This window comes from Urocampus carinirostris, chromosome 4 (assembly GCF_059441175.1).
Source record: "Urocampus carinirostris isolate Australia breed hairy pipefish chromosome 4, RoL_Ucar_1.0, whole genome shotgun sequence".
Classification (NCBI taxonomy): Eukaryota; Metazoa; Chordata; class Actinopteri; order Syngnathiformes; family Syngnathidae; genus Urocampus; species Urocampus carinirostris.
The window spans coordinates 47670160-47814338 of record NC_142352.1 but is presented as its reverse complement, the minus strand read 5'-3'; the positions used below and the strand labels follow the sequence as shown (position 1 = coordinate 47814338).

Below are 144179 nucleotides of genomic sequence, written 5' to 3'. Positions count from 1 at the left end.
AAGCCACTAGAGAGCAGTGTCAGCGTCGTTTTAGCAGAGTTACTGCGAAAAATGGCAACAATTTTAAGCATTCGCAAGCAGTTTACCCAAAATTCAAGCACTTTTAAATCTTTAATAACACGTTTGAATTCAAGCATTTTCAAAGATTTCGAGCACCTGTACTAACACTGATCACTGTATTTAGAGCAGCTGAAAACGAGTTCTAAAATGGACAAGGAAGAATACAAACTAGGATTAATAGTGACCATAACGCACCATTTTCCCCCCAAACTAGTTTCTTGCCCAACCTTTAGCAAGGGGTTTAGTTACTGATAGCAGAAAGATGGTGGGACAATTTTTTTCAGCTCCCACTAGGTCATTGCTTTTCAACTAATGTGCTGTGAGACTGTGTCTAGTGTGCCACAGGAAATTTCAAGTCATGTTTATTTGTATAGCCCTCAACCACAAGGAGTATCAAAGGGATGCACACACAACAGATTATTGCAAACTGTAGACTATTATTACACCTTCTCCTGATCCAAAACCTACATGAGGGCAAGGAAAAACTCAAAAACCTCAATATGAGTAAAATGAAGAAACCTTGAGAAGGGACCGCATGTGAGGTAATGCTCCATCCAGGATGACGAGGCCGCAACGGATGTTGCAATCACAAATAATACAAAGATATGTATATTTCCTAAAATTATCTTTGCAAATAAGCATGCCATTATTTAGTTAATTTCATTTTCTTCCAGTGGTCGGCCAGATAATTACGTGGTAGCAGATTCCTTTTTTTCCCCCTTTACTTTTTTATGTATTAAATATCTGCTCATAAAGTAGTACAGGGAAATGTATTTAATAACTTATTTTGTCTGAAGAAGCTGTTAAAGATTGCAGTGCAATACAATTCATAAATTTATTCAATTGAATTAAAAACCTTGCAAACAATTTAAACCATTTTGATTAATAGTTTCTTTTTAAAAAAAACTGAAAAAAAGTTGGTGTAGTAAAATACAATTTTGTTTTACTGGCAGATGCTTTTGCTCATTCTGAGGAGTATTTTTATTGTCTTTTTCTAGAAAATAAAAGATAAAGATATAATAAAATCTGAAGTAGTAGGTCAAATATACAGTATAGTAAAATCTAAAATTACAGTAAAATTAAAACCTCCAGATCCATGGTGACCACAATCGAAGATAAGCTGTCAATTTAGGCAACATAATTGATGCTTTAAAAATGAAAACGTGAAACTGGTGTTGGAATTAATTTCCAAACATTTTCAACAGAGTGTACCTCAAGATTTTATCAACTAAAATAAAGTGTTTCTTGGCTCAAAAAGGTTGAAAAACACTGCTCTAGGTGAATTTCATTACGTAAAATAAATGCCAATTTCTCCACCTACGAGTATTTTTTAAAATACACGTTTTCATTATAGGTCATGTATTTTTGCTCATTTTAAATCAATAATGTTGGTTGATGATTTAAGTTTTTCTTTTTAATCAAGGGGCTGTGAAATAATACACAATGTTCCTTTAAATATTAACTACCTAAATGTAGCGCAATTGTGACCTGTAGTTCATGCGCAATTCACGGCAACATTTCCACAGCAATGACCGACAATAATATGAGTATTTATTGCAGCTCCCAAGAAAATTAATGAAATGATCTGATCTGCATTTATATAGCGCTTTTCAAGTCAATGACTTCCCAAAGCGCTTTACATTGTGCTTCACATTTCCCAATAGCGGCCGTGATCTTTGCAGCCATGTAAGGCGCTAACCTGCTTATTGGGGGTAATTGGGGGTTCAATGTCTTACCCAAGGACACTTCAACTAGTAACACGGACAAGCCGGGATTCGAACTGGGATCCCTTAATCCTAAAACGATCGCTCTACCTCCTGAGCTACTGCCGCTCCATAATAAATGATAAAATAATAAAATATTTATCAAAAATAAAACATAAACGATTTTTGACAAACAAATTAATGTTATGCAACTATGCACCACTGTGCTAAAGGCTCTCTTCAAGTTGCGAAAGGGGAATAATCTCGACGAATGCGTAAAATATTATAAATATAGTTACCAAATGTTTAAATTGTGTTTTTTTTTCTATTTTCATGTGACTAAAACAAACGCGCGTTGAACACAAGACGCTCGTTCACCGTTTCCTCCACTGACAGCTAGCCAGCCGTGCTAACTTTGGCACCGTTTCCGAGAGCGGGAACACACCAAAAATTACCTCATACGAAAATAAATATGTACGAAGCTGCAGTAAAGAGCTTAAATTCACATGTTTTAAAATGAACTCAGTCCATATTTAATGTACCTACCGCGCGTTGGTTAGATTGTCTCAGTAGACGCCACTGTCGACTTGAATGGTATAAACGAGAATGGAAAAAAAACATCAGGAAGTACAATGTTGTGAAATCGTTTCGACTTCCGTTTTGAAGTGCGATCACTTCCTTGTTGATCCACGCGTTGTATGTACTCGTGGGCTATTTAGTAGTTGTTTCCAAATATTTTATTTTATTTGACCAAAATGAGGCCACTGACAGACGAAGAGACAAAAATATTTTTTGAGAAGCTTTCGAAATAGTAAGTATAAAAATATATTTTTGATCCGTGTAAGAAGCTACGTGGATTTAGCACGATAAGCTAACACACGTGAATTGTTGTGTTTATTCTTTTTAACAGTATTGGAAATAATATAAAGCTTCTCGTGGACAGACCGGACGGGACATATTGCTTCAGGCTTCACAAAGAGCGCGTTTATTACATGAGGTAAATCAATCACGAACAATCTTGTAATATCATGTGCATAGTCTCCTAATCTTAAACCAGCAAAATTATTATGATCTGCCTTTTAAACAATGTTCAGTTATCGATTGCAATAAGGACAATTCTTATCCATTTAATAAGTTTTTATTCAAATCAAATCTATTTTTAGCGCACTTTTCAGGCAATAAATTGCCACTCAAAGTGCTTTTAAAAACATTCAAAAAAAAACATTACAATTAGACGATAAAATCCCTTCCTTTATCCCCTTCCAACAACCCAAAACACTTAATACACAAATAAACACAACGGGTTTATACAATAATAAATCTAAATACATAGTAATATAACTAAAATATGATGATGGCAAAGCACAGACTAACCATGTGAGGAAAGGGACCCGAGGGAGGCTTAAGCCACACAGATCGGAATAGCAGCAGATGCAGGGATGTGATTTTTCCGCTAATTCGCGGAATTCCGCTTTTTTTATCTCCAAAAATAAAATTTTAAAATTTCCGGTGTTTTAATTGGTAAAAAAAAACGATTTCGTCTCGACAGCATGCCATTTGAGTGTTTCCGTAACTGAAATGAAACGTACTTGCGATTGGTTGAAGTCTCGTGTTGACCAATAAACGCGCTTGTTATAGGAGTGTGCCATTGTTCATTTCTCACACGTTTTTGCCGGGTGTTTAAAGAAAGATGTCCGTGATCGAACGCAAAGATGCTCCGCGAGCTAAAGAAATTGATAAGATTGTAAAAAACAAGTTTCGATGGGACTGGTTGGAGAAGGAATTATCTACGAATGTTGGAAAGAAGACTGTGACGAATTTGTTCAATGACTTTATTCGGAAGATCGATCGTGCCGGGAAAGCACTTTGCATTTGGTGTCATGATACCATCGACTATGGTGGGAGAGGTTTCAAAGCTCTTGAAAGTCACGCAAAGAGCAAAAAACACGTGAAAGAACTCCAGTCAAGAACGACAAATTATTCCATCGCTGGAAGTTTCGGTGCCCAAACGTAAACTCCAAAACTTTACGGCCTCCATCCCTTATTGACATCACAATCGGAAGCGGTAATAAAGAGACGTGATCCACCCCAACAACCTGTACCAGTTGCTGATAGAGTCGTGAATTTTGAGGTAGGTGGTAAACTTTTCAAATTTATTTGACAGTTTTCCCATTTTTTTCGAAAATATTATAACGTAATAAAAATGGCCATAAATATTTAACAATTACAATAATAGATTTTCATGTGTACATTACACCAACACTTTACTGTAGGGCCTATACTTATTGTACTTTTTACTGCCCTGGTCCTACCTGGCCCCCCCCCCCCCCCCCCCCCAGCTAGCAATCACCACCCCCCCCCCCCCCCCCCCCCCCCCCGCTAATTTTCAGATAATTTCACTTTGGTCAAATCACATCCCTGCAGATGGCCTTAGGATTTCAGCCATTGGACCACATCCTACCAGTTGGGCCACTCAAATGAGGAAACACTATAGGATAAAACTTTAAATAAAAGTAACTGGAAAACAAATCATTTGAAATGTGAAATAAAACATTATATATGTTGCTGTAAAGGATTAGATGTTAAACAAAAGATAAATTAAGTCAGTAAAAGCCTTTTTTAAAAAGTGGGTTTTGAGTCTCCTCCTATGAATATTAAGCATCCCCGCAGACCTGATTAGGAACAAAGGTCCTCTACTGGGTTCGCAAGGGTGCTTGCAAAATTGAAAATTGATTTTAATGTTATGTTTCAAGGATAAAAAGAATGCTTGAATTATGAGTGAATCACTTTTAAATGCTTGAAATTTTTCGCCATGTTCCTAATCGAGGCTGGTTAAAATGAGGCCGACACTGCTCTCTGGTGGCTTACCTTTGTCATTGTATTTCTTCCCTTGTGATTAATGGCAGCTGGCATTAGTTTGTATGGCATTTTCTTATGAAGCGTCATCCCCCTATGGCACAGATGCATGCTACACCTAAACAGGGCACTATGTGTATATGTGCAAGGATTAATATAAATTATGGATATTTATTATGTGCCATTAATAAAATAAAAATCAAATTATTTTTGGGTGAATCTTTGGTAAATCAATAAAATAAAATAGCCATCTCCCAATAGGGGGATATGGCTCCGGTGTGTGTACATATATATATATATATATATATATATATACTGGACTGTCTCAGAAAATTAGAATATTGTGATAAACTTCTTTATTTTCTGTAATGCAATTAAAAAAACAAAAATGTCATACATTCTGGATTCATTACACATCAACTGAACTATTTCAAGCCTTTTATTATTTGAATATTGCTGAATTTGGTTTACAGCTTAAGAAAACTCAAAAATCCTATCTCAAAATATTAGAATATCATGAAAAAGTATACAAGTAGGCTATTCAACTAATCACCTGAATCATCTAATTAACTCGAAACACCTTGCGAGGGTTTCCTGAGCCTTAAAAACACTCAGTTCAGTAAACTAAATCACTGCTGATCTGACTGCTGTCCAGAGGACCATCATTGATACCCTCCATCAGGAAGGTAAGACACAAAAAGAAATTTCTCAAAGAGCAGGCTGTTCACAGAGTGCAGTTTCAAAGCATATCCACAAAAAGTCTGTTGGAAGGGAAAAATGTGGCCGTAAACGCTGCACAACCAAGAGAGATGACCGCAGCCTTAACAAAATTGTGAAGAAGAGCCGCTTCCAGAATTTGAGGGAGCTTCAAAGACAGTGGGCTGAAGCTGGAGTCCAGGTATCAAAAGCCACAGTTCACAGACATGTCCGGGAAATGGGCTACAATAGCCGTATTCCCATGGTCAAGCCACTTCTGAACTCAAGACAACGGAAGAAGCGTCTGACTTGGGCTATGGAGAAGAAGCACTGGACAGTTGCAGAGTGGTCCAAAGTCCTCTTTTCAGACGAAAGCAAGTTTTGCATTTCATTTGGAAGTCAAGGCGCCAGAGTCTGGAGAAAGGCTGGAGAGGAGCAAAATCCAAGTTGCTTGAAATCCAGTGTGGAGTTCCCACAGTCAGCAATGGTTTGGGGAGCCATGTCAGCTGCTGGTGTTGGTCCACTGTGTTTCATCAAGTCCAGAGTAAATGCAACTGTGTACCAAGAGATTTTAGAGCACTACATGCTTCCATCTGCTGAAAAGCTCTATGGAGATGAGGATTTCATTTTCCAGCATGATCTGGCACCTGCCCATAGTGCCAAAACCACCAGTAACTGGTGCACTGACCATGGCATCACTGTCCTTGATTGGCCTGCTAATTCCCCTGACCTGAACCCCATCGAGAATTTGTGGGGTATAGTTAAGAAGAAGATGAAAGACACCAGACCTACAAATGCAAATGAGCTGAAGGCCGCTATCGAAGCATCCTGGGCATCAATAACACCTCAGCAATGCCACAGGCTGATTGCCTCCATGCCACGCCGGATTGATGCAGTAATCCGTGCAAAAGGATTCCCAACCAAGTACTGAGTGCATCAATGGACATTTTCAAATGTTTGATTTAGTTTTGCTGTTATAAAATTATTTTTTTACTTGGTCTGAGGAAGTATTCTAATATTTTGAGATAGGATTTTTGAGTTTTTTTCAGCTGTAAGCCAAAATCAGCAATATTCAAATAATAAAAGGCTTGAAATAGTTCAGTTGATGTGTAATGAATCCAGAATGTATGACATTTTTGTTTTTTTAATTGCATTACAGAAAATAAAGAAGTTTATCACAATATTCTAATTTTCTGAGACAGTCCAGTATATATTAATAAAAAGGTAGTGTTTACTCAAGAGGTATTAATTACATGTCTTGACAAATTCACATGCAAGATTAAAAATTGCAAATATGAATCACAGATATTTGTGGCTATGGAAATTACAAGATTAACACCGGGTTTCTTCATTTTATGGTACTGGAGAAAATTGGATTTGAAAGTCTCTGAAAAGTGCTAGTATTTTGCCATGAATAGGGTATACGAACCCTGCCTCTCATTGATGAGGGACCAGATGAAGTTGAACCTGCTACATATTATATATTACCCTTCGATAGCACCTTTGCTTTTTGGTTACCTTTTTTCATTTACATGACAATCATTCAAATAGCCTGACAACAATAGATTTAATACACAAATCACTATAAAGTGACTTACAAATATACAGTCCAAAAAGTTTACAGGGGTGCTGGAGCCCATACCAGCTCTCTTTAGGCAGCGGGCAGGGGTCACCCTGAACTGGTTGCCAGCCAGTTGCAGTAGTGCAATATATTTCCAAAATGAGAGTCTATCAACATATGACTACCGGTATTCGTTTTAATTATACATTGGTAAGATTTTCTACAGTCTTGCTTACAAGTTAATGCTTGGAGACTGTGCAAAATAACATTGAAATATTGTAAAAATATTTGAAAAATAATGCAATAACATTTAGAAGTGCAATGACATTTTGCAGCAACAAAAACAAAATAAACCGCAGGGTTATTTTTCTTTGACTGTTTTGTGTGATTAATAAGAATGATACCTATTTTCCTATACACATGCAACATATGTATTTTTTCTGGGGAAGAAACTGTCTCTGAGCCCGTTAGTCCTTGTTTTAAGGGATCCGTAGCATCTACCAGAGGACAACAGGTCCAAGAGGTGGTAGCCAATATGAAAGAAGTTTTATTTGTGTTGACGAATCTATGGTTATCTGTCTGCTGCTGTGGTCCCATCATAGCGCACCGTGATGTCAGAATTAAGGATCGACCGATTTTCCAGGGTTGACACCAAATATTAGTATTAGGAGGAGGCGATAACCGACAATTGAGGCCGATATACATTTGCTGTAAATGTTTAAAAATTGCCATGAGGACATTTCAAATAACAAAAGAAACATAATGTTTGTTTTCAATTCAAATATAATATGAGTGCACTCACTTTCACATGATGAACAAGTGTGTTGGTTTACACAGGGAAATCTAATCAAGGCGGGTAACAGCAATCGGTGAACAACTACGTACGATAAACATGACATACAATTAGGTTATTATAGCACACTATAAAGATGCATTACAATATGGCTACTGTATAAAGCCTACCTGTGTACTACTAGTCGTGGTCGTAAACATGGCTGTAACAAGCTTGTTTTTGGGATGCTCATGCACCCCCAAAAGTTGCATCATTTTTTAAACTTTGGCTCAATATAAGTCAGGATAAGCTTAAATAAGATGACAACTCCAGATGAAAAATACTAAAAGGAAAACAAAAGAAAAATGTGAACAACGCAGGGTCGGAAACACTCCACTGCCTTGAATAGGTGTAGTCTATTTGGTTCTCTGCAACAACGTTAGGATGTATTCTGATAATTATTTATTTTCTCCAATCACTATTAAAAAAAAGTAATACTGATTTTTATAAATTATTTTCTTTGTAATAAAACAGTTCGTGTTTAAGGACACAGTAGTCAAATATGTATTCATCATTTTATTATTTATTACTTATTTAATTGACTGAATTAATGTTTCATGACTGAAATATATTTTTATGTGGATGTTGGTGAAAAGGGAGCGCGATAAGACACTAAGGGTGCTCAGAACCAAAAGAACACGAAATTTCATATTTTATTTTTAACGACTCGGGATTGTATACTTTTCAGCATTTTTCCTTATGAAAACGACATAAGAATTCTTAAGGTTAAGATAATGTACATATTTTTATGACCATGATAAATGTGTTGCTACAACAAAGGTTAAGATAATGTACATATTTTTATGACCATGATAAATGTGTTGCTACAACAAAATAACTCTGAGGCCCCAAATGAAAGCCAGACACCAAGAGAAATCTTGATGCGCACTTGCTTAATTGCGCGTAGAAATACTGCAGCCCAACTAGGCTTTATATAGATCAGTGCAGCTCAAATAAATGAGAAACGATGTATGAAAGTTATTTCTATAGCATGCAAATGGAAAATTTAAGGAAATGAGAAAAGAGCAAAAGAACAAACTAGATACTGAATAAAGAATACAATTCTTTATTTCAAATATTTGCACCAAAACACACACAATAACAACCTGCTTCAAGAAGCATCAAAACAAAATAAATAGTATCTCTTTCAACACGTTTTTAGAATGAAAAAAATCACACTAACTAAGAACAGACCTACTATAAAGAAAAATTTGACATGACATATAAACTAGCTAGATATAATACAACGCTTGTAATTGAAATAATTAAGGTAAAAAATCATGTGTTAAGACCACTATTAAAACAATTAATGACCAAACAAACTTGAACATGTGTAAAAAAAGAATGACTAATAATTACATATGACTCAAATAAGAAAAAACACTAGAGTGTTTAAATAAAAAGCAATAGCTCATTGTAATACAATACATTTCAAACATAAAGAAACAAATAAAAGTTAGAAATTGTGCAAAATATGAATAGAATAAAAGGGTTGACTCTGATGCCTGACCTTGCCTAGGGTTTGCAAATTGCAGCCTCGTGCCCTGGTCTTTTTTCAAATGAAATATATGAAATAATTCTACCCTCAGACAATGATTAAATTGACAAAAGCAGGTTATCATTTATGTTTAGGTTGTCACTTAGGAACAAGATTGCTTCGACTGAGCAAGGTTTCAGTGATCTATCGTGCGTCCCGCTGCGCCAAAAACTTGCTCGCTGCTGCTGGTTGCGGGTATGCACAGGATCATACTAACTCTGCAATCTTGGTATTTGCTAGAGTTTATTTTTTCTGCATGGGAGCAGCAGTGGATTAAAAAACAAAAAGTAGCGCTGCAGCGAGAGAGGAGCCTGACCCAAAGCCCGAACTAATGATTGACATTTCAGGCTCGACCCGAATTTTGGGTCGGGTTTTAGATTTTACCTCTATTTGGAGCCGATAATTATTTGCTGTAAAAGTTTAAAAATTGCTGTAAGAAGTTTCTAATAATTCAAAAAGTAACAAAGAATGTTGATTGTTAATTCAAATAAAACGTCAATAGCTCTCTGAAACCTTTTACAAATAGAATTTCACGACAGGTAACATGACTAATCTTTTACTAAAAGAAACCAAAAACGAACCGTGCAAGAAATAAAATTAGGTTTTGCAATAACATGTATGAAGGTACCGTATTTTCCGCACTATAAGGCGCACCTAAAGTCTTAATTTTTTTCAAAAGCTGACCATGCGCCTTATAATACAGTGCGCCTTATATATGGCTCAATATTAAATTGCAAGGTCTCGCAACTTACGCAACTCGATTTTCCCCCGAACGTGAAGTACTCCGCGGTGTATGCTGGGATTTATATACCGGCGTTTCATTGGCTAACCAATGTGTCAATCATCATTTGAATCGATCGCTATTGGCTAAAGTTATTCGGAGCCTCGGATTGGCTAGAGGGCCAAAACAAACCCTGCAATTGCCCGAAAAAGATGACTGAATAGTAAGCTTGCTAAACTACGCCATAAAGAAACATGTTTCATTAGTCTGTATTTGTAAACATTTTACTCTCCTGGATTTACTACACTCACAGTTGTAAGAAGACCATGATTGCGTATCATTATTGAACGTGAGAACTTAAGTGAGCTATGCGGCTTTATATTTTCCCGGTATCTTGTTTTAGAACGATCTTGATGTTGCTGTGATGAGTTGAGTGAATTAAACTCAATTCCAAGTGTTTATTGTCATATGCACAGTAAAGTTGCGAGCGAAAAGGAAAATAGAAACTAAGGAATGGTTGGCATTTCTTGAATCCCAAGACATTAACCTTCCGAATGATATTTGAAATGATGCATTTGAGTGACATCGTATGGACACATCTGCACGTGTCTACGACACGTATTTGCTTTTTTGCAAGCTTTGGGAATGTTAAGGGGGTAATCAGTTTGACTGAATCATCTGACTGTTTTGTCGACGTTCCCATTGTAGCGCCTTATAATCCGGTGCGCCTTATCTATGGAAGATATAGGACCAAAAACTATTTTTGGGGGTGCGCCCTATAGTGCGGAAAAAAACTAATAGATCCCTGATTTTATTTTTGTTTTTACAATTTTCAATACAACTTACATGACTTAAAGTGACTTAAAACAAAAAGTACAAAAAGCAATGGAAATTTCAACTAAGCTCCAGAAATGAAAAGTGTGGGTACTCCTGTTTCTCATAAAGGCCATCTGCTTTCTTTCAATCTGGCACTGAGCCAATAGGAGTTAATAAATCTCCACCTGAACCTGCTTCCTTAAACAAGTTAACAACTTTTTTGCACTCTCTTAATCACACACTTTCTTTTTCAACATACCACGGCACATATTTTAAAAAAATAAAAAAATATCATCAGTAGCTTGATTCACACTCTGGCATGCTGGGGAGTTAGGAGAGCTGCTGCTGTTGCACTGTGGAGTTGAAAAAGCTTTTGCTTCAGTGGCTCCTCCCCAGGTTGCTTGTCTAATCTGAACATGCGTGTGGGCAGGGGAGGAGGTGGGTAAAAGCAAAAGAGACAGCTCGGCTGCTTCAGAAAACGTAAATGATCGGCCTGCAAATGAATAAAATTGCCAATACCGATATAGGTCAAATTCTCAAATATCGGTGCCGATAATCGGCCAGCCCGATATTTGGCCAGCCAGATAATCGCTCGACCTCTAATTCATACTTTAATTGGACATATGAAGATGTATCGTACGGTAAGATGACAAAATCAATAAGAATTGAAGCGGACATCATATGACCTCTTTATGATACAACACAATACATTAGAATGCATTAGTTAAGCAACCAAGTGAGACTGTACTGAACCCACTTTTTAAGCCTTTAATGATATTATTTTCACAGTGACAAGATTCTCAAACTATCCACAAATATTTCCCGGGACAAACTTGTGGCGATCGGAACTTGTTTTGGAAAGTTTACAAAGAGCAGGATGTTTCGGCTCCACATCACAGCTTTGGATTTCTTGGCTCCCTATGCAAAGGTTTGTGTCAATGATCTCTACCCTTGTGGCATGCATTTTCTTTTGTGAGACAAATAAGTCAGTGTACATTATTTGGATGTTAACTTGAAAATGCGATAGCTCAGCCATTTAGGAATGTTTTTTGACTTCCAACCACTCAGAATGTTCGGTGTCAAGAGACCCATTCATACACATACCTGCCAAGTACTACGGTTTTCTTGAACCCACTACGGTATTATGGTTGGGTCACAAAAACTACGTTTTTTTTTAATAAGTCTTCGGTTCCGTCCGTACACTTTGGATTACTTTCTATCATATCGTTATGGGGTTTAACGCACAAAAATGCGTTTATCCGAGAAATCAACTCCTTGCCCTGAAGAATTCTCGCGCCGGTGTTATGCCGAGAAATGCATCCCCTCGCTACTACAACCACATTTACCTTGTTTTATCTCACTTTTATATCACTTTTCGGGAATGTAACTGCGAACATATAACCAAAACCACTTCGTCTTGCATTTGTTGGTAATGTAATACAACTTAAACCATTCCGTCTTTGTTGTGAACGCGCCACCACCTGGTGTAGTTGTGTGAACACAAAACAAAAAATTGTATTGGTATATACCGTAAATTCCGGACTACAGTGCGCACCTGATTATAAGCCGCACCCACCACATTTTTAGAGGAAAACCGATTTTGTACTTACACAAGCCGCCCCTGTATATAAGCCGCATGCGCCCACATTAAAAAAAATGTAACACGAACACAAAATTAACCCAAACCCGACTAAGTCCCGTGATTGAAACTGAATGTCCTTCATTAAAGTACACAGTCCAAAAATCACAGCCGGCAAAATGAACAGAAAATGATACCGGTACTTAAGGTTTGATGCAGACCTGCAGAGTCCGGGTCCTGTTGAAAGTAATCCAAGGAAAAAAGTGTATATTTCCAAAGGTAAGGGTGGGAAAAATATATATCCACTATAGTCCGCCGCGTCAACAAACAGGTCTCACCTTTACCCCACTTCCCGTCATCCCGCGTTTGTTACGCCCCTTCTTTTTTATAAGACCGTGCAAAACATATCAGAATAAGTGTCTAAAATAAATACATTACAAAAATATACAGTTGCAAATACATATTATACATGGTTACACATATTTACAAAGAAAGACTGTACACCGAGAGTTTTCCAAGCTTTAATAATATTACTTTCATCCCAAGCTGTGCCCGTGACAGGGCAGTTAATGGTAGCAACACGCTAGCAACACAGTAAACGGGTCTGGTAAAAAAACATATCGTACTTGTAAAAATCATGGTAAACTGTCCTCATCTTCCTCCTTAGAACTGAAGCAATCAAAGTCGTCTTCCTCAGTGTCGGAAAGAAACTTTCATATAGATGTCGTCCCACGCTCCCGTAGCCTCACTCGCGCTGTCACTGTCGCTAAAACTCTCATTCACTCCTGATTCTGTGCCCTCCTCTCCGTCACGCAGCGGACTGGCTTTTCGGAACCCGTTGGTGATGGTGGATTTTTTGATGTGCCTTTCTTTTTGCAATTTGCATGATGAGGGTATGTTTACGCAAATTTAATTTATGCACATGCCAAGAAGTTGCAGTCTATATATATATATATATATATATATATATATATATATATATATACATTTTTGGGGGAGAGCCGCATATATATTTTAAGACAAAACCACCAAACACAGTGTGAGCAGATTTCTTTTGTAAAATTATCTCAAAATACTGCAAACAAGAACAATACGGATGTATTTAGGGGTGTGAGCAATGTATGCAGAGATCCGACCATCCCTACCGCCCACCCAATCCAATTGCTCTGGCCGGCGTTTTTGCATGTCTGCACTTTTTTCTGTGGGTTCTAATCATAAAGTGTCTCAACAGTAAATATAGGTTGTTTAATGAACTTCCATATAAAGGATTCCTTCGTTACGTACAGCCAAAACAGGGTATGTTGATGAAAGACCGTGAGCCTAAACTCTAGATGAAACGTCCCCTTTATATTTTGGACAGAACAAATTTATTTTTTTCTTCGACTTCGCATACGCTAAAAATTGGGATGTTTGCAGAGAACATTACTATGTCCCGTACTTTATCGCTTAGCCAGATGAACTCATGAAAAGAGCCGTTTGTGGCTCGTGAGCCATACATACCCGACCCCAGATTTAGGTATTATTATTTACCTTATAAGAGAACTTTAGAATTCCATTCTCAAAGTCACTTTTTTTCATAGGCTGTTTCCTCTGACGTTTACTTGGGAGTAACGTGTCTGTTTGTGTCTAGCTATGCTGTACTTTTAGAGTTTCAAAAGGTTGAGTTGTTTTCTTTTACATAACAGGCGTCATAAGTATGTGATAATGGCCGTACCTGAAGACTGTATCGAACCAAAGACAATAGTATCGAAGTACTCGCTCATTATAATATTGAGTCTTATAGTGTTCTGTGACAGGGAATCTATGTGTTCTTAAACGAACGATTATCGAAACAGTTATACTATTGCATACGAGTAATTAAGCATTTTAGGAGGAGATCAAGGTTCTGACAGACAAGCTGAAAGAGGGTGTCGCCATATGCAGGCAATACACAAAGAGGTAAGTATTAGTTTCAGGAGCGAGCAGCAGCAAGTCAACTGCAGGAGAGAGAGTGGGAAAGGTGAGATGTCACAACATTCATTTGGACAAGTAACTTAAAATTAGTTTTATCTGGTTATATCAGTATCAGAAATATTTTATTAACACTCCACTTATTGAAACATGAATATTTTGTTTGTTTGTTTGTACATGATTCAATTGTTTGTTTGTTTGTAAATGATTCAAATTGAATCTTTTCTTCCGGCGCAGTCACGAATGGCAGCCACTCCAGCAGCTCCCGTGTTATTTTCGATTGTTCTCGATTGTTCTCAGCTCAGGGATGCTGCTGGAAATGTGAATTTCCCTTCGGGGATGAACAAAGTATCTATCTATCTATCTATCTATCTATCTTCCTTGGCGCATATTTTCCACCGGTCTAAATCTTACCTTTTGTACTCGAGCGCCGCGGCTATTTCCCACCGGTCTAAATCTTACCTTTTGTACTCGAGCGCCGCTGGCGGCCGTTAGAAAAATTACATAAATTCGCAGCATTACTGAATAAGCCGCAGGGTTGAACGTTTGAGGAAAAAGTGGCGGCTTATAGTCCGGAAGTTACGGTAATTCGCTCTATGCCTCTGAAGAGAAAAATATCTCATTTCTAGGAAATGCAAGGTAATACGCCATGTTTGTGTTTTGTCAGAGATTATACATTTTAATGGATATCTATTCGTCCAAATAATGTACATAGCACGTTTTGTGTGTAGTATGTAGTTGGCTTCCTAATAATATAATTTCAATCACAGAACAATGCAATTTCGAACATCTACATATCATCTCAAGCCGGGGAAAATTTGAGCTCCCAAGTGTTTACTTCTAATGTTTTCTGTTTGATTGAAAATACAAAAGTCATGAAAATGAACACATTATTTACCTGCATGCCACGTGGGTTAATATTTTACAAAATTTGTCAGAATGTGGCACTCACACACTCAGTCTTCATAAAGTTCAAGGTGTGGGTGAAACCTGGTGCAGAGCAGTCCTTCCTCTATGGAAATCATATTCTAAAATCTGGTCTTGGGAGGATCACAGAAAACACCATGAAGTACCAAGGTTTAGTGGTCTACTCCATGGCTGACGTGCCACTGGTAAGGTCCTTATTATACCTCAAGTGAAGTAATGACTTTGGAAAATAAAGAGAACTCAATATGTTTTTATTATTTTAGGGCTTTGGAGTGGCAGCAAAAACAACTCAAGAGTGTCGGCGAATGGACCCCATGTCCATAGTTGTGTTCCACCAGGCTGACGTTGGCGAGTTCATCAGGAATGAAGATGATTTAACATAAATTCACGCTTCTGTCACGGATTCCAATTGTTGGACTGCAGCATCTGTTTATTTGTCAATCCCAACACACACCTTCAATCCATGTGTTTGTGACCTTTATAGAATAAACCTTTGAAAAAAACCTTTCTTATCAATGATTAGCTGAAGCTCTATTTAAAAAACCTCTATAAAAATGATTTAGAAAAATGTTTCACAATTTTTTATCGTTCATGATTGAGCAACAAACTCAAAAAAGGTAAAACAAAAAACTTTGTTAACCTACAAATACTCCAAACCTAATACCCAATTAAGCCAAGGAAACATTTTTCATTGTTCGCCATCTGTCTTTCAAATGGACATTTGTCCTGTCTTTGAAGGAGTAGTAAGACCTAATCTTGGCCCAGTTGCCCTCTCCAAATTTTTTAACTGCCTTCTTGAGCATCCGGCTTTCTTCTTTGGTCCACATCTGCAACAAAAAAGAAAAATTTGGTTTGGTATGCAAGGGCGGGCGTACCGCGCTGGCACCGAAAGGAGACTGGGCCGCAGCCAGGCCTGGATTGAGGGCGGCCGTTATCCCGCCGCAAAAGCTTGGGGGGGGTTACCTGGGCGATCCATTCCACTCATTCCCTGGAGTAGCCAGAACCAAGTTATACTTTAAATCACTCAACAATAACAGATTAACATTAAACCTTCACTTTCCCATCCTTAAGTTACTCCGACAACAGCTTGTTAGAGAATGATTAAGTAAAGCTCATACATAATGCGGATTTTTCAAAAACGCGGAAATCTGCACTTTCCGACAGACACATTGTATTTATCAGTCGGAAAGAATAATTTTATGACGTTGTATACTTTTCTTAGTTCACTTATAAAGTTATTAGCTCTATCACACAGATACGACGGAAACATTTAGACATTTGAGAGTTAAATTTTAAGAGTTATTAACAACATTTAAGACCTTTTCAGTGTCTAATTTAAGATTCTTTCAAGTTTTTAAGACCTTAGAGGAAAACCCTTCTCTACTGTTACTTTTACCCTTCCAGATTATTGTAATGGAATACTTGAAATGTACCTTATGCGGATGCTTACAATGTTGTTCCACTACAATGGATGCAGGAAGGCTCTGAAGCCTTCAAACCAGGGGTCATCAGTAATTGATTCTTGGAAAAAAAATAAATATTTAAGTGCGAAAAAATTAATGTTAATTTTTTCGCGGCAAGGCCAATTACTGGGTATTTATTGGATTTCTAGCCATTAATTGGTAATTTAATGGTATACTAGCCGGTGACGACAGGAAATTTTCTATCGATCCAGGATTGGATGACTCCTGCTTCTTTGCATCACTTTCTTTCTTCAAGTGCTGACTTTTAATGTGGCTTTCCAAATTGCTCCAACCGGTGTTGCGCCGTTGGATGCGCTCGGCGCCACATGAGCAGCGCCATTTGCCGTTGACGACATCAATCTGCGTGAAGTACTCTCTAACCATTTTTTCCTTCGGTCCCATAACCGTGCGAAGATTACAATCAATACAGCGTAGTAGTAGTGGTGTACAACGTGTGCGTATGTGCATCCACGACGTACGTGCTTGAGGCAAAAAGTGAGCCAATCAACAAGCCCGATTTTGTCCCGACCAATAAAAAGCTGCTTTGCAACCACACTACGTACGTACAGCTACCGTGTTTCCCCGAATATAAGGCCGGCCTTACTTCAAAATCATCGTCAAAAATTGAGGTTTTGAAATAAAAATATGTGCAAAAGTAATACATTTTCGCTAAAAATTTCTTAGAAAAGCATTGCCGTTGTTAAATAACGTTGATATCTACGGTTTTCATAGGTAATATGAGCCCGAATATTTTCGCAATTAATGGGTCGCAATAATTGCTAATTATTTAAATTTTGCAATAAATGGATTTATGAGTTTAAGCAACCATTCCATTAATTTTTCGCAATTAATGGCATTAATTTTTCACCAATCATTTATTGCTGACCCCTGCTTCTAACTCAGCACACAGTTCCAACCAAAAACTGATCAGTATTTCGCTGTTGTGCTGCACACAAATGGAATATAAGTTCTTTGTTAAATGTCGTTAATATTATTTTAAAATGTCATTTTAATCACCTAATGCAAATTCAGGTATTTGATGTATAAAATGGGCAACTAACATACTTTGCCTAGCATTTTAAATTAATTCTTATTCCTGTGATTTGCCCCCAAAAAGGAATCAAACCAATCACATTGAGTAACAATTTTGGAGTTTCATTAAGAACTTACCACCCTCTTCCTTGATCCCGATAATGAACTTGTGTCAGATGCTAAAAAAGAAAAATATATGAGACCAGATAACTTTAATAACCAAAGGTTTTTGTTTTTCTTTACTTGTATGATCCCTGCCAAATTCATCATCATCTTCGCTCCAAACTTTTTTGGACACTTTCACCTTTTTCATAGACTTCTTCCTGTAAACAAAAGAGGTGTTGCTATAAAAAGAAAATATCAGATTTCATATGTGACAGAGATCCCCAACAACTGTAAGATCTCTTAAGCTGTTTTTGGTTAATTATTCATGTCGAAAATAATTATTTGTATACTCAAAGACCAGAATATTTGCTTGGTGGTGTAACTTAAAATTTACAGATCACACTTATCTGTGATTTGAATCATCCACCATTGCTTGGCTCAATAAAAGTTGGATCCCAGCAAGCTAAAGCTTTAAATCTAGTGTCGGGAATCTATGGCTCTTTTCATTAGTACATCTGGCTCGGAGATAAAATATAACATGCGCAATTATTTACATTATTGTCACATGCAAAGCCAAATGTCTTACATTCGAAACCGGGACAACACTGACTATTGGCATGGTTTGAGCCAATATATTTGGGGCACAATTTACTACAGTTTGAAATCAATGTGTCACACCAATAGACCCTGTTTTGGTTGTACATTGCGAGAGAATCCTTTATATGGAAGCTCATCAAACAATGTATTTTCACTGTTGAGACAATGACAAAAACCTACAAAACAAACTTTCAAAACCGGCAAAGCACCCAGAGCAATTTGATTAAGTGAGCGGTAGGAATGGGCGGAGTTATACATACAAGGCACATACTGCTTCTTCCCCTCAACCAGTTAGGACTTATTATTGGAACACAAAATGTGTTTGGTAAGCTCAATGACCCTTGACCTACATACAAAGGTGAAGCCAGTTATGAGAAAGGTTATTTAAGGCGGCCAGTTGCAAGTTGTTTTACTCTTTTGTCTGAAGCGTAGCAACATGGGAGCCTCAGAACAACTATCAAATGACCTGAAAACAAAGATTGTTCAGTATCATGGTTTAGGGGAAGGATACAAAAAGCTAGCTCAGAGATTTGAGCTCTCAGTTTCCACTGTGAGGTACATAGTGAGGAAATGGATGTCACAGGCACAGTTCTAATTAAAGCCTGGAGTGGCAGGGCAAGAAAAATCTCAGATAAGCTGAGGCGAAGGATGTGACAACAGTCAAACTCAACCCACAGACCAGCTCCATAGACAACATGATCTTCCTGCAGATGCTGTCACTGGGCATCGTTCAACTATTCAGCGAACTTTGCACAAGGAGATGCTGTATGGGAGAGTAATGCGACAGAAACCTTTTCTGAGCACATGCCACAGACAAAGTCGCTTGAGGTAAGCTAAAGCACATTTGGTCAAGCCAGCTTCATTTTGGAATAAGGTGTTGTGGACTGATTAAACTACATTTTAGTTAGTTACATATACTGTACAAGAGGCAGTATATGCATGGCGGAAGAAGAACACAGCATTCTAAGACAAACACTTGCTACCCATAGTAAAATTTGGTGGTGGTTCCATCCTGGTGTGGGGCTGTGTGGCCAGTGCAGGTACTAGCAATCTTGTTAAAGTTGAAGGTCGCATGGATTCCAGTCAGTATCTGCAGATTCTTGCAAACAATGTTCTAGAATCGGTGACAAAGCTGAAGTTGTTCCTGCGCAGGATACTTCAACAAGACAACGACCCCAAACACTGCTCAAATTCTACTAAGGCATTCATGCAGAGGAACAAGTACAATGTTCTGGAATAGCCATCTCAGTCACTAGAACTGAACATTATTGAAAATCTGTGGTGTGATTTAAAGCGGGCTGTCTATGCTCGAAAACCATCAAACCTCGCTGAAGTGGATATGTTTTGTAAAGAAGAATGGTCAACCAGAACCCAGACCTTCATTGGAAGCTATAGGTAGCGTTTAGAGGCTGTTATTTCTGCAAAAGGAGAATCTACTAAATATTGATGTGATTTTTCTGTTGGGTGCCCAAATTTATCCAACTGCCTACTTTGGTTCAAGCAATTATTGCACATTTTCTGTAAATCCTAAAAAAATCATTTTCTCAAATATCACTGTGTTTGTCTGCTATTTGAGACTCTTTGTTATTAAGGGCTATACAAATAAACATGAATTGACTTGATATATTTAACTGAAATTGCTGATCCGAACAACCAATGATTTATAAAGGAAAATCTTGAAAATGATCAGTGGTGGCCAAACGTTTGCATACAACTATATATTAATATGGGACGCAGGGTTGATTGCCGCGGGTTTATGTTTTCTCTCCAACTTCAGATCATTTAATTGCACTTTGTGAAAGACAATCGCTAACTGGGATATAGAGACTGGGCTTAATTATACATGTTTCTGTTGCATTAAGACATAGTTGTCTTGCTTAAAGTGCCTGAAATGATTGAAAAGGAAAACTTTTATTTGGCCGTACAATCCTGCTGAGAGATGTAAACCTTTTTGGTTTGTGTTTAGTGTTTTTTTTTTGTTGTTTTTTTGGTAGTGACTTTCATTGTATTATTTTGAGTCAAATTGTTCCTTTTTACTCAGTTTCATTCACTTGAAATGAACCTTTCAAAACTCGACACAGGGTTCATGCGGGTGCTTGAAATCCTTTAAAATGCTTGAATTTTAATGTTAACTTTTCAAGATTTAAAAAGTGTTTGAAATGTGGGTGAAGTTCTTGTAAATGCTTGAAATTGTTGCCGTGTTTCCTGGCAGTCTGACTCGATAAATCCTGCATTAAATGAAAAATAAATTAAGTCTGCTTAAAATAATACCGACATGCCTGCTTTGGTGGCTTAGCTTTGCCATTGCATTTCTTCTTCCCTCGTGACTAATGGCAGCTGTTATTAGTTTGAATAGCGATGTCATGTGAAGCATCACCACGCGCCGCGCCCAAGAAGCCGGGTGCTGGGGAGGGTGGAAAATTGGCTTTGAAAGTGCTTGTTTTTTAGCCATGGAAAAGGTGCACTAACCTAAAGACAAATGAAAGCTAGATATGTTAAATTTTGAGCTTCATGCATTAAAGTGCAAATACTGGTAATGTAGCTGTTTATAAGTGTGACAAAGGGAAAAAAACACAAATCTACTTGTTTCTTCAAGAATTATTACCAATTTTTGATAGTATTTTTTTATAATGAAATGCACACATACATTCTAATTACTAGGGAAAATTTCTACAATTTTACAAGTACTTGTAAAGCCCTTTGAAACTTATTGTGATTAAGGGCTTTACAAACAAACATGACTTGAAATTAAACGTCACACATTGAACTAAAGTGTAATAAAGAATTAGCTTTAGTCTGCAGAGCAGGTTTGGTGTCTTTTTTTTATAAGTTAGGTCTTAAAATAGATGGGGTCGCTCTCTCTCAAGAAAAAAAAAAAAAATCAAGTAATTTTTCTTTTATGGCTCTTTGGGTCAAAAAGGTTTCAGACCCTTGCTTTAGACATTTCACAAGATTGGTATTGTTATTAAAAGTAGTGACCGTTTTGTGTAGGAGCGGTCCTTTTTAGGAGTTGAACTTAAAAAATTTGAAGGAGGCGAACTGTCCGTTGAGGAGTCAGTGAAAATTATCCCAGACCTGCAAGAAAACCACAATTGTCATGTGGCCTCACAATTACAACATAATCTGCCATTTGAAATAATTTGCACTCGCCTGCTTGATGGGCTGCTGTCTTGTTTTATGGTTTGAATTTTCTTGTTATGGCGAGAATCCTGCACTTCGTCCTCGCTATCTGATGACAATTCGAACTGGTTCTTCTTTCTGGAAGTGCAAAAGCTGCATTGAAGAACTGAAAAAATAACACTGCAAATGGTCTGGCTATAGAAAAGTAGGAAAATAGGTCTAATAATTACTGTATACTGTATTCAACTTTCTTGGTTTAAAAGGTATATAAAAAAACTATTGTTACCGGTAAAAATGTTATCAGTAAAGTTAGAAAAGAAAATCACCTGAAATGATTACGACACCTGCCGATGAATTTGCCTGTTGAAATTGAGGCAGATCATTTTGCTCTTTTTAGATTTTGCATGATTTAGATTGACCTATAATTTGCACTTATTTTAAACCTTGTACATTTTTATATGCTTACGTTTTTTTACCCAGTTATTTGTTTTGTTTCTTATCTATTGCATGTTAGCAAGTAGGGTGAGAGGAAGTGATTTCATCTATGTTCTGAACGTTGACAAATGTAATATCACCCAGAGTGACTCAGCAAAAATTTAGGTGTCATATTTGACCCCAATCTGTCCTTTCAAACACAAGTTAAGAATATTACTAGAACAGCTTTTTTTCATCTTCGCAACATTGCTAAAATTCGCCCTCTGCTGTCTCAGTCGGATGCGGGGATTTCAATTCACGTGTTTGTTACCTCCGGTCTTGATTACTGTAATGCACTACTCTCCGGTCTCCCGAAGTCCAAAATCAAGAGCGTTCAGCTGGTACAAAATGCGGCAGCGAGGCTTTTAACTAAGACAAGAAAGTTTGATCACATTACCCCAATTGTAGCTAAACTGCATTGGCTCCCTGTTAGCTTAAGATGTGATTTTAAGGTTCTGTTGGTAGTATACAAAATCATGCATGGACTTGCTCCCTCATATCTTTTAGATTTAATTTCCCTCTATGTTCTGGTCCGGAGCCTTCGCTCTGAAAACGCTGGTCTACTAGTGATCCCAAAAGCAAAGAAGAGATCCGCAGGTTTGAGAGCGTTCTCCATTCCCGCCCTGGTGCTGTGGAATGCACTTACCCCTGAGATTTGATCTGCAATCTCAGTGGAACAGTTTAAATCTAGGCTTAAAACACACTTCTCTTCTATTGCATATGAATAACCTATATTTGATGTTGACAATATCTGTGAAATGAAATGATCTGCATCTATATAGCGCTTTTCAAGTCAATGACTTCCCAAAGCGCTTTACAGTGTTCTTCACATTTCCCAATAGTGGCCGTGATCTGTGCAGCCATATAAGGCGCTAACCTGCTTATTGAGGGTATTGGGGGTTCAGTGTCTTACCCAAGGACACTTCGACATGTAACACGGACAAGCCGGGATTCAAACTGGTATCCCTTAATACTAAAACGATCGCTCTATCTCCTGAGCTACTGCCGCCCCGCATTGTGCATTATTTGTTATTGCAACATCCATTGCAGCCTGGTCATCCTGGAAGGTGGATTACCTCATGTGCGGTCCCTTCTCAAGGTTTCTTCATTTTCCTCATGTTGAGGTTTTCGAGTTTTTCCTTGCCTCGTGTAGGTTTTAGATAAGGGGATGGTGTAGTAATAGTTTGTGGTTTGCAATAATCTGTGGTCTGTGCAGCCATCTGAGACTCTTTGTGATTAAGGGCTATACAACTAAACATGACTTGACTTGACTGTGCTGTATGTTGTGCATGTAGCATACTGTATTCAACAATAAAGTAGACAATGACAGTTTAAATATTCTTTGTCCAAATTAGTTTATCGATGTATTTTGAGAGAAAAAATTGGAAAATATATAACATTTTTTCAAAATTATCTTCTAAATATTTTTTATATTTGACTATTTTCGAAATATTTATTTTTCATAGAATTTGAAAAATAATGCTCTAAAAGAATGAACTTATCTTACAAAAGTTTATTATAGCCCCATATTTTCTAAGATCGGGGTTGGGTTTTGAGAAAAAAAAACCCATCAAATTGGCACTTAAAAGTAAAAATGGGCTTCAATTTGACTTTCCTCCTCCTATTATGCTACTTCAAAAAGTTACAAATTTGACAATTATGTATTTTTAAAGTATGAGTTAATTCTTTAAAATATATATGAGTAAGATGTACAGTGCCTGATTTCTGTGTTTGTTTGTATATTTGACACACTCAAAAGTTTCAGATCATCAAACCAAATTTTAATATCACACAGAGACAACCCAAGGAAATACAAAATGCAGTTTTCAAATATTGATTTCCTTTGTTAAGGCCAAAACCTGAATAAGTAATTGCTCCCCTAATCCTGATAGTGAGTTGAGCCACCTTTTGCAGTTAGAAACCCCCAGAATATGACAGATATGAGATAATTTTCAAAGAAGAGTGGGCCAAATTTCCTCCACAGCGTTACGAAACCGATTACCAATAATGTTTAACGTTTGATTTCTGTTATTGCTGCCAAACGTGGCCCAACTTGCAATTAAGTTCAGGGGGCAATTACTTTTTCACATAGGTACAGATAGGTTTTGATTTTGTGTGATACCCTGATAAATGAGTAGGAGAAATTTATTTTACATTTAAAAGTACTGGACACAATTTCTATTGTTATATTCATTTATCTACATGGTTGAAAACCAAGGACAATTTACAATATTGCTACAATGGTTGGTCATGGGGGTAGGAACCTTTGTTTACCGGTGTGCTTTATGGCATGAGTCACTTCAGCCCAGATCATATTGATCATATTGGTTGAAATGGATTCAAGAAGAGTGGTACACACAGCCTCATTCTAACACATAAATTCATTTTACAAAAACCCTATGGGTGAGGGCTAGACCACCCTAAATCAATATTGTTGTGTGGTACCTAGGTAAATCTAGAATCTGAAATAAATTGTGTGGGCTCTGTGTATTACTGTACAGCCCTTTGAAACTATTACTGTAATTACAAATAAACATGACTTGATTTGACTTGAGTGCTGGACGGCAGCGCGGTGGTTAGCGCGTGCGCGGCACAGTTCTGAGGTCATGGGATGAAATCCAGCTACCAGCCTTCCTGTACGGAGTTTGCATGTTCTCCCCGTGCTTGCGTGGGTTTCCTCCAGGCACTCCGATTTCCTCCCACACTCCAAAAACATTTCGGGTTAATTGGCCGGACCGAATTGTCCCTAGGTGTGAAAGAAGTCAAGTCAAGTCACATTTATTTATATAGCCCTTAATCACAAAACTGTCTCAAAGGACTGCACAGGATTACAATTACAAAATTACACAATTACCTGATCTTAAACCAGCATGCGGGCAAGGAACAACTCAAAAACCTCAGTGTGAGGGAAAAAAGAGAAACCTTGAGAAAGGACCTCACATGTGGTAATCCCCCTTCCAGGATTGACCAGGGTGAATTACAATTAGCATTACTGTACACATAATAGTAAAAGAACAAGTGAGGTGTCTGTTCCTGTGTGCCCTGCAACTGGCCGGCAACCAGTTCAGGGTGTCCCCTGCCCACTGTTTGAAGATAGCTGGGATTGGCTCCAGCACCCCAGTGACCCTACTGAGGATAAGCGGTTCGGATAATGGATGGATGAATGATTTGACTTGAGCCTTAATAAATTGAATCGACATTTCAAAACTGCATTTTGTGTTTCCTTGGGTTGTTCTTGTATGATATTCAAATTGGTCTGGTGATCTGAAACTATTTTGAGTGATAAGTATTTAAAAACGCAGAAAACAGGTAGGTAATTTTCCGAGGCACTGTAGATATGCCTTTGAATGGATTAATTTTTTATTCCAGAAATAAGATAATAATACCATGAAAACAACTTTATAATAGTAAAACAAGAAAAAATACATCCTTAATATTAGCAAGATGATCTGCGGGGGAGGGCAGCACGGCAGATCAGTGGTTAGCACAGTTCTGAGGTCATGATATCGAACCTCTTTTGTGGAGTTTGCATGTTCTCCACATGCTCGCATAGGTTTCCTCCAGGCACTACGGTTTCCTCCCAAATTCCAAAAACATGCATATCAGGTTAATTGGCCGGTCCAAATTGTCCCTAGGTATGAATGAGCGAGCGAATTGTCTGTCCCTGTGTGTCCTGCGACTGGCTGGCAACAAGTTCAGGGTGTTCCCTGCCCACTGCCCGAAGATAGCTGGGATGGGCTCCAGCACCCTGCGACCCTGATGAGGATAAGCGGTGAAGATAATGCATGGGTGCATGGATCTGAAGGGGAAGTTTATTTTTCTGTATTTGCCTTAACATCACTGATAGAAGATCTAAAAAAATGGAATGTTAGACCCAAAAATGGTGATAAAAAATCCTCACTAGTCTGCATGTCATAACCACACACTGTACTGGCAATTGCTCAAAAAATTTACCTTCTTTTTGTCATTGTGTAAGTGGTTGCTCGAGGTCGCCTCCAGTGCCCTTCATCCGAATCAGTTTCACTTTTTATAATTGATGGTAAAGTTTGTTTAGACGTATCTGCTCTGACTGGCATCTCGCACTCTTGAGAAGAGCTCGCCTGACTGTCCGGACCCATTATCATATTCGTCATGATGCAAATTTGCTTGGTCTTGGACTGAAGATGGGCATCTGTTTGAGCGTCCTGGGGGCTGGCAGAGTTTCTCTGGAAATGATCTTCACTTTCACAGTTGTCAGACACCGTCGGGATTGTTTTATTTTCCACATCTTTCTCCATCTTTTTCGAGAGCATTGAATGGTCACTATTTGGAGGAGAGCAATGTGGGGTGAGTGAACACAGTGGAAAATAAAAGCAAAAAGCCAATTCCTACTCATGATGTCAATAGTTGACACTTGATATTAAATTTGGTGTCCAGAATTTGAAAGCTTTCTGCTTGCTGGTGCCACATCTGAATTAAATCACCATTGCAACTTCTGGCAATCTGCTTGTGTGGCGCCAGCAATTACATGACTTTCTTCAACGCGCTTGGATAAACTCTTCTTTTTTGTGTTTTTTTGTGTTCGGGTAGGCTTTTGGACTGGATTTTAAACAGTCCCTTGTTTTACTCTCACTATTTTCATCTTAGAATAAAAGAAAACTGCAAGCATAAGCGTGAAATTTTTCATTTTCTTTAGCAAGTGCGAGTAAGTGTAGGAAAATAAGTGGGTAGGTGAAACGGGAAGTATGGGACTTGGCTTTACTCATCCCATATCCTATTTATTTCGCAAAGTAATGAGATAGTTGTATCCTCGCTGTGAACATGCAGTGCTAGATAAAGGGGTAAATGGAGCGGTAGGGGAATTTAATTGCACCTAAAACCCATTGCATACAGCATAGATTTGCATTTGCTCTGATTGGGTTGAAAGCTTCTCCTTCTCTGTTAGTTGTAATTATTTCACAAAGCCATTGTTCTATCCTTGGGCAAAGGTATCATTTAATCAAGTTATTGACTAATCTATAGAGTTGATAACAGGTTTTTCTAAGGGTTGATGATGCAATGGTAAAGCTCAGCTAATTTTTATTTTGTGGCTTTCCTGATGAATAGAACGAGTTCCACATGGGGCCAGTCGTTTGTGACCTGATCTACCGAAATGAGGCAAATATGAAATCTGGGTTTTTGGTATCAATCGAAAGTAGAAGAAATTCGCAACAATAGGATTTATGACAAAGGTTTATGATGAACTATTTTGAAGATATGTCCAGTAGAGTTATGGCCTTCCACCCACCTTTTTTTGATCAAAAAAGTTTTATTTGCTTTTTGGTGTGATGTACCTCAAATATTTTTATAATAGTATAATTTTAAAGTAACTTTGAACGCATATAGAAAAGAATTATACCAGACGAAAATACATTTTAACAAATATTCATTTAAATAAACATTTTTCTTCCAAAATCAAAAGTATTGAACATGAATTGTTTTTTTTAGATTCCCTATTTGTGTTGATTATGAAACTCGGGGAAAGTGTTTTCGAATGTCATATGTTAAAAAATAGTGAAAAATGTGAAAACATTTATTTTTTCATAATTGTTCTTTTTTTCTCATTTATCCGCATTTAGCTTAAAATTTAACGTTGCTTCTTGCGACTTATTTTGGCAGAGTTTAAACGGCTTTTTAAGTATTTCAACAGGACTACAATGATTTAACTCTAATAATTTCATGGCAGATAAAATAATATATTTTTTTTTTAATTTGGATCTTTAGTAAACATTGTCAACTTATGCAAATGTAAAGAATCTTTCACATTTATTTATTTTTTACCTTAAATCAAGCTGGATATTTTCTTGTGTAGTAGTACAGGGGTCAGGTTCATCCAGCTCATCCATTGTAAAGCCCTCATCAGTTTGTTGGTCATGTTCAGTTATAAACTTTTTTGCGGTCTGGTACAAAGACAAAGATCGTCATTTAATAGCTGAAGAGAAAATTCCATATTCATTTCAATATATGGTAATCCCTAATTGTATCACAGTTTACTTTTCCCACTTTTGCTGTCTTCCTGCATAGAGTTTTGCTTTATTATTGGCTAAAGCCCCTTTCCTGCCTGCGTCTGCCTGTGCGTGAACAACGTTGCGGTCTAAGTTGTAAAACCGCTTGGCGAACCGACATTACGTACACAGAAGTCTTTTTTTAATTTGAATTTTCCTAAAGGCCATCATGTAAACAAATATATACATATACATACAGTGAAGAAAAAAAGTAATTGAACACCCTGCTATTTTGCTATTTCTCCCACTTGGAAATTATGGTGGGGTCTGAAATTTTCATCGAAGGTGCATGTCCACTGTGAGAGAGATAAACGTAAAAGAAAAATCCAAAAATAGCAATGCATGATTTTTAACAATTTATTTATGTGATATAGCTGCAAATAAGTATTTGAACACCTGCGAAAGTGAATGGAAATATTTGGTACAGTAACCTTTGTTTGCAGTTACAGAAGTCAAACCTTTCCTGTAGTCTTTCACCAGGTTTGTACACACTGCAGGAGGGATCTTGGCCCACTCCTCCACACAGTTCTTCTCTAGATCAGTCTGGTTTCTGGGCTGTCGCGGAGAAACACAAAGTTTGAGCTCCCTCCAAAGATTTTTTATTGGGTTCAGGTCTGGAGACTGACTGGGCCATGCTAAAACCTTGATATGCTTCTTACGGAGCTACTCCTTGGTTTTCCTGGCTGTGTGCTTCAGGTCGTTGTTGTGATAGACGACCCAGCCACGACTCATCTTTAATGCTCTGACTGCGGGAAGAAGGTTGTTTCCCAAAATGCCACAATACTCTTCCCTAGTCATCCTCTCTTTAATGCAGTACACTTGTCCTCTCTCATGTGCAGAAAAACACCCCTAATGCTACCAGCCCCATTCTTCACTGTAGGGATGGTGTTCTTCAGATTGTACTCTTCATTCTTCTTCCTCCAAACGCTTATTGGAATGATGAATAAAAAGTTCTATTTTGGTCTCATCTGACCACAAAACTTTCTCCCATGACTTCTCTGTATCATCCAAATGGTCATATGCAAACTAAAGACGGGCTTTGACATGTGCTGGTTTAAGCAGGGGGACCTTTCGTGCATTACATGATTTCAAACCATGTATTACCCACAGTAACCTTGGAAATGGTGGTTCCATCTCTTTTCAGGTCATTGACCAACTCCTGTCCTGTAGTTCTGATTTTCACCTTTCTTAGAATCATCAAGACCCCCACGAGGTGGTCTCTTGCATAGGGCTCCACTCCGATTGAGATTGACCGACATTAGATTCTTCCATTTTCTGATGATTGCTCCAAAAGTGGACCTTTTTTCACCAAGCTGCTTGGCAATTGCTCCGCCGGTCTTTCCAGCCTTGTGGAAGTGTACAATTATGTCTCTGGTGTCTTTGGACAGCTCTGTGGTCGTTGCCATGTAACAAAGTTAAAGTCTCTACCAATTGTATGGAGTGTCTTTATGCAGCTAACGACCTTAAACAGGTGCATCTGATTCAGGATTATACATGGAGTGCAGGTGGACTTCTAGTAGGTGGACTAATAGGTCTTTCAGGGTCAGAATTCTAGATGATACACAAGTGTTCAAATACTTGTTTGAAGCTGTATCACACAAATCAATTGTTAAACAATCCTGCATTGTGATTTCGGGATTTGTCTTTTTAGTTTATCTCTCACACAGTTAACATGCACCTACGATGAAAATTTCAGACCCCTCCATGATTTTTAAGTGGGAGAAATAGCAGGGTGTTGAAATACTTATTTTGCTCACTGCATATATATATATATATATATATATATATATATATATATATTAAACTCAAAACTATTTTGTATTTTGAAAAAAAGGTAGGATTTAACAATCTTAATTTTCAATTGAATCACCACGGTTCTTTATAACTGCTTAACGTCTATGTGGCATAAAGTCAAACAACTTGTGATTGCTTAACAATATTCCTCAATTCGTTTACATTTCTTGGTTTTGCTTCACAAACAGCATTTTTGATATCCCCTCACCAATTCTTAATTAGATTGAGTTCAGAGGATTCAGCTAGCCTCTCCATAACACTATTTTATTGGTTTGGAACCAAGACTTTGCTTGTCTACTGGTGTGTTTGGGGTCATTTTCTTGTTGAAACACATATTTCAAAGGCATGTCCTCATCAGGCAACATAACCTCTTAGAGTATCTTGACGTACACAAACTTATCCATGATCCCTGGTATGCAATAAATGGGCCCAACCTCAGAGTAGGAGAAACATGCCCAGACCATGACACTTGGACCACCATGTTTCACTGTGATTAATGTGTACTGAGGTTTGAATTCAGAGTTTGGAGGTTGTCTCACACACGGTTTGTGGCCCCTGGACTAAAACAGGACAATTTTACTTTCATCAGTCCACAAAATGTTCCTCCATTTTTCTTTAGGCCAGTTGATGCGTTCTTTGGCAAATTTTAAACTATTCTGCACATGTATTTTTTTAACAGAAGTACTTTGCGTGGGATTCTTGAAAATACATTTTCTTCACACATACGTCCTCTAACTGGCACGGCACTGACCTTTGCCATTCTGGTTATTCTTCGGTCACCTTAAATAGTTGTCTTCTGTTTTCTTCCATGTGTCTCTGGTTTTTATACCCATTGTAATGTATTGGAGATCAATTAAGGTGAACATTTTTTTTGCACCTATTTATAGGTTTTTCCCTCTCTAATCAACGTTTTAATTAAGAATGCCATTCTTTGAAGCAGTGTCTTATATACCAAAAACCAGGGATATTCTGGCTATTATTTTGAACAGCACTGTATGTCAAGGCATTTCGAAAAGTGACCTTTTGGAGACCAGTTTACAGCCCTAAAAAACTCCTCAACCGTGTAATTTACTTGTGCCAATTTTTAGACATTCTGAAAGAGTTGAAAATATTTGACGTCACTTTCCACAAGTCAGTATGACTTATTTGCATACTGACGCATGACAATCGCATGGAGAAAATTCTCCCTGGTTGCATTTACGCATGTTTATTTTTGGCTCTGATTTGAATATCTTCCGTAAAATTGCATACATTTATATTAGGAATTTCAATGGCTAACCAATGTGTCAATCAACATTTGATTCGGTCGAGAATGGCGTTAATCAAAATGTCAGAGGCTAACAAGCTATATTGAAATCATCTGATGAGTCTGTTATGTTTTAAAGGGGAAATACAGAGCAAAACAAACTGATAACAACATGGATCATCAAACGATGCAGAGGTGCTTTTAGGCGGATCTGTCGGTATTATGGTGTAATTTGGAGCAAAGATTTTACGCGGTTGGAATCACTGGACTCTCGTGAATATAACAATACTATTTTTGTGAATAATCGTTTCGTGACTAGAATATTACATCACTTGTGGGTAAGTTATACCGGCGCTATAGTTTTCTGGTATCTTGATGAATACGTTTTGAAATGAGTTTAGTCTTTCCAATGATATATGGCATGATGTATTTCAGTGACTGGTGACATCGTGAAAGACACGACTCTGCTTCTCAACAGTCTTAACGTTTCGCCAGCGGGCAGGCGGAACATTAAGGGGGGTAATTCAATCTGGAAGTTTGAAACGTGATATTTTACAGTTGTCTTAACATGGAAAGATAAAATGTTTCAATTACAACATGTGAATAAAAAAGAAATTAAAATGAGACGACACCGCCAAACAGTATATAGAAAAAATACAGGGAGGTGTTTAATACATACCTTGTGGAGAAAGGAAACATAGAATTGGCAGTATTTTTGACAGAAGGCCAGGATCTTCTCTTTCAACTGTTTGAAGTTAATTTCCTCAATTAATTTATGCTTGGTGCTCTTCTGATTGATGAGAGTCATGTAAATATATTTCTGAGGAACACATTTTTGTCTTGAGTTACATACATATTTGATAAAAGTGTCATTGATAAACTTATTTCAATTTGTCATTTTAAACCATCGAGTTTGAGCGATGGTTTAAAATGACAGCACGGTGGCGCAGTGGTTAGCGCTTCTGCGTCACAGTTCATGTCATGGGAACCTCCTGCGTGGGTTCAAATCCAGCTCCAGACTTCCTGTGCGGAGTTTGTATGTTCTCCCCGTGCTTGCGTGGGTTTCCTCTGGGCACTCCGGTTTCCTCCCACATTCCAAAAACATGCATTTCAGGTGAATTGGCCGGTCCTAATTGTCCCTAGGTGTGAATGAGCAAGTGAGTTGTCTGTCCCCGTGTGCCCTACGATTGGCTGGCAACCAGTTCAGGGTATCCCCTGCCCACTGCCCGGAGATGGCTGGGATGGGATCCAGCCCTCCCGCGACCCTAATGAGGATAAGCGGTACGGCTAATGAGATGAGAATAAGATGAGATGAGTTTGAGCAATCAGATCTGTATTCATTAGTCTTGAAAAAAATGTTATTTTTTGTTTTGTTTTTTTGTTTTTGCAAAAATCATAGTTCAGAATGACAACTTACCCTGATAAACTCTGATTCTGGATAAAGTTTGAGCACAGCATCTGCGTTTTCAAACTTTTCATACTTGATTAAAATCTTCACAATCTGAAGGCAGAAACAATTTACAAACAGATTTCTGGTTTAGTTCTTACATTGTAAAACTTAATGTTCGATTTCAGAGTTCAGCCTGAAAAAGTGGTCATAAAATGTTAACATCTTGTAAGAATACTGCCAAGAGGCTATTAATTTTGGTTAATAAATGCTGTGACAAAGATTTGATCTTTTTTACATGTTCATGATTTCATTGTAATAATAACTCTATTTTTATCACACTCAAAAAATGGTTTACCTTACCAGATAATGTTGGCTTTAGATTAGGATTTCAATAAACTACAGTTGATGTCAAATTACCAAACACTTTGATCCCCAAAAAGATGATATTATTCGAGCTTATCTAAGGAATGCATGTACTTGCACGTGCATGATAAGGAGCTTAACAGAGGCTGCAATTATGACACAAGCCAAGAGATGGCGGCCGCGGATAAAAAAGTTCCCAATTCTGTACCGTTCCTTTAAAGTAATTTTTTTTTCCCATGGCCATAATCAAAATCAACTATCAGTATCTTGTCACATCGGCTGTTCCTCAGCTGTTTTAACCTAGCAAGAGGAGAAACATGAAATGTTGTCCCACATTCAGAAGTCTTCGTCAAATAATAAATAAATAACTAAATAAACAACAAGCACTTTAAATCAGATCAGTGACAATCTTAAAGGAACAGTGTGTATTATTTGACCCCTAGAAAAATTGTCAATCAACAATAGTCTTTAGATCTAGGGAGTCCGTTTTTAGTGTCCAGAGGCACACATTTGACCATAAAATGTAGCTGTATTGTGTCATGCAACTGGAAAAGAGTCCTAAAACGTAAGGACCGACCGATAGTATCAAGTTCCTAGGGGTGCACATTACAAACAAACTCACCTGGTCCGTGAACACTGCATCACTGGTTAAGAGGGCACACTGTAACAATAACGCTGCGGAGGATGAGGAGAGCCCACCTGCCCCCACCCTCCCTCATCACATTCTACAGGGGCACCATAGAGAGTATCCTGACCAGCTGTATCTCTGTGTGGTGTGGAGGCTGCAGCGCTACCGACTGGGGTAGTGTGAGGAGGGTAACGAGGACAGCAGAGAAAATAATCGGGACTACACTTCCCTCCATTCAGGACATTGGCCAGAAGCGCTGCCTATCCCATGCTAAGAACATTACCGGGGACCCCTCTCACCCCCATCATGGACTGTTCACTCTGCTAGCCTCTGGAAAGAGGTTCTGCAGTGTGCGGTGCAGGACCACCAGGCTCCGCAATAGTCTAGTCCCCCTGGCCATTAGACTGTTAAATGGTCAATCTAACATATAGTTAACTTAAATCTAAACGGCTGCTAATCTGACTTTTTGCACTACTGGCAGTTTTTTATAGCTTGCCACTCATTGCACATTGCTCTCTGCACTATGGTAATTACAGCGTTATTGTTACAGTGTTAATGTTACTGTGTACCTGACTTGTTAACCTGACTGCCCATTTTGCACATCTGGTTAGCTACTCTTCTTGCACTATCGGCACTATGGTAAAATACTATACGTAGCCAATTACAATACAACTTTATTTATATCTGTACATTCAAGGAAACTGTGGGGGTCAGATGCATCGACATTTCGTTCTGTATACACGTGTACTAGAATGACAATAAAGTAGATCTGAATCTGAATCTGAATCTGAATCTGAATCTGAATATGGGTTTGTTGGGGCCGATGCCGATTATAAGTATTAAAAGAAGGCCAATAACCAATATTTGGAGCCAGTATTCATTTGCTGTAAAAGCTTCAAAATTGGCGTAGAATTTTCAATATCGGAAAAAGAAACGAAGGAAACCTAAACTACTTATAAATCCTGATGTGTGTGTGTGGTTGTGTTTGTGTTTCTATGTAGCTTATAGGCTCCAAAATTGCTGAAGCGCTTTTCGTGAAAATTTACAGTTGTACTTTAGGCCTCTGAGAGTGCTTTTAGCCGGGTTTCGTGTCAAGGCTGCTTCTATCCCTAAATAATCGGTCCGTCAAATCAATAATACAAAAAACAGATACAAAAAGTGACCGAACCCCAAATATGTTCTTCTCATTTTTTTGCCAAGCCTTTTGTGAGGTTTTTGGGGGTGCTTGGAGCAGCAAGATGGCGGACAATCATGTCAGCCGCCTCTAGGTGAGGCCTAAGTTTTGTAAAAATTGCCCTCATGTAGGTTTCAGAGCAGGGGATGTTGTAATTGGTGGTGTGTGCAGCCCTTTGAGACTTTTAGTGATTAAGGGCTATACAAATAAACGTGACTTGACTTTGATTTGCAAAGTCGACCACTTGCTGGTTAGAAGGTGATTAAGACAGTAGTTTTTGTGTGTGTTTGTTGTTTGAAATTGATTTCAGAATTTAAAAATTGTATTGAACTACTACTAATTATTAAGTCTGTACCAAAACAGTTTATATATAATTTGATAATTACATTTTCCCCCGGGTAGCACGGCAGCGCAATGGTTAGCGCGTGTGCGGCACAGTTCTGAGGTCATGAGATCAAACCTCCTGCTTTCCCCGTGCTTGCGTGGGTTTCCTCCGGGCACTCCAGTTTCCTCCCACATTCCAAAAACATGCATGTCAGGTTAATTGGCGGGTCCAAATTGTCCTGAAGTGTGAGTGAGTGAGTGAATTGTCTGTCCCTGCGTGCCCCAGTTCAGGGTGTCCCCTGCCCACTACCCAAGGATGGCCGGGAGCGTCCCCAGCACCCTCGACACCCTACTGAGGATAAACGGTGCTGATAATGGATGCAGGGATGTGATTTGACCAAAGTGATATTATCTGAAAATTAGGCGGGGATCTGGGGGCCGCGGTCACCCAGCTAGGTCCAGGGCAGTGCCCTGGTGGTGGGACAAGTGGGGCGAAGCCCCCCGGAGCTCATGGGTTTTCCGTGTTTTTAAGTACTTTCAATGCACTCAGATGACAAAGAAATAGACAAAACAACAGCATAAATTTTCAATGTATTTTGAACTATCCCATATAAAATTACAGTTTAAGTCAACTCAAAATCAGTCACATTAAAAAACATTGGACTGCCTTTGCTTTTAAAAACTATCACTGAGAATATCATCATATCTAACTCATGTGATTACTAAGTTAACACATAAATCATGTTGAAGACTTCAAATTTCATGAACAAATAATTCTATCATGACCAAATGAAAAGTAACTCATATTAGAACATACCACAAATGTCTTTGTTATAGCAGAAGATGTTATCTATAAATGAAAGTACTGTAGTGGGTTGTACATAATTCACCCGCGGAACCATTGTTTAGTTAGCGAGTTCCTAGGGGGACTCTTAATTCGGCCGGTTCTAGCCACTCTCGTGTTTGTTTTGTTATTGCCAGTTTAAATGTCATTAAAGCAGCTTTCGTTGGCACCTTTGTTTGACACTCCGCCTACGACTCCCGTCTCTGCTCGCTACATTGGATCACGTCGGGGTCACCAACATTTGTAGATAATTCCTTCTCTAACCAGTCCGATCGAAACTTGTTTTTTACGATCTTAGCAATTTCTTTAACTCGCGGAGCATCTTTGCGTTCGATCTCGGACATCTTTCTTTAAACACTCGGCAAAAACGTGTGAGAAATGAACAATGGCATACTCCTACGCCTTTATAACAAGCGCGTTTATTGGTCAACACGGAGACTTCAACCAATCGCAAGTACGTTTCATTTCAGTTACGGAAACACTAAAATGGAATGCTGTCGAGACGAAATCGGTTTTTTACCAATTAAAAAATCGGAAATTTTAAAATTTTATTTTTGGAGATAAAAAAAGCGGAATTCCGCGAATTAGCGGAAAAATCACATCCCTGTGGATGGATGGATGGATGGACATTTTTCCCCTTGAAGGATTATTTTTCTTTCATTGTTTCCTATGGGACAATCTACTAATAAAAAAAAAAAAAGTCAGAATGGTCATTCTGTTGAACTCTTGGAAATACACATGTTGTGGCAGAAAAAACATTTTACGTACACATATAGTTTGAGACTTACCAGATCTTTCACAGAGTAGCAAACTTTTTCCAAGTCCGCTTTTGGAACATCACTATTTGCACGCAGAGTTTTCAATAACACAAGCGCTGACTCGGCAGGGCACAGTGACCCTTCTTCCTCCAAAGATACATCTGTAATAAAAAATACAATATGGGCAGAAATTATCAAATGAGTCTCTCTTACTTTAATGGTGTGGATTAGTGGCGGAATCACAGATTGCAGTCTCACCAAAATTGTTTAACCTGGTCAGTAATTCAATTAAAAAGATCTTTTTTCTCAGGAGTTCGGTGGCTGCTACCTGACGGACACTTACACCTGCATTACACAAAGTAATATAAAAACAGAGCACATGTGTAAATCAGTTACTTTGTCTAAATAAAATGCATGTATGAAACACATTAAGCCTTGAATCAGGAGAACATGGATAGCAACCGGGGATGAGCAAGAACCAGTACCAGATTTTGGTGCCAAAAACGGCCTTTTTTTTAATGTATCGAAACTCATGATGGTAGTAGATACAAGTTCCAGCTGCCTTTTGAATGCCATTTAACAATAAGGACCCTAAAATTAATAAATTTTGAAAAATCTATTCTTTTTTGCAGATGACAAAGGATTTTATGTAAGTTTGCATGTGTTATCTTTATACATATGGGCATGAAGTATGGCTGCAACAACTAATCGATTCAAATCAAGTATTAAAAGTTTTGGCAACTACAGTAAACCTCGGATAAGTCGGATCCAGATGGACCGGTCATTTTCATCCGACTTATCCGAGGATCCGACTTATCCGAGGTCGCAAAATTTCGAACTAAGAAGAAATTTAACTCTTAGAAAAGTGCATACTTGTATATGTAAAATGAAATACCAAGCAATGATATCTTGTAACATGAACGTGATTTATTATCAAAAAAGTTCTTAAAATGAACATGAACATGGTTGATATGAACTATGGTTAATAATACACTGTATATGAACTGGCTTTGTTCTATGACCGCGTGCTGTGATTGAGAGTGCTATCATTCAACACTGAGGAGGAGTTTGATGAATAGCCTCTGCCAATCACGGAACGCCACGTCACATCAAGAAATCTTCCCGGAAAATCTGGGAGGGGTGAAAATCTTCCCGGAAAATCTGTGAGGAGTGAAAATCTTCCCGGAAAATTCCATCGCTTACTGCCACTGGAGGCTGAAATTTAGAGCATTTGGGAGATGTCCTAGGCGACCTGATACCGATCCGACTTATCAGAGGCGAAAACCATTAAAAAGGGTCAATTGTACGGAAAAATCCATCCGACTTAGGCGAGGATCCGACTTATAAAATCCGACTTATGCGAGGTGTAATACTACAGAAAAGCCTAGAGAACAAACGTTCCACGCAATTTGTCCGACTTATCCGAGAATCCGACTTATGCGAGTCCGACTTATCCGAGGTTTACTGTAATTAGATAATCAGGTGTAGCAAGTGATTTATGAGCCACTAAATATGAGAAATTAATGCAAACAAGAGTGCACACAATTTTGTTGTGACACTGGGAGTTGTAGGACCACTTTGGTCCGGCAGAAACTCTCAACTGTCCAGCCCTTTGAAACTTGTGATTAAAGGCTATACAAATAAACATGACTTGACTATTTTTCTATCCCTTCAAAACTTCAATATCTAAATAAAGAGGAGGAAATTAAAAATGTCTTTAGGAAATCAGATTCATCAAGCAATGGAAAAAAATAATCGACAAATTTGATCAATGATGAAAATAATCCTTAGTTGCATCCCTAGAATGAAGCATGATACAACAATTAGACCCAAACGTGTCTTTTGAACAATATTGAGGGTCTTTCTGCAGCGTTGCTAGTTCGCTCATGCTCCCGCATGTTTGTTCCATCACCAAGTAAAAAGAACGAGAGACACGTGTTTCAAATGAATGAGGAAACCACATTTCCCTGTAGCACATCTGATCGCCAGCCCTTGCTGTCACACACTGCATTCCGGGGAGGTCTCGCCTTTAATGTCTTTAAACAACACCCAACAAATAGTGAGTACATATGGCTCAGAGATTAAATTAAACCTATGCAAATGTCAAGTATAGCTTTTCAGCGCGGCATTGAGTCTAGTGCGTGCATAGCTAATGTAAGACAAATAGTATGAATAGTACAGTCCAGTATACAAAAAGTATACTCCCCACTACAGCTTACAGTATAGAGGGCTCCGAGCTTTGTGCTAAAAATAGTAACACGGCTTCGTGCTGCCATTTCGGAAGTCAGTTGATTACCAGCGGTGATAGCGAGAGGAGCAAATATTTACTCAGTTTGTCTATTTATTTACTCAACAAGCTTCGTTTGTGTACGGATTTTGTCCATCAACACTATGGAAAACTACGTGGAGAGTTTAGACAAGCAAGCACGCGAGCGGTACGCAGCGAAGTTGCATTTTATTGGAAAATTGGATCCCTACAAAATTAAAAACAAGGACTGGAAGTCTGATCCCGATTTGTTGCCGTGTGTGACTTACATCGAACTTGTTAACTATCTTATTTTCCACCCAAGTCCCTTTAGTGAACTGAAGGATTTTCAAAATTACAAAAGTATGGAAGCCTACGAAGGATTTGTGTCTGGTTGGGTTCGGGATGTGTCTGTGCACACAAGCGAAGGTGATGAGAACAAGATTGTGAAAGGGAAAGTTCTACATTCTCAGAGTTTGTCTCAGCCAAGTTTACAACCATGGATCATTGTTGACAAGTCATCATCGATTTTGTGTGCTCATTGCAACTGTGTTGCAGATTTAGGGGAATGTTGTTCTCATGTTGCTTCCCTTTTATTCTATGTTGACCAACCCGGGAAAGTCAACGCTTCTCCGAACGGGGCACCGGTGGCTAAGTTAGCTTCGCTTTCGGGGTCGTCGAGCTGTTGTCATGAAGTACACACATGTCCCATAACCTTTTTAAAATTTATTTCTATATCATAAATAATTCAATTTACCTGTCAGAAAGTGGTCAGAACAAACACGAACTTGCAAACATGACTGGGAAAGTAACGAATTAATGGAAATATTGATAACGACTAAATAAATAATGTGATCATCAAATAATGTGATGATTAAACAATGAAACTAATATAACAGAAAACTCATGCAATTATGACTACATACTTAGTGACACATTTTAATAATTCAACAACAGTCAAGGTGTCACACCATCAGACCATGTTGCTAAACAGCCAGAAACGCCAGCCAAGCACGCAGAGCAATTTGATTTTGTGAACAGTAGGGGGTGGCCGCAGCTATGCACACAGAGCACTGCTTGGTGGTGTCTGCACAACTATTCTTACCCCAACGTTTTTTTTCCTGCATATTAAACATAACCAACAGCATATCCAGCAACAGCTTTCAACAAGCTTCATTATTTAAAACCGTAGCCCGCTCCCTTCGGAGACGCTTTTTCTCTTGTGTGGTCAATAGAGGGGTTCGAGGTCCTAAGATTACCCACAATGCATTTGCTGGTGGGCATTTTGGAAGTCAACAAAGCTTTTCACTTCATTGTCATTGTTCAGCGAACAAGTTGGATTCTACATCGTAATGCCGAATACTAGCGTTATTGTTGGCTGTTGTAGCCGAGGGGTTAAGGGTGGGAAGGGCTTCTTTAGACTTCCGAAGTGTGTTTACGATCAGGGGATTGTAGCTCAGGAGAAAAATGAACGGCGAAGACGAATGTGGCTGGCAGCTATCAACCGGTCGAATTTGCCAAAGCTTGACTGTGTTCGTGTTTGTTCTGACCACTTTCTGACAGGTAAATTGAATTATTTATGATGTAGAAATAAATTTTAAAAAGGTTATGGGACATGTGTAGCCTATGTACATCTGTCGACACCATTCAAGTATGGCTAGGTTAAATACAGTAGGTGTTGCTTCTTGAGTAACATTTCTGAAAAAATATTCTTCACACAGAATCGATGATGACTTGTCAACAATGACCCATGGTTGTAAACTTGGTTGAGACAAACTCTGAAAATGTAGAACTTTCCCTTTCACAATCTTTTTTTCATCACCTTCGCTTGTGTGCACAGACACATCTTGAACCCAACCAGACACAAATCTGTCGTAGGCTTCCATACTTTTGTAATTTTGAAAATCCTTCAGTTCACAAAAGGGACTTGGGTGGAAAATAAGATAGTTAACAAGTTCGATGTAAGTCACACACGGCAACAAATCGGGATCAGACTTCCAGTCCTTGTTTTTAATTTTGTAGGGATCCAATTGTCCAATAAAATGCAACTTCGCAGCGTACCGCTCGCGTGCTTGCTTGTCCAAACTCTCCACGTAGTTTTCCATAGTGTTGATGGACAAAATCCGTACACAAACGAAGCTAGTTGAGTAAATAAATAGACAAACTGAGTAAATATTTGCTCCTCTCGCTATCACCGCTTTGATCGATTGACTTCCGAAATGGCGGCACGAAGCCGTGTTACTATTTTTAGCACAGAGCTCGGAGCCCTCTATATGCATTTTTATTCTTTGGATCCTGTGTTGTTGACTTTAAATTTGTATTTAAAAGGTTAAAATTGTTTTGTATCTTATCTTTGTTTTTTATGGGATGTGTTTCACGATTAGTTTATTCGTTTATTTCGTAGTTTATTTGTTGTTGCACTGAAAAGTCAATAATTACCACATGTGAGGTCCTTTCTCAAGGTTTCTCTTTTCTCCTCACACTGAGGTTTTTGAGTTTTTCCTTGCCCGCATGCTGGTTTAAGATCAGGTAATTGTGTAATTTTGTAACTGTAATCCTGTGCAGTCCTTTGAGACATTTTTGTGATTAAGGGCTATATAAATAAATTTGACTTGACTTGACTTGAATTTAAATTGACATTTTGTTGGGTCACGCAGTGATTCCAGTTTCTTGACTATAAAGTTGCCTAGTATGAAAAGGTTTGACGTTCCAATTAGGTACAAGTACACTTGTGAGTGAAGAAAAAAATGCTATTATAATTTTGTAGAATAGATTTTTTAAAATGTGCATAATATAAATTCAAGTTCCAATTTTTCAGCAAAAATAAGTGGTATCACCAGGTGGGTAGTAATGAGTTTTCCCCTTAACATTTACTTAAGTTTTGGGATATTTTATACTTCTGGGAGGATTAAAAATAACTATAATTTTACTTACTTGACAGTATATTTGTGAAGAATAAACTGTACTCTTACTCCCCTACATTAGATTTTATTGAACCGGTTCCTTAAGTATGCACATTGCCCGTTCGTTTGTTTTTTTCCGTGTCCCCAGTGTGAGACAGTTTTGAAGCCCAAGCCCGGCCCCTTTTAAAGGAGCCGTGCAAGTCATAAACAAGCGTGTGCGTGCTTGTGCACGCGCGCACGCGTGTGTGTGTGTGAGTAAACCCCATAGGTATAAAGAGAAAAATAAATGCACAGAAATGAAATTTAAACTGTATTAATGTGATTTTATTTACCTTTTCAGGTTGCTATTTTTTTTCTAAATGTATGTATGCTCCATTTTACTGCACTGTTTTTGTTGCCCAGATTAGGGGCACATTATGAACCTTTGTTGTTCTTTTTTCTAATCCTAAGAATAAAAATGTCGTCAATAATTGGACATCTTATTTGCATTTCATTATTGTATCAAAACAATTAAATATTGCATAAATTATTAATATTGTATCGAAGTTAAACTTGAGGCAGGACAATACAACAAAGTAGTCGCGTCATTCGCCACTGGATGTGCTGCATCCTTAGTCATTTTGACAGTAGGCTAATATAGATACATAGATTTCACACTCCCACCACCTTACCTCACCTGCTGCCTATTTTAAATAAAATCATGGTTCACCAATAACTTTTTAAATATAAAACATCAATTATCAAAATTACTTCTCATTGGCACCATATCCACCCTTTCTAAAATTGACAGTTCCTCAGTTTTTGCCACGCCATCCCACACCCTGAGATCATTCTCCTCGCTCCATCTCATTGTACCCGCTTTCCGTCTCAACTACAAAGGGAGCAGAGCTTTCAACCACTCTGACCCTCAGCTCTGGAACTCATTACCAAATGACCGCCAACCTGCCCACCTTCAAACTGGGACTCAAAACCCACCTCTTCAGACTTGCGTACCTATAAACATCTTCTTTACATACCCTATTTAACTCAACTTTGTTTTTATTACTTGCTTGTTTAATTATTGTTTGTTATTCTGTGTACAACAACCTCAGGTGTCGTGAAAAGCGCTTTGAAGTCAAATTCAATTTTTAAAATTATCATTATTACTATTATTACAGCATATGTTGCCTTCTTTAACAGGCTTTAATTATGTTTTTGTTTTTTGGTCCAATCTGACCCTTTCAATATTTTGGGAGGCTGACCACTGGGCTAGCTGTCTGCAAAATAAAGTACCGTAAGTTCCAGACCATAGAGCGCACCTGATTATAAGCCGCACCCACCACATTTTAAGAGGTAAACCGATTTTGTACATACACAAGTAGATAAGCCGCATGCGCCCACATTTAAACATGTAACACAAACACAAAATTAACCCAAACCCGATTTCAAGTCCCGCGATTGAAACTAAACGTCCTTCTTTAAAGTCCACAGTCCAAAAATCACAGCCGGCAAAAAAAATGGAAAATGATACCGGTACTTAAGGTTTGATGCAGACGTGCAGAGTCCGGGTCCCGTTGAAAGTAATCCAAGGAAAAAAAGTGTATATTTCCAAAGGTAAGGGTGGGAAAAATATATCAGATGACCACATTTACTGACGCAACTGCTTTTTCTTTAACCAACTTTTTACCCCCTCTTTTCTTTCCTTGTCTGTCCCTCACTTAAACTCGGCACCCTGCGTTTGTTCCGCCCCTCATCTTTCGTTCACACCTGCAAAACATATCAAAATAAGTGTCTAAAATAAATACAAATAAGTACATTACAAAAATATACAGTTGCAATTACATATTATACATGGGTTACACATATTTACAAAGACTGACGGTACACCGAGAGAGTTTTCAAAGCTTTAATAATAACAATATAGCTTTGACAGGGCAGTTAATGGTAGCAACAATCGAGCGCCGCTGGCGGCCATAAGAAACATTACATAAATTGGCCGCATCAGTGAATAAGACGCAGGGTTGAAAGTTGGGGAAAAAAGTAGCGGCTTATAGTCCGGAATTTGCGTTACTGGGGCTTAAATGTGCAACTTGTCCTTAATTTATTTATATATATCCATCGACATTTCGTTCTGTATACACGTGTACTAGAATGACAATAAAGTAGATCTGAATCTGAATCTGAATCTGAATCTGAATTTTATTGTTTATTAAAGTACTTGAGTATCCCTTGATTACTTAAAACTTATTTTAAATCAAATGCAATTTATTGATGATTTGATGATTGAATGGTTGTTTAAAAAAATCAACAAATATGGCGTTACTAGAGTTACTCAGTACTTGAGTAGTTTTGTCACAAGTACTCTTTTACCTTTACTCAAGTGATTAATTGGATGACTATGTTTTACTTCTACAAGAGTGATATTATTCTTAAGTATCAGTACTTTCACCTGAGTGAATTTTTTGGCGACTCAATCCACCTCAGTAAATCAGGTATGCAATCCCAGTTCACAACAAGCACGGTCTGTTTCGAAGCTGGCCTTACATGTTGTGTTAATGGGATTCGCTTTGTTGAAAGGGATGTGTTCCTTCAATAACGTCACACGTCTAGAGCCTGTTGGTGTGATACCTTAACTGTAAACTGTAGGTAAAACTTATCTCTTTATATATTGTACCTAACAATGCTCATTATTAATGTAGCTTTGTCTGTGCATGCATCAAACCAGACAGTAAACTTATCAAAATTAGAACGTTTCGGAGGAATTCATAAAAGAAAAATGTTATCACCAAGCCCTATGTACTCTGGAAATAATTAATATGTGGCTCGCGAGCCATAGGTTACCGACCCCTGGTCTAGAGAAACGAGCTAGATGGGTCAACTTTGAGACTAAATTCTTGAGTTCCCCGGGGGAGCATGGAATATTTGCAAGCAAGCCATGTTTTTTTGCATCGCCCTTGATTACCAGAATAGTCGCAAAGAGCTGTACAGACAATACACTGGCATCTTAAACATGAAAATATAAGTAATAACAGAATGTCAGCTTGACAGCTTCATGAGACAGTTTCCAGTGATCAACATCATTCATAAAATATTGAATATAAGTGTGGTTAAACCCAGTTCTGCATAATTGTGGGGACACGTTCTGTGCCTAATTGGAAAAAAAAATGCTCTTTGTGATTGCCTTGTGTTTTCTTCGCTTTGTTGCAACAGTATTTTGCTTTATGCACACTTTATTAAATATGAAACATCCTCCTTTAAAGTTCTGCTTGGCTTTTCTCCCCTTCAACTTTGTTTTAAAGCAGCCATCACATCGTCTGCGGTAACGCAACGTGCAATCAAAGCTTCAAAGTCTTTGTACTTAATATTACAATCATTTGTATGGCAACATCACATTGAACAGTTACAATGAAACCTTTGAGTTTGAATGACTTAGTTTTTTTATTAATGTATAGAATTATCCATTCACATTATGATGCAAAAAACATTCATGAATTGTACAATAAATATAGTTATAATTGCAAAGCAAAACAAATCTAAACACTAGCAAAACACCCACTGCAAAGGTCAGGGACTTACCGTACATTTGATGCAATTGGCACATGGGCATAACCAGCCCATTTTTGGGGGTGGTCAATAACCCTCAAATTCAACCCAAGCAAATCTCAAAATTATAGCATATTCAAAACTGTTTTCCCTAAGAAAATGACAGGATAGGCTTAAATATGATGATAAACGCTAGGTAAAAATGAAAAGAAAAGTAAAACAAAACAAATATGTGAACAACGCAGTGTCAGAAATACTCCAATGCATTGAAATGGTTCAGTTCATTTGATTTCTAGCACCACTCTTGATTTATGATACTGAATTCTTATCTTCTTGATAATAAAACAGATTGTGTTTGAGAACAGAGGGGTGTAGTCTATATATTTGTTTTATTATTTATTACGTATTTAAATGACTGAAAGATGGTGTTGTTAGTGGAAAGGAAGATAAATAAAGAAAGGGAAAATGAGATGAGGGTGTAAGAACAGGAAGAGCCAGATAAGAAAATTGAAATATGTATGTGTACTCTATTGGAAATAAATGTTAAAAAAACGGGCATGGCGTGTTATTAGTGTTGAAGCACATTGTAAAGCGCTTTGTGAAGTCTTCATTGAATTGAAAAGCGCTATATAAATGCAGACCATTTAACATTTCTGCCAACCACAAAGTGTAATGAGAAGTTGATAAATAGGGAGTGAGACTCCTGAACAGTGTAGAATGATCCTAAATCACTTTAAACTAAATGCAAAAAACGGCCAGAAATTCAAAAGCTGTAAACCTAAAATTGCCCCTGAATTGGCATTAAAGGGGGTGATGATAATAATTCAGAAAATGTCAAGCAAAAAAAATGAAAAAATAACAAGCATCAATTAACTTAGATTTTAACCCCCCAAGGTTATTTATAAAGTATTAAGATGAGGCGACAGCACGGACGACCGAGTATGATACGTACCATTGATCACTCCTATCACTTCTCTAAAGTCTTTGAATTGATCTTTAAGGAACAGTTCTAGCGCCAAGGACAAGTAGTAATCCAAAATCCACCGAGTGATAGTTGGTTCTGTTTCTGTACGTTGATCAGCTGTGGCCATGTTTTCACCAAAACAACAACAAAAACGTGGTGCAGTCGTGCATTAAATAGTGATGTGCACAACGAACAAGCGATTTGAAAGTTTGTGACGAGAAAAGTGGGCGTGGAAAATTATTGCGTTTAGGTGACGTGCTTCATGTGACAGGCAAAACCTCAGCCAATTACTGTAATAGATTGAACAGAACGCGCTAAACCACGGCCGTCATGCTGTTTGGGAGGGTGGGATGGCAGAACTCTGCCCTTGCACAATAGTATTGCCCTTTACACGTTGGTTAACATTGATGTTGAAAATGTCATATTAAACTCTTTGTCGAACCAAGTCGAACTAAACAATGGCCCAATATGAATATGTGAACGTACGCGGCTATACCGAATTCAACAAGGCAGTAGAGGAAAGACCAGACAAAGATATTTTCGTTTACTTTTGTGGGGACAAAGACGAGCAGGGTCAAAGCTGGTGTCCAGACTGTGTCCAAGCTGAGCCAGTTTTAAAGGCAGCAATGAGTTTCCTTCCAAATGACTCTGTCTTCATTTACTGTCAAGTTGGAGAAAGGAAATATTGGAAGGACCCAAGCAACGACTTCAAGACATCTCTGAAGCTGACTGGGGTGCCAACCCTGCTGCGATACAACACTCCTAAGAAGCTGGTGGAGGAGCAATGCTTCAGAGAGGATCTCATGAAGATGTTATTCACTGATGACTGATAGACAAGATGCGTGTTAATGACTTCAGAATCAAAAATGAGTGTTATTGACTTCAGAATGAAAAATGAAAATTTAGCACTAAAAAGCACTTCTTAATTTTGTCACATATCAATGATACATGTTTTCTGTTATCTGCCTTAATGTACTGTATAGCTTTTGATAAAGTCTTGTCTGATGCAAAAAAAAAATATATATTGTTAGATATAACAAAATTGTGAATATGCTTGTTTGATGTTGAGATTGTCGTGTTTGTTTGCTGCTGTTGGTGTCGGTGGATTTGTTCAGAGCAAAAAACAATCGATTTTGGACTGGACGGATCTATTGAAACTGACAAAGATGTTATGTAACTGTAACAGAGTTGAAATTTGATTGTTTTGAATGTTTTTTTGAATTCTCACAAAATCTGTGTTTTTGTTGTATTACTGTTAATATTCCGGTACCTCATTCAGTTGTTCTGAAAGTTCTGATCACTCTGGTCATTCCTTGACCACTCATACTCACGACACTGCTGTTAGGGATGACAATTCGACTCTTAGTGAGCATGACCATGTTCAATCTGTAGTGGCTGCTGTCTCTGGAGGTAACGTTAGCCACACTGATCAACCAGAGTCTGCACCACACCGCACTACACGCCTGGGTCGTGTTATACGACCAGTCAACAGGCTTCTTCACACTATGGCTAGACAAGATGTCACCAGACATCTACAGTGTAATGTTTAGACTATGCGTAACACAGTAGTTCGAGCTCTTGGGGCATGACATTTTTTCCCTTTAAAATTCTTCTGAAATAACTTGGTTTTGGAGAGAATGTTTTGTGCTCGTTTATGTCTTGTATATGTCTTGGGTGAATGTGGAATGTGTAAGGCATTCTATAGCCGGTGGCTGGTTCAGAGAATTTTCTCTGTCCACTGCATCCTTAAAGGATACTTCTCAAGTCGGTCCTAATATGTGTGACCCAATGACTACTGTTATATATTGATTTTGATTTTATAACCAAGTGTGAGATTTTGTCCAGAATTCGGTGGGGGTGGGTGTAACAGAGTTGAAATTTGATTGTTTTGAATGTTTTTTTTGAATTCTCACAAAATCTGTGTTTTTGTTGTATTACTGTTAATATTCCGGTACCTCATTCAGTTGTTAAGTCATGGGCGTCTGCGACTGTTTTTTTCGTTTGGCACTTTATGGGCTTCAGCGCTTGCCGTAGTTTAAGACAATTTGTAAGCGTTGAAGGTAAGATGTGCCCAATATCAGTTGGATAAGAAAAATGCATATTTTGCTAGACATTTGAGCTGCTTTCGAAATTATTTTTATATATAAAGATATATAAGTTGTTCTAAATGATGTATATTAAAAAAGCACTAAATAAGAAGTTAAGCAATACAGCTTGAAATGAAGATGCAACGTGTTTTGATGCAAACACGCCACGAGGTGCGGCCTGTTGAGTGATGACCCGTTCTTTTGTATCTTTAATATTTTAGATAATTGCAGTCGTGAACAGAGGTCCCTGACTTTTTGTATTGTTTTGTTTACTGAATGCAGGTACGTGGGAAAGTTATGTTCATTGTTATTATCGAAGTTTCATTATTAATGTGCTCACATGTTGTCTGCTTGCCATAGCTGAAGACAATTTGTAAGCGTTGAAGATAATTGCAGTCGTGAACAGAGGCCCCTGACTTTTTGTATTGTTTTGTTTACTGAATGCAGGCAATAAACCCAGAGATTGTGAAATCTTGTGTCGTGCATGAAAGAGGGTCGCTACATAACGAAATTGTGAATATGCTTGATTGCTGTTAAGATTGTCAAGAAGGGTTGTTAAAACTTCACATTGTTTGCTGTTTTAGTGTCAATAAATTTGTTCGAACCAAAAAATCTTCATAGCATATAAAAAAAAATTGTTCAAACCTCACATTGTTTATTTTCTGTTAATAGTGTAAATAAAATTGTTCAAACCAAAAAAAATCTTCATAGCACAGCCATATAATTTAGTCCTTTTTATGAAAACTTATCTTAAAAGATAGTAGACAAAGGTCTAAAATATTATATGCAGAGTTATATTCGTGGCCTCAAGGTGTCTCAAGACACTGATAACCTTGTAAAACCAAAAAATGTGCAGGTTTTTTAGCTAGCTATCTGGCTACTTTTTTAGCTTTGTACATTTTTAGCTATTTAGCAAGCTATCCACCTAGCTTTTTACAGTTTTTGCATGCTATTGAGTTAACAGTATATCTATTTTTACTATTTAGGCTAGCTATTTAGGTCCAAATATATATTTTTTACCTGAGTATGAACATTACATTACAATTATATTACGATTTGTATAATCATATTTGGATTCTATGTAAACCAAGTAAAAAATTCAGTTTTTCCATATTTTGCTTAACATTTTTTTGTTACTCCAGAAATATTTTCTACAGCTGATGTTATATTTTACTAGTTATTTTGTTGTTGTTGTTCTCTGTACAGCCCTTTGAGACTTTTTGTGATACAGGGCTAATCAAATAAATATGACTTGACTTGACTTAAGAGTGGATGCAAAATGTTGGCGCTTTATGAGGAAGTCAGAAGCCCCCTACCAAATAGTCATAGAAATAGATTCGGATTTGTGAGAGATAATGGTATATAGAAGATCTCTCATCTCATCTCATCAGCCGTACCACTTATCCTCATTAGGGTCGCGGGGGGGCTGGAGCCCATCCCAGCCATTTCCGGGCAGTGGGCAGGGGACACCCTGAACTGGTTGCCAGCCAATCGCAGGGCACACAGGGACAGACAACTCATTCGCTCATTCACACCTAGGGACAATTTGGACCGGCCAATTCACCTGAAATGCATGTTTTTGGAACGTGGGAGGAAACCGGAGTGCCCGGAGGAAACCCACGCAAGCACGGGGAGAACATACAAACTCCGCACAGGAAGTCTGGAGTAGAGGTAAGATCGGGCCAAAAAAAAGCACCCGAGCCCGACGCAGGCCCGAGGGGTATTAAACCCGACCCGGACCGAGCCCGACTAATTAACTGGATTTGCTGGCCCGGCCCGAAAGGAGCCCGAAATTACATATTTTATTTATAAGGAGGGGTGATTTATGATAACAAATTAAACTCTGCCTTTTGTTACAACATCTAGGCCTAAGTTAAATAAAACTGTATAAACATTTACATCTTTTATATTTCTGTGTCTGCACTGCAGATGTTACATTAAGCGACAATCTGTCATTGACGGTTTTTTTTTAGAGGCGGCGTAAACATTTAAGGGCGTCCGTCATTTTGACGACTTGATCATTGGGCCATAATCCACAGCAGCAGTACGTCCTTAAGATTCTAGTCTTGTCTGATCAGCGTCGAGGTCCCAGTCTTTTTGCTATCGTATGCGAGCAAATTGCCACATTGACACTCAGCGAAGCCAACGCAAGACTCTGTATCATTTTCTACTATCAATTTGAAAGTGCTCCACACTTCACTCTTACCAGAGTGTGTTTTCCTCGTCAGTTCTCCTCTCTTTAGTTTATCCTTCACTTCTTGTTGGTCCGACGACTCCGACTCCATATCGGGGATACTAGGCCAAAATCATGCGAATTTGCGGAGGGGAAGATTATTAAGAGGACAGCATTCACGTCTGTTAGGGTTAATATTTTCGTAGGTTAACCCCAAGTGATCAGTAAGAGACGCAAAATGTAGTTTTAGAATTTATTCACTGCGCAGTGAGGTAGACGAATACAAAAGGTCCTAGCGTCTCACGTGTTTCTCAGGGTGCAACCCGGTTTTGTTCAAAACGTGCGCATGCGCAGAAAGTATCAATGACGTCACACATACGTTTCCGGTTCAAAGTTCGCCCATAGATAGCAATTACAAACGATGTCATAGCTTTCGGTACAAAACAGCAGAAAAACGAGTTGTAATACAAGTCAAGCACATCAGGATTATTTGTAACATAGAAGACAGAGAAATACACAATTAAATAAAAACGATTAGACTTGACATTTCCCCCCTGTTGTGGATTTCGAAGGATATCAGTGATAATACCATAGATTTTCAAGTTAACACATCATTAAGAAAAACAACAGGTTAGTAGTTTCGTGGAGGGGCGAAAAACCTTCGTAAAGGAGAAAAATTCCCCTCCTCCCACCTCATTTTCGTGAGGTCGAGAGTGTTTCTTATGCTAGAAAACGTTGTAGTAATGCGCGATAGTTAACTATAAGAATCACAGATAAAACGAACAAAAACCATAATACAAAAAACACAAAACAAAAAACCCTGCCTGTGCGTTGGTCTTCACAGGGCCTGAATGACTTGGTGAGCGGGACTCGATTAGCTTACCCACTCAGATCTTCGCGTGTGCAATAGAGAGGTTTCCCTTTGTTGGTAGGGATAAGTTCTTTTAGACAATGCTGTCTAAGTCCATTTAAATTTGGTGTATGGGAATTGATACCAATAAAACAAAGCAGTCCGCAAAGTCCAAAATTTTCAACGTTACGCAAGAAGAAATTGAACCTTATCTTATTTCCTCCCTTAGATGTTAGAATTCTCATTTTGGTACTTTTACGACCATTTCTCTAGATATCATTGTAAAATCTGATGCCTATTCTTTCGGAAGAATAGATTAAGGCATTATTGGCAGCTTTTGATGCAGTCTTTCATGAGCATGAGCACCGTAAGAATCCCCACACCTTTTATTACTAGCAAAATGTATATGGTCTTTAACGGTAGGACTTCTTTCCGACACTGCCGAAATGACGAACATAGATGGCTGAAGTTGAGCGAGAGGTCTCAGCACCAGCATGTTCCCATTTTAGAGAACTGGATCTCTGGATAACTCCATGGCCCCCGGGGCCTTTGAGCGGCACGGTGACCTGCTGGGTCGGGGCCACGTGGCCATGAATAGACGCCGGGCGATCGCCACCTTTGCATCGCTCCAGTTTGGTCTTGAGGGCAGAGTAGGAGTCGGCGTGTGCAGGGTTATGAGTGAAGGACTGGGAGAGCTTCTTACGAGGGTTATCGTCGAAGGACTCGATGACGAAGGCCTGCTGGCTCGGGCGCTCGGGTGGACCCTGCTTGGAGGGGTCTGTGAAGGGGGATGGGACCCGAGGGGGGCTTTGGCACGGGGGGCATTTTCTCTGTCCTTTGAGCGCCGGGTCCTCAGTCACTCTGAGTTCCGTCGTCATGGTGATGGCCTCCTGGCGTGATGATGTGTCGCTTGTAGATGAGATGACACCATCCAGTTGTCCACATTGGATTGCTCCTCTTTTCGGATCTGGCAAGTTAGCTTCTTCCCTGAGATGACAACAGCCTCCTGCGTCGAGGCGGACGTGTGGAGGACAGTTGATGGCGCGAGTGCTGGAACACTCCCCAGAGTCCTGACCGCTGCCCTTGGGAAGAAAAGTTAGGTTTGAAGCTCCCTGGGCAGACAGAACTCAGTCATCTGTTCAGCAGGGGTCACCATCCCCTGTATGGATGAGAGAAGCATAATGAATATCATAGAACTGAATATTCCGGGAAAGCTATAGATAGGAAAAAGGACGTTATATGGAGAGCATATTCAGAAGACAATTTTTCATCAATTTCGGAAAAAACGAGGTTTTAACTTATTTTTTCTCAATTCTTCCCCCCTGAGTTAAAACCTAAGTTCACAATCTTTGAATAGTAGTGAAATCAGACAAATTTATAAATTTGCAAGATTAATTTATCAATCTTCCTCAAATACATTTACACTTTGTATTAACAAGACTCTATAAAACTTCAAGCAGACGTGTTCTTGAATGTTGTTGTCTTTCAGTCTTTTGATTTGCTTATTCCACATTTCATTCACCAGTTGAATGTTGCTTTTGGCCCATCAAAAATAGTTTTTCAAAAATGTGTCCATGTCAAACACAAAATGACTTTATTGACTTTTCTGTCAGTTCCACTGGCAACGACTGCAGGAATCTCCTGTTAGCTGTCTGAAAAGCAGCTGGGATGTGCCCCCAACACTCCCATGATGTCGTTGTTGAGCGTAGTTGGGATGTGCTCCATCTCACTCCCTTGGCCTCGCTGTTGATAAGCGGCGCAGACAATGCATGACTGATGTCTTTGGCTCTTTCAGCAAATGATTTTTGTCCATGATTTCTTTTTGACAGGGTGGTATGTCCTTTGAAGAGTAAATGGACTTTCAAAAAGAGTCTTTTGGTGGAATTCAGACACTTAAGAGTCTCGTTAATTCCATTGTGCTTATGTAGTGGGATTTTTTAATAAATTGGCTGCATTATTCAATGTCTTAAATTTTTCTCTAAATTTAAGTACTAGTAGACATTATCCTGGTTTAATCAATTTCTATCCATTTATTTCCCATGCAATTATTCTTAAATTAGCCCGATATGTCTCGAAATCAACTAATCCGTTATCCTCTTCAAAATTGATCAGTTTCTCATTGTGTTCTAAAAATGCTCTTCCATAGAAACCGTTTCCTTTTAACTTAATCAAAAGTCAGTATTTGTTGCACATTTGTTTACCACTTGTCAATTGTAACACTCATTCTAAAAAAAATTCAGTGTGTAATCCATTGTCCTCCCAATTTCCTTTGGGCTAAATTTTTCAAAATTCCAAATTCTCACACTAAATATCAAAAATCTCAAAAGATCTAAAAAAAATTTCTCAAAAATGCCAAATCGAACTTAATGTCATAAGTTTTCTAATTGTATTTTGTTCTCTCTGTAATCATAATCAATCTTTTGTTATTGATTCAATATAGAACAATACATACCCGTCACTTATGAATTATCTTGTTGAGTGTATCCATTTTATTTTCATTATCTTTTATTCTGCGCAACAATCTTCGTTTCTACGCACTAGTCTTCGTTCTAAGCATCCTTTCGAGATCCCTTGTGATTAAAGCTAAACAAATTAACGATTTGGTCCAACTATTGCTATTTGTTTCTCTTTTTCCTGTTTAAAAGAAAAAAAAAAAAAATAGATTCAGTGACTGAAATAGCTTCAGCTACGTTATGATTTCTAATCTCCAAATGATTTCTAGTCTCCAATTCTTCTTTTCTGTGTTAATTTGTCGTATATATATATATATATATATATATTATATATGTGTGTGCAGCACGGTGGCGCATTGGCCAGCACGTGTGCTGCATTACTAAGGACCTGGGAACAGGTGTGTGTGTTCCAAGTCAGCCACTGGCTCTTGTGCGGAGCCTGCATGATCTCATCGTTTCAGTCCGGCTATCCGGATCACTTACCTCATTCAAAAACATGCATTTCAGGTGGACTGACTGGTCCAAAGCTTCCCTACGTGTGAATAAGCTAGTGAATTGTATATCTTTGTGTGCCCTGCAATTGGCTTGCAACCAGTTCAGGGTGTCCTCCAATCGCTGCTCGACGGTCGCTGTGATGGACTCCAACATTCTTGATACCCCATTGAGGACAAGCGGTGTACCTGATAGGATGAGATCTACGCTTCATAGTTATCGTTCATACCGGCCGAATATGAACACAAAACTTTTCTGGTTCTCACCTGTAACACCTTTATTGATGACATATTCCTTTATATCATAAAAATTTTTCACTTACCATTTTCATCACATGTAATATCTTCATCATCGTTAATAGTGCTACCTTTCGCTGATCGCTCTTCCTCCCATTTTCTCCTCAGCGAGTTGTTGAGTCCAAATGAGACAAGAACCAAAATTCTAGAACTCAAAACCTTGTTAGTGCAACACTTTTACTGTAAAATCAAACTTTACCGTAGTTAGTGTTTTCACGATAGTTCCCTAACAATATTCTAGTCTATAATATTTCCCATTATGGCAACAAAATAATGAAGTGTTCGATAATATATCTATGTTCATTTGCCTTCAATTAGATTTTCATCATTTAAATAATTTCCGTTAATTTGTATAGCTCATCTATAATAATACTGTCACATGTTTTGCACAATGCTGACAAATTTTTTACACTATGATGACTATTCACCCAATGCATATTACACAAACCTCAACTGCATGTAACGTCTTACACGCAATTAATTTTTGTGTAAATATTGTATCAATTATAACTATAACCTTACCTTCTCTGCTCCTTTATCTTACTTTGTAGATGGAGTGTAATGCCAATTTTCATTGTCAGTCACAATATGTTAACCCATTTTGTAACTATGTCGGTAACGGTATATTCTAATCTATTATAAATGGTTTGCATTTATATAGTGTTTTTCAAGACCACGAGGAACCCCAAGATCAGTAATGTGATGTCTTTCATACTTTTGTCTCAAGTTTTTCATATCCAATTTTCAGCGAATTATTTTTTCTTTAAATAACTTTTCCCTTTTACATTCCTTCTTTCTCTTACTAGTATTCCACTTGCTCTTTTCCTTAACGATTCACTTTCTTTACCCTTTTTTTCACTTCCTTCTACCAACTCTTATCTACTTGCAATATCCTTTCTTCTTTTCTCGCTCTGATCAGTCCACATCTTGTGTCTCTTCCTTTCCTCATCTTTTCGTGAACTAATTCAGCCTTCAATCTAATCTTCGTGCCTACTTCCTTTAAAACATTTCTTCAAAACTTCAAACTTTTACTGTCCATCTAATGAAATGAAATGCATTTATAAAGGGCTTTTCAAGTCTAGACTCCCCAAAGCGCTTTACATTGTGCTTCACATTTCCCAATAGCGGCCGTGCAGCCATGAAAGGCGCTAACCTGCTTATTGGGGGTATTAGGGGTTCAGTGTCTTACCCAAAGACACTTCGACATGTAACACAGAGGAGCCAGGATTCGAACTGCGATCTCTTGATCCCAAGACGAGTCCTCTACCTCCTGAGCCACTGCCGCCCCATCTAACAACTTCCTTACATGCTTTGCCAACAATACATTCCCTACATAACACTTTTCAGGTTACCAGCCTAAATGATAAAAATGACGTGTATTGATCTACGAGTCATTTTATCATTTTTATTCCCCTCAATGAATTTTCTCTCCATATTCATTGAAAATAATTATTCGCTCTATTTCGATAATTTTGTACAAAACACCTTTTATCTCTATTGGTCTGACCCATTTTCTTCCTTTAACTAAAAAGAGAAAAACAAAAATACAACAACCCTGGTTTTATAAAAAGAAAAAATTCATCGAATAAAAATTTTTTTTTTTATTGTATTAATTTGGCAATAACTTCCCCCGTCTTTGCAGTCCTTAATTTTCTAATTTAGAACTGAAAACCGGAATATTCTATCTTTATTTTTGTTATTGTATCTTTGGTAAGTGTTATTCTGGCATTAACTTCTTTTAACGCATCTAAAATAACTCAAACATAAGTTTTCTAAACTTAGCACACCTAAATTTATCGTTTTCCAAATGAAAAAACAAAAAAAATTTCGGACCGAAAAAAAAATATTTTTTGGAACCCCTTAGGCCCGCAGGCGTTATGTTGTACACCGTTAGCGCCAAACGCCGATTTCCCAAAAAACGAACGTTTTCGATTCCTAACGCAATGTTCTATCGGTTCCACCCAAAAACAACATATTTTAAACGGTCTTACTGTTAAAAAATAACGTTTCTCTCGCTGCAATGTGCGCTTCCGTTTCCCTTTTGAAAATGCGCGCGCTTTCTCGTTTGCGGCACTTTTCTTCGTATTTTCCTATTTTTCTTTCTTTTCAGTTACGTGGGCTGATTAAAAAAAACAGTACAAACAAACATAAAACAAGAAAAAAAGAATACAGGAAAGACTACAAACATTTACACATTGAACAAACATAAAACATTTGACAAGACAGAGTGGGCCCACACAAAAAAATTAATTTAATTTTAAACCGTGTACACTTTTTAATTAAGCCATGCAGTTTACTTAAACTTTATTTTATATGACCACAGAGGGATCTGGTCCTTTGTTTCCCGACAAAGCGACCATGGAAAAAAGTTGGAGGGTCGTTTCTGTACCCCTCCTCCGTATTTTTTTTTTTTAACATTTTTATTTTTTCTCTTTTTTCCATATCGTCCCAAACATGGGTTAGCATTGACATTTCCCGTCCCGAGGCAATCATCCACCCGTCTCAAACAAAAAGTTTGAGTATTTAAAATACTTCGTATTTTATTCTGATGCCTTATGGGTATTTACTTAGCTAAGGTTTGTAATGGCTTCTCAAAAGCCCACATATGGCGCCCGTCTAACACTACGATCGCTCTTCTGGGTCATATTCTATTTTATCTTTCTATAAAAATGGCTTCGTTCTTAAAATTATTCCAAATTTTATATTAAAATGCATCTCTTACCGACCACTTCATCCTGGTTCGTTGACGATGCCGCTGAGTTTGAAGTTGATCTCGAGAAAAAAAGTTTCCTTTGTTCTAGACCACGTGGTAAACTGGATTGGTTTTTTTTTTTTTCGTTTTCAACTTCAAAATACTACGTAACGTCCCCGGTTTCGGCATCAAAAATGTTAGGGTTAATATTTTCGTAGGTTAACCCCAAGTGATCAGTAAGAGACGCAAAATGTAGTTTTAGAATTTATTCACTGCGCAGTGAGGTAGACGAATACAAAAGGTCCTAGCGTCTCACGTGTTTCTCAGGGTGCAACCCGGTTTTGTTCAAAACGTGCGCATGCGCAGAAAGTATCAATGACGTCACACATACGTTTCCGGTTCAAAGTTCGCCCATAGATAGCAATTACAAACGATGTCATAGCTTTCGGTACAAAACAGCAGAAAAACGAGTTGTAATACAAGTCAAGCACATCAGGATTATTTGTAACATAGAAGACAGAGAAATACACAATTAAATAAAAACGATTAGACTTGACAACGTCACGTGCACAGAGCATGCTCTGGCTCCGTTAAATAGCAATTACAGCTCCTTCTCCGTTTTATCCAAATTATTTATTTTATAACAAGTATTCCTTGGTCTAGTATCCATACATAGTTTAAGTATATATTTTTAATTAACATATATTTATAATTATTAATTAATTTAAAAAAAAAAAAAAAAAAAGCAGGACCAAACCCGACCGTATGACTGACATTTCAGGCCCGACCCGGCCCGAAATTGCCTCGGGTTCGGGTTTGGGCTCGGGCCATAAATCTTAGGTCTAGTCTGGAGCTGGATTTGAACCCACGACAGATTCCCATGACATGAACTGTGCCGCACAAGCGCTAACCACTGCGCTGCCGTGCTGTCCTATATATAGAAGATATGATAATTTATTAGTTTAACTTTAATTACAAAACACCACCTTTGTTTTTGTCATATACTTCAGTGGGCTGAGTTGCAATATTTAAAGAGAATGCAAGTAAAGCGGCTGCAGTACCTTACAAACCCGTCTCACTGACAAATAAACGACCCAACAGCATTGTAATAAAAACAAAACACTATAAAACTAATAACTTTGTTTTGGTTTATATTGAACCTATGCACATTGAGTTGATCGTGAGGCACTAGCTGTCATCTGCCTCGTGTTCCAATTGTCTAAAAACAAGCGCTGTCGGATCTATTAATTGCTCCCCTTATTAATAGTTTCAATTGCCCTTATTAAGCAATAATAACCTTTACAAATACCACACCAAACTTGTTTGCTCACAACAAGAAAAAACTATGCAGGATAAGAAATCAGAGATAATTTGTTTACTACTTGTGGTGTCGTGAATGACCCCAAATGCCCTGCTAAAAATGCAAAATGCAACCAATGTGAAAAAATTGGACATTTTAGCAAAGTGTGCCGCAGCGCAATTCCTACTCGATCAGTAAGAGAAGTTACTGTCCCAGAACTTACTGTGTGTCATGTAGCCCCTACAGCTGCAGTCCCAAAGCGCCTTACGTGTACAGTTGCTCTCCATGCGAATGATGAACAGTCAATTACTACTGACCTGCTTGTGGACACTGGTTCAGCAGTTTCAATTCTGCCAGAGAGAATTTACAGACAATCATTCATGCACTTGCCTCTCTCAAAGCCTACTGTACGTCTGGTGACCTACATGAAGAAGCCAATTCCAGTGTTGGGCTGTCTTCAACTTACTGCTACATACTGCAACCAGAGTGCACATACTGACTTCTACATAGTTCCTGACGGTACTCCACTACTGGGAATGGACCTGTTCACTGCACTTCTCCTCCACATACAAGATGGGCAGATTACAACACCTGCTGCATCGGAGATGAGTCACTCTGTCAACACTACAAATGCTTTAGGCGTTGCTACAGGTTTTATACACAAAGTTAAAGTGCGTGCAGACGCCCCTCCAGTCCAGCAAAAGCTACGCAGACTCCCATATGCCGTGCGTGACAAGGTGTCGGAGGAGCTGACGAAACTGGAAAATGATGGCATCATCGAGAGAGTCGACGCGTCTGCCTGGGTGTCGTTTCTGGTGGTCGTGAGCAAGAAAACAGGTGGCCTTCGTGTGTGTGTGGACTTACGTGAACCAAACAAGGCTGTGGTGATCGACAGTCATCCGCTGCCACACATTGAGGAAGTGTTCACTGAGCTCCGTGGCGCTACAATGTTTTCCACGATTGACCTACAAAATGCATACCACCAAGTGCAGCTACATCCAAGCAGCAGAGATCTTACAGCGTTTATAACACAAGATGGACTGTTTCGTTTCACACGAGTGCCTTTCGGCCTAGCATCAGCACCCAGTGCCTTTCAACGCATGATGTCTCAAATCCTGACTGGTCAAAAGGGTATACAGTGCTATTTGGACGACATCATTGTCAGTGGGGAGACGCCTGAAATACATGACGCCAGATTGAACGATGTCCTCAAACGTTTACAGGAGAGTGGGCTGAAGCTCAATGCTGCAAAATGCCACTTCAGGAAAACAGAGTTGTCCTTCCTTGGGCATCTCATCTCTGCCTCTGGTATACATCCAGATCCTGGCCATGTGGTTGAAGCTCCACCTCCACATGACGCTCAATCTCTGCGATCTTTCCTAGGCCTGACTGAGTGGTACTCAAAGTTCATCCCCAACTACGCCATGCTTGTGGAACCTCTCCGTGCTCTACTCAGACAGTCTGCTACATTTCACTGGTCTGAAGAGGTGCAAGCAAACTTTTCCAAAGTGAAGGAGATCATCACTACTAGCTCTGCACTCGCCTTGTTCGACCCTTTCCTGCCAACTGTCGTGACAACAGATGCATCAGACTATGGCATCGGTGCTGCGTTGACACAAATGAAAGGTGACATAGAGCAGACCATTGCATTTGCTTCCAGGACGCTGACTGCATGCGAGCGAAATTACTCAACAGTCGAAAAAGAGGCTTTGGCATGCGTCTGGGCGACTGAAAAGTGGCGTACTTATCTCTGGGGCCATCACTTCACTTTACGGACTGATCATAGCCCTTTGACCACTCTACTCACAACCAAAGGCCTTGGACGTGCAGGCATGAGAGTAGCTCGCTGGTCTCCTCGACTGCTGTGTTTTAGCTACACAATCGAATACAAACCGGGACATGAGAATGTTACTGCAGATTGCTTGTCACGTTTGCCTCTACCCATCACAGACGACCACGAGGAGATGGAGTTGGAGATGGTGGCTGCTGTGTCTCCTGATTTTGCTGCAGTCACTGCTGATGAGCTCTCCAGTGCATGTGAGGAATGTCCAGTGCTACAGAAGGTGTGACATTACATGCAGAAGGGATGGCCTCGTACTGCAAAAGGCCTTGACCCCCTCATCGTGCCATACTTCCGTGTGCAAAATGAGCTTGCCTTGCAGAACAGTGTCATTGTGCGTGGCACTCATCGTGTTGTGATACCACAACAGCTACAGGAAAAAATGATCCAACTTGCTCATGCTACACACCAAGGGATCGTCCGCACAAAACAAAGACAGAGAGACTTGTACTGGTGGCCTGGAATGGATTCTCACGTTGAGCTCGCCATCAAATCATGCACCACCTGCTTGCAGCATGACAAAACCGCAACCACACGTACTGCACCATTACAGCCTGTGCCTACCCCAACTGCTGCCTGGGAAAAGGTTGCTGTGGACATTGTTGGTCCTATTCAGTCTGCGCCTGCTGATTGCCGCTTCGCCATCACCCTCATTGACTATTACAGCCGATGGCCTGAGATTGCCTTCTGCTCAAATGTTACTTCTGCCTCTGTTATGACTTTTCTTTCCATTGTGTTTAGCAGGAAATTGTTACTGACAATGGCCCTCAGTTCGTGTCGACCGAGTTTGAAGCATTCCTTAGTGACAGGAACATCACACAGCGTCGCAGCTCTGTGTACTACCCACAAGCCAACGGTGAAATTGAGTGTTTCAACAGAGTCTTCAAGGACTGTCTACAAACAGCCAACATCGAAGGTAAACCACTGAAAGCCTTCTTCACTGAGTTTTTACAGACTTACAGAGCTACACCACATGCCGTGACTTCAGTATCCCCCGCTGAACTGTTGCATGGTAGACCACTGAATACAAAGCTTCACATCACAGGTCTTCACTCCATGCGTCCCACTGCTGACAAAGGCAACATTCTACAAAACATACAAAACAAACAACGGAAGTCCAAACGATACACCGACAAACGTCGCGGTGCAAAATCACCCAGCTTCCAGATTGGCTCCGCGGTTCGCATCCGCAAACCTGGAATCATTGCGAAAGGACACTCAAGGTTCACCAAGCCACTGACAGTAGTAGCCCAAAAGGGCCCAGCCACTTATCTGCTGTCTGATGGAAAGGTGTGGAATGCTTTCCACCTTGCCCATGCTTCCACCTGTGCTGCTGTTTCAGCGCCACAGCCTCCTGATAATGTGCTTGCCCCCTGCCAAGCGACCAAGTTGCTGAGCCACCTGAACCTGAAACTGTAACTGTGCCCTCACCACATCCCTCTCCTAGTGCACCGAGAATACGACATGCTCCTGCATTGCTTCAAGATTATGTGACTTAAAAAAATACAGAAAAGATGTGATGATGTTTAAAAAAAAAAAAAAAAAAAAAAAGACATGATGAATGTTCATTGTTAAAAAAAATTGTCATGTTTGTTTATGATGTGATCTTCATACAGTCTGCTTAAGTTTACAAGGTTTACACACCTTGCTTACCGATATTGACAGTATAGTTACTTACATTATTGCTTACCTTTGATAAATATTTACCTCTAATCTGGTAACGAATATTGAAATGTATGTTTTCTATAAGCTCATACTTACCCAAGAGTTATTGCGTATTTTAGATTAATGCTACTGTTGTGTCCTATTCTAACAAAAAGGGAATATGTGGTGTCGTGTAATACACTCCCCTTCCTGCGGTGTCGCTGTATACTTATGCGCAGCCTTGTACTTGTACTTGTACGTGTGCTTGAGAACTACCGAGGAAGAAGTTAAGTAAAGACTCTATGAATGTACCGTCCGTGCCTGTCTCTGAATCCGACCGCAACCCTACTACCTACACAACACTACTACTGCATAATACTACTACAAAAATACTACAAGAATACTACTGAAACCCGACAAAAATCTGATGGAAGAAGTAAAAGTTCAGAACTCAGTTTAGAAAATGTTTTGTCATTGTCAAAGAACAACGAAACTTCGTTAGAAGCGTCTAGTCATTTATTCACAGTTAAAAGAAAATACAAATATCCATGAATATTCCAGAAAAATATTGATAAAAGCCTAATACCCATTTATAACCCAATATACACATTAAAAGTCAAAGTGCAGACATGGTACCATAAAAACTCTAGGAGGATAATTAAATCAGTCAATGTCCAAGTGCAGTTGTGTCTGACAGTCATCATCGTTAACTCGGGAATTATGATGGAAAGGAGTGGTGAATAATGATTGAGTTCTGCAGTGGTGCAACCAGTTCAGTTAATGTCAGTTGGTGGCTGTGATTGATGTCGTAAGTGTGTATGTGAGCGGGGGCAGAGTTCTATAGCCTCACAGCCTGTTGATATACTGGACTGTCTCAGAAAATTAGAATATTGTGATAAAGTTCTTTATTTTCTGTAATGCAATTAAAAAAACAAAAATGTCATACATTCTGGATTCATTACACATCAACTGAACTATTTCAAGCCTTTTATTATTTGAATATTGCTGAATTTGGCTTACAGCTTAAAAAAACTCAAAAATCCTATCTCAAAATATTAGAATATCATAAAAAAGTATACAAGTAGGCTATTCAACTAATCACCTGAATCATCTAATTAACTCGAAACACCTTGCGAGGGTTTCCTGAGCCTTAAAAACACTCAGCTTGGTTCAGTAAACTAAATCACTGCTGATCTGACTGCTGTCCAGAGGACCATCATTGATACCCTCCATCAGGAGGGTAAGACACAAAAAGAAATTTCTCAAAGAGCAGGCTGTTCACAGAGTGCAGTTTCAAAGCATATCCACAAAAAGTCTGTTGGAAGGGAAAAATGTGGCCGGAAACGCTGCACAAACAAGACACATGACCGCAGCCTTAACAAAATTGTGAAGAAGAGCCGCTTCCAGAATTTGAGGGAGCTTCAAAGACAGTGGGCTGAAGCTGGAGTCCAGGTATCAAAAGCCACAGTTCACAGACGTGTCCGGGAAATGGGCTACAATAGCCGTATTCCCATGGTCAAGCCACTTCTGAACTCAAGACAACGGAAGAAGCGTCTGACTTGGGCTATGGAGAAGAAGCACTGGACAGTTGCAGAGTGGTCCAAAGTCCTCTTTTCAGACGAAAGCAAGTTTTGCAATTTCATTTGGAAGTCAAGGCGCCAGAGTCTGGAGAAAGGCTGGAGAAGAGCAAAATCCAAGTTGCTTGAAATCCAGTGTGAAGTTCCCACAGTCAGCAATGGTTTGGGGAGTCATGTCAGCTGCTGGTGTTGGTCCACTGTGTTTCATCAAGTCCAGAGTAAATGCAACTGTGTACCAAGAGATTTTAGAGCACTACATGCTTCCATCTGTTGAAAAGCTCGATGGAGATGAGTATTTCATTTTCCAGCATGATCTGGCACCTGCCCACAGTGCCAAAACCACCAGTAACTGGTGCACTGACCATGGCATCACTGTCCTTGATTGGCCTGCTAATTCCCCTGACCTGAACCCCATCGAGAATTTGTGGGGTATAGTTAAGAAGAAGATGAAAGACACCAGACCTACAAATGCAAATGAGCTGAAGGCCGCTATCGAAGCATCCTGGGCATCAATAACACCTCAGCAATGCCACAGGCTGATTGCCTCCATGCCACGCCGGATTGATGCAGTAATCCGTGCAAAAGGATTCCCAACCAAGTACTGAGTGCATCAATGGACATTTTCAAATGTTTGATTTAGTTTTGCTGTTATAAAATTATTTTTTTTACTTGGTCTGAGGAAGTATTCTAATATTTTGAGATAGGATTTTTGAGTTTTTTTCAGCTGTAAGCCAAAATCAGCAATATTCAAATAATAAAAGGCTTGAAATAGTTCAGTTGATGTGTAATGAATCCAGAATGTATGACATTTTTGTTTTTTTAATTGTATTACAGAAAATAAAGAACTTTATCACAATATTCTAATTTTCTGAGACAGTCCAGTATACAGTTGGCCAGTCTAGATATTCTGGCCTGAGGGCAGCGGGTGGAATAGGTGGTGAGTAGGATGGTGCTGCTCTCGAAGGACATTGTGGACTCTTTGTGTAGGTGGTTCCCATAATTTCCCCGGCAGCTTTCACCACCCGCTGAAGCACCTGCTTGTCAGACTCAGTGCAGCTCGATAACCACACTAAGCATACGTACATCAGTTCACTGCTGATGGCAAAGTTGTAGAGCAGGGGTGGCCAACCCGGTCCTCAAGAGCCGCATGTCCTGCATGTTTTTGGAGTTTCTCTGTTCAAATACAGGTGATCCCAATCACCTGGGTCATTATCAAGCTCCCGCACAGCTTGCAAACAATCTTAAAATTTGCATCACCTGAGAAACATGCAGGACATGCGGCTCTTGAGGACCGGGTTGGCCACCCCTGTTGTAGAGGTTCGCCATCACAGCTCTGGAGATGCGACTGTTCCTCAGCTTCCTCAGGTAGTAGAGGTGCTGTTGTGCCTTTCCCACTGCTGAAACAGTATAGTCCCTCTCAGGACAGGTATTCAGTCACTGTTACTAGGAACTTAAAACCTCTCACCATCTCCACCTCCTCATTGCCGATAGTGGGTGGCTGAAATTTCATGCGCTTCTTCCCAAAATTCACCGCAATCTCCTTGGTCTTTTGGGTGTTCAGAACCAGGTTGTTGGTTTGACACCATGACTCCAGATGTTGCACCTCTCTTCTGCAGTTTGTCTCATCGTCGTTGGAGATTAACCCAAGTACTGTAGTTTCATTTGCAGACTTTATGATGAGTGGCTGTGGAGAAGGCAAAGCAGTCATAGGTGTACAAGAGTGGCAGACTTAGAAGGCACCCTTTGGGAACTCGTGTTGATGAACAGGGAAGAGGAGGTATTTGTTCCCAACCTGACCCACTGTGTGCGGTCTGTCAGGAAGTCGAAAGTTCAATTGCACAGTGCAGTGTTGAGTCCCAGTAGTTGAAGTTTAGAGCTGAGTTTGAACGGACGGATGGTGTTAAAAACCGAGCTGTAGTCCACAAAGAGGAGCCGTGCGTAGGTGTTTCTGTGCTCCATGTGTTCCAGTAATTTGTACAGCACTGTGGCAATGGCATCCTCAGTTGACCGGTTCTCCCTGTACGCAAATTGGTGTATGTCCAGGAAGAGTTGTAGGGCAGTTGTGATATGTTTAATTACCAGTCTCTACAAAATACTTCTGCAGTGCTACCAAGAATATTACAAAAATTCAACTGCAGAAATACTACAAGAACACTACAGATATACATAAAAACCGATCATGGGATTGGTGCAAAAATACAATTACACCAATACAACAAAAATCTTACTACAAAAATACTTCTGCAGAAATACTACAAAAATACCACTGCAAAATTCTACGAAAATACTCCAGAAATATAACAAAAATCCTACTACGGGAATATCTAAAGTTTTCTCCTGTAGAAATGATACCAAGAATACAACAGAAATACAACAAAAATACAACTACGGAAATACTAAAACATACAATTAACGTATTACTACAGAAATGCTAAAAAAATCCTACTGTAGATTTACTACAAAAATAACTGATCTCTTAACTGCCTGTAGTGTGTCTTGGACAAGTTCAGTTTGGTAGCGCCACTACTACAGTAATGCTGCAAAATACTACTGCAAAAATGCTACCAAGAATACCACAAAAATACTACTGCAGAATTATACACAAATACTACAGAAATAGTCCAAAAATCCTACCACATAAATACTTCACAAATAAAATTACAATAAGACTTCAAAAATCCTACCACATAAATACTAGAAAAATGCAATTACAGTAATACTACAGGCCTATGTGGTCTTTGAGACATTTTGTGATAAAGAGCTGCACTAATAAATGTGACGTCACCACAAAAATCCTACAACAAAAATACTTTGGCCAAAATGTTACAAAAACACAACTAAAGTAATACTACACAAATACTAAAGAAATACAACAAAATTATGCAACAAAAATACTACTGCAGAAATAATGCAAGAATACTACCAAAATACTACTGGAAAAATACTAGAAGAGTATAGAAATACTTTAAAAATCCTACTACCGAAATAGTAACAAAAGCACTACCGGAACAAACGGCGGGCCCAAATGCGTAACACTTCACACAATGCTTTATTAAGGATTGGGGATGTCAGGGACAGGGGAAAACGCAGAGATCTGGTGCTCGCTGGACAGGTGAAACAGGAAGCCACCGCGGCCGATGATAGATGGCAAGGAGGACAGGCAGGGCCGCAGAATGAAGCATGATTGTGGACTGGAACGTGGCGCGAAGCGTGGTCAGGGATCGATACAGGAAACAGAATCAGGATACAGGGAGCCGGGACAGAAGAACGAAGCTTGGATCGGGGATCGATAAGGGAAACAGAATCAGGATACGGGTAGCCCGGACAGGAGAAGGGAGCTTAGATCAGGGATTGATACAGGAAACAGAATCAGGCAGGATACAGGTAGGTGATAGGAGAACAGAGCTTGGATCAGGGATCGATACCGGAAAACAAATCAGGCAGGATGCGAGTAGCTAGGACAGGAGAACGGAGTTTGGATGGGGGATTGATACAGGAAACAGGTCGGGATCAAAACAGGAGCCAGAATCAAAAGTGCTTGCCTTGCATGCGTTGAGGTTCATAGACGGACTAACCAGGAGTGAACAAGAATGACGTGTTTAAATAACAGGAGGACGCTGGGGATGACGAGTGAGAGCAGGTGAGGGCAATTGGCAAATCATGACATATGTTAAAAAAAAAAAGAAAAAAAAGATCATATTTATTTTATCTAGCAAATTAATGCTTGATCAAGAATAACATTTGCTAGTTTTTTAGTTGTTAGTTGTTGGTGATAGAAAGGAGTGGAGAGGTGTTGTGAAAGGATAGTAGGATTGTGGACGCGTTCTTAAGGATGGGCTGGGCACCTGTATGATGCGACAGGGGTAAACCAGTGAAAGCTGTCGGGCCCTGCTGTTGAACAAAAGAGTGTGTTGTGTCACTTACTGGTGTCCCGTTTCATCTGGAGGGACGAAAGCATGACCAACTTGGGTGCCAAAGTGCTTAACTTGTTTGGGTGTTTGGGCATTTGAGTTGGCCATGGTCCCAAAAATTTTGTGTGTGTTTTTTTTTCCATTTTTTTCTCCCTTTTATTTTCTTTGTTATTGTATGTGTTTGTCTTGCTGTCGGTCACCCCTCTTGAGGGATATGACCATGGTAGATAGATAGATAGATAGATAGATAGATAGATAGATAGATAGATAGATAGATAGATAGATAGATAGATAGATAGATAGATAGATAGATAGATAGATAGATAGATAGATAGATAGATAGATAGATAGATAGATAGATAGATAGATAGATAGATAGATAGATAGATAGATAGATAGATAGATAGATAGATAGATAGATAGATAGATAGATAGATAGATAGATAGATAGATTGATTGATTGATTGATTGATGGGTAGATAGATAGATGGGTAGATAGATAGATGGGTAGATAGATAGATTGATGGGTAGATGGATAGATAGAAATATGATGTGCATTTAAATTAACTAAAATGAAGAATGTGATCATCAAAGTAATGCTGCAATGATTAAATAATAAAGTTAATATAGCTAGAAAACTCATGTGATAGTGACAAGATTCTCATCACCTATTTTAATATCCTAACAGTTATGACTTTTATCTATTTTTTAATTATTTTGCTTTTAATCTCTCACTTGCAGCGTGGCTGAGCAGCAGGAACAGGATCGAGTGTGGCAAGTGGGAGTACCTCATATCAATGTAACAAACATGAGCACATACTTTTGTTGGCTTCTTTTGCTTCCTCTGCTTTTTCTTTCCAAATTGTCAATGCTTGAGGGGAGATCGTATTACTTTCCAGGTCACCACTTCCAGGACCAGGATTACCGATTTAAGTGTGACAGGTAGGTTGAAGAAAAAAAATAAAAATAGAAATAGAAAATATTTTTTTTTCTAATCAAACGTTTGTTTTATTCCGATTTCGAAGTTGTCATTCGGTTTGGAAATTTCGGTTTATTTGGCAATTTGCATACTGATACCTGTCAACCTTCATGGCTCCATGCCCTTACAAACTGTCGTATTTTCCCTTACAAAATACAAAAAAAAAAATCTTACACCATATTTTTCTTTCAAATGTGTTTATTTATGTAGTTTAACATGTTATATTGTACATGTGTTTCGTTATATAATTCTGTACATATTCTTAATAATAAAATAAAAAAAATAATAAAAAAAAATCAGGAACAATTGTTATCAGTGTAACTGTCACAGACCAGAACGGACACAGGACTCAATTGCATGCGTTTCTCAGATTTTATTGAAAGAGAGTGAGAGTAAAGCTTGCTTGATTGCTTTATCCGAGGACTGGCGGAGAGCAGGAACGAACAAGGCGGGAGTGACACTTCCTTGTCGGAAGAAGACAGGCGGGAATGGCAAGTCGTTTGACCAGGGCTGGAGATCAGAGGCGATGTCAAGTTCGTAATAGTGGTCGTATGCAGGCGGCACGTGACAGGCAAACAGGCGTAGTCAGGTTCAGAAACGGGTCGAAAAAACGGGAATCAGGCAGGAAACAGGTTTTAACAGGGACGGAGTCGGACGAGAACGCTCACTGAGTGAAACACAACAGCTCGCAATGATCTGACAAAGTTTGAACTGAAGTCGGGGGCCTAAGAAGGGTGTGGCCACCAATCAGCTTGTCCGGGCTGTTGGCGCCAATCAAGCTTTCACAGGTGTTCCAAATAGGGCAATCATGACAGTAACTAAAATATCCTTTAATAACACTTTAAATTTGTAAATAAAGATATTTTTGGGAGGAAAAATCATGTATCAGAGAGGGGAGTGATCTAGGTAACGCTTCATGTACAAAATTGTGATTATTGAACTTCAATAACATGCAGTTCGTATAAATATACACAAAGAGGGATATTAAAGTTCAAATCCCGGAATCGATTGGAAATGCTATTAAAATAAAAAGGGTTTTGAAAGAGTAGTGTTGTGGTATATTTTCAAAGATCAATCATAAGGAAAACTTCAGTAAATTTGAAATCATTATGGAAAAAGGGGGTCGGTGGCACATCGAATGAGTGGTTTGTAGATCCGTGGCACAATTCTAATGGTCATAGGTTCAAATCCAGCTACTAGCGTTCATGAGCGCAGTTTAGATGTTCTCCCCCTGCCTGCATGTATTTCCTCCCACATTCCAAAAACATGCATGTCAGATTAATTGGCCGGTCTAAATTGACCCTAGGCATGACTGAGCGAGTGAGTGGTTGTCTGTCCCTGTGTGCCCGCCAACTGGCTGACAACCAGTATGGAGTGTCCCCTGCCCACTGCCCGAAGATAGCTGGGATTTCCTTCGGCACCACCGCGAGCCTCGTAAGGATAAGCGGTCCAGAAAATGGATAGAAATGTATGGAATGTGTTAAAAAAAATCCAAGTGATTAGGTATTACCGATAACACCTATGACCAAAAATAAATTGTTGTGTGTGTGAGATTTCTCAAGACCATGTAAATATGTCACATGTCGAAGGTCTGAAAATAACGGATGCGCGACACGGTGGCTGTCCAGGGATTTTTTCTTCCCAATTTAGTGATCTGTCACTCGATAATCCTACACAGGTGGTGAGTACAGCCAAACCGGCTACTTTGACCTGCTTCCGAGTTCGCCGATGACTACAGGTCTTTTTGGGGTCCTTGGACCTTCAGTTCTAAATATTATCAATGTATCACTCTCCTCAGGTGTTGTTCCAGTGGCTTTTAAGTCCGCTGTTATTAAACCCACACTTAAATGATCCAACTTTGATCGAGAAAGCTTATGTAATCATAGATGTGTGTCAAACCTACCGTTTCTTTCTAAAGTACTTGAGAAAAGTTGTGGCACAGGAGCTGAATGACTTTATATCTGAGAATAATCTTTCTGCATCTATGCAATTAGGATTCAGGGCTAATCACTCTACTGAGACAGGTTAAGGTAACCAATGATGTACTGGCAATGGACTCCAGTGCTTCATCACTGTTGCTGCTGCTGCTGGACCTTAATGCAGCCGTTGACACTGTGGACCATAATATCTTACTAGACTAGTTGGAAAAATGGATTGGTCTCTCGGGAACCATCCTCTTACGGTTTAGATCCTACCTGTCGGATTGGACGCATTTTGTTCAATATGGTGAAATGCCATCTGAGCCCTTTACTGTTACCTGTGGTGTTCCGCAGGGTTCAGTACTTGCACCCCTTCTTTTTAGCATTTACATGCTTCTATTAGGTGATATTTTTCGCAAGTATAATATCAGTTTCCATTGACATTCAACTATATCTTCCGATGGAGGAATCTGCCCGACTAAACCTTAGAGATTTGGAGGCCTGCCTCACTGAGATAAAAAAATGGATGTCACTTACTTTCTTGCGCCTCAACTTTGAAAAGACTAAAATGTTAGTTATTGGTCCATCTAAATGCCGTGACTTGTTCTCAACAAGTGCTCTGAATATTGATAAATAAATCTCACCCAGAATTACTCAATGTCACATTTATCCCCAATCTGACCGTCCAAAACCATGTTAAGAATATTACTATAAGTTTTTATTCCATCTTCGCAACATTGCTAAAATTTGCCCTATGCTGTCCCAGTCCGATGCAGAGATTATAATTAATGCGTTTGTTACCTCCCGTCTTGATTACTGTAATGTACTACTCTCCGGTATCCCGAAGTCCAAAATCAAGAGCATGCAAGTGGTAAAAAATGCAGCAGCGAGGCTTTTAACTAAGACAACAAAGTTTGATCATTACCCCGATTTTAGCTAACCTGCATTGGCTCCCTGCTAGCTTAAGATGTGATTTTAAAGTTCTGTTGGTATTATACAAAATCATTCATGGACTTGCTCCTTCATATCTTTCAGATACAATTTCCCCCCTATGTTCCGTCCGGAGCCTTCGCTCTGAAAATGCTGGTCTACTAGTGATCCCAAGAGCCAGGAAGAGAAGCGCAGGTTCGAGAGCGTTCTCCATTCTGGCCCCTTGGTTGTGGAATGCTCTGCCCCCTGAGATTCGATCTGCAACCTCAGTGGAACTGTTTAAATCTAGGCTTAAAACACACTTGTATTCTATAGCTTAAGAATGACCTATATTTCATGTTGACAATATCTGTGTATTATTTGTTATTGCACTATCTATTGAAGACTGGTCATTCTGGAAGGGGGATTACCTCATGTGCGGTCCTTTCTCAATGTTTCTTTATTTTCCTCATGTTGAGGTTCTTGAGTTTTTTTCTTGCCCTCGTGTAGGTTTTAGATCAGGCGATGGTGTTATAATAGTCTGTGGTTTGCAATAATCTGTGGTCTGTTCAGCCATTTGAGACTTCTTGTAATTAATGGCTTTACAAATAAACATGACTTGACGTGACTTGAGTGGAATTAATCCGGACAAATTCACTATATCAAATTAGGTTGAATAAAATTAATTTGTGCAGTGAGACCTGGACAACAAATTTCTGAAGAAGGGAAAAGGTAAGATTACCTGTTTTTGTGAATACGAAATTAACGAAAAACTCAAATTTACACGACAATTATTGGTGGTAGAGCAATAAGCTACAATCCGCTTAAGGTTGGAGGTTGAAGTAGTTTTGAGACAGTTAGAATGAAAAAAAAGGATGGATAAAATGGAGATAAAAGCAGGATGGAAGAATAGTTGGTAAGCAAACAAATGGAATTTGAGTACAAATGTCAGACAAAAGCTCGTAGTAATAAACAAATACAAGACTTCATTGAGTTAAAATTATGATATACATAAGGAAAGAGCATTTTCAACAGCTAAAAAAATCTTTGCTTAAGAAACCTCAAGAAAAATTCACTGTAGACTTAAAAAGAAATATACAATAATTGCATCAATCAAATTTTAGTTGGTATGTATTATTACGCCTGTACAAATAATCCATTCAAAAAGGGGATTCATTTGATTACTTTAGAAGTTGAGATATTTGTTTGGTTTATGTTGCAGGAATAAAAATAAGATCATGCGTTGGTAAAATTAATTTATAAACTGATCTCTATCGACCTACCCTGGTCATATCCCTCGAGGAGGGGTAACCGACAGCAAGACAAAAACATACACAAAAACAAAGAAAAACAAAAAAGGGAAAAACTAGCAAAAACACACACAATTTTTTTGGGGACCATGGCCAACCCAAATGCCCAAACAAGTTAAGCACCTCGGCACCCAAGTTGGTCATGCTTTTGTCCCTCCAGATGAAACGGGACACAAGAAAGCGGCCATGTCACTCGGGTCAGGGTTACACAACACACTGTTGTGTTCAACAGCAGGGCCCGACAGCTTTCACTGGTTTACCCTTGTCACATCATACAGGTGCCCTGCCCATCCCTTAGAACATGTCTACAACATCCCACTATCCTTTTACAACATCTCTCCACTCATTCCTATCACAAAAAAAGAGCTCTAGCTTACACTATATTTAGACCTCTTTCCTGCAGTGCACTCATAACACCATCCAAATGAACGTCTTAAACAATAAAATATTTTGTTTGTAGAGTAGAAACTTGAAAAAAAAATGACTTACACTAGTTACCAAAGGTAATGCCCGGGTGAGCATGTGCATAAACAATGAATTGTCACATAAAGGTTATACTGTAATCATGCATGAAAAGTTTAGGGTCAACCAGTTCGACCACAAAAGGACCCAACTAAAGTAATTTTAAGAATCAGAATTATTCGCGTACAAGGAAGCGACCAGAACTGATTTACACCTAGTGAGTATGCGGTGGGAAATAACTGGAAGAAGGACGCCTACAAAACCTACGGCAATCCAGAGGAACGGTAGTGCAACGCATTCTTTTCCTTTTGTTGTTCGATTGTGTTTGTATATGTAGTGTTTGATTAAAAAAGTGTTTTAATATGAATAATAAAAAAGAACGTATTTGCGTTTTATTTCAATCAAACATTAAAAAGAAGAAGACGACGACGAAAAAGAAGAACAAGATAAAGGTAAAGAAGAAAAGGGAAAAGAACAAGAAGTACGAGAAGGAGAAGAAGCAAAGGAAGGAGAAGAAGAAGAAGAAAAGGGAAAATGAGTAGGTGGAGGAGAAGAAGAAAAGCAGTAGAAGTAGAAGAAGAAGAAAAAAAACCGCGGCATTCACGGAAATGACGTATGTGTAGCCAAGACAGACCTGAACGCACCCAGTAATATGCGCTAGTTCCAACTGCTCGCGTGAGCAACGGCTTACGGTGGTGATTTGTTGAAAGCATGGCCGAGGAAGTTCAACGTACGGAAACAGAACCAACTATTAATCGGTGGATTTTGGATTACTACATGTCCTTGGCGCTAGAATTGTTCCTCAAAGATCAGTGCAAAGACTTTGGTGAAGTTATAGGAGTGGTCAAGGGTATGTACCAAACTTCTTCATTTGTTCTGTCTGGCTTGATGATTAAGTCTTTATTTCTGCACGGCACAGAAAAAAACACCCCAAAAACCATCAACAAATTACCAAACGGAAACAACGGAAAAAATGCACGAAAGAAGAAAACAGATCTACACTATAATTTTAAGACCCGTGATCAAGTTTTTACTGGCCCATGGCCTCTGTTATACAATTAATATTGTGTGGGCCGCCGTTAATGTTGAACGTAGTATGAAATCAATTTGATATACCCTGGAATATTTCAATCTATCTCTTTAATGCCAATTGCATCAAATATGCGGCAATTTCCCGCAATTTACAGCGTGTATGTTGCTTGTGTTTACATTTTTTTCTGTTCAAGTATAGTAGTAGTAAATTGTATTTCGAAGCGCCTTTCTGGACAGCCAAGGGCGCTGTACAAAGTATCCATCCATCTATAACCTGCACTGATTATCCTCAATACGGTCGCGGGGGTGCTGGAGCCCATCCCAGCTATCTTCGGGCAATGGGCAAGGGACACCCTAAACTGGTTGCCAGCCAGTCGCAGGGCACACAGGGACAGACAATTCGCTCGCTCACTCACACTTGGGGACAATTTGGACCGGTCAATTCACCTAACATGCATGTCTTTGGAATGTGGGAGGAAATCGTAGTGCCTGGACAAAACCCACACAAGCACAGGGAGAACATGCAAACTCCACACAGGAGGTTCGATCTCATGACTTCTGAACTGTGCCGCACATAACCACTGCTCCGCCGTGCTGCCTGTACAAATGAGTAGGCAACAATAAACGGAGAGTGAAATATCAAATACTTGCGCTTGAGAATGCCGAGGTTTAACCCAAACAGCCCATGTGATGTTCACAATTGTGAAGGTACACTCCTGAACAGTGTTGAATGATCCAAAATCACTTTAAGTTGAAAAAAGAAACCAGCCAGACACTCTGGGTGATTAGCACCCTCAAAGCCCTAAACCTAAAGTCACTCCTGTACAAATCTTTAAAATAATTAGAGTAATTGAATAATTAAAACTCTAAAGGTAACATTATAATTGTTGTATATGATGTTGCCATACACATGGATGCAAGGTAAAGCAGTAGTCTGCAACCATCGTGCCGCAGACCGGTATTGGGTGGAGGGTCGTTTGGGACTGGGCTGCACAAAAATAGATGTTGCCCTTGCTTTGTGATTATACGATATTTATTCACTTTTACAGTAATCCTTTGCAATTTAGTAGTTTACTTTTCCCGGTTTCAAAAGCAAAAAAAAAGTCAGGTCAATTTCTCACATATGCTCAACATAGAAATGAATGGAAATTTCATTTCCCACTCTCCCATGCACCAAAATTGACTACAAAGTGCAGATTAATAATACTCAAGAAAAATGCAAGTGACCCTTTGGCTAATACTGATGTAAAAACAACTGAAATATAAGTCAAGACATACAGTAAAATGTTCCAAGCAGCAGTATTAGTGGCAGTACTATGAATAAAAGTAAAACCGGTTAAGGACAAAATAGGTAAAATATAAATACAATTACAGTAGTAGGGGTGTGCAATTTGATATGCAGTCCCTCTGTTAATTTCTTCTCACCGAGTGTTCTCTACTTCGCGGATTTTCGTCACGCATTGTGTTCTGCATTGTGTTCTGCATTGTGACTGGCCAACAGTCCATCACTGCTGCTGTTTACCTGTGCTTCATTGAATTTTTTTAATTTTTGACTCGTGAGGGTGTATAATAATTGTAAATAAAATAAAGGGTGCTACTTTGTGGGTTTTGACTATGAGGGGTCCTTTTGGGAATTCAACCCCCTCAAAAAACAAGGCATTCCTATGTGTGTTTTTTCCTTTATAAAAAAAAACTCGTAAGGTTTTACCAACCACTCTAGCATTAGATCATGCTTACCAAACTATCAGTTTAATTCCAAATCACTAAATCCCCCAAAATGTTCATTCTCTGTCACGGTAGATGATGTGCCGCATTCTCGCCAGTAGCTTACAAACTTCTTTCTGCTTTATGGCTGCATATTTCACTATTTGCAGCTTGTTATCTGCCGAATATGATTTTCGTTTGGTGCTATTATTTTCAGTTTTTATAAATTACTGAGCTCGCGTATGTGGGCTGCGCGAAAGGGGGAATGGAATAGGACTGTCTGATTTTTGGGGAAAAAATGAATTGATTTTTTTCAGACCTGTATTGCAATTTCAATGCAATTTTTGATTTAAAAAGAAAAGCGCATTTCTGTTCTCATTTTGTTTTTGGGGAGAACCTAAACGTAGTTACATGCAAACTTACCAGACTGAGAGACTGACAGACTGACATCTGCAACAAATTAATAACTATAAATCTACAAATAATTGCAGTTGAATACATGTTTTTTTATTTGTCATACTTAAATACAACTTTCAGTGTAAGAAAGCAATTTAGAGAGCTACACGCTAGTGACGGGTAACTGCGACTTCTGCGAGGTCTCTGTAATGATTAAAATACAAGAGTCACAAATTGAGCGGGTTTCCAAGATTAGTAGCTCTGTTTAATGGGTAAAGGATCTGGCGTTGGGGACTAGCCACGTTCGACATTGGTTGCTTAACATTTGTTAGCCTAGCTGTTATCTTTCCCTTCTGACGCAATTCCCAGGCGCAATGGAAATCCAGGATGCACTCGCTGGTGATCAGCTTTTCTTTGCGTTCTTTTAACTTTACTCAGAGTCCGATATAATTGAATTCATTTTCAACGTAACAAGCTGCTAAAGCTACGAGTTATGGCGGTTGTTTTGGTGGCCATCTGTGCAAGGGCTGTTTGACTGACAGCTTGCACCAGCCTATCAAAGACATGCACACTTGTCTTGCAAACTTTGCCCCACCTTTATTGGATGTTGCCATCTCAACCTGCTTCTGATTAGTCAGCGCTGTTATAAACCTCGATATGTGAGAATTCTTGTAGGCCAAACACTCCATCACTCAAATATCAAACTGGAACTATGATGTATTGCGGTTACACTAATGCACCACGTCACATTGCGATATTGATAAGATTTCGGTTATTGCGTGCAGCCCTAGTACGGAATCCATCGCACAAATCCTCATAACTTAAAAATTGACATTTTTAGACCCGACCCCAATTTTGGTTTGGGCCAGGCAAGATCGGACTTCTACCTGTTTGCCATGTTTTCTGGATTCAAGGTTTATTGTGCTTTATACACGCATTTTATTTCAACAAATTAACTGATTTACACATGTGTTCTGCTTTGTTATTACTTTGTGTAATGCAGGTGTCAGTGTCCGTCATGTAGCAGCCACCGACCCTCTGAGAAAAAAGTTCTTTGTAATGGAATTACTATCCAGGACAAATCAGCTTGGTAAGTCTGCAATCTTTGGGTTTGCAACTAATGCACACAATTGAAGTTCGAGAAGCACATTTCATAAACCATGCAAACGATGTATTGTCATTACAGATGTATCTTTGGAGGAAGAAGGGTCACTCTGCCCTTTAGAGTCAGCCCTTGAGCTTTTGAAAACTCTGCGTGGGAATAGTGATGTTCCAAAAAAAGACTTGAAAAAAATTTGCTACTCTGTGAAAGAGATAGTAAGTGTATTAGTCCCAAGCTATGAATATGTGTAAACGTAACAAGCATTTTCTGCTACGACATAGGTAGCGTAATTTCTACACGATAAGGAGCGTCGGAAAATAAGGTGCACCCCCAAAATCTAGTCTTTTGTCATACAGTTTTCATACATTAGGCGCACAAGACTATAAGGTGCTACAGTTAAGGCTGGGGCTATATTCCAATATGCATCCATTGGATGTTGCTGCACTAAACGGAACATCGATAAAACAGTCAGATAGGCTAGTCAAACTTTATTAATGCCCTGTGCACTCCTTCCTTTATGGGAGAAAATTGAGGTTACGGCGGCTTACCGTACTGGCGAGACCTGTTGCGACTCAATATATAAGGCGCGCCGTTTTATAAGGCGCAGTCAGCTTTTTAAAAAAACGAAGGCATTTAGGGGCGCCTTATGGTGCATAAAATGTGGTACAGTGGGACCTCGCTACTTCGCAGTTCCACGTTCGCGGGTTCAGAGCTTCGTGTCTCTAAAAAAATAATAATAATAAAATTAAAGAATAAATAAATTATTTTCCTTTTTTAAAGCATTTTTGAAGGGTTGTTGCTACTTTGCAGATTTTCACTTTTCGCAGGTGGTTTTGGTCCCCATTAACCACGATTACCGAGGGATTACTGTACAGTAAACCTCGGATAAGTCGGATCCAGATGGACCGGTCATTTTCATCCGACTTATCCGAGGATCCGACTTATCCGAGGTCGCAAAATTTCGAACTAAGAAGAAATTTAACTCTTAGAAAAGTGCATACTTGTATATGTAAAATGAAATACCAAGCAATGATATCTTGTAACATGAACGTGATTTATTATCAAAAAAGTTCTTAAAATGAACATGAACATGGTTGATATGAACTATGGTTAATAATACACTGTATATGAACTGGTTATGTAATTTTATCCGTACGATTCATCGTCCGTTAGATTCGTAAGTCTGTTAGGTTCGGAGTTACATTGTACTCATTTGAAAAAGTCTGTAATTTTGGTTTGTTGCATAGATAACTGGGATTGTTTCAGCAGCAACGTCTCCATCTGATCGGCAAGGTCTTCGAGTTCTGGGCATGCAGCAAGGCCGTAATACCTCAAAGTGCGCAGTGCACTGTAGGCGTCGTTGAGTTTCGGGGGCGGTCTTTCAACGTCCATTTGCTCATCCTCCTCCTCGTCACGAAGGAGACCTTCCTCCGCTGAAGGATCACGAACGACTTCAACAATTTGTTCATCTGTTAATTCCTGGACAGTTTCTACATTGTCGTCTACGCAGAGATAATCATCAGGGTTACTTGGAACTGCCTCTCCAAACAAGTCTCGTAGTCGCGACCATATGTTCCGGAAGTTTGTCACTTCCTCTTCTGAAGTGTCCTCCACGACCTCTGGTGATTCGTCACGGACTTGATCGTCGGTTCCTACATCGTCAGCGATCTCTGCAGGTCTCTCAAAACCAGCTTTTCGGTAACAGTTTTCGATGGTCTTGGCAGTCACTCGCTTCCACGCAGACTTAAGTGCGATTACTGCGTCCAAAATCGTCCATGAGAACGGAGGAGCGTTATCATCTGTTGCCTCAAGTCTTCGCAATGCCAGTGTACGTCTGTAGAAATACTTCAGGTTTTTTATGATACCCGAGTCCATCGGCTGGGTGTGCGAAGTGGTATTTGGTGGTAAAAACACCAATTCGATATTGTTCAGTTCAATGGTTGGATGCGCCGGACAATTATCCACCACCATAACGATCTTCCTCTTTTCGAACGCCATCCTCCTGTCCAACTTTTTCAGCCAAGCTTCAAACAACGACGACAGCATCCAAGCCTTCTTGTTGGCCTCATACAGCACCGGAACTTCTACGTTTTTAAAGGCTCTCGGTTTTTTACTTTTTCCGATAACCAGCAACGGCAACTTATCAGTACCGTCCATATTGGAACCCACAAGCACTGTCAGTCGAGATTTTGGTTGTTTCGCACCGTGATGAGATTGTCCAATAAAACCGATGGAATTATCCGGCAAAAGCAGCCAAAAGAGGCCCGTCTCGTCCGCGTTATAAATATCCTTTGGCTCATAATTCTTGAGTATTTCTCGCAGTTTTCCGCTTTTCCATTCTTCAACAACCTCTGTATCCACTCCGCCCGACTCCCCGGCTTTAGTAATCCGCCCAAGTCCATATCGTTTTTTGAACCTGTCGATCCACGCTGGTGCAAGTTCAGCCGATTCCGGTGAAAACTGTTGGCGAAATTTGTTAGCTTGCATTAGCATCATTCCACAGTCAATTCTGATTTCAGGCCTCGATGATTTTTGACGGAACCACAAAATCAGTGCTTTGTCGACATCTGGATGATCATTTACCCTCTGCCTTTTAGCGGTCGGAGCTCTAAAATCTGTCGCACACATATCTTTTATCTTCTTCTGGCTTTTCAGAATGTCGCTCAAAGTTTGAGGGCTCATTCCAAACTTCGCCGCGATGTCTTTTTGCTTCATGTGCTGATTCTTTTCTTGGAATTCAATGATAGCGAGCTTTTCTTCATACGTTCTAGTCTTGAGACTCCTGCCTTTGGTTTTAGAACTTGAGGCCATCGCCACACCGTAGACCGCACAGACCGCAAGGAAGTCCAAAGAAATTCACACAAATTCAATTTGAATGCTAGCACTACTGTAATAAGAAACAATGGGATTATGATTACGAGGCTTTGTTCTATGACCGCGTGCTGTGATTGAGAGTGCTATCATTCAACACTGAGGAGGAGTTTGATGAATAGCCTCTGCCAATCACGGAACGCCACGTCACATCAAGAAATCTTCCCGGAAAATCTGGGAGGGGTGAAAATCTTCCCGGAAAATCTGTGAGGAGTGAAAATCTTCCCGGAAAATTCCATCGCTTACTGCCACTGGAGGCTGAAATTTAGAGCATTTGGGAGATGTCCTAGGCGACCTGATACCGATCCGACTTATCAGAGGCGAAAACCATTAAAAAGGGTCAATTGTACGGAAAAATCCATCCGACTTAGGCGAGGATCCGACTTATAAAATCCGACTTATGCGAGGTGTAATACTACAGAAAAGCCTAGAGAACAAACGTTCCACGCAATTTGTCCGACTTATCCGAGAATCCGACTTATGCGAGTCCGACTTATCCGAGGTTTACTGTACTTCCAAAAGTTCAACAGAATGGCCGTTGGTCTGCCTCGTTTGTTATTAATTCATTGTACCATGAAAAAACATTGCAGAAAGAAATCCTTCAAGGGGAAAAAAGATGATGATTAGAATTGTTTTGATACAGACTGAACAATTAGTTGTAGTTAAACACAATTTTTTAATTCTTAACTCTATTTCAAACAAATGTAATCTAAAACATTTCCAGGTATAGTAAACCTGATGTTTTTTTGTGTGTGTGTTTGTGTGATACAAATAAAATTATTGCTTGGGCAGAAGATAGACTTGTATAGATGTTTCTGGCTGTGGAGCAATTGAAAATTATAATGCTTTTTATTAACAATAAAATAACGAATACAAAAAAAGAACCATTGTCACAGCATTTTTTTTAACCTATGTTGAACCAATACCATCGTGGCCTTATTTCATTTCATGCCTGTACAAGGAGTACTTATTATTGAGCCATTTGGAAGAAAATAAGTGCGTATTAAAAGTAGATTAGATGAAAAAGAACGGTGAACTAATGTGATTACATACTTTTAATCTGTCGGCATGTGTTAATTACCTTGCACGAATGGAGTAAACCAATTAGATAGGTAGAGTCAATTGCAATTGACATCCGTTAATTTGATTAAACCAACGGGGTGTTTATTGGTTTCTGTCTTCAGATTGTGAAGATTTTGATTAAAAATGAAGAGTTTGAAAGAGCTGAAGACGTGCTCAAACGTATTCCAGAATCAGTTACCACGGTGAGTTGTCTTTCTGAACTGCAATGTTTGCAAAAATGTTTTTTTTAAGACTAAATTAAACCGATCTGTAAACTAGTACTTGATTGTTGAAAATTACAAACTAAATTCAGTTGATCAATAATATCCTTATCAGGTGTAATATAAGAAAAAAATGTGTTTCTCAGAAAAGTATCTACATGAATCTCATCAGCCAGAGGAGCACCAAGCATAAAGAAATTGAGGAAATGAACTTCAAACAGTTGAAAGAGCAGGTCCTGGCTTTCTGTCAAAAATACTGCCAATTCTCTGTTCCCCTTCTCCACAAGGTATGTATTAAACGCTCTCCTGTATATTTTGTATGTAGACTTGTGGTTTTTAGTTCTTGGCGGTCTTATATTTAAATTTCTAAAGGCCGTGTTCACATAGAAAATTACTTTTTGTGTGAAGATCAGCCGTCATGGGTTTTTCAGGGCTGACACCGATTATTAGTAATAGGAGGCCGATAACTGACATTTGGGGCTCATATTTATTTGCCGTAAAATATTTAAAAGAAAATTTAATAATGCAAAAAGAAACTAGGAATATTTGTTAGAACTTGTATTGAAACTTTGACAGCTCTCCAAAACCTTTTACAGTAACTAAATTAGAATTTAAACAGAAATAACATGACTAGGACAGCTTCTTGCTTCAGTGGCTCCACCCATGGTCACTTATCCAATCAGAAGGTGAGGGGTGGGTAGTGTCCCCGACAGAAGGCAGAGAAAGGCTCAACTGTATCTAAGCCTAAAAAATCGGCCCGTTGAAGAAATAAAAATGATGATACAGATATCCGTCTTATTCCCAAGTATCAGTCCCGAGTTTTGGCCCGCCTGATAATCGGTCGGTCTCTATTTCAAATAATTTCTTCCTTTTTAAAAAAAAACAATTTCTCTCTCTTAATGCTGGACAGTGGTAATGAATGATGTTTTAATATTCCAGATTGGAATAAAACTGAAAATTTACATTTCTGTGTTCACAAAGCATCTTTCTTACAACTTAAACAATACAGTTCTTGAGTATCCACCACGATAGGTCGCAAGCAGAGCATCTTTGTTCTCTTCGTCCTTCATAATTAGAATTAAGTAAATAAAACCACAACGAAAATGTAGCGAAACCGTGAAAGGTGAACCGCAATACAGCGAGGTATTTCTGTATATTGTAGAGAACATACTTTTCTGTTCAGCAACAAAATCTTGATGAAGATTTTTATCTTTGCACCAGGTTGCAAAGCATTATTTAACACAACTTGACCAGCAAAGTGATGACGACATTACAATGGATGAGCCGAAAGAACGTGACCCCTCTGCTAATACACAAGAACATGTCCAGCGTCAGTTAAGGTAGGTTTTTATTGAAAAAATGTACTTTTTAAAAATTATATTTATTTGCATAAGTTCACAATGTAAGTAAATCCCAAGAAAATTAACATATCTGCCATGTAAAACTTTGTAAATAATATTAGTAGTCTTGAAAAAATAAAATGAAAATGTAGCCGGCCCCATCCGGAACTCGTTTTGTCATCAGGAAAACCAAAAAAAACATCTGTTGAGCTTTGAACATCGCATCTTCAACCCTTAGAAAAGCCATTTCAGCTCCTCAGATTAGCCAGAAAAGATTATTATTTATCCTACCAAAGAAAGAAAATGTTCAACTATGCTCCACCTACAGAACCATCAGTCACATCAGCAGTTTTCTCGTTTGCCCGCGTCTCTGCGTCCTAGACGCATCATTTTTGCTGGGGACGCATAGTCTCAAATCAACGTGCGTCCCCGGGACGCAACTTTTTTGACACAAAATTGTCATTATTACCCGATTACTTTTTTAAAATTTTTTTTAAAATCTTTTAAAAAATTTTACCTCTGAAAAGTGATGGGTCCCAGGGACTCGCATGCTCAAATCTATAAATATAAATTTATATATTAATTCAGTTTTAATCATCACAGTTTATTGGTAATACAAATCAGTTATCACTTCAAGATTTCTCAGTTCACAATAATAATGCACATTATACAAAATAATATTGCTGAAATAATTATATTGATCTATATTTTCATTTAGTTTTAATCACCACAGTTAATTTGTAATACAAAACCGTTATATCTTCAGATTTTTCACCTCATATATTCTTCGTTGTTTGCTGTCCCGACACAGTTGTAATGCCTTCTCAAGGTCCAATCCATTATCATCCTCCTCATAGCGTCACCAGGAATATAATTTAGTCCATTTTGGCAGAAAAGTCCTTTTCTTGCTAGAAGTATTCTTTTTTTCATTATCTTTTGTCGAATCGTTCGCTTCAACACACGTGTTTTCTTCCGCCTCCGCGATCTTCCGAAGAATTTCTCCGCCATTTTTTCGTGCCGGAATTATTGCCGTTGTTATCACTTTCTGCGTTATGTTTCGACTTAATACTGACACTGAAGAAATGACCAATTTTGTGTCGATTTCCACCTAATACTAACTGTCTTGCTCGGCATGAATGAGGTTTATTATAAAAAAACTTAAAAAATTAAGTAGCTTGGACGTTCACTGTAGAAGGAAAAAATACATGCAAATATAATAGAATAATACATTTTCTCATTCAAATTATTAATTTTCTGCATTAAATTATTTTTGGTAATAAACTGATTAAAGGGATAACCACAAACCTGTCTTTTTTAATTTTCTCCTTTTATATTTTGTCTTCTCTATACAACATAATAATTCGTAACATAATGCATCAAAGCAAGTGAGCCGTTTGAGAACCGGCTCGCTTTAATGTGTTCAGCCGAAAAAGCCGGTTCTCTAAAAGGTGACGGACCAACGAGATCTCGTTTGCCGAGATCGACGTGCAGACAAAAACTAGAACCGCAAGACCAAATCAACAATGACAGATCTGCCTGACAAACAGTTTAGAGTGCTGTAAATCTTTGTTTAAAAAAAAAGGTAATCGGGTAATAATGACAATTTTGTGTCAAAAAAGTTGTGTCCCGGGGACGCACGTTGATTTGAGACGATGCGTCCCCAGCAAAAATTATGCGTCTAGGACGCAGGGACGCGGGCAAACGAGAACACTGAAGATTTACTGCCATCCAAACTTTTCGTCAGGCAGATCTGCCATTGTTGTTTTGGTTTCTTGCGATTCGAGTTTTCGTCTGCAGGCTGATCTCGGCGCTTCGAGATCACGTCTTTGTTGTGGTGGTTGTCGTTGAGGGAAGGTGAAAATCAACACAAAATTGGTAATTTCTTCAGTGTCAGTAATAAGTCAAAACATAATGCAGAAAGTGATAACAACGGCAATAATTCCGGCACGAGAAAACGGCGGAGAAATTCATACCTGTCAACCTGTACGTTTTTGCCGTACAAAGTATGTTTATTATGCACTTTAAGACGTGTACTACGTACAAGAAACGCTAATTTGTCAATTATGGGTACCATCCAGTATACACCGACTATCACGAAACGGCAAATCAATCAAGTCAAATGAGTTCAAGTTGTGTAGTGAAAGGAAATCCGTCTCTTATCTAGAAAACCGGCTTTTTTGGCTCAACTTTTTTAAGAGAGCCGGCTCTCAAACGGCTTACTTGCTTTGATGATTGGTATTACGAAATCTGTTCTATAAAAAGTTAAGAAAAAAAGAAGTATAAAAGTAGAAAATGAAAAAAAGCCGGGTTTGTGGTTATCCCTTTAATCAATATATTACCAACACTAATTTGATGCAGAAAATGAATTAATAATTTGAATGAAAAAATGTATTATTCTACTTGATTATATTTGCAAGTATTTTTTTCCTTCCACGGTGAACGTCCAAGCTACTTAATTTTTGAACTTTTTTTATAATAAACCTCATTCATGTCAAGCAACTCTGTATCTCACAACAAAATGCTAATTAACAATATATATGATATAACAAAACACATGTACAATATAACATGTTAAACTACAGAAATAAACACGTTTGAAAAAAATATGGTGTAAGATTATTTTGTAAGGGAAAATACAACATTTTGTTAAGGGCACAGAGCCGTAGAGGTTGACAAGTATGGAAATTCTTTGAAAGATTGCGGAGGCAAGGAAAACACGTGTGTTCAAGCGAACGATTCGACGGAAGAAAATAAACAAAAGAACACTCCTAGCAGGAAAAAGACTTTTCTGCCAAAATTGACTAAATTGTATTCCTGGTTACGCTATGAGGAGGATGATAATGGATTGGACCTTGAGAAGGCATTACAACTGTGGCGGGACAGCAAACCACAAAGAATATACTGTATGAACTGAAAGATCTGAAGTGATAACTGCTTTGTATTACCAATAAACTGATTGAAAATATGGATTAATATAATTATTTCAGCAATATTAGTTTGTTTAATGTACAATATTGTTGTCAACTTAAAAATCTTGAAGTGATAACTGATTTTTATTACTAATAAATTGTGATGATTAAAACTGAATGTATATATAGAGTTTTATTATATATTTTTCAACGATTTACCATTTCAACCTCGGGACCCATCACTTTTCAGAGGTAAAATAAACACTGCATCAGCCATGCAAGTAAAGTTGTGCTAAAGATCCTACCGAACTGAATGAAACCACCGTCCAAAGCATCCGAGCCAAAGAACGGGCAGGTTTCAGGGAGTAAAGGAGTACCACAGAACAGATTTTTAATCTGTGCATCCTATTTGAGAAGTTTTAACAACACCAGAGAAACCTCTGTCATGTTTTTTTTTTATTTCAAGAAGGCGTTTGGCAGAGTGTGCCAAGCCACTTTACGGGCCAGAAACATGGGCCAGAAACTAGTTCAGACCATTATACTATTTTATGCTAATGCTAACAGTGCGGTACTGAACAATGGTACCATTGGAGCGTGGTTTCAAACCACAGTTGGTGTGACACAAGGCTTCATTCTTTTTCCAACTATAATGAACATCTTACTGTAGCAGATCATGTCCTAAACTCTGGAGCTGCATGAAAGTACAGTCCGTATTGGGGGACACAGCATCACCAACCTCCGTTCGGCTGAGCATATTGCCTGATTGGCAGGAGATGAACAGGAACTCTGAGATCTGGTCAATTTCCTGGACAAAACATCAACCCAGTATAGGATACCTAGGTATCCCCACAAACATCACCATCAACCACAGAGGGCGAGAACCTATCACCAAATGTAAAATTCTGGGTGCGGTCTTTTCAGAAGAGGGGTTGAAACCAGAAATCATGGCCAGGATAGCTGAAACCACAGCCGCACTTGCTAGAATTAAACCCATCTGGAGGGACAATAACCAGGTTCCGCAATAGTCTTGTCCCCCTGGCCATTAGACTGTTAAATGGTCAATCTAACATATAGTAAACTTAAATCTAAACGGCTGCTAATCTGACTTTTTGCACTACTGGCAGTTCTTTATAGCTAGCCACTCCTTGCACATCTGCTCTCTGCACTATTGTACTTACAGCGTTATTGTTACAGTGTTAATGTTACTGTTTACCTGACTTTTTAACCTGACTGCCCATTTTGCACATCTGGTTAGCTACTCCTCTTGCACTATCGGCACTATGGTAAAATACTATACGTAGCCATAATACAATACAACTTTTATTTATATCTGTACATTCAAGGAAACTGTGCCGGTCAGATGTATCGACATTTCGTTCTGTATACACGTGTACTAGAATGACAATAAAGTAGATCTGAAAAAAAGAAAGAAATAACATTGCGGTGAAATGAAAGATCAGACTCGTGCATCTGCTAGTTATTTCCATCTTCCTCTACGCTTGTGAGACATGGACTCTAACAGCAAGACTGGAACATAAAAAAATCAGGCTGTGGAGATGTGATACTACAGGAATCTTCTAGGCATCAGCTATCTAACCATGAGAGATAGATTGAAACTAAAACAGAAGTTTAAATTCATTACCTATTTTAAGACCGTTGATGTTTTTTCTGCTTATGCTCTTTACCTCATGTATTCGGGGCACACAATTGATCAAAGCCCTGCGGAAAAAAAGCGGAGAGAGAGAGAGCAAAGACCAAGGAGCAGGACACAAACATAGTGAAGGGAAGGAACGCAGAGCAGGTATCCACTCACAGTATGATACAAAAAAAGGTATATGAATTGGCCTTGAATATGAATTGGCCTATCGGCATCAGAGATCTCAAATCAAGGGGTGCTGGCTGAATCGGTGTGAATCTTTGCTGCCCTGACACCCCACTACACCTCTCTTGCGGAGTTACTCGCAGTTTTTTTATCCCTGTGGATGATCTGCGCAGCATGCGCATATTGGTTTCAAGGGCAGATTGGTTTAATGTGTAGTTTATATGCGTGCCTTTTAGTGGAAGAGTAGAAGTTAGCATACTACAGAAGATGCTGTGTGGGGTACTGTGGCCTTGCTGCCACTTTTCACATAAATTATTCTCACAATGAAATAAACTTTGACTCAAGTAATTATTTAGATGCCTGCTTGTTACTTCTATCGGCGTAATTTTTTTCTGAAGTATCAGTTCTTTTAGATGAGTAACACATTTAGGTGCTGCAGTTGGGGACCATAATGCGCATTTGGGCGCTGAAATTATATTCTACAGATAATTCTATAACAAAGGGCGTGCTTACCAAACAGTGTAACTCCAAATCATTAAATCCAAATACATTTTCATCCTTCACGGTAGAAAATGCGCCGCTTACGTCAGACCAATAGCTTACAAGCGTTACAAACGTTTTTTTCTGCTTTTAGGCTGCATAATTCACTATTTGCATCTTGTTATCTGCAGAATATGATTTTGTTTTTGGTGCCATTTTATTTAGTTTCATTTTGCTACACTTCGCAGAAATGCGCACTTCGGCGCCAGAACACGCATAGGGCTGAAGTAAAGCTTCGGTTAATTTTGGGCTCCGTCCCTCAAATCAAGTTAACCGGGCAGGTTTGGGCTTATGAACCCTCGGGTCGGGTCGGGCTGGAGTTGTTGGGCCCGATCTTACCTCTACTGCTTATATATGTATATGTACAGTGGCTTGCGAAACATTTTGGCCCCCTTGAACTTTGTGACCTTTTGCCACATTTCAGACTTCAAACATAAAGACATAAACAAAGATTATATGTGTATATATATATATATATATATATATATATATATATATATATATATATATATATATATACACCACAGCCATATCCACCTAGTGGGAGGTGGCTAGAGTCATTTCTGACTCTTTTTGGGAGATTGATTCGGAGGAGGGGATACCCAGCCCTCTCGCTCAACCCAACTGAGGTGTTGGGAGTCATTAGGTGACCAAACCCCCCAATTCCAACCCCTAATGCTGAACGCCAAGCAGGGAGGCAACGGGTACCAATGTTTAAGTCTTAGGTATGACTCGGCCGAGGCTTGAACCACAACCTCCCAGTCTCTGAGCGGGCGCCATACCCCCAAGTCCACCGAGCTGGTTTTAAACATAAAGATATAAAACTGTAAATTCTTGTGAAGCATCAACGATAAGTGGGACATAATCATGAAGTGGTACACACCTTATTGGATATTTAAAACTTTTTTTAACAAATACAAAATGAAAAAGTGGGTGTGCAAAATTATTCAGCTCTTTTACTTTCAGTGCAGCAAACTCTGTCCAGACGTTCAGTGAAGATCTCTGAATGGTTCAATGTTGGTCTAAATGACCAACAATAATAAATGGAATCTGTGTGTAATCAACTCTCTGCATAAATGCACTTGCACTGTGATAGTCTCAGAGGTCTTTTTAAAGCGCAAAGACCATCATGAAGAATGAGGAACACACCAGGCAGGTCTGAGATATGTTGTGGAGAAGTTTAAAGCTGGATTTGGATAAAAAAGATTTCCCAAGCTTTAAATATCCCAAGGAGCAATAATATTGAAATGGAAACTGATCAGAGATGCAGCCAAGAGGCCCATGATCACTCTGGATGACCTGCAATGGTCTACAGCTGCAGTGTTCTCGTTTGCCCGCATCCCTGCATCCTAGACGCATCATTTTTGCTGGGGACGCAATAGGTCAAATCAACGTGCAGTGGGCAGGGGACACCCTGAACTGGTTGCCAGCCAATCGCAGGGCACACAGGGACAGACAACTCGCTCGCTCATTCACACCTAGGGACAATTTGGACATTTCATTGGGACATTTCAGGGACCAATCCACCTGAAATGCATGTCTTTGGAATGTGGGAGGAAACCGGAGTGCCCGGAGGAAACCCACGCAAGCACGGGAAGAACATAAAAACTCCGCACAGTAAGTCTGATAGCTGGATTTGAACCCAAGACCTTAGAACTGTGCCGCACACACGCTAACTACTGCGCCGCCGCGCTGCTTCGAAAAATATATGAACTGAAAAATTTGAAGTGATAGCTGCTTTGTATTACCAATTAACTGTGATGATTAAAACTGCATGAATATATAAATAGCAATATGATTTTTTATAGTGTACAATATTTGAACTGAAAATTCTGAAGTGATAATTGCTTTGTATTACCAATTAACTGTGATGATTAAAACAGAATGAATGTATAGACTTATATATTTGTCGCCGAATTACAATTTCAACCGCGATAACACTAAATTTTGGGGACCTATAGATCTCTGTTGGGACCAGGGGTCATCAGTAATTGATTTTTGGAAAAAAAAATAATATTTAAGTGCGAAAAAATTAATGTTAATTTTTTCGCGGCAAGGCCAATTAATGGGTATTTATTGGATTTCTAGCCATTAATTGGTAATTTAATTGCTCCAACCGGTGTTGCGCCGTTGGATGCGCTCGGCGCCACATGAGCAGCGCCATTTGCCGTTGACGACATCAATCTGCGTGAAGTACTCTCTAACCATTTTTTCCTTCGGTCCCATAACCGTGCGAAGATTACAACCAATACAGCGTAGTAGTAGTGGTGTACAACGTGTGCGTATGTGCATCCACGACGTACGTGCTTGAGGCAAAACGTGAGCCAATCAACAAGCCCGATTTTGTCCCGACCAATAAAAAGCTGCTTTGCAACCACACTACGTACGTACAGCTACCGTGTTTCCCCGAATATAAGGCCGGCCTTACTTCAAAATCATCGTCAAAAATTGAGGTTTTGAAATAAAAATATGTGCAAAAGTAATAAATTTTCGCTAAAAATTTCTTAGAAAAGCATTGCCGTTGTTAAATAACGTTGATATCTACGGTTTTCATAGGTAATATGAGCCTCTTATTTGCAGGAAGGTTGAATTTCATTTCTCATAAAAAGCTGGGCCTTATATTCAGGGTGGGTCTTATAATGGGGGAAACACGGTAGCTTACGCGTATGCATGCACTGTCCTGATTGTGCGTGTATGTGACCTTGACCGCATACGAAATGCTCGCGCGGCGTGAAAATTTGCACGTTTGTTGACGCAATCGACTAACAAAAAACCCGAATATTTTCGCAATTAATGGGTCGCAATAATTGATAATTATTTAAATTTTGCAATAAATGGATTTATGAGTTTAAGCAACCATTCCATTAATTGTTCGCAATTAATGGCATTAATTTTTCACCAATCATTTATTGCTGACCCCTGGTTGGGACCCTATAGATTTTTGAGCATGCGAGTCCCTGGGACCCATCACTTTTCAGAGGTAAAATGAACACTGCAGCTGAGGTGGGAGAATCTGTCCATTGCACCACAATCAGTTTTATACTGCACAAAGTTGGCTTTTATGGAAGAGTGGCAAGAAGGATAAGATATCCATAAAAAGTGTCATTTAAAGTTTGCCACAAGCCACCTGGGAGACGCACCAAACATGTGAAAGAAGGTGCTCTGGTCAGATGAAACCAAAATCAAACTTTTTGGCAACAATGCAAGACGTTATGTTTGGCCTAAAAGCAGCACAGCTCATCACCTTCAACACACCATCCCCACAGTCAACTTAGTGGTGGAAGCATCTTGGTTTAGGCCTGCTTTTCTTCAGCAGGGACAGGGAAGATTGTTAAAATTTATGGGAAGATGGATGAAGCCAAATATACAGGACCATTCTAGAAGAAAACTTGATTGAGTCCGCAAAAGACCTGAGACTGGGACAGAGATTTGTCTTCCAACAAGACAATGATCCAAAACATAAAGCAAAAGCTAGAATGGAATGGTTCACCAAAAAACATATCAAGGTGGCCAAGTCAAAGTCCATACCTCAATCCAATTGAAAACTGCTGTTCACAAACGCTTTCCATCCATCCTCTCTGAGCTCGAGCTGCTTTTCAAGGAGGAATGGGAAAAAATACCAGTTTCTCGATGTTCAAAACTAATAAAGACGTACTCCAGTGACTTGCAGCTGTAATTGCAGCAAAAGGTGGCGCTACAATGTATTAACTCAATGGGGCTGAATAATTTTTCACACCAAGTTTTTCATTTTTTATTTGTTAAAAAGGTTTTAAATATCCAAGTGTGTTCCACTTCATGATTGTGTCCCACTCATTGTTGATGCTTAACAAGAAATTAGTTTTATATCTTTATGTTTCAGGTCTGAAATTTGTCAAAAGGTCACAAAGTTCAAGGGGGCCAAATAGTTTTGCAAGGTCAGGAAAAAGGAAATTTTGGATGACGTGCTTGAGAATTATGGCAATTGCTGCCATTGTCATGTTTCTTGTCAGACCATGCAATAAATGAAGAAAAACCTAATGTGTGTGCAAATGACGCCGACACGCCTGCTCTGGTGGCTTGAGATTATGGCTTCGTCCTGTTAAGCGTCACCGCCCCCTGCTGGTCGCTAACAAGAAGATGGTTCTCTTTAGAAAATAACTGCTTTTTCTGCTCAGCTCCCAAACGCTCTCATATTTTTCGTTTTTTAAATGATATAGTACAATTTTAATATAATATATATAATATAATAATAATAAAACTTTATGCACCACATTATTTCGTGATTACCTACGCTCCCCTACTTTCGGACATTCGAGTTACGAACAACGGTTCATATGAACATTTTTTTCAGGATGTCGAAAAATATCCGGACCTTGCTGTAAGTTAGATTTTGTATTGTGTGCTCTTTTTTTCCGAGTACAGGACTGTACTGCAGTGCTTCTTTCCGCCGCTACCGTCGTCTGGCGCTGTGAGAGCTAGCCCAGCATCCACCGCCTTCCTTTTTCTGTCACAGTCCCAGTTCGTGTGTAAACAGACAGCACTGTACTGTATCTCCAGCACGCTAAGAACTGACTGTTTTATTATTTAATATCCTCTGCATCCGTTCAATATGGTTGGTGTAAAGTGTAAAGAAGAAGCAAGATGTTTCATTTGAAATTAAAGTGACATAAGAAAGATTTATGCGGTTGAGAAAATGATTGGATTTCTTTTTTTTTTTTACCACTTTTTAACCACGGAGGAGAAGTAGCCCAACTCCCAAAAGTAAGTTAAACTTATATTAAATGTTTATTTTCCAGTATAAAACAACACAGGTTACTTATACAATACGTAATAACCCTAAACATACTTTTATAAACATTTAACATACATCCCATACAAAATATAGCACTAAAGCAAATTACGAACACATTCAACGTACGAACGCATCTCGTTCCTAAGAAAGGGGGCGTCTGTATTCATGTCATATGCTTTGCATAAAATATAAAATAGAATATTCCACAAAAATGGTTTTGTAACATACAAAATAATTTTAGCGTCTTACACACTGAACAGATTTAAAATATTACAACACAAAATCCCTGAAAATGCAAAACAATTAAAACAAAATGAGAAATATTAACTATTCGGCGCTACAAATAAATTATCAAATATTTTTTTTGTAAACCAATTTAGAGACAAATCCTCTGTAAAACACAAAAAAATATCTAAAATTGGAGGATTGACTGCATTCTGCTTTGGAGCAAGCAATATAATCAAAATGAGTACAAATGTACCTCGTTTTTCCGCTTTTTATACGTACAGTCATTTATTTTTTTCCTGTATTGAACGCCATAATCACCTTTTATAGCCCTTTCTGTGTTTGTAAACAAGTGAGACGTAGTTGAGTTGTGCGTGCATTGCTGAAGCAGAATGGCAGAATTAATGTCTGTTCATAGCATCCCATTTTTCATAAAAAGATCATAAATAATAGTTTTTCTATTTATTACAGATCGTGCACCACTAATTGCGATTTTTCAGACTTGTATTGCGATTTCAATGCGATTTTCGATTTTAAAGAAAAGTGCATTTCTGTGCTTGCAAATTTACTTTAACATGATATCCTTATAGACTGCTACTATATAGGAAACAAACTGACAGGAATCCAGCACCACTCATCATAAAAAGAGACTGTAGAGAGAGTCCACTCTTTCAAATTCCTGGGTGTGCACATTTCCGACCTCTCCTGCTCTGCAAACACCAGAGCGGTGGTAGGGAATGCCCAGAAGCGACTGCATTTCTTGAGAGTGCTCAGAAAAAATCATCTAAAACAGCAGCTGCAGGTGTCTTTTTACAAAACCACAGTGGAGAGCATTCTAACATACTGCATTATAGTGTGGTATGCTGGGTGCACAGCAGCAGACAGGAAAACGCTCCAGAGGGTCATCAAATCAGCCCAGAAAATCGTCGGTTGCTCTCTGCCCAGTCTGGAGGACATTGCCTGCTCTCGCTACCTCAGCAGAGCAGAAAACATCATCAAGGACTTTTCTCACCCCGGCCACCACCTCTTTGACCCACTGCCTCCCGGCTAGCGCTATAGGTCACACAAAACGAAAACAAGACTCGGAGACAGTTTTTTCCCGAGAGCCATTTACCAACCTAAACACACACCGCACAAAAAACTGAAAACTCTCACTACCTCATACGAACATAAAATGGTACTCATGCCTGTTTCTTGCACAATGTTGTTTGCACTAGGTTTACTGCTCACCTTGCACAATGTTGACTATATTTTGCACAATGTTGACTATTTTTGCACCAAATGCATATTGCACAACCCTTACGATACCAACTGTATGTAACATCCTACATGCCGACATTTCTTTGTGTAAATATTGTGCAAATTATAACTATAACCGTATCCTCCTTGTCCTTGTAACCTTATCTTCTCTGTTCCTTTATATTCTTGGTTTCATTTATCCTCACTGTAAACATGTGAAACTGGAGTGCTATGCCCAATTTCGTTGTCACATTTTGTAACAATGACAATAAAGGTATATTCTATTCTATTCTATATAACTCTAACAAAATAACTATAGTTCAGGGGCCAGCAACCTTATCGGTGTGGATTGCCACTTCATTTTCATTCACAAATATCCTTGTAAATCAATGTGCCCAACCAAGATTTATGACTCGCACAATCTTTTTTTTGATATCCAACAGAGCTGTCACCAGTCCAAATATACATGGATATACATTTTCATCGTATAACTCATTGTTTTTCAACCCTTTTTGAACCAAGGTACAGTTTTATTTATAAAAAGGTTCCGAGGCACACTGTCCGTCAAATAGATAGATAGATAGATAGATACTTCATTCATCCCCGAAGGGAAATTCACATTTCCAGCAGCAATGTTTAAAAATGAAGTTATGTCAAATATTTCACTCCACTACCTCATAAGCAGATAATTAGTATATAAAAAGAAGAAAATAATAATTAAAATAAAAAAAGAATGATGCGCTTTGTTTTTATTTTTTACAGTGCAATCTTAAACCGCTTTGTTAAACAAATTAAGTTAATTAATACATAAAAAGTATAAAAAAAATCTACTACCACCCACTAATATCAATGACTATTACAGTTCCTCGTCTGAAGATTGCAAAAATACTGAATAATGGCCTGATTTTTTGGAATGATAAAATTGGGCAAATTCCAGTGGCACACTGGTTGAAAAACACTGGTAATAACTGACCAATTTATCTTCCACTATTCTTGTTCATCAATCAACTAAAAATTGAATGTGAATAACATGTGGAAAGGCCTGTAGCCATCCATGACTTCAACTTTTTGCAACAATAATTGACCAGAATCAATCATTCTTCATTAACAATGAATAACTACAATAAAAAATACAAGTACTATGGACAGCTACCATACCATTCATCAATGATATCTTGTTGCAGAAAATATCAAAACTTGAAATAACAGCAGCAAAGCACCATGCACGCGCGCGCATACATGCACACTCACAAACACGCTTCTTTAAAATATTCGCCATCAGTAAATTGTTTTCTGTGCTTTGTTATGCAGTGTGCTCAGCTTGCTTCAGTGGTGGTGTTTTTAGCAGTGATAAAGGTCTTCATGGTCTGTTTGTTTCCCGTACCTGCACACTGCATTTTAAAAATCTCCGCCATGTCAGACTCATCCTTGAATTCATGTTCATGTTTCGTCTCGTAATGACGTTTAGCACTTGCTGTGCGAGGTACAATGTTCTTGAGGCATAATGCACAAAACAGCACGAGCATTTTTTGCACAAAGTCTCATTCGTCTGTTTACGCTGGCTGGAAAGAACGAGATGTTTTCGCTTGAGGAGCCGTCATGATTCGTATATTTATCGCACGCGTGTGTTTCTTTTGCTGTGTTAAAACACTGATCTCTGCCAGGCACCGCACAAACACACACTGACACATGAAGCAGTGGAGGAGGGGCGCTAACGTAAAGCCTCTAAATAGCATGGCGAGCAAATGAAAATGTCGAAATTTCAGGTAAAAATGTGCATTTTTAAAATATAATCATTATTATTTTGCCGTGCGCTTGCGTGCCACTGGGTAACCCCTCGCGTGCCAGCAGTGGCACGCGTGTCATAGGTTGCCGAACCCCGCTATAGATCTTCAAATGAATACAAAAATGCAGCTGAATAAAGTCTTTATTGTCATTATACAAAAGTATATCGAAATTGGAGGGTTACTCCTTTCAGTGTAAGAAAAGGATTTAGAGAGAGGCTGGCACGCTTAACGCTTCTCCAAGGTCTTTGTGATGATTAAAATACAAGTCACAAATGTAGCGGTCTTCCTCGAGTAGTAGCTCCAAGTCGTCTGTTTCATGGGTAATGGATCTGTCGTTGGTGAATATCCACAATCGAGTGGTGGCTTAAGAGTTGTTAGCCTAGCTGCTCCCTCTGGTGATCAGTTTTTCTTTGCGCTTTTCCGACTTTCCTCAGAGTCCGATTTAATTAATGGATTTATTTTTAATGTAACGAGCCACAAAAGCTACAAGCTGTGGCGTTTGTTATGGTGGTCTTTTTTGCAAGGGCTGTTTGACTGACTGGCAGCTTTCACCAAATAAAATCCGTGCACACATGTCTTGAAAACTTTGCCTCACCTTTATTGGTTGGTCCCATTAAAACCTGCTTCTGATTGGCCGGCGCTGATGAACCACGAAATTTGACAATTCTTGTTGGCCGAAAACTCAAATAACTAACTGGAACTAAGAATCATTGAAAAAACAGCAGTGTTTTGCGGTTACACTATTGCAATATGTCACGTCACGATATCAATTACATTTAGGTTAATCATGCATCCTTAGTAGATAGTATATAGGAACAGGTCATAATAGCACATGGTATGTGCTAGCAGTAAGATGGTGACTTTATTCAAGTCGACAACAGAAAACATTCATTCTGCGCTGGATTTCTTCTTTAAAGGTACTGGAAAAATTGCCTTTGATTGGCCCAAGAGTGCTTTAATAATATTTGGATTTGGCCATAAAAAGGTGTAAGAACCCTTCATTGGTTTATCGGTTATTTTCCAGTGTGTTCACTCATCCTACATTGCTCTCCTCCAACTAGTGGCCATTCAATCATCCCAAAGAAGCGACTGAAGTTGGTCTACCAGGCTTTGGCTAGAAGTGTGGTCATAATACCATTTCCTCAACTGGAGGAAGACGTGCAGAATGAAACAATCCCTACGGCTTTCGACAAATGTGGAAGTGAAGATCTTTTCCAGAGAAACTCTGACAGTCCCCGTGAGGCTGCACCGGCCGCTCCTCCAGCTCAAACGGATGCTCCCCTTCAGTCCAAGACCAGTTCAATGCAAAACACTGCCAGGGAGCGAATAATGTCTCCGGCAAAGAAACAGCAAATTTTCAGCATCGCTAGAATGGTTATGGATCCGGACAGTCAGGCGAGCTCAACGCCGGCTTCCTCTCTGGGCCCCGAGACCTCGGTCAGAGCAGATAAGCCGGAGGAAATCTTTGCCCCAATAACTTCTGATACTGATTCAGATGAAATGCCGCAGAGGCGACCTCCATCAACCACAGACACAATGACAAAAAGAAGGTAAATTATTTAGGCAATTTCCAGTACAGTGCGTTGTTTCAACAGACCTGTAACCCTTGAAAATGCATGAATTTGAATGTTTTCAATGTTTAAACAGTGCTTGAATATTGGGTGAAGCATTTGAAGTCTTTTAAAATGCTTGAATTTTAATGTGTCGTTATGGTCCGGAAACTGCTTGCATTTCGGGTGAAGTGCTTGAAAATGCTTAAAGTTGTTGCCATTGCCATGTCTGAACGCTTACAGTCAACTTTCAGAATTTTATCAACTGAACCTGTGACGAAGCAGGCAGGGTGTGAGAAAGGGTAAGGCTGTAAGGGGGAAGAAGCAGGACAGGAATTTCCAATGAATGACCTTTTCCTATAAAGCTACAAAGGCAAAGGTGTGTGGTGAAGGTGTGTTAGGTCAACGAAAAACCCGCACACTATCCATTTAATTCATTCAGGATTTTTATGTGTGCCTGAAATCCTTGAAAGTGCTTGAATTGTAATGTTGTGTTTTCAAGGTCAGGAAAATGATTGAATATTGTTTGAAGTGCTCAAGATTGTTGCAAGTGCCACGTTTCTTGACAGTCTGACTCTCTAGACCACGCAATAAATGAAGAAAAAAAGTGTTTGAAAATGACATAGACCAGCATTTCTCAGTCATTATGGTGCTGTCATATGAAGAAAGGCTCCAAAGGGGACAGCTTTCTTTAGAAAACCGGCTCCTTTAACTCAGCTGACTGACCAGTCTGAAACAAGAAACCTGAAAACTAAAAAGCCATTGTAGCTCACACATGACATTCTCTGATAGTCAGCCAATGAGATGATTCTCTGCAAACATGGTCTATTAACAATCACGAAATCCTAGAAAAACTGTAAAATATTTAATCCAAAACACGATAATCAAAAGATATCGGCCTAAGAGCATTTCTGCATTGTTGTAATCCGTTAGTTTTGCCCCATAATTCCATTTTAAAAGTAAACAAACTTGTGAGAGGACTTCCAAAATGGCCGTTAGCTTCTGTCCTTTTGATTTGACGCCACTCTCGACCAATTGCAAACTTTTTTTCGCTAGTCCTTAGCCTGCGATAGCCTATAAAGAAGGCCTGTATTCAGAAAAGGGCCATGACCTTCTATGGCTTCAAAAATCTTCAGCAAGCATTGACCGATTTAAATGATGATTTACGCATTGGTTAGCAAATGAAATTACCAGAAAGAAACATATTCAGGCATATTTACAATGTGTATTCAACAGGGTTGGGTAGGGTTACTTTAACTTGATTACTTTCAATCACTTTTGGATTACTCCAATACCAAATATGCTAATAAAAGACAAAAGAAACTCAATATGAATAAAATTATGATTCACAACACGTGGTAAGCTTTCTCTCCTGGCTTTGATCTCTTTGATGTCTGGCAAAACTAACAAAATGAAAATAAATCCAAACAGCTTGCCAACATCATTTTTGCTGTTCCTTGTATTCCGTTACTCCCCAAGCCTGTACAAAATTTAGTAATTGTATTCATATTTAGTTTCCTTTGTCTTTTATTAACATATTTTGTATTTGAGTAATCCAAAGGTAATTTAAAGTAACCCTACCCAACCCTGGTATTCAAATCAGAGCCAAAAATAAACATGCGTAATGAAATTCAGGATCCATTTTTTTGCAGGATTATAACGTGCAAATGTGCACAGACCGCGAGTGACTTCTAGAAAGTCGAGTCAAACATTTACAACTCTATCACATTGTCTAAAAATTCTCAAGTCAAATACAAGGTTGCAGAGGTTTTAGAGCTGTAAACTGGTTGTCTCCAAACAGCTAATATGATCATGCTATACTCCTCTGCAGGCATATGATTGCAAAAAGCAAAACAAATAATGGCGAGAATAAAATTGTAGTTCTGTGTTACTCGATGTTTACAGCCTTTACAATGATTATTTCAGTTTAGGACAAAACTTCAGAACCTTTTCTTCCAAAAGAGACCAAACAAATCTATGTTCTCCAGTTCAACAACAGCATTCAATTTATTTTGGGTACACCTTGGATTGGGATTGAAGGCAGATTTTACCGGATTATTAACGGGTTAACTAGACTATTTGCAGTGTTATTTTTTTCAATTTCTTAATGCAGTCCTTGTGCTTCCAGAAGGAAGAACGAATTAGAGGGGTCGTCATCAGATGGTGAAAACTTAGTGCAGGATTCTCCATGTAACAAGAAATTTAAGCCGGTAAAACGAGCCTGCGGCTCACAGAGAAGGCAAGTGCAAATTACTTCAAATGGCTGATTATGTTGTCATTTTGGGGCCACATGACATTTGTTGTTTTATTGCAGGCATTGGAAATATAAAGGGGACGTTATCATCACTGACTCCTCGCTGGACCGTTCTCCTGCTTTAAATTCCCGATGCCACAGCCCTTCAAGTTCCACTCCTGAAAAGAACCGCTCCCGCGCCAAATGGTCACTAGTTTTAAGCACAATATTGTGAAATGTCTAAAGCTTTGGCTTGCAAAGTTCAAACTTGTGTTGAGCCAAGGGACGATGCAAGATTCAAATCACAGATGAAAAATCTTGTCTTATTACCATGCAAATACAACGGTACCTCTTTATACAAGCACCTCTACATACAAGAATTTCGATCGTGGAGTTTCTTTTCCTCACAAAAGTTGCTGTATGGAGGAAAATCCAATCCACGAACAGTCCCAGAGACTATTACGAAACAAACCTTTTGCCCAGGCAAGTCAATTCAAGTCATGATTTTTTTATAGCCCTTTATTACAAGGAGTCTCAAAGGGCTGGACAGACCACAGATTATTGCAAACCACAACCTATTATTACACCATCCAAGGAAAAACTCAAAAACCTCAACATGAGGAAAATGAAGTAACTTTGAGAAAGGGGACTGCACATGAGATAATCCCTCTTCCAGGATGAACAGGCTGCAATGGATGTTGTAATAACAATTAATACACAGATATCATCAAAAGGAAATAAAAGTCATTTATAGGCTACAAAATAGAAGTGTGTTTTAAACCTAGATTTAAACAGTTCCCCTGAGGTTGCAGATCGAATATCGGGGGTTACAGCATTCCACAACACCGGGGCCCGAGTGGAGAACGCTCTTGAACCTGTGGTTGTCTTCTTGGCTCTTGGGATCACTAGTAGACCAGCATTTTCAGAGCAAAGGCTTCAGACCAGAACATAGGTGAAAATTAAATCTGAAAGTCATGAGGGAGCAAGTCCATGTATGATTTTGTATAATACCAACAGAACCTTAAAATCACATCTTAAGCTAACAAGGAGCCAATGCAGGTTAGCTAAAATCAGGGTAATGTGATCAAATTTTCTTGTGTAAGTTAAAAGCCTCACTGCAGCATTTTTACCAGCTGCTGGCTCTCTATTTTGGACTTCTGGAGACTGAACAGTAGTGCATTACAGTAATGGAGACGGGAGGTAACAAACGCATGAATTATAATCTCTGCATCGGGTTGAGACATGATCCTTTTTTTTGGCAGACTCACTTTTTTCTTCGTGAAGTATGCTAAACCTTGTTTGTTTGGCTCACTGACTTTTGCTTATTGCTGGTATATACTCGGAAACGCATGCCCTCGGGGAGACACTTTCAAAAGCAAATTATATTTTATGTTTACTCTTATCAAAGCAAAGAAAAATTTGTTTTTAAGGAATAAAAAACAAACTTCGGGTTAGTTTACATTATAGAATACTGTTAGTCCTTTTACAAAAGGCTTTGCTCTTGCATTTCTTCTTTCCTCATGATTAACGCCAGCTGTCATTGGTTTGTATGGCGTCGTCACTCAAAGCATCATAACCCCTAAGTTGCACCCAACAGGACAGAAGAAAATATCGAGATGCCGGGAGGCCACTGTTTTAATGAACGATGGCTCGATAGAGAATGCAAACAATGGCTAAAACGTAGACCAAGGTGTGGATTTTTTCTTTAAATGGCACTGGGCAAATTGAAATTGTTTTTGAAATTCCTTGGAAAGTTCTTGAATTTGGCTATGAAAAAAAGTGTACGAACCCTGTTGTTTTCAATTGTTTCATATCGAGAAAATTGGCTTGTTAGACAAGCAATTAGAGCTAAGAGCAAGATTCTTCAAAGGAATAAGTTTGTATGTAGATGTACCAGTGTATTCCGTATAAAGTATACTTAAGTGTATTTTTTAAGACCCACATGATTGTATTATCCTAAACAACTAAAAAGGTTTTACAGTTGTTGGTGATATCTGTTACAGATGAACATGCAATTTGACAGTTTTTTATAGCAACGCCTCTTTTGTTGACAGGAAGGCGCTGATGAAACATGCGAAAGGGACCAAAGAGGTTTGGAACGAAGAAGACGATCTACTTTGCAGAGATCATTCAAGTAAAAATCAAAAACTTAATAACCTTTTAATAATGTTATCTGGTGTAATATAGTTTTCTTTTTTTAGCATCTGACACAAGTTCACTGTCGGGATCAAAGAAGAAGGTAAGTGATTTATTAATGAAACTCCAAAATTGTTACCCTTCTTTTTACCATTCCCTTATTTTTACAAATGTTTCCAAATCACATGAATGAATAAGAATTCATTCAAAAGATTATAGGTAGCGCATGTTTATGGCACAGTTTATGCATCAAATAACTGAATGTGATTTAGATCCGTAGTGCTCAACTGGTCTGACTTCAGGAACAACAATCTCACCCTTATTCCTAGCAGTGTTGGGTACATCTACACACTGAGTCAATACTTTTTCCGTAAACGCTATACAGACGCTCCCCTACTTACGAACATTCGACTTAAGCAAAACGGTAGATGCCACCATTTTTTTTCGGGATGTCGAAAAATGTGACGGACATTTCTGTAAGTTAGATTTTGTATCGTGTGCATCCTTTTCCTAGTACAGGACATTACTGTACTGCTTCTTTCCGCCGCTACCGGCGTGTTTTGGCGCTGTTAGAGATCACCCAGCATCCACCCCGAAGAAGAAATCCGGCTTCCTTTTTGTAATTGGTGCGTAAACATTCTATACTGTAACTCCAGCGCGCTAAGACATTTATATTATTAATATCTCGTGCAACCATTCAATATGGTTGGTGTAAAGCAGGCATGTCAAACTCAATTACACAAAGGGCCAAAATTCAAAACACACTTAAGGTCGCAAGCCAACCAGGATAAACATTTCTTGAACACACTCAAACTGAATGTTTTTGGAACATAAATATGAATAAAAACAGAAAAGAATATTGAATTTAAACCTATAAACCTTAACCCTTAAATCACTTATACAGTATTTATTTTTTTGCTGTAAATAAAAATATCTTGTTATATTATACGACTTAGAACTTAAACAACTTAACATTAAAATAACATCCATATTCCTTTGCTGAAATATGAATATGAGCTGGTATGGTACAGAGCATACCAGCTCGGTAGCCTAGATGGAAGGGCGCCCGCTCTGAGACTGGGAGGTCGCTGGTTCAAGCCTTGGCCGAGTCATACCTAAGACTTACAACCTTGGTACTCATTGCCTCCCTGCTTGGCGCTCCGCATTAAGGGTTGGAATTGGGGGGTTTAGACACCTAATGACTAAAATGGCGGCGCCCTGTTTGGCTGCGGCTGCATCGGCTCGCTACAGTTAAACTGTACGGGTCAGGTGTATCGACATTTCGTTCTGTGTGCATCGTTACAAAGAATGACAATAAAAGTAAATTCTATTCTCTCTTCTCTTCTTTGTTACCATGTAAATGTATACATTAAAAAAAACTTAAATATCCCAAAAGATTTTGCTCTCCTTAATATATCTGCTGTCAAAAGTAGAAATATGAAAATGCTACACAAATTATTTTGTAAAAAAATCCACAATATTCTGAGAACAGGGAGCCTGGTGTGCTTACCTTTGGCGCAGACGGAGTAGGGCGAGAGATGGGAGGGAGTGTTTGCACTTTTTGCATAGCTCCACCCATCCCTCCCACTTACCCAATCAAATAAATTTTAAGTTCTCTTCCGGTGTTTTGGCGTTTTTACAGTTTGTTCCGTGGATTCATCAAAAAGTATCAGAACACTGAACACGGATTATATAGTGAGCTTTTATATAATGGATTCTTTAGCGTTGTGCAGCCAAAACGAGTTTTTTTGTGTGACACCTTAACTGTAAATTGTAGTGAAAATGTGCCCTATATACTCTGAAAAGTACTGCTTTGTAATTCCGCTTTGGTTTGGCTTTGCGTGTATCTGAACAGGAAGTTTTGAACGAGATGGAGAAAATTTGCATGCAATTAAATTTGTCTGAGCCATAGGTACTCATAGAAAAGAGCCATATTTGGCTCGCGGGCCATAGGTTCCTGACCCCTGGTATATAGTACAGTAGATGTCATATACAGGACTGTCTCAGAAAATTAGAATATTGTGATAAAGTTCTTTATTTTCTGTAATGGAATTAAAAAAACAAAAATGTCATACATTCTGGATTCATTACACATCAACTGAACTATTTCAAGCCTTTTATTATTTGAATATTGCTGATTTTGGCTTACAGCTGAAAAAAACTCAAAAATCCTATCTCAAAATATTAGAATACTTCTTCAGACCAAGTAAAAAAATGATTTTATAACAGCAAAACTAAATCAAACATTTGAAAATGTCCATTGATGCACTCAGTACTTGGTTGGGAATCCTTTTGCACGGATTACTGCATCAATCTGGCGTGGCATGGAGGCAATCAGCCTGTGGCATTGCTGAGGTGTTATTGATGCCCAGGATGCTTCGATAGCGGCCTTCAGCTCATTTGCATTTGTAGGTCTGGTGTCTTTCAACTTCTTCTTAACTATACCCCACAAATTCTCGATGGGGTTCAGGTCAGGGGAATTAGCAGGCCAATCAAGGAAAGTGATGCCATGGTCAGTGCACCAGTTACTGGTGGTTTTGGCACTGTGGGCAGGTGCAAGATCATGCTGAAAAATGAAATCCTCATCTCCATAGAGCTTTTCAGCAGATGGAAGCATGTAGTTTTCTAAAACCTCTTGGTACACAGTTGTATTTACTCTGGACTTGATGAAACACAGTGGACCAACACCAGCAGCTGACATGGCTCCCCAAACCATTGCTGACTGTGGGAACTTCACACTGGATTTCAAGCAACTTGGATTTTGCTCCTCTCCAGCCTCTCTCCAGACTCTGGCGCCTTGACTTCCAAATGCAATGCAAAACTTGCTTTCGTCTGAAAAGAGGACTTTGGACCACTCTGCAACTGTCCAGTGCTTCTTCTCCATAGCCCAAGTCAGACGCTTCTTCCGTTGTCTTGAGTTCAGAAGTGGCTTGACCATGGGAATACGGCTATTGTAGCCCATTTCCCGGACACGTCTGTGAACTGTGGCTTTTGATACCTGGACTCCAGGTTCAGCCCACTGTCTTTGAAGCTCCCCCAAATTCTGGAAGCAGCTCTTCTTCACAATTTTGTTAAGGCTGCGGTCATCTTTCTTGGTTGTGCAGCGTTTCCGGCCACATTTTTTCCTTCCAACAGACTTTTTGTGGGTATGCTTTGAAACTGCACTCTGTGAACAGCCTGCTCTTTGAGAAATTTCTTTTTGTGTCTTACCCTCCTGATGGAGGGTATTAATGATGGTCCTCTGGACAGTAGTCAGATCAGCAGTCTTCCTCATACTTGTGATTTAGTTTACTGAACCAAGCTGAGTGTTTTTAAGCCTCAGGAAACCCTCGCAAGGTGTTTCGAGTTAATTAGATGATTCAGGTGATTAGTTGAATAGCCAACTTGTATACTTTTTCATGATATTCTAATATTTTGAGATAGGATTTTTGAGTTTTCTTAAGCTGTAAGCCAAATTCAGCAATATTAAAATAATAAAAGGCTTGAAATAGTTCAGTATGACAAATGTATGACATTTGTTTTTTAATTGCATTACAGAAAATAAAGAACTTTATCACAATATTCTAATTTTCTGAGACAGTCCTGTATGAAGGAATAGGTACAGTGACTAAAACGTCAGAATATGATGTCCAGGGATGAGACGCCGTTGTTCATATTGACGGGCCATTAATAACAATAATGTAAAATGGTCTTGCGGGCAAGATATGATTACACGGCGGGCCGGACGTGGCCCGTGGGCCGGGAGTTTGACACATGTGGTGTAAAGTCTAAAGAAGAGGCGAGCCATTTCTTTTAAAATAAAAGTGGAATAAGGAAGACTGATGCGGTTGAGAAAGTGGTTGGATCGCTTTTTTTTCGTCCACTCTGCCAAAAGTAAGTTAAGTTTAATTTTATTTATCTTTATAGTCAAGTCATGTTTATTTGTGACGCTCTTAATCACAAGGGTTCTCAAAGGGCTTCACAGACCACAGAATGTCAACGCCTAATAGCTTTGTTTGATTCGTGACATTATAGAGCATATTATTTTATTAAACGTTTATTTTTCAGTTTTAAAACAATAAATGTTACCACAAAATCTGGACTATAGAGCGCACCTGATTATAAGCCGCAACCACTACATTTCGGGAGGAAAACCGATTTTGTACATACACAAGCTGCACCTGTATATTAGCCACATGCGCCTACAATGAAAATATGCAATACAAACACGAAATTAACCTTTATCCGACACAGTTCAAAAAACACAGCCGGCATAATGATCGGAAAATGATACCGGTAGTTCATTTAATGCAGACCTGCAGAGTCCAGGTGCCAGTGAAAGTAATCCAAGGAAAAAAGTGTATATTTCCAAAGGTAAGGGTGGGAAAAATATATATCCACAAACACGTCTCACCTTAACTCCACTTCCCGCCCCTTCTTTCTCATTTGCTCATACAAAACATATCAGAATAAGTTTCTAAAATAAATAATTACAAAAATATACATTTGCAAATACATATCATACATGGTTACACATATTTACAAAGAAAGACAGTACACCAAGAGAGTTTTCAAAGCTTTAATAATAATATTTTAACTTTCATCCCAAACCGTGCCTGTGAAGGGTAGTAAAACGCTACTAGAAACACGCTCGCAACACAGTAATTAGCCTTGTTAAAAAAACATACCGTACTTGGAGTAAGCACGGTAAACCGTAATTCTCTTCCCCTTTATAACTGACGTCATCACAGTCATCTAACTTCAATATGGGAAAGAGACTTTGTCATATAGACGTCATCCCACGCTCCCTTATTCAAAAACACGCTAGCATCACACTCGCAAAGTAATTCCTATATCTGACTGCTCGACTGCGTTTAGCTTGACAGTTGCGTCATGTGCCTTTCTCTTTGCAATTTGCATGATGAGGATAGGTCAACGCTAATTTAATTTGTGCACAAGCTAAGTTGCGGTTCAAATCTTACTCTTTGTACTGGAGCGCTGCTGGCGGGCATTAACAAAATTACATAAATTGGCCGCATCACTGAATAAGCCGCAGGGTTGAAAGTTTAGGAAAAAAGTAGCGGCTTATAGTCCGGAATTTACGGTACTTATACAAGCTTTAAACATACATTCCATACAAAATATAGCACTAAAGTAACTTACAAACAGATTCAACTTATGAAAGTTGACTGTGAGGACCGCCACTTTCATAAAAAATGCAAATTATAGTATTTTTTTTAACCGCAATTTGAAACAACTGTGTCAGCCTAATTTCCCAAGAAGTTGTGGCTGTTTTCAAAGAATATAATATGAGGCACTGCCGGACAAAACATGCTGACTACAAAAACCTTGCTGGAACGCTGTGAAAAGGTGAAGTAACTGGAAGCTGTTTAAACGGCACAGCAGCCCTGTTTCACTAGACCCTGCGAGTCAAATGAAAATGCTACAAAAGCGGGCTAAGAGGTCGCGATTTCCAAACACTGCAAATCTTTTCAGGAGGACAAATTTATTTAAGACTGTTCAAAGACTTCCAGGCTAAATAGTCAGCCCTCACATATTTTTAGTTTACCAAATCTGGCCTGCCTTCTAAAAGGTTTCAACACCCATAGTTTACAGTCACGGTGTTACACCAACTTACCCCATTTTGGCTGTATGTTTATATGGAATCCTCGATATGGAAGCCCATTAAAAAAATCTATGTTCACTGTTGAGACGCTTTGATAAAACACACAGAACAAACTGTTAAACACCCTAGAACCACCGGCAAAGCACCCAGAACAATTTGGTTGGTAGAGTGAGCGAATCTCTGCACACACAGCGCACTCCCCTTTCTCTCTCATCCAGCACTCTCTGTGCGAAATGTTAATATATCTGTATACTTTTTCTGGTGACATTTTTACAAAATAATTATCCTTGCACCATCGATTCTAAACCATCATTTATGAAAAAAAATAAATTGAGCCTAAAAGATGGGAGGGAGACATATTTTAAGTGGTATATTTGCTAATATAGAACACAGGTTCTGGCAATACCATTATCAAATCATTTAACTTCCAACAGTAAAATAAAATGGGCTGACAAATTACCTTTTGTCTGGAGAGCGGGTTTTGCGGTTCTGTTGGATTTTGTTTTAAAATATATGCCGTGGCTCTCTCAACAAACAATCATGTTTTTTGCTTTTATGGTTCTCTGGGTCAAAAATGTTCCTGGCTTAACTGACATCACAGTGTTGAAAAGCTTTATGGAAAGGCACCAAGGAATTGTACTTATTAGTATGTTTTCAATACTGGATCTTCAAAATCGACCTCCACAGGGCAGCTATTTGAAGAAAACAATTATTTTAAGGAATTTACTTAAAAACAAACAACAAAGTGATAGCATTATAATATGCTGAATTCAAATAGACTGTCCTCTTTGTTTTAAATGAATGAAGGTTAGTCTGCTCCAACTGATATGCACACTAGGGCCCTCTACAGAGAGATGACAGAAAGTTATGTAATTAAATTCACATTTCTTATGGACCTGTATATCGATTTAAATATAATATGGATATCGTTTTTTTTTTATGCATTGCAGATGTGGACAGAAGAAGAAAGCCGTATGCTCAAGAAGGCAGTCGAAAAATTCGGAGAGGGCAACTGGGCCAAGATTAGGTCATATTACTCCTTCAAAGACAGGACAAATGTCCATTTAAAGGACAGATGGCGAACAATGAAAAAATTAAAATTGGCTTGAGTTGGTATTTTGGGGACTTTTTAGGCAAACAGTTGTTTTTGTGAGTTTATCGCTCGATACAAATGTTAATAATTTGTGTACAATTTTTATTGGGCCTCTTGGACTGTGTATAGTTTAAGAATATTGTTACTTTTGAAATAATACCATTAAAAGGACGACAAAAGACCTTTTTTTTCAAATTAGGCACAAACTGTGAAGTGTTCTTTCCCACAATCATGCAGACATATTCCATAATATTTCACACGCCAAGGATCTAGCATAATTAATTCTCAAGTTAGACAGTTTGACCTCATATCCCCTGGAGCTCTGACATCACCGGAAGACAACAGGGAATGATATGAAATGAAATGAACTGCATTTATATAGCGCTTTTCAAGTCAATGAAGACTTCCCAAAGTGCCTTACGATGTGCTTCACATAATCAAAACAATGGCTGGTCCTGTTGCAAAACAAACAGTGATTGTAGTAATCAGCGAATGCAAAGCACTCATTTTTGCCTGGAGTAATTGGAACCTGGCTTACCCTGGAGCTGGGGGACTTCTGACTGTTTTGTCTGAGTTGCGCGATTTGATCATTACAAGCTGCGTGAGGTGAGTTTACCTGCTGTCATATACAGCGTGCGTTCTTCTTTTGCTTTGGCCTCTTTTTAGGTATGTGATTTTGACTTTTCCTTTTGTGTTTTTCGTCAAGTGTCTTGCAATTTATATAATACTATCCAGATAGCTCCCCAATTAGAGTGCGAGCTCCCGAAGGCTTCGGGGTTAGCCTTGTTAGCAGTCGGGTAGCTGGCTAGCCTGCCGTGCGAATTGTTTTTTTCTTCCAATGTGTTTGTGTTTGTTGTCGTCATAGTTTTTTGTTGCAGGCTTTCAGTTATCCTGGCTTCTTACTGCATGTTATTGGTCGGCCAGCCTTCCGTTTTTCCTGCTAGGCGATCCGAGTAAGCAATTTTTAGCAGCCGGCTATCCTGCCATGTCCCGGCTGGGTTAGCCCCTCTTAGCGCTGTGTTTTATTTTTGACAGTTTGCCCTTTTTGTTTTGCTGATCACCATTTGTTGTCCCATTGCTGCTCTCACCTGCGACACAAGGTCAAGGCATTCGCCATAAAAACTACCAAAACTTGATTTAAAACACTCAAAACCACTTTGACTAGTTCACATGTAAACCAATATGGTAACTGGCTTGGTAGCGTGTTGGTTTTCTTCACATGGCGTCACTGCTCAGGATTTCAAAGATGAGACAGACTCTTCAAAATGCATTTTCGGAAAATAATTGGAATACTGTTTACCAATGATGTATACAGTGATGTTCAATAAAACAGCAGTGCAATGTGACTAACCAGAACATCCCTGGTTTTCGGAATATTTTTAATTGTTACGCGCCAGACAAGTATGTGCAGTAGATTCTCAGAAAACAAACTAGACTCAGCATTCATAATAGACACGCTCTGAAGGCTGTGCAATTGGGCAAGTAGTTTAAAATGGGTGTGTTCAAAAAAATGGCAATGTGGCAACCAATCTCTGAAATAATCAATTTGGCGCAAGAAAATAAAAACAGGTGTGAATCAGGTGGTGGCTGTATGAGAATGATGAAGCCAGCACAGGTTAAACATGCATTTGAGGAAAATGGGTCGGTCAAGACACTGGTGTTCTTTGATTAAAATGTTAATTGGAGAGTGAAGAGCCTATAAAAAGGTGCAAAAAATGGTTGTCTGATCAGCTGAATTGATCTCCAATGCCTTAAAATGGGTAGAAAAAACAGACACATGGAAGAAAATGGAAGATAAGTATTAAAATGCACCGGAGAGTAACCAGAATGGCAAAGCCTCAGCCAATGATCAGCTCCAGGATCATAAAATACACTGTGCAGTTACCTGTAAGTGCTGTGACAGTTAAAAGATGTCTGTGAGGAGCGGCATTAGCTCAGGAGGTAGAGCGATCGTTGTGGGATCAAGAGATTGCAGGTTCGATTCCCGGCTCCTCAGTGTTATATGTCGACGTGTCCTTGGGTAAGACACTGAATCCCTAATGCCCCCAATAAGCAGGTCGGCGCCTTGCATGGTTGCATGGCCGCAATTGGTATGTGAGTGTGTGTGTAAATAGGTAAGTGTGAAGCACATTGTAAAGCGCTTTGGGTGGTCCTCATTGACTTGAAAAGCGCTATATAAATGCAGACCATTTACCAAATTGTTTTTCAAGAATCTCTCTGTTAAAAAAACACATGTTCATTAGACGTTACAAGTCGACAGATAACATATGAACTGGCCTAAAGAAAAATGGAGGAACATTTTGTGGACTGATGTAAGAAAAATTATCCTGTTCGGGTCCAGGGGCCACAACCGTGTGTGAAACAACCCCCTAACTCTGAATTCAAACCGCAGTACACATTGAAGACAGTGAAGCATGGTGGTGCAAGTATCACGGTCTGGGCATGTTTCTCCTACTCTGGTGTTGGACCCATTTATCGCATACCAGGGATTATGGCTCAGTTTGTGTAGGTCAAGATACTTGAAAAGGTTAATGTTACCTTATTCTGAAGAGGACATGCCCTTGAAATACAGTGCATCCAGAAAGTATTCACAGCGCTTCTCTTTTTCCACATTTTGTTATGTTACAGCCTCATTCCAAATTGTATTAATTTAATCTCTTATCTCAAAATTCTACACAAAATACTCCATCATGACAATGTGAAAACGTTTTTTTTTTTTTTTTTACTTTTTTTGAATTTATTAAAAATAGAAAACTAAGAAATCACATTGACATAAGTATTCACAGCCTTTGCTTAATACTTTGTTGATCCACCTTTGGCTGCAAATACAGCCTCAAGTCTTTTTGAATATGATCCCACAAGTTTAGCACACCTATCTTTAGTCAGTTTTGCCCATTCTTCTTTGCAATAAGTCTCAAGCTCAATCAGGTTGGATGGGAGACGTTAGTGCACAGTCATTTTCAGATCTCTCCAGCTGCAGAGATGGTTGTCCTTCTGGAAGGCTCTCCTCTCTCCACAGAGGAACGCTGGAGCTCTGACAGAGTGACCATCGGGTCCTTGGTCACCTCCCTGACTAAGGCCTTCTTCCCCGATCGCTCAGTTTAGAAGGCCGGCCAGCTCTAGGAAGAGTCCTGGTGGTTCCAAATGTCTTCCATTTACGAATAATGGAGGCCACTGCGATCATTGGGACCTTCAAAGCAGCAGAAATTTTTTTGTATCCTTCCCCAGATTTGTGCCTCAAGACAATCCTGTCTCGCAGTTCTTTTGACTTCATGCTTGGTGTTTGTGCTCTGACTTACACACTCAACTGTGAGACCTTATATAGACAGGTGTGTGCCTTTCCAAATCATGTCCAATCAACTGAATTTACTGCAGGTGGACTCCAATTAAGCTGTAGAAAGATCTCAAGGATGATCAGTGGAAAAAAGATGCACCTGAGCTCAATTTTGATTGTAAATGTGATTTCTTAGTTTTCTATTTTTAATCAATTAAAAAAAGTTAAAAAAAAACGTTTTCACATTGTCATAATGGAGTTTTTTGTGTAGAATTTTGAGATAAGAGATTGAATTAATACAATTTGGAAGGAGGCTGTAACATAACAAAATGTGGAAAAAGTGAAGCACTGCGAAATACTTTCCGGATGCACTGTAGGTGTTTCAACAAGAAAATGACCCCAAACACACAAGTAGACAAGCAAAGTATTGGTGTCAAACCCCCAAAAATAATGTTATGGAGTGGCCAACCCAATCATCAGATCTCAAGCCAATTGAGGACTCGTCGGGTGATATAAAAAATGATGTTTGTGAAGCAAAACCAGGAAATATAAACAAGTTGTGGAATGTTGTTAAGCAGGCAGCACGGCGGAGCAGTGGTTAGCGCGTGCGTGGCACAGTTCTGAGGTCATGAGATCAAACCTCCTGTGTGGAGTTTGCATGTTCTCATGCTTGCGTGGGTTTCCTGCGGGCACTCCGGTTTCCTCCCATATTCCAAAAACATGCATCAGGTTAATTGTCCCAAGGTGTGAATGAGCAAGTGAATTGTCTTTGTGTGACCTGCGACCGGCTGGCAACCTGTTCAGGGTGTCCCCTGCCCACTGCCCGAAGATAGCTGGGATGGGCTCCAGCACCCCCGCGACCCTACTGAGGATAAGCGGTGCAGATAAGGGATGTTGTTAAGCAATTATAGAGTGAAATAACTGAAAGGTGTCACAAGTTGGTTGACTATGCCTCTTAGATGTGAAGCAGTTATAAAGAACTGGTTATGCAACTAAATAAGAATGCTAAATCCTTCCTTTTTGGAGAAATACGAAATAGTTTTGAGTTTGCACACTCAACAGCAGACAGTATTTCTTTTAACTTTTGCCCAATTGCACAGCCTCCGGAGCGTGCATATTATGAAAGCTAGGTCTTGTTTGTTTTCTGAGAATCTACTGCACCTACTGGTACCTTTGTTTCGCATGTTCTATCTACCCTGGTCATATCCCTTGAGAGGGGTGACCGACAGCAAGACCAGACACATACACAAAAACAAAGAAAATGAAAAGGGAAAAATTAGCAAAACACACACACACACAAAATGACCAAGGCCAACCAAAATGCCCAAACACCCAAACAAGTTAAACACCTCAGCACCCAAGTTGGTCATGCTTTTGTCCCTCCAGATGAAATGGGACACAAGAGAGCGGCCATGTCACTCGGGTCAGGGTGACACAACACACTCTTTTGTTCAACCACAGGGCCGACTGCTTTCACCGGTTTACCCCTGCCGCGTCGTACAGGTGCCCTACCTATCCCTTAGAACACGTCTAAGCATCCCACTATCCTTTCACAACACCTCTCCACTCATTCCTATCACCAACAAGAGCTCTAGCATCCACTATATTTAGACTTCTTTCCTGCAGTGCACTCATAACTCCATCCCTCCACGTCAACTTTCCTCTTCGACTCTTTCCATTTACTTCTGCTCTGTAGATCCTCTTCAACAATCGCTCCTCATCAATCCTCTCCATGTGTCCAAACCAACCGAGTACTCTCTTATCCACGCACTTGCTCAGTTCCCCTACTACTCCAGTTCTGTCTCTCACAATTTCATTTCTCAACCTGTCTAATCTTGTCACTCCTAACGTACTCCTCAAACATGTTATCCCCAAAACATTTAATTTCCTTCTCAAATCTTCATTCAGGCTCCAAGTCTCTGCATCATACAACACAGACGGCAAAATCACACTCCCGTACATTCCCCTCTTGACATCTATACTCATACTCTTGTTGCTCATCACTCTCCTCAGAGCACCCAAAACCTTGCTTCCTTGATTCACTCTGTGCAATACCTCGCACTCCATTACACCAACTGCAGCCACATCACAACCCAAGTTACTAAAGCTTTCAACTTCTTCCAGCACCTGTTCATGCAACCTTATTTCTAACGCCATGTCCACTCCATCAAGTGAACACTTCATCACCTTACTCTTCCCAACATTCACACATAACTTACAACTCTTCCAAACTCCATTTCCAACCTTCTCAATGTTTCCTCAGAATCGGCCACAAGCGCTGTGTCATCTGCAAACAACTGACTTACATGCCACACCGTTCCACTGTTATCCATCACTTCTACACCTCTGCCAAATACTCTTGCATTCACCTCTCTCACCACACCATCCATGGACACATTAGACAGCCATGGGGACATCACACACCCCTGTCTCACACCAGTTAACCCAGGGAACCACTCACTTGTCTCACTCCCTACTCTTAACACATGCTCATAAAAACTCTTCATGTAACTATAAAAAATATATTTAAACCTTGTGGTTAATCACAATGCACTGCTATTATTTTGAACAGCACTGTATATAGATATAATGCTAAAACATGTACAGACGCTGCCCGACCTACGAACGTTAGATTCCGGACGATCGTTTGTAAGTTGAATTTGTTCGTCAGTTGCTTTAGTGCTATATTTTGTATGGTATGTATGTTTAAGGTTTATATAAGTATGTTTAAGGCTTGTACAAGTAACCTGTATTGTTTTGTACTAAAAAAATAAACATTTCATAAAATAATGTGCTCTATAAAGATAAATAAAGTGAGATTTTACTTACTTTTTGGATTTGCGCGTCAAGAGGTTCTCCTTCGTGGTAAAAAGTGGCTGAAAAAAGGCGTTCTGATCATTTTCTCAAACGAATCAAGCTTATTCCACTTTTGTTTCAAAGGTCTGCGCTAAAAGCAGATACTTGGTATCCTCTTTTGCAGTATTTTGTGACATTTTTCCAAAAAACTCTGCTTGCATCTTGTCATGAAACCATAATTTAAGAGAAAAAAAATAAAGGTCAGAGTGAACCTCAACAATTTAAGTAATTAAGAGCGCCGAGTTCAAATTGGTATAGTGTGTGATATGGGACACAGGCTCTGGTGATCTTAGTTTATAAATGTTCTCAAATCATCTAACGATAAGTCAGTGAAAATAAATGCGCTGAAAAATTAGCTTTTGTCTGGAGAGCGGGTTTGGCAGTTTTGCTGGAATTTGTCTTAAAATAAAAGGGATGTCTCTCTCTTTCAAAAAAAGAAAGAAAAAAGAATAAAAATACTTTGCTTTAACTACCCCTTTTATACAGAATAACTCGATCACTTGAGTGCCGAGTTCCAAACCTGGTTGGCGCCCTCTAGGGGAAGGTGACGTACCAGATTCTAATAACCCAAACCTTAAAATTGAAGATCATTTGAAATAGTTGAAATGTTCATGTTATTCATAGGCCATATCTAAATATGTGTCAGGCCTTCTGTTTGACACTTGCTGTCAAGGAATCAATATTGTCACCCTCCAAAATGAATGGCCCAAGAATGATTTTTTGAGTAGGAAGAAAAACCGTGAACAATTCAGTGACATTTTTTTGTGTTGTAGAAAAATTAAAAACGTGAAATGAGCCATTTTAATCAAATTAACAATGTTTACGTCACTATTGTACTCATTACAAAACATTTCAACACTGTTTAGAATAGTATCTTTATTCCCTGCCAAATTATTTGACCATCAACTACTTCACAAGCTTAATATAAAGGTAAACAATATGTTCCCACACTCATTTCTGTTGCAAATATTTGTATCTGTTAAAAACTGGAGAGTATCTCTCTTCCTACCAACATTGATGTGTTGGGGATTTTTATCACAGTTTTTTTATGTTGTGTTGCCAAACATGTGAAAAGGACATGTGAAAGCTGTACTTGCCCAAGACACACCACAGGAAACAGTGTCCCTTCGACCGTAGTGGTTAGAGGAACAAATGACGCACTTCTGCTTTAATTATTAGGATAGTTCAATTGACTCAGGCGACTACTAACAAATATCATTTACCAAGAAAATCACAATGACCCAACATGGTGAGCCATTTTCAGAACAGGTCTGCGGGCACCTGAGTTGCCCTCAGGTGGCCGCGGGCACCGCATTGGAGACTCCTTTTCTAGGATTAGGAGCTTTCTTGCTCACACAAGATTGGGATGCTCAGCCTCTGAGCAATTGTCTATAAAGCAGCATGTACAGTTTAAAGTCAAATCCAAGTAATAGAAACCTCATCTCATTAGCTGCACCGCTTATCCTCAGTAGGGTCGTGGGGGTGCTGGAGCCCATCCCAGCAACCATCAGGCAGTGGGCAGGGGACACCCTGAACTGGTTGCCAGACAATCGCAGGGCACACAGGGACAGACAACACCTAGGGACAATTTGGACCGGCCAATCCACCTGGAATGCATGTCTTTGGAATGTGGGAGGAAACCGGAGTGCCCGGAGGAAACCCACGCAAGCACGTGGAGACATACAAACTCCGCACAGTAAGTCCAGTAGGTGGATTTGAATCCACACAGGTTCCCAAGACCTTAGAACTGTGCCACACACGCGCTAACCACTGCCCCACCGTGCTGCCCGTGATAACTGGTAGAAACCTGACTTTCCCAAAACCATAATATTCATTAAAAAAGATTGCTTAAGGACTGGTTCAAGCAACAATCCAGGGATAAATAATGATGTAGAACACTTAAAAAAAAAGGCAAAAGCTAGGGCTGCACGACCAATCAAAACCTGCGATTGTGTTATAGCAAAACAGTGGTTTTAACAAGGATTTATAGACAGCAACGCTAAATAGGCTCCCGTGAATATAACGCGGTTTACTTAATTTTAACCCGTTAACAATTCTGTAAAAATCACTATCTCAATCCAAGATGTATCCAAAGTAAATGGAATGCTGTTGTTGAATGTTTGGAGAAACAGGACAGTTTTGGTCTCATTTCAAAGGTAAAACTCAAAAGTTTTGTCCCCAACTGAAATAATGACTGCAAGTACTACTTATATTCAGTAATTTAAGTTGGCATACAGAGAAATAGGGGCAGCACGGCGGAGCAGTGGTTAGCGCGTGTGAGGCACAGTTCTGAGGTCATGAGATCAGACCTCCTGTGTGGAGTTTGCATGTTCTCTCCGTGCTTGCGTGGGTTTTCTCTGGGCACTCCGGTTTCCTCCCACATTCCGAAAATATGCATGTCAGGTTAATTGGCCGGTTCAAATTGTCCCTATGTGTGAGTAAGCGAGTGAATTGTCTGTGAATGTGACTGGCTGGCAACCAGTTCAGGATGTCTCCTGCCCACTGCCCGAAGATAGCTGGGATGGGCTACTGCACTGCCGCGACCCTACTGAGGATAAGCGGTGCAGATAATGGATAGATGGATGGACAGACAGAGAAATAGGTTTTTATTCTCGCCCGAGTTTTTTTTTTTGGTCATCTTAGCTGGGGAAAAACGTATGGAGCCTTACCTGGTCCCAGGTCAAACTTGATCACAATCTGAAAAACTAAACATTAGTATTTTACACGTTTTTCGACGAGTATGTCTTAAGTGTTTCCAAAGGTGGCCAGTTAGAGACCAGTGACATCATACTGACACGTCTTTGCTTCTCAAAAGAATGACGGCCCGCCGGCTGAATGTTAACAGGTTAAAGCATGTCACTAGTATTAACACTTGAATGGATAAGTGGGGTCAAACATAGCTCAATGGGTTGTCTTTGAAAATACTTTAAAAAAGGAAAAAAGTTGTAATACCCCCCTGTTCCAGGTATTTTCATAAAATATATTTATTACATTTGGCCATTATTTAACCCCGTCCCCCCCCCTCCAAGTTTCGACCCCACTCATGAATAAGTATGTACTAGTAGGACATGCATCCAAGAGTCAGGTACTCAACAAAAAAAAACAGAACAGAAAATACACTTATCTTTTAAATTCAAAAATCGCATGGAAATTACTGGTAAAATACTGGTATAAAAAAAAATCACAAGAGTTTTTTTCTAAAATCATGCAGCCCTAGCAAAATCCATTCGTCCCTGTGGGAAAAGACAAAGGATTATTCTTAACAATGTGTTCCTTTTATGGAATGAATGAAAAAGCCTCATCATCCTGGTGTGATCGCTGAAATCAAAGTCGCGCATTTTCACTCTCTCGCCGCCTGTCTGTTGGTCAAGATGCGTTCAAGTGTCACACTAGTAGCGTGTGTCCTTTGGGTGGCGCCTCCTCTACGTGCTCCCAATGTAAATTATTTACTCTAAATCTCATCAGCGTGGCAAAAACAGAGTAACAGAAAAGGGGAGCTGTCTGTGACAGATTGATGGCCTCTAAAGCAGTGCTTCTCAATTATTTTCTGTCAAGGGCCCCCTCGAAAGAAGAAATTCTTTTGCGCCTTTTCAAGATCGATATTTTTATTTGTTAAAGTGATCACTTAATATTTTGTTCATGTCAAATCTATGCCTTACCAGTGTGATTGGGTTTTAATTTCTTAAAGTGACAGTTATTTGGCTTAGTGCTGTCCGCTGCAAACATTTTTAACATAGCAAGCACAATGCTCTTTGCTCGTCCCCCTCCGTGGTTGCAGTGAAGTGCTACGTACGCTTTATCAAACTTCAGCTTAGCTTTCGGAGGTAGACTTTTGTTTGTCTCTTTACCCAGACTCTCTTCACCCGTCTCCTCATCCAGATCAAATATTTTTCATGGGGTCACTTGAGGGTCTGCTCCACTTCAAACTCAATGCTAATACTATTTGCTATTGCTATTTGAACTGCGTGGAGGCTAAATGTAAAAAGAAAACTCAAACACTGACAGTGAGAAAGCCACTGTGCCATAATGGAGTGGGGGTGCAATTGCACTTTATTATGGGAAAGTTAAAAAAAAAAGTTCCCCAAAGTCAGACGTGACGGAGACCCGCGCACCCCCAGGAGGGCTCGCCCCACTATTTGAGAACCACTGCTCTAAAGGAATACAAGATAACATACTGCATGCGTCATCACACAAACCAAAAGTCTTCCAGTTGGGCGGTAAGATGATGGGCAGGCAGTGGTGGTCTCTGATGTCCTGCATTCCCACCGGATCCCCCCATGAACCACGCATGAACGTAAGCCCCGAGTGTCCACCTTTTATGGTCTTATTCCAGGTACTTCCTGCCCTCAGACGGAGAACTCGGACCCTGGGCGGCGGGCTTGGGTCAAGAGTTTCAGGCGACTCAGACGCAGTCCCGTGAAGGGGTTGCACCACAGCAGAGAGGGTGGACCCCCAAACACGGCTTTCATTCCATCCCATCTAGTGCGGCGCTCCCAGGTGGGCTTTTCATTTTTGAGACGTTCGATCTCCTGCAAAAGCCGGAACTTGGTTTTTAGGGTTTGTACGCCTTTTGTCATGGCAAAATTTAAGCCCTTTTAATGGACTTTCAAAGCCAATTGTTCCCGTATTATTAAAAGAAATCCAGTGCTGGATTTTTTGGGGGGAAATTCGATGACTAAAATAAAGTCACTATTTTGCTGCTTGTACATACTATTTGAGACGTTATCAACAACAATGAACTTTCTTTTTTGTTAATGTGCTGCTATGAACTGACATGAATTCCACCATTCTGCTTCAATAATGCATGTGCAACTTGGCTACGTCACACTTGTTTACGAACACTGAAAGGCCTCTATAAGTGTTGGGAAATAATGGAGTTCAATACGGAAGACCAAAAAAGAAAATTACTGGATGTATAAAAAGCTGAAAAATGAGCCAAATTTAGCAGAGTGCATTCAGTCTTTCAATCGATTGCTGATTTTTTGCTTTTAGTTTTACTTATTATAATTAATATTTTGTGTTTTTCAGGAGATCTGTGCCCAAATTGGTTTAAATAAGGTTGCAAATAGTTCATTTATTTTGCATTTTATCATTCAATTATAGTGCTGAAGAGTTAATATTTTTAATATGTATTTTATTGTTTTGTATTTTCAAGAATTTTGTGTTGTTGTTCAACGTAAAATCTGTTCAGTGTGTAAAAAGTTAAAGTCATGTTTATGTTCATTTGTATAGCCCTTAATCACAAAGAGTCTCAAAGAGCTGCACGGACCACAAACTATTGCAAACCACAGACTATTATGACACCATCACCTGATCTAAAACCTACACGAGGGCAAATAATACACAGATAATGTCAACATAAAATATAGGTTATTCAATTGCTATAGAATAGAAGTGTGTTTAAACCTTTCCACTGAGGATGCAGATCGAATCACAGGGGAAAAGATTTTTGTATTTTACAATTCTTTTGTAGATCTGGGAATATTTTGTTTTCTTTGATTCCCTGCATAACATTTGAAATAAGTAATTGGTAAATAATTTGGCGCATATTTTTTTATTATTATTGATAATAAATCATTAAAAAAAAAGAGACAAAAGACTTGGCTCTTCTCAGTGAGCCGAGCCAAAAGAGACTGGTTTCTAAATAGATCTGTCCTCTTGGCTGTGACCTGTAGGGAGTGGTGACGCTTTACATGTCAAGCCACCAGAGCAGGCGTGTCGACGGCTTTTTCGCTAACTTCTTTAGAAATTATGCAGACTTAATGTGTGGTCAATTGAATCAAACTGCCAAGAAACATGGAATTGGCAACGACTAAAAGCATTTTATGCTTTGATTTCTTTTTGTTCACAATCTGTCAACCTAAAACTGCTCAGCAGTCTAGTCAAGTCAAGTCATTTTTATTTGTATAGCCCTAAATCACAAAGAGTCTCAAAGGGCTTCACAGATTATTACACAGTCTACAAAAAATGATTGTTCTGCTCCCCAATTCTAACTATGGAAATGGCAAGAGGATGATAAATGATTCAGTTAAGAAAGATGCATGAAAAAATACAGTGTAAAAAGTATTTGCCCCCTTTCGGAATTCTACGCTTTTTTGCATCATAATCACTCACAAAGATTTTAGATCGTCGAACCAATTTTAATATCACAAAGAAACGACCAAAGGAAATAGAAACTTCAGTTTTTAAATTTCGATTCAATTTTTTAAAGGCACAAAAATTGTAGACCTATCTGGACTTATGTAAAGAGTAAATTAAAACTTTTGGGAGGTGTGCAGCCTGTTACATCTGGCGTAAAAATGACACAGCAGAAAAAGAACATGATGCCAACAGTAAGACTTTGTGGTGGCAGTGTGATGGTCTTAGGCTGCTTTGCTACATCAAGACCAGAACAACTTGCAGTAGTTGACGGAATAATGAATTCTGGTGTTTACCAGAAAATCTTTAAGAAGAATGTCCAGCAATCAGTTTGTGCCCAAAAACTCAAGCGCCTTTTGATCATGCTGCAGGACAACTATCAGAAACACACCAGTAATTCCATCTCTGAATGGCCCCCCCAAAAAATAAAATAAAATAAATTCTGGAGTGGCCAAGTCAAAGTCCAGGCTGCTGTGGTGTGGCCTTAAACGTGGAGTTCATGTTAGAAAACCCTTCAATATGGCAGATTTGAAACAAGTTTGCAAAGAAGAGTGGTTCAAAATTCCTCCACAGCATTGTGAAAGACTGGTCCAACTTGCCATTAGGTTCAGGTACTTTTTTAAATAGGGCCAGATAGGCCTAGATTTGTTTGTGCCTTAAAGAATGGAATCAACATTTTAAAACAGCATTCTGTATTTCCTTGGGTCCTGTCTCTGTGAGATACTAAAATTGGTTCTATGATCTGAAACCTTTGTGAGTAATTAATATGTTAAACGGCACCAAACATGAGAGATCGAAAATGTGTTTTTTGATACTGACCGTCTCATCATTGCAGATGGAGTGGAGCTGCGTACCGAACATGACAGCAGTGAAAGTGAGGAAGAGGATGGCTTCAAGACAAAGGAAGATCAGTAGTAGCACAGAAACACCTGGAGAAAATTCACTGCACTCTGCGACAGATGAGACAAAAATGTGTTGTTTGTTTTTGCCGTTGCCTAAAATAATCTCTCCAAGTCATCCTCTCTTACAAAATTTTTTTTGTCATTGTGTTATTAATGTAAAAATAATTACTTTAATGTAGTAAATAATTGAATATAACCCTAACCCAATCTAAAATGTCTGCCTTCTGGTTGATCGTGTTTTGCCACTTGAATAACGCAGGGTTCTTACACCTTTTTCATGGTCATATTCAAGTCCCGTTTTAAGAACGTTCAAAGGAGATTTTCCAATTTCTCCAGTACTTATTAAAGAATAATTCTGTTGTGAATCATGCATTTTGCAGAGCCACAAATATTTTTGAGATTCACCACTGGAAAACACTACAATAACTCTTTGCACGGCCCATAATACATTTCCATAGTACGTAATCTTACACTCATACATACTTCATAATGCCCATGTACCTCTTCCTCTTAGACGCTTCATAAGACAACATCAAACAAACTAATGCCAGCTGCAGTTAATCACGAGGGAATAAAGAATGCAAATGGAAAAGTAAAACAACCACAAGGCAGTGCCAGCCTAATTTTTAAGTAGACTTGTTGGGAAACATGGGAACAATTTCAAGGATTTACAAGCACTTCACCCAAAATGTAAGCACTTTTCAATCCCTGAAAACACAACATTAAAATTGAAGCATTTCCAAAGATCTCAAGCACCAGGACAAACCCTGATAACTTACCATTCCACTGCACTTTAATGCATGTGAAAAAGTGCATACCGCTGAGTCCAAGTGCATGAGCAGAAATCAATGCTATGTACATCTAAGAAAAAAACATAGCCAATCAATTCAGACATTTTTGATGCAGTTCCTGAACAGTTTCCATTGGGAAACCCAGGGCACTTACAGTAAAAAGAACAAAGAATCTCTGATTCTTTTCTCCCACACAGTTATTGACCCAAGGACAGTGATGATCCATCTTCCGAATGCATCTTTTACAAATACTGTGGTGAGAAAAAATATTTATGAAACTGATTCTAAGGTACAGTTCAATTGCTTGACTTGACGGACCTGCAGTGGTGTGCTCTCTCTGGTTTGATACAGCAGCACTTGGGGCACTTGTAAATGACCTCCCCAGGCTTTAGCTGCAAGCTCTCCATGTACTCTTTGGTTGCGTTGCCCTTTGGAACTGCACCCTTAAGAATCACAATTAGTGGGCAGGCGGATCAAAAACAACAACCACAGTTCCTACATCCTAAGACAAGTTAAATTCAAGTCTTTTTACAACTTAATTTAATGCCTTTTGAAATGAAATTTAAGACAAAATCAACAACGACAAAAACATGACTGTGAAACAAACAAAACAAATAACACCACATGAATTAGATGCAACTTTAAACAAAAGTTCCAGTTGAAAACTTTCCTCTAAACATAGACCTCTCCAAAGTTTTAGACATTGAAAACGGTAGGTAAAAAGTTTGCAGTACTACATGGATCATCAGTCAAAACTGGCTGAAAACTACTGATTCCAAAGAACTCTTCTGCTTCATTCATGATGTTGCAAGAAAAAGGACTTTTTGGTCAAGTGTAAATCTTTTTTGAAAAACATAACACTGCTATATTCATGACCAATTTTGCCTGTAGGATCAAAAAAAAAATCACATGCTTGGGAAAAAACTAAGGATTGACCGATATGGGTTTTTCGATATAAGAAGAGGCGGATAACCGATATACATTTGCTGTTAAAGCTTAAAACTTAAGAAATATTTAATAATGCATAAAGAAAGAAAAAATATTTGTTATATGTTCAAATAAAGCATTATAAGCGCAATGAAATGTTTTACAGGTAATAATTTAGAATTTCAACACAATTAACCTGACTAATCTTTCGTTTTCACATGACAAATAAGTGTGAGGATATACACAGGGAAATCCAATAAAACCATGTTATCAGTCATTGTGGCCTGGCTACAGCAATCAGTGAACTAGTATAAACAATAAACACACATTACAATATGGCTGATCTAGTACTCTACATAAAGCGTACTTGTGTACTACTAGTTGTGGTAGTGAACATTGGTGTAACCAGACCGTTTTGGGGGGGCTCAAGCACCCCCCCAACATCACAACATTTTTAGAACTCTATTTTCCTTAATATAGGACAGGATAAGCTTAAATGTGATGAAAAGGCTAAATAAATAATAAAAAAAAGGGAAAACAAAACAAAAATGTGAACGACGCAGAGTCGGAAACACTCCTCTGCTTTTAAATGGTTCAGTCCATTTGATTCAGCAATGCGTTAAGATGTATTCTGATAATCATGTAGATTCTCCTCATCAGTTGACCACATTATCCTTTACTTTTAATGGATTATCTACAAACCATTCATTATTAAAATATGAATTGATACTTAATTCTTATCTTCTTGGTAATAAAAGTTGTATTTGAGAATACAGAGGTCGATTATGTATTTATTATTTATATGGACAATTGATTAAATATGACTACATTTTTGTGTTTACTATTAAGACTCTTAAAAATTGAATTTAAGACATTTAAATGTCAAATAATGCCTTACTTTTTAACTTTTTAAGGATCCTAGGGAACCCTGAACAATCAGTTATTGCCGCAACACAATTATTCGATGTTAACAAAAAAAAATTAAAAAATCGATAAAAAATAGTTGACAATGAATTTAATTGTAGACTATGGTCGCCAGAGACGATTTTCTAAAAGAGAGGCAGTTCTCCATGAATCTAATCTCTGATAGGAGTCGCTTATGCACAATAGCGTTTCTGTCTCGAGCTGTAACATAATCATACAGAAATGGCAGTGTCAACATTAACTACGCGTAACAAAACTTCAAGAGTTGGGGGAACATTTTAGCTGGGATACGGTGAATAAAGGCTACTTGCAAAGTTTGCAAAACAGACTGGCATATCATGGCGATAGATCGGTGACCCACGAAAATTTGAAAGAGAACCCGAACGTTATGCCAGACTGTGATTAACGAATGTATTTTAAATTAAATGCAAGCACTCTGAAGAGCCAACGCCAGTTGTTAAAACTTTGAAATCAAACTGTTGAATGCCTAAAATATTTTGTTAAATACTTTGCAGTTGACCACTGAGTATACTTTACAAAATGCACATATTTGTTTTATTTACAGTTCTGCTACTGCTAATAGGCCTGCTCTTGGTTTACAGGTATAACAACTGATTTCAATGTGTTATTAATTTGCCTATCTCTAAAAAATAGACAAAGTTTATTTATGGATTAACGTCCTTACTGACTGAGCACAGTGCTTAATTGGTTATAGATCTTTATTTAATTTGGTTACAAAAGTGCAGTATGTTTTATGAAAAAATGCAACTTTCTTCATACCCATTTTTCTTGTGTTTAATATAATTTTCTCAATAATTAAATCAACTTCATGCTAAATTTAGAAAAAAAAATCATGTTTATCCAATTAATCGACTAATGGCTTAAAGTCTGTGACTGTTCGACTATTAAAATTGTCATTAGTTGCAGCGGTACAGTCAGTAGAGCCAGATCTCCCCCAAAGCTGAACTAATAAGAGTAATTGTCGAAGGATTTTGTAGCACACAGACATACTTACCGGATCTGATAACATCGTTCGCAGATGCGAAGCCAGTGCGAGCACGGCAAGGGCATTGAAGGCGGCTCCGTTCAGCAAAGAATACCAGAAGTTCTTGGCGGGCAGCAGCATGACAAAGTTGACGACAAATTCGGCATAGAGCACCAGGAACCAGGTCATACTGGCGCACACTATACCACAGCTGTCCTGGATAAACCACACTGTGCGGTTGTTGGCCGTTTGGTCCGCATGGGCGCCGCCGACTATCACGCCAGCCGCAAGGTTGCCCGTTTCCACGTCGCTAACCGCAGACAGCAATGGGTGGTGCTGCTCCATTTCTCGCAGTCGATGGTTAGAAGAGTGCATGCTGGCTTAAGGAGGGAAACAACTGTGCGTGTTAGCATTAACAACATTCTCAAGGTTTCCTAATTTTCCTCATGCTGAGATTTTTCGAGTTTTTCCTTGCCCTCGTGTAGGTCTCAGATCAGGGGAGGTTGTAATGGTTGTTGTCTGTGCAGCCCTTTGAGACTGTTTGTGATCAAGGGCTATACAAATAAGTGACTTGACTTGCTCACTATGACAAGAAGGTACCTGCTCTCTCTTGCCTATCATTGGCACCTTCGACTTTGCACAGTGTCAATATCATGTCAAACCAATTAAATTGAATAAAGGAGCTCATTTGTGGATTTGAGCTGATCAGTTTATGAGTTCAATTTATTACTTTGAAAAACATTTTGTTTTCAATTTTCAATCAAGCATTCGCAGAACTTGTCGGCTTATGGGGTTAATTTGGTGTGTTAAACACATGCAGTCATCATGTTCTTTTAAAACAGGCATGTCCTAAGTCAGGCCTGGGAGCCAGTTACGACACGTGATCAATTTTTTACTGGTCCATGGCCTCTGTCATAAAATTAATATTTGGCCTGCCAGTAATGTTGACTGCAGTATAAAATAGATATGTACCCAAAAAAACCCCCAGAAGAAATCCACTATTTCACCGGATGATAGCAGTAGCCCTTTGGCCACCTTGTACTTGGCTTTCTGTGAGAATGTTAGCCTACCCCATTTCCGAAATTGCAACTGTAAATAAAAAAAAGGAAAGTTGTGAAGGCTGCCGCTTCCAGGACATGTGGAAATTTGAGTGTTTTTTCACCAAAATCAGAAACAACTGCATCTGCTTAATTTATCAAGAGATTATATTACATTCTTTGAAAACAGACATAAAGAGGCACTGCCAGACAAAACATTCAGACCAAAAAACCCTAACTGGAAATGAACGCTGTGAAAAGGTGAAGTAACTATGATCAAAGCGGCGCCGCCACAAGCGGCAGCCTTTCCAGCAGCCTTTCCATCAGCTCCGTGTTATTTTGCACTTTTTGTGATTTATTGTTTTAAGTGTCTGCTTCTATCTTTGATGTTTTTCGTCCCGTTTGACAACTACTTTCTATCCTATCGTTATGGGTCTTAACGCACAAAAATGTGTTAATTCGAGGAATCAACTCCTGGCCCTGAAGAATTATCGTGCCGGCGTGATGAGGGGGACTATCGTGGATGTGGAGCCGGAGCTAGCTAAGCGGCTAGCAGCGTTATAAGTCTGTGGTACCGTCCATAATCATGGGAAATGTGAACTCTCTACTAAATAAGACCGACCCACTGTGCTGGTGGAAAACATCAAACCGTACAGGGAGTGCAGTTTGCTATGTTTTACGGAAACGTCTAGCATTCCCGGACGCTAACGTGGAGCTACCCGGCGATAACTGGCTTCAGCGTTGTTAGACAGAGACACGAAAGCCTGCGGGAAGCGGAGAGGAGGTGGACTCGCCATCTACGTGAACACGAGGTGGTGTAACCCTGGGCACAAAGATTTCCATCGGCTGCAGGGACGTCGAACTTTTGGACTAGCGTGTGAAGTCATCGACTCCGCTGCTGCTAAACTACAACACAGCACCCCGAGGGCATTCTGTTAATAAACAACAAAGGATACTGCTGGAAGTGTAAATTTCCCTACAGGGATGAGAAAATATCTATCCATCTATCTATCTGGAAGCTGTTTTAACAGGACCGCAGCGCTTTTTCACAAGACCCTGCGTTTCAAATTAAAATACAGTGGGACCTCGCTACTTCGCGCTTCGACGTTCGCGGGTTCAAAGCTTTGCGGGCCTAAAAAATAATAATAATAAAAAAAATAAATATATATATATATATAAAAATATATATATATTATTATTATTTTTTTAAAGCATTTTTGAAGGGGCGCCGCTACTTTGTGGTTTCATGTTCGCGGGTTAAGAGCTTCGCAAGTCTAAAAAATAATAATAAAATAAAATTTAAAAAAAAAAAAGTTTTTTTTTTTAGAAGAATTTTTGAAGGGGCGTCGCTACTTCGTGGTTCCATGTTCGCGTGTTCAGAGCTTCGCAGGTCTAAAAATAATAATAGAATAAAATCATTAAAAAAATTATAATAAATTTTTTTTAAGCATTTTTGAAGGGGCGTCGCTACTTCGCAAATTTTCACTTTTCGCGCATGGTTTTGGTCCCCATTAACCGCGATAACCTAGGTCCCACTGTACTACGAAGGCGAGCTAAAAGGGTGTGGCGCTAATCGCCAAGCAGAGCAAACCTTTCATGGATGGTCAATTTATCAAAGACTGTTCAAAGAAAGCTAGGCTGAATAGTTGGCCCGCACACATTTTCAGCTAACCAATTCTGACCTGCTTTCTGAAAGGTTTAGTGTGCAATATTTAGTGCCTGTTCTACAAAAAACTTTTCAGTAGGAAAAATAAAACATTAATTACTACGCAAAAATGCATGCACTATTATACCAGTGTAAATATTTATAAAAAAAAAAATTATAAGTCACATTTAAAAAAAAAAATTCACATAGTGAAAGCCCTACCTAAAAGTCGCCCCAATGTTTTTCTGGCATTTTGCTGCTGCACTGTGCTCCTGGCACCGTTTTTTTGTTTGCGTTAAGACAATAAAGTGCCATCGCTGGTCAAATACTACCCACTGAGGCTTCGATGTCCTTTTTGTATAGCCAAATTGAACAAATCTGCGGCAACAGAGTGATTTCACTTAAGGCACCGAGTCTGGAGTTAATTTAACATTTTTTGATAAATAGGGGAGAGGAGCAATCGTCTTTGCTTAAATTTATGTTTCTGGATTAAGAATACTGAGCAGATTACAAAATATGTAAGAGAATTCATCACCAAGACTGCCGTCAGTCAGACATTTTGCTTAAATACGTATTAACAACCGATAACAGTATTAGTAGGCACATCCGTCACAATTCTTTTCATTCTCCAAGGAGCTTATGGCTTTTTACAAGGTTTCTGAAGTTTCTTTTTCATCGTACGGGGTGTTCCAAAAGTCTCTGGCATATTTTGACATTTAATATCTCAGCAAATATTAAAAATATAAAACCACATTTGGTAAATTCAGAAAGCTTGTAATCTTCATTTGTACATGGAATGTTCAAAGATGTTCATTGCAACACCATGACACACATCAAGCAGATTCTTGCCAAACACATCCCATCATTGCATTGTCATTGCTTGCAAGCGATACTGTTATTCTTGTTTTACTGTTATGTGCTATGTCGAAGAAAGCTGTCTACGGATCATTCTTCTTTTCAAGGACAACAGTTGATGATGAAAAACTGGTTGATGGACAAATTGAGTGGGAAACATTCTGGTACCACCACACTGAAGCTTCGGTTCGACAGTTTCTGAACACAACACTGTCAGACAGATGGATTGGACAATATGGGCAGAATGATCACTATCATATGTCCTTGCACCCAGCTCTCACACCATATATATTTTTTTTTTGGGTGGGGATTTGTGAAAGGATTATTGGTGAATGTGAACTCTCTTCCAAGAGACAGGGATAAGCTGAAGGCACGAATAACAAAAGCTGTTACAACCATTGACAATGCAGTATTGGGACGCGTTTGACAAGAATTTGACTATCTGCTTAATGTGCGTCGTGTGACCAAGGGTGCTACAGAACATTCAAGCATATTCAACCAAGGATGTTTGCAGGAGGAAACCTAAACAAAATCAATGTCTCTCTTTGTAAGTGATCCTGCACCAGAAGTGCAAACAGCTCTAATGATTCTTGATACTGGCGGCTGTCTTTCAGCAAAGAGACAAAGTCATCAGAAGAAGTAGCTCCAGAAAGAACATGAGGCCTATTCTAACAAGTTTAGTATGCAACCTGCAGTCCAGGATAATGAATTTATCCATCTATCCATTCTCAGTTTCTCAAATCGTTCATTGGGTTACAGCTAGAGTGCTTTAAAGTCCCTCTCTGCTTTCAACTTATATACCGTAGAATTCAGACTATATACACACACCGTAAAATTCAGACTATAAGGCGCACACGGTACATTTTTTTTTAAAGAAAAAACATTTTGTACATACATAAGCCGCACCTGACAATAAGCCGAATATGCCCACTCTGAAACATGAAATATATACAAAGAAAGACAGTACACAGAAAGTATTTTAATAATATGCGGTACCTTAACCCCTTAATGTCTCGCCGGCCTGCCGGCGGGCTGTTGAACTATTGATAAACAAATATGTGTATGTACGATGACGTTGCTTCTTGTAATCCATTTGATTCGCCACGATATTTCCGTTTACCAATAAACAGACTCCCTAAAATTATTCCCTATATGGTATTTAGCCCTCCCCTTTCAAATGACACCTTTTCCATGAAGAGGGTCTGTTAATGCTAGATTTGTTTATGCACAAAGCACAACGTTACATTAAACTTGCATCTTCCTTGACACATATGTTCCTCGTGCCTCACTCTTATCTTTAATGCTTTGGCACCCCTGGTGGCTGTTGGAAAGAATGCGTGAATTGGCCGCATCGTTGCGTAAGCCGCTAGGTTAAAAGCTAGGGGAAAAAGGCGCAGCTTATAGTCCGAATTTTACAGTAAGTACCTGCACTGCTTCTTTGCATAAAATGCCCACTTTTATCTGATAAACCTCTGTTTTTAAGAGTATGGGGGAAAAAAGGACTCAATACAGTAATAACAAGACAGCTCAGTGAAGACTCAATTCTAAATTGTTCCAGTCACAGTTATGTACGGAAATACTTAAAGCCTGTTTCGGGGTTTATGTTGAGGAGAAACCCTACAACTAACAATTTTTAACATAAACTAATTCACTGGGTCTTTTTTGTATCGAAGTTATGAAGACTTCACAAAGGAACTGTTGGCAAAACAAATTGTGTAGTTCAAATTATATCTTTATTCTTAATGGTTGGGTGCGGCATTTAAGGATGCAATCATGACTAAGCCAGCATATAGCTGCAGAGTAACACATGAATTGCATGCAAGTACATGGCATGTCTTAGACGCCATCAAATAAACCATTCATTTTTCATCTTTTTGGTGGTTTGCTCCGCCTCAAACAGGGCTGATAAAAGTAAGATAAAGGCAGATAGGTGCAATGAAAAAAAAAGCATAAGGGCCCTTCTAACTCAGTTGGGCATTGTTAACACATACTTAATAGGGAAAACTTTTAACTTTTTAAGGACACCTCAAAGTACGAACCGCAACTTTAAATGCCTTTCTGACTTTGTCACTTGTATACGGTGCCAAGTGATCAACTTAATGTTTTAGTTGGCCAAAAAAATACTATCGGCATAATAACTATTTGCAGACGTAACAAGACAACTGGGCTACAGCTCTAGTATTCCAGTGGATATACTGCACTGGGATGTTTAAATACACTTTACGGAGCAGCTCTTATAAACAACGCAATAACCATACATCCCATGCGTTGAAGCAAAATTTTCTATTGTTAAACAAGACAAAGTTGCAGGCTTAAGGAGTGGCAGGATACACTTCACTACTTCATGGTATTGATTCTTTTTGCGGTCAATTAGGAGGGGGGCTAGTCAAGAAGAGCAGCTGTTCTACCAGCTGTCCACTACTACTAGTCCAGAAGGGACCACAACGCATTAAGAATAATTCCAAGCAATTCATAAATCCAGAGTAAAGTAGCACAAATATTTGAGATTTTGAAACTTGAACTTTACATGGAATCATCTACCTAACAGTGACCATAAGTGCTTGTGCAGAAAAAAACACCAAGGACAAAACAGTTTTTTGGGGGTCATGTTTTCATTGATGTAGACTTCATTTCCTCTAAAATTATGACCTTTTTAGTCTGGAAATCTGTTGATTTCTGTTTGTTATTTTCAAGAAACTGGTAGCAGTAATCAACATTTCTTGGATAAATGTTTATCTTAAGCTCTTGGAAGTCACTTGTTCGGCTATTCTTTCTGCATTTGTTTCGAAACATCATTTGCAGCTTGTGCCTAAGTACGCAATGAATTTGATGGGCTAAAAGATAATTCAGACGACTGTTTTGGTCAAGATCATGTACATGATTTTGCAATGCTTTGATGAGTGGATCTCTTACATCTGCAATTTTATGTAGTCTAACTATTTTCAGATATTTATATCTTCCAAGTTTGCCTACCATTTTTTCCGTCTTTTTTTCCAGCTTGTTGAACTTGTCATTTAACTCCTTAAACTTGTCTTTCATATCCTTACATTCATCTTGCATGAAAAGTTGTAGCTCTTGTATCTTATCAGTTGTATCCAATTTGTTTCTTTTTGACATCGTTTTTTATTTTTCCTTAAGTTTTGATCTTGCAGGTCTTGTTTGTTTGACACGTGCTCTGAACACACGCAGCAAATCAGAATATTGGCTCGGCTTTAAAAACAAAAGGGTGAATCGTGTGAAAACAGTTTTTTTTTAAACTCCATTATCATGCTGATTTAAGAACTGCCCTACGTTCAAAAAAAGGAGTGAGCGTAAGTTGTAATGGTTATTTGCCTCTTTGTGTCAGTCCTGTGATTGACAAACTCCATCCACCGAATGGACAGCTTGCTCACTGACCCTTATTAGAAACTACTTCAAACACAAAATAAAACCTCCCATCATTATTTCCATTCTTAGGCTCCTCCTGCTTGGCACTGACTGTCAAACTCCAGGAATGCAACTGGTCGAGCTTCCACAGATAATTGTTGAGAAGCGTGACTAAAAATGACAACAATGAAAATGTACCTACCTAGAATGCTTCCTCCTCACAAAAACATGTTTAGGTGTATGACTTCAGGGCCAGCATGAGATTTAGAGCGAGTGTAAGATTCTGGGCAAAGGGTGGAAAAGAAGAAAGATACACAGTAAACAGAATGAATTAAAACAGCCATATATCTTGTATATGTATATTATAGATTACTTGCTTTATTTGGGATGCTAGTGATGGTTGTTGCCTTTCCAAGCCAACTTGGGCAAAAGGCAGGTTTACACCTTGGACTTGTCAATCATTCACTGCTTACTTAAAGACTAACAACAAATTGGGCAAAAGTAATGGACCTTTTTTCATTGTCAGGGTAAAAGAGAAACCCAACGAATTCCATATTTGTAAAAACACTTGGGGCTTAACCGATGCCAATCAAGTAAGCAAATACTGTAACTTTTTGGGTGGCACAATGGCTTTTCAATATTCCCGAACAGCATTGATAAGTCATTGTACCACCAAAAAAGGAATTCATTTATGGAATGATTTAGATAAAAGGGTCTCCAAAGTGGTACCCACAGGCATCAGAGTTCCCCCTAAGGATAGCTGAGGTGCCCGCAGACCCGCTCCGAAAATATCTCACCAGTCTTGGGTCATTGTGAGTTTCTAGTAAAAATACAAAATCGTGGTTGACTGAGTCTATTCAACCATACTTCCAATAATTAACTTAGTAATGACATACAGTAGTAACAACATGATTAGTTATTTAAGAAATGCATATCAAACTGGGTGCCCTTTGCAAAAATTAGTAACAAAAAGTAGCTATCACCTTGAAAAAAAGGTCAAACAACCCTAAAATAGGTTATGGCTTTAAAACATCATTTTTAAATATCAATTAAGATATATATATATATATATATAATATATATATATATATTATATATATATAATGCATTTGTTGATGAATATACTAAAGAGAATTAACGTATCAAGCAAGAGTTTCTTGGATACAAAAGTAATCTCACGCTGTATTGCGGTTTACTTTTTGCGGTTTCGCAGATTTTTATCGACCATTGCGTCCCGAATTCTGATCAGCTAAACAGTCGCTCCGCCCATTTTCTGCCTGCGTTTCATTAATGTTGCGGTTTAAGTTGTACACAAACAGTTTGAAGAAATGTCATTACATACGTGCAAATCTTTTTCAATTTTCAGTTTTTCTTAAAGCAATGAAGTTAACGAAATGTTCTGAACTGGTAAAGGGACCAAGAGGGAGATTAAGCTGCTTTTTAATCGCCAGCAAAATTGGACTATGGTAAAGGAGAGTAAAATAAATTTTGCGCTACACTTTTGTTTTCCCCATATATAATTAAAACAGACCATTGATAGATGTTATTGAGTCGCCCAAGCTTAAACAAATATAAATCGTATTAATGTAAGCTAATAAAGAATTTCGAAGATTGGATTTAGGACATTTTAGTGGCAATTAAGGCCTTACTTTTAGAATAATGAATTCAATGCCTTTTGAGACTTTTTTTTTTCAAGGATCCACAGGAACCATGGAGTGGCATAATTGCAGGCCTGAAATGTCATTCATTTATTTTTCTAATTTCCCCTTTGTGAGGTCTGTTTTCTGGTTTTGATTTGAGTATTTCTTGCAAAAAAAAGAATATTGATAGCAAGTTAAAAGCTTTTGCTTCAGCCTACTCTCTTTAGGCACATGTTTATGTATTATATAACTATATAGTACAGATGTTTTTTGTGCAAATGCTTTCTTCATTTTGTGATCTAGTGGTTGACGTTGTTTTTTTCTGCTGTGCCCAAATAAAGAAACACACACATGCGCGCGCACGCAGTCCTCAGCATAGCACAGTTCAAAACTCACGTCATGTCAGATGGATTATCAGGTCCTTGCATGCAAACTCGACATATACTACAGTGATGTGCCACGTCTTTGTCATACTTGATACAATCATACTACCAGAGTCAAATTACTAATACTTCGGATCAAAACCTCTGTGTATTTTTCCATGGCGATGATGGCTATTTGAAAGTATTTTGATACCAACTAACTCCCGTTTTAGTATTTGGGACAACCATATCACATCTGCCCTTAAAACTAGCTACTAGGGTATGCCACCACAGCTAAAGCAACACTGCGATTGGAGCCCCTCCCCTCATCAACCAACGAGTATATCATCATCGTCTCACGATTTTATCTAAGCAAGCCCAGCTACCGCGTGTAGACCTCACAGAATTTAACGAGTGACAAGTGTAAAAATCCAATAGGTAAAAAAAAATCGAGCACGAATGTGATAGCTTTACATTTTTTATATGCTACCGGACAGGTGGCTACATTTTGCTAGCTTTTGAGGGAAATGTCTAGCTAGGCTTCGCAACCGCCGGATGTCAGAAGAGTGAAATATGTTCTCGTAGACGTACCTTAATATTGCTGACATAGTGGTTAGAGGGGTTCCTTTAGATCCATTTTGAGTGCTTCATAATAGGTGGGGAACCACTCGGGGACTACCGGAGCCGCGGAGGGGGGTAGTGACACATCCCATCGGAGCTTCCGGGATTCGGTTCCTCTTCGTGAATGACTGAACGGAGTAGAACAATGTATAGGCAATGGCGCCACCTAACAATATTATAATGCAATTGCAACTGTAGCTCCGACAGAGCGCACTGCTGGACAGGAAATCAGCTTAAAAATGTACCTGATAAAAAAGTTCATTTATTTTCAATTGTACGGTTTCAACATTTTAAATTGTGTACGTATAAGAACGTTAAACGGAAAAAATAGATAGAACTTGGGGTTTTGTTAGACCGCCCGTCCGTTATCTGCGCAGCATGTCTTCAATAGCATCGCAGGGGTGCTGGAGCCCATTCCAGTCATCTTTGGGCAGTGGGCAGGGGACACCTTGAACTGGCTGCCAGCCAGTCGCAGGGCACACAGAGACAAACAACCATTCTTATGCTTACTCATACTTATCGACAATTTGGGCTGGCCAATTTACCTGACATGCATGTTTTGGGAATGTGGGAGGAAACTGGAGTGCCTGCAGGAAACCCAAGCAAACACGAGGAGAACATGTAAACTCCACACTGGAAGGCTGGTAGCTGGATTTGAACCCATGATCTCAGAACTATGCCATGGACGCGCTCAACACTTAGCTGCCGTGCTGCCTTTGTTAGACCAGTGCTTCTCAAATATTTTCTGTCATGCCCCCTTTGGGAAAAGAAATCCCCTCACCAAAGATCAACCTTGTTTAAAGTGATCACATAATATAGGTGGGGACAAAACAAATATTGCTTGATATTGGTGGTAGCAAGTGCCAAGGGAGAAGACTTATGTTTGTCTCTTTACCCCGTCTCTCTTTGCCTGACCCCACATCCATTTTAAATATTTTTGTCATGGGGTCATTTAAGGGCTTGTTACACTTCATGTCTACACTTCATACTCAATGTTTATACTCTGTGCTCAATGCACTGCATGGAAACAAAATACTCTGCTACTAAGAACGCCACTGTCCCCTAGTGTAGTGGAAATTCTGGTAAAGTTAAAAAAAAAGTTTGCTGAAGTCAAACGCGCCTGCACTTCTCTTGACGGAGCCTCGTGGTCCACTATTTGACAACTATTGTGTTAGACCGATTTCGTTTCGTATGTGGATCGCCTTGGTCCCTGGTAGCTGGCGACAACGTGATATTTGATTTCCAATATAAACTAGCAAATGTTATCTTCTATCAAACCTTTACTTTTGCACGTACTGCTTTGCCTTTCTCACTTTAATGACGTCAGTGAGAGTTTTTAGCCGTGTGAAGAATATCCCTAAAGAAGGGATGTCAAATTCAGTTTGGCTCTGGATCCAGACTTTTGGTTCTCAGGTGGGCCATACCAGTAAAAGAATGTCAGGTTAACATCTTTGGCTTACTGTAGTTTTTCAGTATCATGCTTTATCCTTCAGCATACTTTCATAGCTTACCCTGCATATTATAATTGTGGGTGACAAGGGATTTTTTTTCTCAGAATAACACATTTAGTCACAACAGCTCACAGTGTTTGGCATTGAATGGGTTAACTGGTTTATTTTAATAGTTGAGTGAAGGCCTTTTATTTATATTTAAGTCTATCCTGTCCTTTATTCAGGAAAACAGAGTTTCTAAAATGCCAAAATATTTGGGGGTGCTGGTTCTGCCCATGGCTGACAGAATAGACGCCTGAAGTTTCACCTACATGTCAGGCAAAAAGAAGCAAGTCCTTCCTGTCCACAGCTTCCACCATCACGTGTTTCCCAGGAGTGGATTACTATGAGGCCAAACAACACAAAGCTGCTTGTCCTCCCCCTCCCTGGCCCGTCTGCCGCTGTGCACTGGCGACCTGTAACTTCACTGCAGAGCCACTATCAGCTGTCTAGTTCTAAAGAGGTGCAGAGAAATACCCCTGCAATCCTCTAAAGCAGATTAAAGGCTGAATCAAGCGACTGAAGCCTTTTCCATTTCCAGGAGTGTCACACACACACACACACACACACACACACACACACACACACACACACACACACACACACACACAACCCCTCTCTCCCCCCTGGTAAATGAGCATCTAACGAGCCATTCAAAAGAGCAGTGACAAGCTACCATAAATGAACTTCCCTCACATCCCTCACCTTTTGAGATTATGTATTTTAATTTTTTTCTAACCAGGGTGTCGGTAAACATTAGTGTGCCGTGAGATCTTGTCTAGTGTGCCGCAGGAAATGGCCTAATTTTGTCTTCGAAAAAAAGCATGCAATTTTTCAATATCATTGCTTTCTTGCAGTGATCTCCAAGTAACTGTTACATTCATCCATATCAGTAGGTTGCGATAGATAAGTATTTTTAAAATTGGCTTAAAATATACTTTTATTCTTTAATAGCTTATGAATTATGTTGACCTCAGGAATCTGTCAACCGAGCATTCTGTTATCACCTTTTTTCTGATGTGCTGTAATAATAGTCTGTAGTCTGTATAGCATATTCTCATGATTAAGGGCTGTACAATTAAAGATGAGGTCGCTTGTGAGCTATTATACGAAATTATATTTGATATTTAATATTTTATTTTGTTTGAAGAAGCTGTTTATGATTACAATTGAAGAAAAAATAGTCAACTAAAGTAAAAGACTTGCACATAATTTTGTTGATTTAATTATTTTCTTATTTATCAAAAATAACCCTGAAAAATGTTAGAATATAGTAAAAAAATAATTGTTACACTGGCCGACATTTTTTTCCTAAAAAACGCAAGATAAGAATAAAGTTAAACTTGGAAAACAGGACAAAATAAAGGAAAATCCCCCAAAACGCAGCAAGTTTATTTACCCAAACGAATAGCATGAATTATTTCCTAAACCACGGTGACCAGCCATGATAAAAAAAAATTACTTTCAATGTAGACTACAGTAATCCCTCGCTGTATCGCTGTTTATTTTTCATGTTTTTGATACTTTGCTGATTCTCACCATGCATTGTGTTCTGCAGCAGACAACACACAGCAAATGCTTTCACAGGGGCAGGTTGCAGAAGGCGGTGTGTTTGTGTGTGTGTATGGGTTGCGTTTGAGTGACTGCTTTGTGTGTGCGACTGTGATGGACTGGTGTCTGTGTTCACCCACCCAAAACAAACTGTAAAGCCCGGCTGCAGCTAGTAATATCACACAGAGACAACCCAAGGAAATATAAAATGCAGTTTTGAAATGTTGATTTCATTTATTAAGGCACGAAAAAATCATAACCTTTCTGCCCTATTTGAAAAAGTAATGGCCCCCTGAACCTAATAGGGTTTTGGGCCCCGCTTGGCAACGATGATTGAAATCAAGCGTTCACAATAATTGCTAATAAGTCTTTTGCAACAGTGTGGAGGAATGCCGCTTCAGGACGATGACAGTGTGGTTGATGGAATAATCAATTCTGGTGTTTACCAGAAGATCCTGAAGGGTAATATCCGGCCATCAGTTGTGCCCTCAAACTCAAGCGCCTTGGATAATGCAGCAGGACCGGACAACGAGCCGAAACACACCAACAAGTCCACCTCTGAACGGCTGAAAGAAAACAAAATGAAAGTTCTGTAGTGGCCAAGTAAAAGTTCAGATTATAATTAATTCAGATGCTGTGGTGTAACCTTAAATGGGCAGTTCATGCTGAAAAACAATCCAATATGGTAGATTTGAAACAATTTTGCCAAGACAAGTGGGCTAAAATTCCTTCTCAGTGTTGTGAAAGACTCATCACAAATTATCGTAAACATTTTATTTTTCTATCGCTGCCAAAGGTGACCCTTTTAGGTTCATAGGGCATTTACTTTTTCACAAAGGGCCAGATATGTTTTAATTTTTTGTACCTTGATGATCGAAACCTTTGTGAGTGATCAATCTGCAAAAAACACGGAAAACAGGAAAGGGGGCAAATACTTTACGACACTGTATGTACCAGCGGTCATAATAAAGTCGTCTGTGGTTGGTGTTCATGAACCAGCGTCCAAGCCCAATGGACTTTCGATTACCGATGCATCAGTGGCCTTGCATGTGATTAAATAATAAATGTTAAGTGCTCATGCAACAAATAGAATCGCCCTTGTGCATTGCTATTTCCATGCACCCTTATGTTGACATTTTGGCTTTTGGAGTATAATGAAGTGAACGCAAAGTGAGAGCAGGGAGTGGAGTGGTGTGACGTGCTCTCCTCGTCAGCATGCGTGTTACTGCAGTAATGGGAAATAGAGGGAGTGGAGTTATATCATCAGTGTGGTGCCGGGGCAAAAAGCATATCTGAGGAATGAAATATTATTGACACGAAAGCGAAAATTATACTTGAAAAATGTATATTCACTGTTAAGTATAAACTTTAGTAGACAGTCAAAATAAGGCAAGAAGACATCAGTAGATTTTAAACTTGCAAGGAGGACTGGGAGGAGGGCTCTAAAATAAGAAAAATTAAATCCCTTCCTTTAGCTCTTTTCCAAGCCCCCTCATTTTATGAAATTGCCAATCTTACAAAAAAGATCAGCCTTATAGGATGGGGAAATCAAAGAACATCAACATGATTGGCCGATAGCGACAATGATGCGATAGTCAAAACAACGAACAACAGTGAGTCCATATAATATAATGAAATATAAACAAACTAGTGACAAACTTATCAACCAATCACATAGTTTTGACCTGCATTTTGATGCGCTAATACAGAATTATGGACACAGCTTAAAAAAACAAAAAACAAAAAACATAGATGGTACTATTTATCATTCCAGAAGAAAGACACAATATATGTATTATACGTTATCCGGTTTGCCAAAGAGTGCAAAAACAAACACCAGATAAGTGGTAAAATACATTATTTTCCATTGATGTGTTCTCAGGTGAGGCAGGCGAGGCTGTAAAGTTCTTTCTCTTTCAACTTCACAATGTATTTTTTTTCCAAATGGTGTATTTTAACACATGATGGATATCATTAATACAATCAGTGTGTAATTTATTACTGTACTGCCTCGAAACAGAGGGCAAGAGTGAAAGCAATTATTCTGATTTGGGGCACACCTCAGCCCGAAACACTAGTATAAGCAAGCTTAAAGCAAGTAAAGCCATCCAGTAGTACATATCTAGTTGCATGAACATTTTGTATAGAAGAATTACTGATCTAGCGATGCGTTTATATAAAAGGAGCAGTATGCAAAATATTACCGTCCATAGAATCTGTAGATGCAGAGTGAAGCACATAATTATTTTGCCTCATGGTGAATGGCGATAAAGAGACCAAGGATTCTGATTTGGTACACACCTCAGCCCCAAACTATACAATTAGTGATAATATTAGAAAGCTAACAGCAAGTCAAGCTTTAGGTTTCTTTTTTCATAATAGAGGATTACCTATCTGTTGATAATTCTATTCAAAAGGAACAGTGCATAGACTTAATTTTCAAGTTAAGGTAAGACAATAAAACATGTTTTTTCTATGCTACAGCTTATAAATTGCTTTCTTGCTCCGCCAATCACATGATGAATAAGACGTATTGTAGCGAGCAGAGACGGGAGTCGTAGGCAGAGTGTCAAACAAAGGTGCCAACGAAAGCTGCTTTAATGACATTTAAACTTGCAATCACAAAACAAACACCAGAGTGGCTCGAGCCGGCCCAATTAAGAGTCCCCCTAGGAACTCGCTAACTAAACAATGGTTCCGTGGGTGAATTATGTAAAACCCACTACACAAGCCCCCCCAGAATTCACCCATAGTCAAAGTCTCTGTCCCTGGTTGGGACGCTGACCCGGCCACTGCGGGTACAAGGAGCTGGAACAGCGGGGGGGTGAGAGCTTGTGGACTCAGTTGGAGAGCCCACAGGTGCTGGGGGCGGAGGGTCAGAGTGGGTACCCACGGGGCCGGAGGGTCGTGTCGCAGGAGGACGGCCGCGCCGTGGGGCTTGGGCCAGTTCCAATGGCTTGGACATATCCATGTAGGCAGGCTTAACCCTGTCCACGGAGACAGTCTCTGGCCTACCACCAATGTCCACGACCATGGTCTTGTCACCATGCTGCAGGACTTTAAACGGTCCATCATAAGGAGGGCGCAATGGTCCGCGGTGGGCATCGTGGCGAATGAAAACAAAACCAGCCGAGCGCAGGTTGGAGGGAACCCGTGAAACTGGCCTGCCGTGTCGCGATGTGGGGATAGGCACAAACGCTCCTGCAGTGCCCTGCAAGATGGACTTCTCCCTGGATGCAGCCCAGGGTGTCGTTGGGTCTGGGATGAAATCACCTGGCACCCGCAGCACTTGACCGTAAACCAACTCAGCTGAAGAGCACTGAAGGTCCTCTTTGGGAGCGGTCCTCAGTCCCAGCATGACCCAGGGTAGCTTATCGACCCAGTCCCCATCGGTCAGGCTGGCGCGCAGGGCCGCTATCATCGAGCGGTGGAACCGCTCGCACAACCCGTTAGCCTGGGGGTGGTAGGCAGTGGTGCGGTGAAGTTTGACTCCCAGGCTCTCGGCAACCGTGTTCCACACCTCGGAGGTGAACTGTGCGCCCCTGTCAGATGAGAGATCTGCAGGGGGTCCAAAACGGGCGACCCATGTGCCGATGAACGCCCGGGCCACATCGACAGCTGAGGTGGAAGTCAGCGGAACTGCTTCAGGCCAACGGGTCGTCCTGTCCACCATCGTCAGGAGGTAAGTGAAACCGTGTGAAGGGGGCAGTGGGCCCACCAGGTCAATGTTAACGTGGTCAAACTTCCGTTCGGGGATGGCGAATGGTACCAATGGGGCCTTGATGTGACGGTGCACTTTGGCGCGTTGACATGCCACGCATGAGTCGACCCAGTCCCGGACGTCCTTTCTCATCCCTTTCCACACAAACTTCTGGGCCACTAGCTTAATGGATGCTTTCCTGCCAGGATGAGACAGGCCGTGTATTGCCTCAAAAACAGCCCGACGCCAGCCAGCAGGGACAAGCGGCCTAGGCCAACCCATGGAGAGGTCACAACAAAGCTTGGCCCCTGAGTCTCCGACCGCAACCTCCTCCAGCCGCAAACCAGTGTCTGAGCTCTTGAGCGTTTGGATGCCGTTATCAGAAGCCTGGTCCACACTCATACTGGAATAATCAAGCCCCAATTGCACAGCGCTGATGGTTGCTCTGGACAGGCAATCCGCAACCACGTTGGACTTCCCAGCAATGTGCCTGATGTCAGTCGTGTATTCCGATATGAATGACAGCTGGCGCTGCTGGCGGGCGGACCACGGTTCGGACATCTTGGACATGGAGAACGTAAGAGGCTTATGATCAACAAAGACGATGAACTCACGGCCCTCCAAGATGAAACGGAAGTGGCGGATCGCCAACCAGATGGCAAGTAGTTCTCTGTCGAATGCACTGTATTTACGTTCTCTGGGGACCAGCTGGCGACTAAAAAAGGCGAGTGGCTGCCAAGCATTGTCAACCCACTGCTCGAACACGGCACCCACTGCTAGGTCTGATGCGTCTGTAGTCAGTGCGACTGGGGCTCCGGGAGCTGGGTGAGCCAGCATGGCTGCCTGGCACAGCGAGGTTTTTGTGTCCTCGAATGCCTTGGTCCTCTCAGCGGTCCATTCAACAGCTTGATTGGGTGACCTACCCTTGAGGGCCTCGTAGAGTGGGCGCATGACATCAGCGGCTCGGCGAATAAACCTATGGTAGAATGTCACCATGCCGAGAAACTCCCTGAGGCCCCGTGCTGTTGGCGGCAGAGGAAAGGTAGAGACAGCCTCTACCTTAGACGGTAGGGGGGAAGCCCCATCCTTGGTGATGAGATGCCCAAGGAAGTGGATGGAGGGTACGCCAAAAACACATTTCGCGGGATTTATAATCAGGCCATGCTGACTGAGCTTGGTGAAGAGGTCTCTGAGGTGCTCCAAGTGTTCCTCTTCTGAGGAGCTGGCAACAAGGACGTCGTCCAGGTAGACGAACACAAAAGGCATGTCCCTGAGCACTGAATCCATCAGCCTTTGGAAGGACTGAGCGGCATTTTTCAGTCCGAACGGCATCCTGAGAAATTCGAACAACCCAAATGGAGTTATCACGGCCGTCTTCGGTATATTTGAGGGATGCACTGGCAGTTGGTGGTATCCCCGCACTAGGTCCACCTTGGAAAAGAGAAGTTTGCCCGCCAGGTGTGCAGAGAAGTCTTGAATGTGCGGGACTGGGTAACGGTCGGGCGTGGTAGCCTCGTTAAGGCGGCGATAGTCCCCGCATGGGCGCCAGCCACTGCGTGGTTTCGGGACCATGTGTAGTGGAGAGGCCCAGGGGCTGTCTGATCGGCGAATGATGCCGAGACGTTCCATGTTCGCAAATTCAGATTTAGCAGCTGCTAGTCTGTCTGGATTGAGTCGTCGGGCCCTGGCATGAACAGGGGGCCCCTTGGTCTCAATGTGGTGCTCAACCCCATGTCTGGTCGTGGAGGCTGAGAAGGTGGGCTTCGCCAGACTGGGGAATTCAGCGAGGAGCCGGTGGTAAATATCACCGTCCAAGAGAGAGCTGGACAGACCCTCAAAATTCCCTTTGTCGCGGACACACGCGAGAGAGGAGAAATTCAATGCGTCAACGAGGCGGCCATTTTTCACATCGACAAGTAATCCATTGGCACACAGAAAATCTGCACCAAGAAGAGGAAAAGCAATATCCGCAGTGACAAAGTCCCATGTAAACTGCTGACCCCCAAAACACACGTCCACTGTCCGTGTCCCGTATGTGCGGATGGGGGTGTCATTGGCAGAAGTTAATGGAGGTCCATGTGTTCCCCCCCGCACATCGTCCACATTGGCAGGGAGGACGCTCCTCTGGGCGCCGGTGTCACACAAGAACTTTTGGCCGGAGATGGCGTCCCGGGTGAACAGTAGCCGGTTTCTTGCGCCTGCACTCACGGCCGCTACAGAGTGCAGAACTTGAAGTTTCCCGTCGCGTTGGAGGTGCAAGGGGGACGGCACTTCTTGGCCTTGGACCCAAAACGTGCATGGTAGTAACACAGACCTGACACCTTCTGATCGTCAGTGGCCGCGCGTGCCTTGCTGGCTGGGGGCGTCGCACTTGAT

The 144179-nt window shown here is 39.5% G+C and overlaps 6 protein-coding genes across 8 annotated transcripts in view; 3 read left to right on the top strand and 3 right to left on the bottom strand.

Annotated features, from left to right (window-relative positions):
• The window catches only part of LOC148368049 (CDC42 small effector protein 2-like), a 14919-nt gene extending 12477 nt beyond the window's left edge, over positions 1–2442 (bottom strand). The window contains exon 1 of the mRNA XM_088334754.1: positions 2310–2442. The gene's annotated coding sequence lies outside the window, so the exon portion shown is untranslated. The remainder of the gene's footprint in view (positions 1–2309) is intronic.
• Positions 2408–15747, top strand: nip7 (NIP7 nucleolar pre-rRNA processing protein). Its single transcript, XM_088334752.1, has 5 exons — positions 2408–2574; positions 2674–2760; positions 11572–11710; positions 15283–15423; positions 15502–15747. Exons 1-5 carry the CDS (start codon positions 2519–2521, stop codon positions 15619–15621), a joined length of 543 nt encoding a protein of 180 aa, XP_088190878.1. The 5' UTR covers positions 2408–2518; the 3' UTR covers positions 15622–15747.
• On the bottom strand, positions 15469–46408 carry LOC148368047 (telomeric repeat-binding factor 2-like). Its single transcript, XM_088334751.1, has 12 exons — positions 46196–46408; positions 36832–36918; positions 36604–36734; positions 32510–32593; positions 31772–31912; positions 27829–27947; positions 25984–26331; positions 21586–21693; positions 21415–21510; positions 17977–18056; positions 17872–17912; positions 15469–16065 (listed from the first exon to the last, which is right to left on the bottom strand). The coding sequence occupies exons 1-12, from the start codon at positions 46332–46334 to the stop codon at positions 15907–15909; spliced, it is 1533 nt and encodes a 510-aa protein (XP_088190877.1). The 5' UTR covers positions 46335–46408; the 3' UTR covers positions 15469–15906.
• Positions 46409–46514: 106 nt separating this feature from the next.
• On the top strand, positions 46515–48751 carry LOC148368046 (thioredoxin domain-containing protein 17-like). The gene has a single exon (XM_088334753.1). It carries the CDS (start codon positions 46666–46668, stop codon positions 47035–47037), a length of 372 nt encoding a protein of 123 aa, XP_088190879.1. The 5' UTR covers positions 46515–46665; the 3' UTR covers positions 47038–48751.
• Positions 48752–73693: 24942 nt separating this feature from the next.
• Positions 73694–108945, top strand: LOC148368045 (telomeric repeat-binding factor 2-like). 2 transcript variants are annotated; one of them, XM_088334749.1, is made up of 12 exons: positions 73694–73951; positions 77237–77323; positions 77420–77550; positions 81391–81471; positions 81636–81776; positions 82711–82829; positions 97184–97672; positions 99801–99911; positions 99987–100112; positions 101960–102039; positions 102107–102144; positions 108597–108945. In XM_088334749.1, exons 1-12 carry the CDS (start codon positions 73813–73815, stop codon positions 108753–108755), a joined length of 1701 nt encoding a protein of 566 aa, XP_088190875.1. In that variant the 5' UTR covers positions 73694–73812; the 3' UTR covers positions 108756–108945. The 2 variants fall into 2 exon arrangements, with proteins under 2 accessions (XP_088190875.1, XP_088190876.1); XM_088334750.1 differs by lacking the exon at positions 97184–97672.
• Positions 108946–118868: 9923 nt separating this feature from the next.
• Positions 118869–135191, bottom strand: zdhhc7 (zDHHC palmitoyltransferase 7). Of its 2 annotated transcripts, none has more exons than XM_088334746.1 (8): positions 135033–135191; positions 132642–132722; positions 125567–125916; positions 123019–123143; positions 122855–122951; positions 122689–122770; positions 121827–121957; positions 118869–119398 (listed from the first exon to the last, which is right to left on the bottom strand). In XM_088334746.1, exons 3-8 carry the CDS (start codon positions 125909–125911, stop codon positions 119216–119218), a joined length of 963 nt encoding a protein of 320 aa, XP_088190872.1. In that variant the 5' UTR covers positions 125912–125916; positions 132642–132722; positions 135033–135191; the 3' UTR covers positions 118869–119215. The 2 variants fall into 2 exon arrangements, with proteins under 2 accessions (XP_088190872.1, XP_088190874.1); XM_088334748.1 differs by having other exon boundaries at positions 125567–125912.
• Between the last annotated feature and the right edge of the window lie 8988 nt (positions 135192–144179).

Excerpts from the sequence above, each read along its gene's own strand:
- nip7 (XM_088334752.1), top strand. The coding sequence starts at position 2,519 with ATGAGGCCACTGACAGACGAAGAGACAAAAATATTTTTTGAGAAGCTT. Across the intron at positions 11,711-15,282 it reads TCTTGGCTCCCTATGCAAAG|TTCAAGGTGTGGGTGAAACC; the intron begins GTTTGTGTCAAT and ends GTCTTCATAAAG. Across the intron at positions 15,424-15,501 it reads CCATGGCTGACGTGCCACTG|GGCTTTGGAGTGGCAGCAAA; the intron begins GTAAGGTCCTTA and ends TTATTATTTTAG.
- LOC148368047 (XM_088334751.1), bottom strand. The coding sequence starts at position 46,334 with ATGGCCACAGCTGATCAACGTACAGAAACAGAACCAACTATCACTCGG. Across the intron at positions 26,332-27,828 it reads AATATCCAGCTTGATTTAAG|TGACCATTCAATGCTCTCGA; the intron begins GTAAAAAATAAA and ends TCCTCCAAATAG. Across the intron at positions 16,066-17,871 it reads CGGGATCAAGGAAGAGGGTG|ATGTGGACCAAAGAAGAAAG; the intron begins GTAAGTTCTTAA and ends TTTTTGTTGCAG.
- LOC148368046 (XM_088334753.1), top strand. The coding sequence starts at position 46,666 with ATGGCCCAATATGAATATGTGAACGTACGCGGCTATACCGAATTCAAC.
- LOC148368045 (XM_088334749.1), top strand. The coding sequence starts at position 73,813 with ATGGCCGAGGAAGTTCAACGTACGGAAACAGAACCAACTATTAATCGG. Across the intron at positions 81,777-82,710 it reads CTGTTCCCCTTCTCCACAAG|GTTGCAAAGCATTATTTAAC; the intron begins GTATGTATTAAA and ends TCTTTGCACCAG. Across the intron at positions 102,040-102,106 it reads ACTTTGCAGAGATCATTCAA|CATCTGACACAAGTTCACTG; the intron begins GTAAAAATCAAA and ends TTCTTTTTTTAG.
- zdhhc7 (XM_088334746.1), bottom strand. The coding sequence starts at position 125,911 with ATGCACTCTTCTAACCATCGACTGCGAGAAATGGAGCAGCACCACCCA. Across the intron at positions 121,958-122,688 it reads CATTAAAGTGCAGTGGAATG|AGTGCAGTGAATTTTCTCCA; the intron begins GTAAGTTATCAG and ends CATCTGTCGCAG. Across the intron at positions 119,399-121,826 it reads CCATCTGCAATGATGAGACG|GAGATCGAACGTCTCAAAAA; the intron begins GTCAGTATCAAA and ends CGGCTTTTGCAG.